Genomic DNA, 144179 nt, shown 5'->3' on the forward strand with positions numbered 1-144179 from the left:
GGATGTTGCAGCGGTCCAGTGTGATGCGAGCCCGTGGGTGGCTCCAGGTGCGATGTGGTCCCTGCACGTATTCTCTGTCTGCTGCCACGATTCCTTCCTGGTTGGTATTTCTTTCCTGATGATTAGTACCAACATATAGAGGCGCTCCCAAGAACAGCGCCCTACACACCCCTTAACCCACCCTTCCTGGCCTGCACCTTTCTTCTCTGTCCTCATCTCAATAAACCTGCCACAATCCACCACCCCTCTCCAGCAACTGCAAACACCTCAGCCCTGCTGGTAAACAGCAGTCAGTGACTGGCTTTAGCTACCTGGGTCTCGCTGTCTACCCCAGGGAGCTTCCCAAGGCATTTCTTTGATACAAACACAGAGGGATTCGGGGGAAGCCAGGCTCCTCCATCTGCCGCAAGATCCGGTGTCTCCTGGACCCTTCACCCCACACAGTCCCTCCTGGGTCCACACTCATGGCCTTTGCACTCGGCTCACTGCCCACACCATCATGCACGCATGCGTGCTTAGTCATTCAGTCCTGTCCAAGTCTGCAACCCCACGGAATGTAGCCCACCAGGCTCCTCTGTTCATGGGATTCTCCAAGCAAGAATACTGGAGTGGGTAGTCATTTCCTACTCCAGGGGATCTTCCTGACCCAAGGATCAAACCCAGGTCTCCTGCCTTGGCAAGTGGATTCTTTACCACTGAGCCACCAGGAAGCTTTCACTTTTCACTTTCATGCATTGGAGAAGGAAATGGCAACCCACTCCAGTGTTCTTGCCTGGAAAATCCCAGGGACAGCGGAGCCTGGTGGGCTGCCATCTATGGGGTCGCACAGAGTCAGACACAACTGAAGTGACTTAGCAGCAGCAGCAGCACAAGGAAGCATCAAGTCCCTGTTTATCTTAAATCAATCTTGTCTCCCTGGTGGCTCAGACAGTAAAGCGTCAGCCTGCAATGCAGGAGACCTGGGTTCGATCCCTGGGTCAGGAAGATCCCCTGGAGAAGAAAACGGCAATCCACTCCAGTACTCTTGCCTGGAAAATTCCATGGGCAGAGGAGCCTGGTGGGCTACATTCCTTGGGATCTCAAAGAGTCTGACACGACTGAACGACTTCACTTTCACTTTTATCGCCGCTAATGGATTGTAAGGTGGTGGAGAGCAGGGCCTCCTGTTCCTTTCTTATTTTGATTTATTTTTATTTTTTATTTTATTCTTAATCCCTAGGAAGTATTCACAGTGGCCACTTACTGACAACACATTGCACATTATGAGAAAGATAAGGGAAACTGCTCCTACTCAAACAAGACTTCTGCAGGGGGAAAAACATTGATCAAAAATTTGAGGCTATAAATGAGCCCATGGAGTCCCAAAGCCCCAGCTTGATCCTAACCTATGGTTCAGAAACATCCACCGAGGTCTGATGGATGAATGGGACAGGCCACTGAAGGCCGTTTTGTCCCTCATGTTTTCCACCTTCAGGAGAATGGAGACCTGTCCAGTCCACATGTGCCTGGGCTGGGGTGGGGTGGTCAGGGAAGGCAATGCGATGTTTCTGTCCAAAATCTGGCCCCAGCTTAACAGAGGGCCCAACTCCTAAGCCTTTTCTTTTTGAGGTAGAGGCTGTGGGCAGAGGCTGTGTCCATGACAGCCACCGAGTTCAGTCCGCCACATGGACCATGAAAGGGGAGGGGCGGCAGGAGGGAGACAGAGTTCCCCAGTTGTGTCTGGAAACAAGGTGGCTTTGGAGGACTCTGCCTTCAGCAAGGACACCGGGTCTGGGCCCCAGCCTCCATCAGCATGTGGGGTTGGTCCATCTTGGCCCCAGGACAGATCCTGAGCCCACAGGAGACACTGGAAGCTCAGAAACAGCCACACATATCTGAAGGGTGGTGACCTAGCAGGGTGTCTCCAAGTCACAGAAGCTGGAGACCCTGGGGGTGCAGATGGGTGCCCAACCGGGGGCACCAAAAAGCGACCATGGACCCAACCCTGACCCTGAGGGCAAGAATCAGAACCATGGGGACAGCCTTCTGCTTGCATGCGGTCCGAATGCTCGAGTTATCTGCTTATCAAAGTCAGCTCGTGTAACTCTGCGAGTCAGATCCCCATAGAAATCAATCTGAAGGGAGGGATTGTATGTTTTTTTCCACTCTCAAAAGAATGACAAAGGCAACCCATGACATTTCCTCCTCATTTAATTCAACACAGTCATTTGAACCAAGCCGCAAGGCTAACAGCGGCCATGTACACACGCCCAGGACAATTTCAGGATCACATACAATGACAGCACCTTTGATTACAGGTACAGCCAAGACGCGCTGCTTTCATGAGCTACACCTAAAACAAGGGCTTGTCCTAGACAGAGATCACGGAGAAGAACCATGCAAAAACCTCCGCCAGACAAGCGGCGCTGGAGACACTGGGCAGCTCCTCCAAGTGAACTCCGAGCGTCGAGCGTCGTTCAAGCTCTCCGTCATCAGCGTCAACGGGGCAGTTGCTTTTACTCACGATGTTGATGTGCACGCGGCCTATTTCTTACACTAACAAAAGCACAGTCTGTGAAAACGTGAGCATAGAGACAAGCACATTTAAGGAGATCGGCCAAGAGTTATGCTAAGTCTCATCGTCTAGGAGGTTTTCAAGTTACTGATTTTATTCACATTCACCATTTGAATTGAGGATAAAAGGTTAGGATGGTTGTCATTCTCTACGTGGTCTTGTGGACAGAGCTAAATGTTTTTTCCCAGTCACTATGGCGATAACACAAGCCTCTTCTTGGTGGACTCAGAAAAGGCAGTTCTTCTAGTTCCCATGGTGAAAAATGAAATTCTCTCGCTAACAAAGAAAACTTCAAAATTCCACTCATCGGCAATTTTTGTCAAGTAAAAATTTTATTCCACCTTTCAGAATCCAAAACCATGACTCGATCATCCCCACCATTAAGATTCCTTGTCAGGTCATTAAAGAGGTTTAGGTTAAAAGACACCTTTCCTTTGGGTTCATTCCCTACAAACATCATGAATGTTGTGAGGAGTCATTTTAACTACTGCCCAGACAAAACAGAAAACTGTTTTTTTGGTTCATGCTTTTGTAGTTTTTCTAATGAGATAATCATTTAATAGCTTCCTTCTAAGATTTTCTTCTTCAGCCACTGAGTACATTCTATTCAAAGTGGAAAAACTAATCACGGATGTTTAAATAACTTCATGTACTTCTTTTGTGCAAAGATAACACCACTTCCAGAAAAAGCTGGGACTACAAGCATTCAATAAGATAATACCTTGAATTCTATACCAATGCCCTCACCCTCTATAATACTGAAATAAGTATACTGGTTTCTTCCTAAACTAAGGATTAGATGCAATATTTTATCTTAGGAGTTCTAGGTTCTGTATTGCATTAATAATTCCCATTTGCTAAACATTTTTGAAAAAGCCTTATAAATAGTTTGATAATACTTATATTAAAGGCGGGAGGAGAAGGGGATGATGGATGAATTTGAGTAAACTCTGGGAATTGGTGATGGACAGGGAGGCCTGGCATGCTGCAGTCCATGGGGCCGCAAAGAGTTGGACACAACTGAGCAACTGAACTGAACTGATTTCAAGCTAACAATTCCTATTTGCTAAACATTTCTGAAAATAACCTCAGAAATAGTTTGACAAGAAGTACATATTCCTGGGAATCTAGCCATGGGAAATTTTCCCAACTGTGGAAAAAGATTCATACACATAGATGCTCACCCCACTGGCCAACAAGAAACCACCTTCCGTGACCAACATAGCGGAAATCATTAGAGACTGATTAGCATGCAAGTGCTAATGTAAAGTTTAAGGCTGTATATAAAGACTACATCTTGGATAAAATAGTAAGTGAAAAAGCTTATGTAAAATGTATATGTGGTATGCTGACTTTATATAAAATTTTTAAAAGACATAAAACATGCATAGAGAAAAAAAAAAACAGACCTGGAAAAACACCCTGACTTGTTAGCAGTGATTATCTTCACATAGTGAGACTGTTTATATTTTCTACTTTCCTCATAGTCTACGTTTTGTATAATACCCAGGAATTTCCGATCACACCCATGAATTATTTATAATGGGAAAACAATAAGCAAGAGGGACACTCAGTGAAAACAAAATCAGACGAGCCTCTGGGGAGGTCGTCTTCAGGTGCCTTTTCACACTGCTGGGAAGGGGGTACTTCCGTCAAGTGGGGTTCCTGGGGCACATGCAGGAAGACGATGCTTTATCATCTGCTTTAATGATTAAAATCATAGAGAACAATGATAAGAGTTTCTCCTGAAAAAAAGTAGATTCCTCTAGCTGTAGCACTTCTTAGAATCTGACCTGACTGCAGAAACGTTTAACACTATGACAGCTAATTAGTCACATAATACAAAAAAAAAAAAAAGGAAACAAAAGAGAATCAGTTGAAGACAAAGTGAGGATCCAGGAGAGAAAGCAGGACCAGGCTGCTATTCCTAGGAGAGATGTTCCCTAACATGCATGGGTCCAAGGAGGACAAGAGGAGGAAACGGGAGAACACCGCGCAGCCCAGACCATCCACAGAGGTTCTGGCCCCGGAGATGCCGCGGAGAACAACAGGGCGGCCTGGGGGTAAGCACGGGCAGGAAATGTTCTTCCTTTACATTCGTCTTCTTGAGTGAAATCGGGGACATATTTTATCCTCAGACTGAGCACACTGGAGCGATTAAAGCCATCACGGTGCACCCAGGGGCCTGAACAATTCTCGCTTAGTCAGGAACACAGCTGTTGTCAAGATGCAACTGTTCAGCAGGATCCCTTGAATCTTCGCCATGTAGACGTCTGATGCGACCTGTGAAAACAAAGGAAGAGGACTGCGTGAAGAGCCGTCTCCTTCTTCTGTTCTCTGGACACTGTCGGCTTCGAAACACACCGGTAACATACTGACAGAGGGCCGAATGCCTAAGCCAGGCATTGAGACGCTGCCTTTCCATACTGAAGCGATCACATGACCTTTTTGTCTTCCTTAAAGGGGTGAGTTCTGACCACTTTGCCAATGTAAACAAAATGACTATAGTTAAGACTTCACTCAAAGATAAGACCCAGAAAGCTTCCAAGTGCCCTATTTGCTGAGTGATTTCTGCACAAGGATGAGTTGATAATGACATTAAGAACTGCAATAATGTACCGAAGAGATGAGCTGGAGTTGAAGTGCAGCCAACACCAGAATGGCTGGATGATTATGGAGGGATCAAACAATTTCTGGTGCCCAAGGAAGTACTCCCTACCCACCTTCACTCCATCCCGTCCTCAGGGACGGTGTAAGGGTACGAGAAAACAAATAGCTTTCTCTCACCCTGGTTCTTACTTCCTTTCCATTTTAGCATGGGAGGAAGAAACATTTATACCCAAACATCTCATCCCGAGTTATTGGATCCAAGGCTGATTCAAAATGGAGAGCCCCGATGGGCAAATTGATAAAGACTTGTCCCCAGATGTCCTCTTCTGCCCTGCCTTCACTGGTGCCCAGCTTACACCCGCTTGAGTTGGCAGTCACTTCCTTGCCCCTACTCCTAGGAAAGATATCCTCACCTCTCTAGAGAAAGCAGCATCAGAGAGACACTACAATAATATTCCAGCCCCATGTACCAGTGGGGAGAGGGAGGGGCAGGATATGGGGAGCGGAGTAAGAGGTACAAACTATTGGTAGAAAATGACCTACATGGATATATTATACAACACGGGGAATGTAGCCAACATCTTATAATAACTATAAATAGAGTTAACCTTTAAAGAATTAGCCTTTAAAATTGCAAATCACTATACTGTACACTTATAACATATAATATTATACAGCAACAATATTTCAATTTAAAAAATCAAAAAATATATATTTTAGCAGCATGTAGGTGGTTGCCTATAAAATTACATTTCTGCTAACTTCTTAAGGACATGCCAGACAGACGACATCAAAAAAAGAAAATGGATCTTCTACCCAGAAGTAAAAAGTATACCAACAAACTGGACGTGCCAAGCACACTGTTTCTAAAGATATCTGTGGTTAAGACTATCTTGGGCTTCTGTGTTCTCACGCTTTTCTCATCCCCAGCTCACAGATGCCCACATGGACGTGAAGTAATGCCCTTCTCCCAATTCATCTTCATTCACCAATGAATTAACTCTCCCTACGTTAAAAAAAATTAAGTCTAAGCAAAGAGCAGGTTGCTAAGAAACCAGTCTGTGTGCTCATTTTCCTCATAGTCAACATTTTTGGAAAAAAAAAAAAGAGAGAGAGAGATGAGATTAGAGCTTTAAGAGGTGGATGAGTATATCTTTTCTGATTATTACACCTCTATGGATTTTTTAATCATTTTGAATTGTTTCATCATGTCCTAATTGCTTTTTCTACGGCTCAGCTCATAAACAAAATACCAAATGCTTCAAAACTCGAATTGTAATTTATTGTAAAGTATAATACTGTGTTCATGAAACACCATGATGGAAGAGTTGAAACGTATTCTTCCTAAATATACAAGGTTTGTTTTCTTGCGCAACTTGTGAGGCTATGCCTGCCTTCACACAAAATAAATATGCGCCAATCTTGCCCTTATGAAATCTTCCAGGGTAGAAGGATTAGAATATGATCTGTAACTGTCAGAACCCAAGGAAAAGTGTTGAGTGACCAGATAAACCAAATGGGTCCTAACACAGTTACCGTTATAAGACAGCCACTCTGTGAATAGAAATTCTGCTGTGAGAGGCTTTATGCAAAGATAGAAATCAGAGTCTGAGCCTCAGCACTTAGAAGGTGCTCAGTAAACACAAAGGGAAAGAGGGAAGGCGGAAGGGAGCCTTAATTGTGTTTCAATTCCGTGCAATTCACTTTCTCAAAAACATTCCAATCAAATAGAATGCTTATAGCTGTTTCCTCCGAGCTCTACAACTCCCTAACAACATTGTTAACATTTGGTTTCGGCATTTGGACAAGTAATGAGAAAACTTAATTAAAGTAAATGCTCAGATCATGGTGCAAAGCCTTGGGCTCAATTTTGCCAGTTAACTGAATTACATTTTTATTGTGCAAATAAGCTATAGCTATAAACCTTGAAAGTGAATGAAAGCTTGAGTGGCTCAATCGACTCTTTGTGATCCCATGGACTGTAACCTGCCCGGCTCCTCTATCCATGGAATTCTCCAGGGAAGAATCTGGAGTGGGTAGCCATTCCCTTCTCCAGGGCATCTTCCTGACCCAGGGGTCTCCTAACATTGCAGGGAGATTCTTCACCTGTCCGAATTATCAGGGAAGCCCCCCAAATCTTAAAAGCTTTACTAAAACGTTTTTGGTAGTAAGATGTGATCAACATGCATTTGTTGAGAGAAAATAAACCAACCAAAAGCCCCAGACATCTGTGTATCCCCCACAGCAATAATCATCAATGAAGCACCATGAGAATGAGGTACATATTTGAAGCACAGATCTGTAAAGACACTCATGATCTAGAGCTAAGTCAAAAAAAAAGGCCAACTCTTAGAATAGTCTAATCTTGATTCAATTAATGTCAAAATAGCTGTACAATTTGAAAGTTTTTAAAAAAGTTTCAAAAGGATGCTATCAGTGCTCACCTTGGACCAGGGAACAGTCTTGGAGTAGGGGCATGAGGGGGAGTTATGGGAGGTGGGTTTCCACCTGTATCCTTTCTATATCCCTTGATTGTTTGATTTTTTTACACCAGTGTTATTTTGCAAATCTGATCACATGTGAAAATAAAATAACTGAGAAAATATCATGATTTTGAATTAGTCTCAAAATATGTAAATTTTCAGAGCAAACAAAGAAGAAAGCTATTAAAATGACTTACCTTGCTAGAATTAAATTTTTCTCCATCAGAGTCCATGCGCTTTTATTTGATTTTATTAGCAATTTCTTTCAGAATACCTTTGAGGTCATTAAGCTTGGAAAGGGGAAAAACAGAACTGGTCTTAAGATAAATTTTCCAACTTAAATTTTAAATCATGACTCTAAGGCTTTTCCATGAAATAGATTAACTATGCATGAAATAAGAAGTATGTATGGCCCATGCCTGGAGCATGGCAGAATATTAGACAGGTGGTATTTCAGAGCTTGTTCACTACAGACTTTCTGAAATCAAACCACTAACAAATAAGCATTAGCACCAATCAGGATTCGTTTTTGCTACTGTTGTTTAGTCAATAAGTCACGCCCGACTCCTTTGCGACCCCATGGCCTGTAGCCCACCAGGCTTCTCTGTCTGTGGGATTTTCCAGGCAAGAATACTGGAGTGGGTTGCCATTCCTTTCTCCGGGGGATCTTCCCAACCAGGGATCAAACCTGTGTCTCCTGCATTACAGGCAGATTCTTTACTGCGGAGTCATCAGGGAAGCACAAATCTTAATCACTAGTGATTCCCACATAGAAATGATAGATTTTTTTTAACAGCACAGAAATAATATATAACCTATATATAGATATATAATTTACACATATAAATCATAATGTTATATGTAACTAATACCAATAAATGATATCAATAAAGCTTTGCTTTGATAAAAGTATAACACTAATGAAAATAATATAATACTAATCAAGTTTTTGCAAATAAAGTGTCTCCCCTCACCAAAAACACAGTATAAATAGCAAAACAAATTTAGGTAAAAGGCATGATAAAATTATTTTCAATACATGCATATTTCACAAGTTTTTACACAAGATACATGAAGAAGATTAAGATCACTTCAAATTACAAGCCATATTGTTACACTTGATAAAAGCTATAGACATAAAGCAATCTCTGTACAGTTGGTTTCCAACTTGCTAAATCACTCACTCAAGGAAAACTCTTAGTTTAACTATGGCTTCTTTCCAGTATTAACCTCATCATTTAACTGTTCTTGCTGCTGCTGCTAAGTCGCTTCGGTCGTGTCCGACTCTGTGCGACCCCATAGACGGCAGCCCACCAGGCTCCCCCGTCCCTGGGATTCTCCAGGCAAGAACACTGGAGTGGGTTGCCATTTCTTGGAAAAGGACAAAAAGAAACCAGTAGGGCTGCCTAAAATAAAGGAGGCATAGTAAGATTCCTACTTACAGATTTAAGGTCAAGGAATGACTTTGTTTTCTGGTGTAAGAATGAGATGGAGATTTTTTTTTTTTTTTTTTTACTGGAGGGCTTTGGGGAAATCTCTATATTTCTTGCGGTAAAAGGACTTCAATACACTGTTTAGTGTGGTTTAAGACATCAAGAGCTTGCTCGAGAAACAAGTGGCCAGCCCTAAAATTCTCTTTGGATACCAAGGAGAAACTTTTTGTTGTTCAGAGGAGAAGGCACAGAGGATGGGGGAGGAGATAAAAAGGAGAGAGGGCGGAGGCGGGACTAGAGAGGGGAGAGAGGCAGCGAAATCCGCGGGTGGGCCCCGAGGGCTCTGTGTTGTGTGGTTTATGGTTTCCCAGGGATCTGCCTAAATTCTACCAAAACCTGCAAAATGCAGCATGTGGGGGGCTTCTTATAGGAACCCACAAAGAGGCTGAGCTCCACAGCCAGAGTGACGCCAAGGGGCCTGGACCCAAGGCCCTCCCCTGAAGGCCCCACAGAATCCAGGCTCACACGTATGTGTGGACAGCCCCCAACTGTGACTGCAACAATCTGGGACCCCCTCAGCAGCCCCCACATCCCCCACTGCTCAGGCCCATAGCCCCCACCACCGGATCAACCCTCCCAGAACCTCACTGACTAGGAGGCCACCCTGAACCCTGGGAATCAGTTCAGCTGGTCCAGTGCCCGGATGTCCAGCTGACCTCTGACCCCAGTCCCACTCTGCTCCATCCCCGTGTTGCCATCCTTCCCAGGCTCTGCGTGCCCCCCAGCAAGGCACACAGAAAGTTGAGTTCAACCCGAAGTCCACTTTCCATCGACTCCCTCCAAAGCCACCTCAAGTGGACTCACAAGTAAAGCAATAGAATAACCCAAAATAGCCTGTTTTCTCTACACACAGACACACACCTCTAGACACATCCCTCGTACCTCTATTCCCAAGCCAAACTGCTTAAGCCCCTCTTACGTGGCCACTCTGACCGCTCAGAGGGCTGTTCAAGGGAGTGTCCCCAGATATGTCCCCAGAGGTTTGTGGGGAAATAAAACCCATCCCTAAAGAGGCCAACAAGTTCCCTCACAGGATGACACAGCTTCCCCCTTCTTCTCACTCGGGGTTCCCCCTCATTCACACTGTCCCTCTCTAGTCTAGAACATTCCATGCCTCTCTGGACTTAGGGTCTTCACAGCTGCTGACCTTGTTCCCGGATAATGTAGACTCAGGCAATCTGGAAAACACGCCTGATACTGCAAAGTGTTATTCCTGCTTAATCCTTGAAAATGCTCCCACACCCAAAACATTCAACAAAGGGTCCATTCATGAAGTTTGGGGGCCATGTCTGCTTTGATGGCACTTAGCCCAGTGGTGTCTTCCTTGTTCAGTTGCTCACTTGTCTCCGACTCTTTGCGATCCCACAGACCACAGCACAGCAGGCCTCCCTGTCCCTCACCAACTCTCAGAGTTTGCTCAAACTCATGTCCATTGAGTCAGTGATGCCATCCAGCCATCTCATCCTCTGTCGTCCCCTTCTCCTCCCACCTTCAATCTTTCCCAGCATCAGGGTCTTTTCCAATGAGTCAGCTCTCCACATCAGGTGGCCAAAGGATTGGAGTTTCCGCTTCAGCATCAGTCCTTCCAGTGAATATTCAGGATTGATTTCCCTTAGGTTGGACTGACTGGATCTCCTTGCAGTCCAAGGGACTCTCAAGAGTCTTCCCCAACACCACAGTTCAAAAGCATCAATTCTTTGGCCCTTGGCTTTCTTTACAGTCCATTTCTCACATCCATACATGACTACCGGAAAAGCCATAGCTTTGACTAGACAGACCTTTATTGGCAAAGCAGTGCTCTGCTTTTTAATATGCTGTCTAGGTTTGTCATAGCTTTTCTTCTGAGGAGCAAGCAATCTTTTAATTTCATGACTGCTTCACCATCTGGAGTAATTTTGGAGCCCAAGAAAATAAAAGCTGTCACTGTTTCCATTGTTTCCCCATCTATTTGCCATAAAGTGATGAGACTGGATGCCATAATCTTAGTTTTCTGAATGCTGAGTTTTAAGCCAGCTTTTTCACTCTCCTCTTTCACCTTCATTAAGAGGCTTTTTAGTTCCTCTTCACTTTCTGCCATAAGGGTGGTATCATCTGCATACCTGAGGTTATTGATATTTCTCCCGGCAATCTTGATTCTAGCTTGTGCTTCATCCAGTCTGGCATTTCTCATAATGCACTCTGCATAGAAGTTAAATAAGCAGGGTGACAATATACAGCCTTAGCATACTAGGGGTCTTCTTAGTCACTCAATTAAAACCCAGCAATAGTACGTGATCAGAAGGAGAGCAGTTGAAACAGGATATACTCTTGTGTGATGGTGTGGTTCCAAAGAGAGCTGTCACGCTTCTCCGTGTCTACGTGTCACTCCCACCTCGAGGGGTAGAGGGTGGACGTGTGGCATTAACTCCTCCCCCAGCTAGATCTCACCTGGGGCTTCTTTACTCAACATCATGCCAGGTCCAGGTCCCACCTTGGGGAGCGCTTCCTCAGTCTTGGAAGCCAGCCCCTATTGAACAAAGGGAACTAACCTGAGATGCCCAAGCCACATGGATCAGAGGTCATGTGGGGAGAAAAGCAATGAGGAGGAACACCAAGGTGCCGAGTCCTGGCCTTACTGCCAGTTGAATCCAGCCCTGTAAACCCAGCTGAGACGATAAGAAGCAGAATTGCCCAGCTGGTCCCTTCCCAAACTCCTGATCCAGAAAAGCAATAGGGAAATAAGATGGTTTTTTGAAGTCCCTAAAGTGTAGGGAACTAAAGCTGATTGTGACAGAACCATTCTACACAGAATGTACCATCATCCTGAGTGGCTGACACCAATGTATGGAGCAGGTGGCTCCAGGGGAGGGAAGGAGATGAACGAAGAGACAAGCTATGGGGGCAGGGGGTACAGGTAGGAAGGTTCCAGGCATCAGTTCAGCATCCTGCACAGGACCAGAGTGCAGGAAGGGAGACCCCTGGACACATGGCCTCAGATGTTTTACATGCTGCTGCTAACTAATACAGACATACACACGCAAGGACTCGTGGACTGGATAAATCATCAGTTAGAGCTCTGAAAAGAGCACTTTTGGCTCATTTATTCAATGTTCCTTGAGACCCTCCTACAGGAGGGGATTAGGGTACTGGAGACCCTGCCACCCCTGATGGGGCAGTGTCAGTGAAAAGGCACATCCTGGGGGCAGCAAGGGGGGGCAGAGGTGAGTGTGACGTGTGACTGCAGTACCCAGGGCCCATCCTCAAAATGCCACGATAAGAGAGATACCACCTCCTCCTCAGAGTCTAACAGGGAGCCAGTACTTATGAATCGATTGCCACTTCTCCTGAACCAAATCATAATTTCCAGCTGCCCAGCTCAGGATGGAGGCGGGATTCTCTCTCTAGGCTTGACTTTTATGTGTGTATTCATGCATTCATAATTTAAATTCAGCAGGTGACAAATTAGAGTGGCAACAAAGACTGGCATAGAGGCTCCCAGGCTCCCAAGCTGCTTTTCTGAGCCTGCCTGGTGTTCCTTGTCATTGCAAGAATGCTTCTCTTGAGAGAAAAAGAGAAATGGGGTCCTGGGTTAGACAGAAGCAGGAGAAATTCCAGACATTGTAGAAATGGGACTCAGGACTATTCCCACGTGGGCTAGGAACATCTGAGAAGCAATTTTTTCCAGCAGTCAGACTTTACACAGTGAACAAAGACAACTGAACACAGAACAGGGTCATATCCATTTTTCGAAACAATTAACTTCATTTATTTTTGGACACTGGCCTCTAGCTGAAAGCTCAAAGATAATAAGAGTTTAAAAAATATTTCCCAAACTATAAACAGGACCCTACCTTTGTATCCAGCTGTCTAAAACGATGCTTTATTCTTCAAAGATGTTTAAAAAGAGAGAGAACAGAGAGAGAGAGAGAAGGGTTATTAAGCTCCATTTTAAAGAACAAAATACAGATCATTTTCATCTCCAACTAAATTAACATCAGCTGCTTTTATCATTTTTACTTTCTTCCAAATACCCAACCAAAGCAGAATTGCATTCTTGTCCCATTTGGAAGGACAGCAAATAGATGTAACCTTTGTTGATGTGGGTGGGAAGTGGAAGATGACACGTAATGTCCATTCCTTCCTTCCAAAACTAAGATCTCTGAGTCCAGAGACAGAGGAGGATAGAGGCCTCTGCCTCATTGCTCGAAGAGAAAAAGCACGTCCCGTGCTCCCGATAGCTGTGCGACAGCTGTGTTAAGCCTGACAAAGGGAGTAGTCGTTCTTAGATCTACCCTTCCTTAGACAAATTCTGACGTGTGTTTGGAGCTCTCCGTTAGAATCACATTTGACTATTAACCCTGTTAACCCCATTTTAAGCTCAAAGGGCGTGCTCCTGGAGACCCTGCAGCCCACATTCTTTGTGGCCCATCTATGGAGGGAGTGATGTGTCTAGGTCTATGCGATGTTCACAGCAACTCCATGTGCCTCACAGAGGATGCTCGGGACTTCCCAGGGAAAACAACAGTCTGTGACAGATCAACCCAAGGGCTTTGCCGTCTTCTAATGTCTCTGTTTCTTCCTCGCAGAGATACATGTGTGGACCCTGTGAAGTAATGACTGCTGCCCATGATGTGCGGATATTCCCAGAATTCACCTCTGCAGCTATGCCACAGGGACCCGTGCTCTGGTCACCTGGTCCATGGCATTGCCTTGCAGGTTTCAAATATCAACACCTCTTTCTTCCCTGCAATCAGGAGGGCCATCAGACAGCAGGTGGGGAGGTTTGGCCCTTCCTGGAAGGCTGACACGGCCTTTTGTGTTTGTCACCTTTGGCTGTCTGAGCCTTACGCTGCTGCTCTCTGCTGCAATTTGTCTTTACCCAGAGTTTGTTCAAATAAACTGCCTGTGATCTGCTAGCTTCCGTACACAAGGGGAGCCTCACAAAGCAGGAATAAGTGGCTGACATACTCCTCTGACGAGTCGCTGGCTTTTGTGTTGATCTTGACGAGGTAATTTTCTTTCATGACACCCTCCCATGCCAGAGTCATGTTGTCTTCATTTCTGAAACCTTGAATGAGACAAAGAAAAACATTCAAATTGTTTCACTTACCCCTTTCCCTCCCAAATCAACACCTGCTAGGCATTTTGCCATACTCTGGAACCAAAGGAACTGGATTCGTCCTGCGCAAGCTGACCTGACTAATGTTACTCACTAGTGACTGCAGCAGAGCAATGGATAGTAATGAATTTCTTGGTAACAATGAGGAGTTGGTGCTTGCATGAAACAGGAATGTAATTTTCATTCCAAATAGAGATCCAGCCATAGCCCATCTGTGTGTTTTGTGACTTAACAAAATCATTTCACTAGTCAATTTGGTTCTCACATTTCCTATGTTCCATTTTGATGACATCAGAATGCTACACTGATTATTCAGTTAGATAATTACTGATGAATTGTCTATTCTCAACCTAACGCTGGGGTAGAAACTTTGGAGGAGGGGAGAATCATCCCCGGACTTCATTCCTACCCTCTTGAAATACGCAGTCTGGGTGTAGATCTCAAGGAAAATCTTATGTTTACTCTTTTCCTCTCACCTAAGCCAGGTGTGCTGTAAAATTGGCCTGGGGAATGTTCCAGCAAGATTTTTAGTTCTTTTTTTTTTTTTAATTTTTTTTACAGTAGGGCTTCCCCGGTGGCTCAGATAGGAAACAGTCTGCCTGCAATGCAGCAGACCCAGGGTCGATCCCTGGGTTGGGAAGATCCCCTGGAGAAGGAAATGGCAACCCACTCCAGTATTCTTGCCTGGAGAATTCCATGGACTGAGGAGTCTGGTGGGCTACAGTCCATGGGGTTGCAAAGAGTCAGACACAACTGAGCAACTAACACTTTTTACAGTGACTTAGCTTTTCAGACGGCACGCAAACGGAAGAAGAGATCAACGTGTCACCTGTGTTTCCAGGACTAGCAATGGACAGCAATCCTCTATACGAATTCGTGGGGATGGAAAAGTGCATGCGTTCATGCAGAGGTCCACTCGGAAAAAGTTTACCTAGTGTTTAATTTCGGAGACGGCAACAGCACCCACTCCATTGCTCTTGCCTGGAAAATCCAGGATATGGACGGAGGAGCCTGGTAGGCTGCAGTCCATGGGTTCGCTGAGTCGGACACGACTGAGAGACTTCACTTTCACTTTCATGCATTGGAGAAGGAAATGGCAACCCACTCCAGTGTTCTTGCCTGGAGAAGCCCAGGGACGGGGAAGCCTAGTGGGCTGCCGTCTATGAGGTCGCACAGAGTCAGACACGACTGAAGCGACTTAGCAGCAGCAGCAGTGTTTAGTTTTAAATTTGTTCTTCAAGATGTTAGAGCTTAGGAACTGTTACAAGATTTCCCTAGGTGTAAACAGAATTAATTGGGAGTCAAAGGCAGAACCAATATGCAAGGGGCAGAACTGAAGCAGATCCCAGACAGCAAATCAAGATTTATTTTCCCATGGTGGTCATTCACTTTAAAAAATAATTCCTAACTGAATTTCTCTAAACTGGATTTTTCCAAGCAAAGTCATTCTCAATTTTTTTTGCTCAAATTAAATGTATGTGGAAGCCCAATAAGAGAACTTAATAACCAACCGGAAAAGAATAGATGCTCCTGAACTAGGTGGCTAGACAGCAAAAATGGCCAATGACTAAATGGCCAACCTCTCTAAGAGTCAAGGGAATGTTGACTGAGACAATAACATAGCATTTTCACAATCAAACTGGAAACTGAGCAGGGTCTACAATAATGACTGTACCCTGTGTTGGCAAAGAGGCGAATAAACAGGTTTCCCATATACTGGGAAAAATCTGTGAACTGTTACAGCCTTAGGGAACGAGGGATGGGATGGAAACAGACATATCAAAAGACTTCAACATGTACATACACCGTATCTAGAAATTGCTCCTCTGGAAACAATTCAAAGGAAAAAGAAAGTCCCTGATGCACTCAAAAATGAATATATAAACCTGCTTATCATAGTGTGACATAGTAACCAAAGAGGAGAAACCATCACACATGCTTAACAAGGGATTGGTTTAATGAAGTATGGTATATCCACAGGCTGGAACAGTCCACAGCTAAAAACTGTCATAAAGGTATATATTTATGGTGATGGGAGATGTTCTATGGGAGCTTATTAGTTAAATGAGCAAATTAGATTTTGAATATGTATGCACAGAGCAATCAAATTATCACACACCCACCTAAGAATAACAGAATCAATACCAATGTGCTATCAATATTTATCTCTAGATGTGCTGTGCTGCCGTGCTTAGTTACTCAGTCGTGTCCACCTGCGTGTGACCCCATGGACTGCAGCCTGCCAGGCCCCTCTGTCCATGGGGGTCCTCCAGGCAAGAATACTGGAGTGGGTTGTCATGTCCTCCCCCAGGGGATCTTCCCAACCCAGGGATCGAACCCAGGTCTCCCGCATTGCAGGTGGATTATTTACCGTCTGAAGCCCAGCTGCTCTTACCCTTAGTGAGCTTTTCTGTATTTTGCAAATGTTCTATAAATAAATACTTTTTCATTCATGGAAAGTGATGGGTTTTATAAAACTGTAATCACTGGGTAGCATACATTTTACCATCACTTGAAAGTATCGCCCAAAACATACTAATTAGGGAAGCTTGGATTCTACCTTTTCTGAAAAGTTATTTGAAAAATCTTGCATTTTTCTCTAAAGAAGAGCCACGTGAAGCTTAAACCCCATGATTCTCCTATCACTGGAGGCAAATGCAAAGTAAACGTAGGAAATGAGTTACCGTGAGAGGAGTCAACGGCCACAGAATGCTGTGGTTCAGGAATTAGCCATCCCGAAAGAAAGACAAAAGGGCAGGTGGTGACCAGATGCCCCAGAATCTCCAGGGAGTAAAGAGGCTCTTGGCTCCCTGTCTTCTGTCATCATTGCACAGTGACTGGAGGATCCTGTCCTCTACCCCCACCCCCGTTATGTCTTTATTCCTTCCTGAGACTAAGAACTGTCTGGAGAGAGCATCGTTGGCTCACTGTTTCTCCGATTGTGGTGAGCCCTTCAAGGAGACAGGTGCAGATGAACACAGTTCATTTCTGCCTTCTTTGCTTTCCCTAGCTGAAGTTCCTGTCCACTTGCTGGCCAGGTTGGGGGATTTGTTTTCACTTTATTTATTTATCTATTTTAATTGGAGAAGACTCTGGAGAGTCCCTTGGACTGCAGGGAGATCAAACCAGTCTATCCTAAAGGAAATCAACCCTGAATATTCAATGGAAGGACTGATGCTGAAGCTGAAACTCCAATACTTTGGCCACCTGATGCGAAGAGCCAACTTATTGGAAAAGACCCTGATGCTGGGAAAAACAGAAGGCAGGAGGAGAAGGGGATGACAGAGGATGACATGGTTGGAGGGCATCACCGACTTGATGGACATGAGCTTGAGCAAGCTCTGGGAGATGGTGAAGGACAGGGAGGCCTGGCGTGCTGCAGGGCTCACATGGGGTCACCAACAGTCAAACACGACTGAGCGACTGCCCAACACATGTTGCTTTGTTGCTTTACAATGCTGCGCTGGTTTCTGCTGTACAACAAAGTGAATCAGCCATAGGCATACACATACCCCTTCCTCTTGAACCTCCCTCCCACCCCTCTAGGTCGTCACAGGGTAGAGTTTTCTATTTTACACATGGTAGTGTGTGTGCTCACCAAGAAACCAACACAGCATTGTAAAGCAATTATACTCCAATGAAAATAAATGAATGAATGAAAACATATCCCCAAACCTGGCCAGCAAGTGGACAGGAGCGCCAACTAGAGAAAGCAAACATGTCAGAATGAGCCGTGTTATTCTCTGTCTGTCTCCTTGAAGGGCTCACCACAATCGGAGAAACAGAGAGCCAACGATGCTCTCTCCAGACGGTTCTTAGTCTCAGGAAGGATACAAAAATGGAATGGGAATTGGAGACCACCAGACGGGTCATCTCCCAATTCCCCCCACCCTCACCTTCCTCAGCCCCCGGCGTCCACATGCCTATTTTCTACATTTACGTTCTTATTATGCTTAATCACAAATAAGTTTGGGGAGGATATCTGCATCTTATCCTGCCTTCTCAGCCCATTCTGAATCCAAAGGACTGATTTGTCCTCACCCATACATCACGTCTCCTGATTCTACTGATTCTGGGCTGGAGAGCAGACCTTTGTCCCATGGACCCCTCTACCTCCCCACCCCGAGCTGGAATCCCACTGGTGATGAGGAATTCCCTACCTCACAAGGCACTACAGTATTTCCAGACAGCACTAACTGTCAGACATGGCTTTTATAGCACAGTTGGCAAAGAATTTGCCTGCAATGCAGGAGACCCTGGTTCGATTTCTGGGTGGGGAAGATCCCCTGAGAAGGGATAGATTACACACTCCAGTATTCTTGGGCTTCCCCTGTGGCTCAACTGGCAAAGAATAAATGCAGGAGACCTGGGTTCGATCCCTGGGTTGGGAAGATCCCCTGGAGAAGGGAAAGGCTACCCAGTATTCTGGCCTGGAGAATTCCATGGACTGTTTAGTCCGGGGGGTCACAAAAACTCTAACACAACTGAGGCACTTTCACTTTCCTTTATACTTCATCAAACCTTCCTCCCCACAGCCTTTCTCCATCATTTGTTTTTTCTCTGTAACCATTCAGGAAGAAGTATGAAACTTGTTGCCAAAGACTCTCGTTGGCAACACATTTCCTAAATTTACTTTGCATTTGCCTCCAAGTATGCAGGCTTGGTTTGCTCCCCTGAGCCTTCCCACAGGTTCTACAGACATTCATCCATGACATGGCTTCAAAACAGACTCAAAGGTAGTTCTGAGATGCTTCATGACATGCCTCTGATCCTTGGGTGTAGTCTTTGAGTACAAATTCCAGGTCTCAGCTTTCAATTCCCATCCCTGATATAAAGACTTCTCATTCTTTTGGTTAGAAACGACTCACTGTCTTCCACAGCAAAACAATGAGGAGAAAGACAGTAACTTATCCGAATTGTCAAAACACCTTTCCTCATTAGGAAAGGCAATTACATACATGTGATAGCTAATGACATCCCCAAAGTGACATTTACCATCTTGAAATAATGCTGTTAAAAGAGTCGACAATGAGGATTCTTTAAACTGTGACATGAGATAGGGGTCGTTGTACGTTTACATTTTGAAAGCCAGACTTTAGGGGATCACGGCTGCAGGGGTAACACAGAAGCAAATTATGAACAATATTGAAGGTCATATTCCTGAGTACCTTTCCCCTATTTTTCTTTGCAGGAATCAAACAAACAAAAAAAAATGATGGTTCTTGACAAATTAAATTTTTCTCAATTACAGCCAATTATCATATCTAGGTTAGTAAAATTCATGTTTTTACTTTCTGAATCATCAAAATATTTGGGATATACTAGAAAGACAGGAATGATTGGCCCAAAATGGAACATGAACCCATGATGGTAGTCGTGCATTCTTAGTCACTCAGTCGTGTCTGACTCTTCGCAGCCCCACGGACTGCAGCCCGCCAGGCTCCTCTGTCCACGGGGATTCTCCAGGCAAGAATACTGGAGTGGGTTGCCATGCCCTCCTCCAGGGGATCTTCCCAACCCAGGGATCAAACCTAGGTCTCCCACATTGCAGGCAGATTCTTTACTGTCTGAGCCACTGGGGAAGCCCAGTCAGTGAGCAGATAAATAGCAGCTTTTCAAGCAACCAGGTCTCATGGAGTTGTTAGACAAGATACAAGAGATCTTCTTAGAGACTCAGTGAGACCCTTCTTGGCTTTTCCTCAAAAAAAAAAGAGAGAGAGAGAGAGAGAATGGAAATCTTGCAGGTTCTAGGGCTGAGTCCAATCTGGGTCATCAGCTGTGCATCCCTAAGCAGCACACAGAACCACTGATGACCTCTGTGAGTCCCTGAACTGATGGAGTCCCTGGGATACAGGACTTCTAATTTTACTGTAGGGCTGGTCCCTAGCAACTGAGATAAGTCAGTCACCCCAGGCCCTCAGCACTGGCACTTCTGCCATCATGGGCCCCTTCCTGGATGAAGAAAATATTAAAAAGATTATATGACTGGGTTGGTATAAAGACAAGTATATACCAATAGGGGTTTCCTGGACAGCTCAGTGGTAAAGAATCCACCTGCCAATGCAGGAGGCATGGGAGACACAGGTTGGATCCCTGGGTCAGGAAGATCCCATGGAGAAGGAAAAGGCAGCTCACTCCAGCATTCTTGCCTGGAAAATTCCATGAAGACAGAGGAGCCTGGCAGGCTACAGTCCATGGGGTCAGAAAGAGTTGGACATAACTGAACATGCACCCAGGTATATGAAAGAAAAAGTGAAATCGTGTCCAACTCTTGGCGACCCCATGGACTGTAGCCTACCAGGCTCCTCAGACCACGGGATCTTTCAGGCAAAAGTACTAGAGTGGGTTGCCATTTACTTCTCCAGGGGAATCTTCCCGATCCAGGGACTGAACCTGGGTCTCCCGCATAGTTGGCAGAACTTTACCGTCTGAGTCACCAGGGAAGTGGTGGCTTCCCACGCATGTACCAATAGATTTTCTGTCACCTAAAAATTATTTCTTTTCCTTCTGACTGTTAAAAAAAATGGAAAGATCCATGTGGACCCCAAAGGGTCTGGGCCCCGTCAATGTGCAGACGCCTGCCTTGCAGCTGCGCCCCACACCCACCCTGAGATGGAGCCCCCGGCTTCAGCCTGAGGCTAAAGGGCAAGCTACAGGAGCCAGTGGTGCTCTTTCCAACTCTTTCTTTGCATCCAAACATCCGGAGGAATGAAAATAGGCCTCTCTCTCCCTTGGGCTGAATCTGGTGGAAACACATTTGTGGGTGAGGAAGACTTGCCCAGCTTAGTGGCTCAAGGAAGGGGCATTAGGAAACCCTAGGGTCTCTGGAGAGAGCCGGATGTGGGTTCTCTGCAGCCAAAAAGATGGTGGAACCAGGTGTGACCGAGGGTCAAAGGTCAGAGAGTCCAGCTCCCATAGGCGGGGCGAGCAGATGGGCTGGTGGGGAACTCCCTGCCTAGAGTCTAACAGGGCTGAGGAGGTGGGCAAGCATGCGAGAGAGACAGAGCCAGCCGCACGGCCGAGTGGACTCTTGCCTTCTGGAAGGCAGTGCGGGAGAGTGTGCAAAAGACACCCCTGGAGACCAGAGGCTCGGGTCGAGGAGCAGCCCCCGGAGAAAGCATTGCCAGACCCCAAGAGCGGTGGGTGGTGTGAAGGGGTCGGGCAGGGTTCAGCTGACGGACCCACTATGCACTATGCGATCGCGGGTCAGCTGGAAATACGCACAGGCCAGGGGGCACGGAGCCAGCCCAGGGCAGCGCCACTGTTTCCACAGAGGGTTTCCGCTCTTTCCTCTCCCTTCTGCCACGCTCCTACCCACAGAAGGTCAGTTAGGGCAGCTGGTGAGTGAGTGGGCAGGAGGCGGGGAGAGAGGAAGGCCAGTGGCCCACCCTTCCTACGAGTCCACTAGCTGAGAAGGGTGCTAAAGGGAGTCTCCCCTCTGGAAGACGGCGAACAGGCAGGTTAATCTATTGGACAGCGGGTCCCAATTCCTAAACTGAGAGTCTTTAACCAAGTAAGGTCCTTGGAAGATTTTCTCTAAGAACCACCAGAAAAGGCATGAATGAAGAGGGAACGTTAAAATTTGGCATAACCTCCTTCTCCTTCTGCCTCTGTAACTCAGCTTGCCCCTTGCAAAGACTAGATCACGTAGGTCACGTAGTCTCAGAAAGTGGAGACTTGCAATACTGGAACTGGAGTTTATCTCACTCACCCTTGTCCTGCTCTTTGCAGTCACCCAGCCCCTGCAAACCCGCTTAATCATGCCCGTCCAGGCCAGGCATCCCCCTCCCCATCCTGACTGCTGTTCCTGCATGCATGAAACCCCTTAGTTTAAACCAGCCTATTAACAGCTAGTGTTGCCCACTACAGTTTGTCTATAAAAACTCTGTAATCCCTTTGTTCGGGACTCAGAGATTGGAGTGTTAACTCCTCTGGGCCCGCCGGTGTAATTAACCTGAGTTCTCCAACTCTCCGAGTGTGGGGCCTGGTTTCTCGAGTACTGGTTTCTGCAACCATGAGCCTTGCCAGAATCAGACCTAAGATTTCCCAGAGAATAAATATCACAGAAGCAACAGAGAGCAAGAACCAAGTCACATTTCCCACCCATCGTATTTGTTCAACATCCTACTTACACCATTATGATGTCCATCCAAAAGCGAGCCCCTGAAACAAGGCTGTCCCAGCAGATCTGGATGTCTTTCTTAATCTATTCTTCCTCCTGAATTAAGTCACTGGGGGACTCTCTGCCTGACCTACACTTGGGTTTGGTTTTGGTTTTTTTTTTTTTTTTTTTGGTTGTGTGGCACGTGGGATCTCACTCAGTTCTCTGATTAGGGATCAAACTCAGCCCCTGCCCCCTGCCTTGGGAGCTCAGTCTCAACCACTGGGCCATCAGAGAAGTCTCAGGACACACCACTGTGAGTGCTGAAATAACTGTGACTGACCCCCCCGTTGAGATGTGGACAAGACACCCTCCCAGAAACGAACCCCCGCCTCTGGGCCCCAGCGCAAGGGTTGAGCCACTCACAGCAGGCGGAGGGCTCCGTGTTCCTCTCTCTGCAGCAGCACCGGAAGCACTTCTTGACCACCTTGTAGAAGTAGGCGAAGACCACGAAGGGGAAGGGGATGTTGAGGCGGCTGCAGTATTCCTGCACCAGGAAGTACCTCTGGAACTTCCAGACCTGGTCATTGTTTTCCTGGACTGTGCCCACGGTGTAACTGGTGGGAGGGGAGAGAGGGTCAAGACTCAGCCTTCCACAGGCCTGGCCATTTCAGCGCCGAATACAGCAACATCGGTATCAAGCTCTCACTGACACAGGAGAGAAAAATTCATGCTGGTATCAGAGCCTGAACAACTCAGGCACTCTTTCGTGCATGCTGGGTCAAAATTAGATCTGGCTTTTGTCTTGTTGCTGTTGCTAATCACAAAAGATTGTCCAATGAACTTTAAAATGATTCCTATTTCAAGACCTCTCAAGGGTTCTCTTTCTCCGTTAGCCGGGTATCGTGTTTCATATTGAGAGGCCCAAGGGGATGACTCTCATAGGAATAACTTGCCTACGTCATTGTGGGAGTTTAATTATAAACGATCTGGGAGAGCCGTTTGTTAATATTTATCAAGGGCCTTAAAAATGTTTATCCCTTTGACCCATTGATTTTATTTCTGGAAATCTAACCTAAGAATAAGGAGACACTGAGAAAAGAGATTATAGAAATGGCTATACACTCATGGGCGTCTGGTGCCCCCACCATCCACCCAGCAGCATGGAACAACCAAAATGTTCAACACTAGGAAAATTTATCACAAATCATGGCTAATCCATATGATTACATTATGCAGTCATTAAAATTGATGTTTATAACTAACTTTTATACTTTGGGAAAATGCTTGCTTATATGTAAGTGAAAATGATAAGGCTTGAATTTTTACTTACAATACCATCCCACTGTGTAAATCACTGTTCATAGGGAGAAAGAGATCCCCATAAGGAAAATTAGGATGTCTATTTATTGGGAAAATGTCTGATTATACTACTGATTTATCAGTTACAAATTAAACCAAGATTGTGTATCTACCAGACCCTGTTGTCAGCGGTCTACTTACATTAGTTGATTTAATCTGCAAACAACTCTGTGGTATATAAGTGCTACCATCACCTATGTCTAACAGATCAGGAAACTGAGGCAGAAGCAGGGTAGGTAAATTGTCTGAGTCCCCCAACTGGGAAGTGATGAAGCCAAAATTTGGACCTTACGACCCACTCCAGAGTCGGTTTGCCCTGTCGCTGCCTGATGCCATTGCATGACGTGGCGCATGGATGTTCTGAGTTATGCTCGTTTCAAAAGGACCTGCTTGGTTATTGTTGTTTAGTCACCAAGTCGTGTCCAACTCTTTGCGACCCCATGGACTGCAGCACACCAGACTTCCCTGTCCCTCATCATCTCCCGGAGTTTGCCCAAGTTCATGTCCATTAAATCGCTGATCTGCTTGGACTACTTAGTAAAAGATTACTGTGAAGCATTCTACCATTCACTGAAGTCCAATCATCCAAGACAGTTTTACTGCTAACACCAAATCACCCCTTTAAGAGCCAACGAAGTAGCAGCAAATGCTTAGAAATCACCTCCAAGCAAATCCTGATTGCAGATAGATGAAATTCTCCAAACTCTGGGTAAAAACTTCAGAGGCCAAACTTCTCAGGCAGACCAAATGGGACACATTTGTTGTGAGACCTCACTCTTGCTCTCTGCCACACTACCACCTAAGACTTACATATCTTCAGGCAAGCGATGGTCATACACACAAGCAAAGCCCTCACCTACATGGAGCATGGCTGTGGCTTTGCCTGTAAGTTCAGCTCTGCCTATCTTGGCATTGACTGATGAATCAGACTCCTCCAGGTCCTGGGGTCTGTGCAGGGCAGGCTTTTGCAGGGAATGCCTCTTCAATAGGGGATGGTTTTTAAAGTGGAGGGAATTCACATTTACTGAGTATCTACTATCCATAACCGCTCAGACTAGGCGCGTAAAATGGTTTCTTGATTGACCATGTGTCATCTCTACGTGGTAGACTCTCTAAGTGAAAAGCAGACAGCACTGTGATGCGTGAGCGTGCAGCAAACTGAACCCAGCAGGGAAGCTGCCGCTTCTTCCAAATGTAGGTCAGGTTGCTCGGAGACGAACACCCAGCATCATTATCTGTCCTGGCCAGTCCTTGCTGATTCTGCGCCTGCAAAGGACACCGCTGGCTTTTGTCACTGCAATGAGAGAGGCCGGCAGGCACGCCCGGGTTAACGAAGTCCAGGCGGGCAGCCTGCCAGGAATCACGTTTTACTCTGTTCTTTGTGCCAGAACCAGTATCATCATTCAAATGGTGATGCCCTAGGAGCTGCATCTTAAATTCTTACCTATGCACCCAAAAATGGTTTCTGCCAATTGCTACTGCAATGCCCCAAATAAAAAAAAAAACTGCATCCATTGTCATGCATCAAATGTTGTCTTCTGAAGTTTTATCCAAAAGGAATTACTCATTCCTATTGAAGGGAGGAACACTCAGGATGCCTAGAACTGGAGAACGTGAACCCTCTCTCTCTTCCTGAAAAGCTTTGAGTGGAACTATGGCCCAGAAGGGTCCTTCCTAGTGGGAAGAGATTGGCATCTTAGCTTCACCAGTCACTCAGAGGCAACAGAAAACATCTTAAGCCTCCCAGGTCATCTAGAAAAGGAATTGGCAATGTGACCTAGGGGCCAAAACTGCTCTGTAAGGGGCCATGAGCAGAGAGGAGGGGATGATGCAGGGTCATGAGGCATGGCTACCTTCCGCATATCTGGTCGAAGCCAGACCCTGACTGGCACGTACAGAAAAGGCTGCCAAATCCTGGTCTGAAATGCACTTAGACCAGTGCCCACAACAGAGACTGGTGCTGGTAGCACGCTTCACCTTGAAGAACTCTGCCTCCCATCTCTGCCCCACGTGCTCCTCAGGACAACCCAGCAGGCTCCATGGAGCCCCAGCTGGAACCACTGCTTCCTCTGCACTTCAGGGTCCAGGCAGATCCAGTGAGTGGCGTTCCTCTCCTGGGCAAGCAGTAAAAGCCCTCATCCGCATCCCAGGGGTTGTGGATGAGCTGGCTGATTACTGGACATGAATACCCAAAGGCCGCTTTGCAGAAATCACACATTTCCGGGGCAAACCATGCTGAGGCCCACCTTTACTCAGGCCCACCTTCCCCCAGAAAGCAGCAGAAAAGGACAAATGTGACCGGAGCCAAATCCCAGCCCAGAACTTCCAGATTGCTCTTCTTCTCCCGAGTCAGCCCCAGACTCCGCCAAAAAGACATGAGGACTCCCCAGGGAAGGCTAATAACTGGGCACTGCTTCAAAGCGCTTTGCTCGAATGATTTTGATGTTCTTTAGACATGGTTTTCCATTCCCATAGAGGGGGGGCTAAGTTCTGCTGCCAATACATCTCAACCCCCTCAACAAACCCAAATGTCCAGAGCAGCTCAGGGCCCCTCCCTCAGGTTCAGCTCTCATCCACCCAACTCTGATGGTCCTCACTATCCCTGCCAAGCACTGGCCATCTAGTGTCTTCCTTGGGAGAAATTCTGCAAGGTCTCCACCTTTTAAAAAAAACATTTAGCTGCATCACGCAGCATGTGGGATCTTAGATCCCCAGCCAGGGATGGAACTCATGCCCCCTGCATTGGGAACACAGACTCTTAACAACTGGACCACCAGGGAAATCTAAGCATGGTCCCCTTTGACTAAACATCTCTAGTGATATCTTGTGCCCTCAGCTACCCAGCCGGTGGGATCTCTGTCCGCTAGGAGCAGCTGAGTATGAGAGGGTGAAGAGACAGGAGAGACGAACTCTCAGACATCACTTGACAGTGAAAATGTTACTGAGAGATAAATGTTTAGGATTCAGATAGCCTTGTAATACACATGGCTGAAATTCAGCATTACGTTAAAAGAGTAATGTACCTGACCAAAGAACAAAAGGATAACTAAATATTAAGGTCACTTATGTAATTCATCATTTTCGTAATGCATCATAGATCAGAAGAAAAAAATACCATTTCAATTATTGCTAGAAAGTCTTCTAGTGACATGCAACATCCATTTCTGATTAGGAGGGGAAAAAAGAAGAAGAAGAAAGAAGTAGCTTAATAAATATGAAATAGGAGGAAACTTCCATGACATGATAAAAAGAAAAGAGAGAGGAAAAAAAGAATTCAGTAAGGAGACATGGAATTATTTTTTTTCTCTCTCTTTTCTTTCCATCACATCATGGAAGTTTCCTCCTATTTCTTATTTATTAAACTCATTGGAAAAGACCTTGATGCTGGGAAAGATTGAGGGCAGGAGGAGAAGAGGGCGACAGAGGATGAGATGGTTGGATGGCATCACCAACTCAGTGGACATGAGTTTGGCAAGCTCCAGGAGATAGTGCAGGACAGGGAAGCCAGGCATGCTGCAGTCCACGGGGTCGCAAAGAGCCAGACATGACTTAGCAGCTGAACAACAATAGCAGAAGAGACTTATTCCAAAATAAGTTATATTTCATAACTCCCTACATATCAAAAAACAGTTATCGAAAAAACATAATAGAAAAACTATGTCACTCACAACCACAAATGGCTAGAAAAAATGTACAAAACATTGACCATATCCATGTGAAAAAAAGTCCATAAAACTGAGGAACTATATGTGTTTGATTAAGTGGAGAAAAACCCATTTTTTTCTGGCACTTCTTTTAGATTTCAGCTCCCCCTAAATGAATCTACAAAGTTAACATCAGCACAATAAAATTCATTAACAAAATTTTTGGAATCAAAAAGAAAAATGGATTTCAGAAGATGAGCCTTAGGCCCTCCATCTGATTAAACATACAAGAAAAGCCAGGCAAAGTCTGAGTAAGACTGATGAAGGGCCTTCATACAACATATGTTAAAATGATTTTTAAAAATCAGTAATTAAAGCCGTTTGGTAGGAAAAACAAAAACAGAAAGACCAATCCACAGAGCAGAATGGAAAGTCTGCAAAAAATTCACAAAGAAAAAGGAGACAGTAAAACGATGCCAGAATCTGGAAAAACCTGCACTACAAGAAACTTGCCAGCTAGACCGCAAGCAGATCGACCTCTCTGCCAAGCTTGTCACAGATTTCAGGCATTTTTCCATCTGCCCTCCTTGGCCTGACACACTAGCGATATCCAAGGACCCTGGATCACCCTGATGTTTTGCACCCATGCGGTGCCCCAGCGGGTGTGTTAAAATGTTTCTGCACATCCAGGCTCCCCTCTGACTCTGCAGTACCAAAAATGCATCACAGGGACAGTAAGAGACAGTCAGCGATTTCATGGCACTGGTTTTTGTGATGCTAAATGTCAAGTTTGTTTTTGTCAAAGTAACACAACTAAGATTATGCTGCTTGTCTGTGTAAAGACCCATGAAAATCTCCCTTCACCTGCAGGAAAAACTCCAAATTCTTTGCCACGGCAGAAAGACTCCATAACCTACCGCTTCAACTTCTCCCCTCTGTAGTTGCTGGTCCTCCCCAGACCGCTTTATCTCCTCTGCCTCTCCCTCTTCAGTTCAGTTCAGTTCAGTCGCTCAGTCGTGTCCGACTCTTTGTGACCCCATGAATTGCAGCACGCCAGGCCTCCCTGTCCATCACCATCTCCCAGAGTTCACTCAGACTCATGTCCATCGAGTCAGTGATGCCATCCAGCCATCTCATCCTGGGTCGTCCCCTTCTCCTCCTGCCCTCAATCCCTCCCAGCATCAGAGTCTTTTCCAATGAGTCAACTCTTCACATGAGGTGGCCAAAGTACTGGGGCTTCAGCTTTAGCATCATTCCTTCCAAAGAAATCCCAGGGTTGATCTCCTTCAGAATGGACTGGTTGGATCTCCTTGCAGTCCAAGGGACCCTCAAGAGTCTTCTCCAACACCACAGTTCAAAAGCATCAATTCTTTGGTGCTCAGCCTTCTTCACAGTCCAACTCTCACATCCATACATGACCACAGGAAAAACCATAGCCTTGACTAGACGGACCTTAGTCGGCAAAGTAATGTCTCTGCTCTTGAATATACTATCTAGGTTGGTCATAACTTTTCTTCCAAGGAGTAAGCGTCTTTTAATTTCATGGCTGCAATCACCATCTGCAGTGATTTTGGAGCCCCAAAAATAAAGTCTGACACTGTTTCCACTGTTTCCCCATCTATTTCCCATGAAGTGATGGGACCAGATGCCATGATCTTCATTTTCTGAATGTTGAGCTTTAAGCCAACTTTTTCACTCTCCTCTTTCACTTTCATCAAGGGGCTTTTTAGCTCCTCTTCACTTTCTGCCATAAAGGTAGTGTCATCTGCATATCTGACATTATTGATATTTCTCCCAGCAATCTTGATTCCAGCTTGTGTTTCTTCCAGCCCAGTGTTTCTCATGATGTACTCTGCATAGAAGTTAAATAAGCAGGGTGACAATATACAGCCTTGACGTACTCCTTTTCCTATTTGGAACCAGTCTGTTGTTCCATGTCCAGTTCTAACTGTTGCTTCCTGACCTGCATACAGATTTCTCAAGAGGCTGGTTAGGTGGTCTGGTATTCCCATCTCTTTCAGAATTTTCAACCAAACCTCAAAGGGCAAAGGTCTCATCCACTCACTGCTGCCCACCCCCAGGATCTGTCACAAGTTATGACCCCCGACTCAGCACCATGATCCTTTGTCAAGAGTCTTTTCGTGCTGTTTCTATTGTTTATATCACATCACGTCGTCTTGTATCACTATGCTTCGTGGCCATCACCCTCAAACAGCAGGGATTTTATTCTTTTTTTTTTTTTTGGAATATAATTGCTTTCCAGTGTTGTGATGGCTTCTGCTGAACAACACGACTCAGCCATAGGTAAGCATACATCCCCTCCCTCAAGCTTCCCTCCCTACTCGGTCCCCATCTTCCTGTTCCCTTAGGTCATCAGAGCACAGCAAACTGAGCTCTTTGTGCTACACAGCAGCTTCCCACCAGCTAGCTGTTATACACGTGGCAGGGCATATATGTCAGCGCCACTCTATCGATCTGTCCCACGCTCCCCTTCCACCGCACACCCCCATCTCCACATGTGCATTCTCTAGGTCTCAAATAGCAGAGATTGTAACCTCTCTCTGCCTCCAGCTCCTCATTCATAAATGGTTATAAAGCCACGCGTACACAAAAATGATGAATAATTTAAATAAGGCCACACATGTCAAGCACTTGGATGTGCCTAGCCCAATAAAATGTCAATAAATATTAGCTATTATTATCGTTACCATTATCTGCTCCCTTTTCATCCTGATTCAATAGCCTGCCGGGGACTAATTAAGTCTGTATCACATGATTTTTTCTTTCCTATTCTGCTTCATATTTGTAATGAACACACATTAGTCCTAAGACTAAAAAATCATTCTTAGAAATCACCCTAGACGGGGCATGTCTGATGGGTCCCTTTCAGCAGAAAAGCCCTGGTGGATTGATCTTCAGGAAGCGGCACCTGCAAGCGCCTTAGCTGTGTGTTAACGTGCCCCCGAGTCACCTACTGACAATTAAGTTCACTCCATGCTCTGATAAGCCTCACACAGCCTGTGATCAATAATTTTAATGTGGAATAATCACAGATGTTCACATCCATTTCCTTTCCCCGCTGAATACCATCTAGAGAACACTCCAATATCGCTTTAAAATCCCAAGTGTTCATTTACTTTGAGTTCAAAAGGCTGCTACTGTGTATAGTTAAGCTGTTACAGGAATATTTTGATGTGAAGCCAGATGGGGGGTCACAGCCCAGAGCTGTGAGCTCAAAAAGTGAAAGTCACTCAGTCGTGTTTGATTCTTTGCGACCCCATGGACTATGCAGTCCATGGAATTCTCCAGACCAGAATATTGGAGTGGGTAGCGTATCCCTTCTCCAGGGGATCTTCCCGATCCAGGAATCGAAATAGGGTCTCCTGCATTGCAGGCTGATTCTTTACCAGCTGAGCTATCAGGAAAGCAGAGAACAACCATTACAACCATCTCCCAAGACAGTGTTCTGATCAGTTAGCCTAAGGATAGCAAGGGGGCTCTTCTCAAGTGCCCAGACGGATTAACAAAGAAAAGGCCTCTGCTTGAGCCCAAGAGGAATCCAGGAAGCCCCCCTGAGAAGGGAACTCCTCCAGCTTTTACACTTAAGCACTGAATGAGGCAACAGTGGGCTGAAGCCTGGCCCAACAGCTCAGGCCTCATGGGGAAAACACTCAGGTTCAAGTCTCGAATGGACACGGCAAGCTGGATGGCAGTGTGGCCAGCACCATGGATGCTGAGCTGCCCAACTTCCACTTCCTTGACCCAAAAAAACCAGGCCAGACTCCTGTCCCTCTCAGCTCCAAATTCTATCATTTTATGATTGTCAAGGGCATAATGAATTACAAACTGATACAGTCCTGAAGAATGGCTTTGGAGAACACCTAAAGGAAGAAATGGCAACCCACTCTGGTGTTCTTGCCTGGAGAATCCCATGGCCAGAGGAGCCTGGTCACAGAGTCATCCGCCATAGGCTACAGTCCATGGGGTCATAAAGAGGTGGACACAACTGAACACACACACACACACACACACACACACACACAGTCACAGCACACAGACTCAGGCTAGCCCTAAGCACTATTCCACTTTGCCTCTTGAGATCTACTGAATTCACATCACTCAGAGTCCACAGCCCTGGAAGCTGTCAGCCTTTTCGTTGAATCGTTGAAGATGTTATATCAGTGGTCAGTTTTTTTTACAGGGGCTGCCCAGTGTTCAACATAAAGGTTGATAGGAGAGGCTATCACTGTCAAATAGAATCCCAGTCATCTCATTTCCTCCCCAGTCTTGCTTCAAGTCTGGGAGTTGGTCCTCCCTTCTCTGCCCTCACATGGATACATAATCACTCTTCTTGCCATCTCTCTCTGCAAGCTCAGACTTGAGGACTTTCAGCAGCCTGACATGGTCCAGCTTCCCTTAAGCAATACAGGTGTCTGAATCCCTAAGTCCTTTTCAGGACCCCGTTAGAGCCAGTGATGGTTGAGGGAGGAGAGTGGTTGCACATTCCCTCTTTAAGGCCAAGTGGGACCAATGGCCACAAGACCTCTGTGGCTGACACAGAACAGATGTTATCTCTGTGATAAACCCATCACTAGTTTGACATTCACCATTAACAGTTCCCTAGTGGCTTCCCTAGAGGCTCAGTCGGTAAAGCATCTGCTTGCAATGCAGGAGACCTGGGTTCGATCCCTGGGTCGGGAAGATCCCCTGGAGAAGGACATGGCAACCCACTCCAGTACCCTTGCCTGGAAAATCCCATGGATAGAGGAGCCTGGTGGGTTACAGTCCATGGGGTCGCAGAGTTGGACACAACTGAGTGACTTCACTATTTAACACTTCACCCTGACTAACAGAACAGGAAGCTAAGCTCCTCACTGGTGACCAAATAATGAACTAAAAGCAGAATGAATTCTGTTCTTTTCATCCATGGAACAAAACCCAGGAAGGGCCAGGCGCTGAGACAGACACAGTCTCTGCCCTCCAGAGGCTACAGTCTGGAAGGAGAGGAGGCTGTGGTTGTGAAGGGGGCTCATGGGGTTGCTATGCACAGTAGGGAGGGCACGTGGACCACTCAGGCCAAGGATGCTGCTGGGCTCCTTAGAGGACAAGGAGGAAGGGGGAGGGAGCCGTCAAGATGGAACAGGTGATACCGACACAGGAGTGACATCTGCAAAAGCGTCAGGCGGGACAGATCACCTTGCTCAGGGATGAACAGGTGGGATGCCTGCGGACGGAATCCTGAAGGTGCTTTCAAAGTTCAGGTCACAGACGGCCTTGGAAGACGTTGAAATTTACCCCAAACACTGTGGGGAAATACTAAAACACTTCCAGAATTTTAAGCAAAGCAGTGACATTTTGGAAGCACCTGGACTAGAGGCGGATGTCTCTGTGCACCTGAAGGCCAGGTGACCACTCGCTGCTCAGTGTCACGGATGCGTGATGTCCCCAGAGGCACGTGTCCCCCACCAAGCCTCACTCCAGGGCGGGCCACTGACCAACGGAGAAAGATGACCCTCGATTACAATTCTGGCGCCCCTCACGGCTCTGTGTGACAACTGACTGATTTCTTTTTTTTTAATTATAGAAGTAATATGTGATCATTGTGATGAGGGAAATATAGACTTGATTTTTTTTAATGTCTTTTTTTTTATTGTCAGAAAATAAGGTTATACCCTAAAATAAGTCTGCACTTTGCTTTTTATATTTAACAAAATATCCTTCCAAGTCAATAAACAGAGACCCCGCCTTTTCTTTTTAAGGGCTGCATGATATTCCGTGGTGTGGCTAGAACATGTAAGGGCTGCATGATATTCCGTGGTGTGGCTAGAACATGTAAGGGCTGCATGATATTCCGTGGTGTGGCTAGAACATGTAAGGGCTGCATGATATTCCGTGGTGTGGCTAGAACATGTAAGGGCTGCATGATATTCCGTGGTGTGGCTAGAACATGTAAGGGCTGCATGATATTCCGTGGTGTGGCTAGAACATGTAAAGGCTGCATGATATTCCGTGGTGTGGCTAGAACATGTAAGGGCTGCATGATATTCCGTGGTGTGGCTAGAACATGTAAGGGCTGCATGATATTCCGTGGTGTGGCTAGAACATGTAAGGGCTGCATGATATTCCGTGGTGTGGCTAGAACATGTAAGGGCTGCATGATATTCTGTGGTGTGGCTAGAACATGTTTTGTCCTGTCATCACCTTATTGACAGGCATCAAATGATGATCCAATAAATGTTCTTACATATGGACCTTTAGTAAAGATTCCCAGACGTGAAGGAGTTGGGCCAAAGGTTTGTATATCTTTAATAGCTATTTTCAGGTCACTCTCCCAAAAGTTGGAGACAATTCAGACTCCCAGAACCACCCCCAACCCTTCTCGTGATGTCTGTTTACCTGACGGATCCTAAACCAGCACCTCACTCTTGGTTCCATCTGACTTTTCCCACAACAAGAGTGAGCCCCTTTCCATATGATTAGGGACCATTTAAATTTCTCTGAATTGCATTCCCCTTGCCCATTTTCTACTGGCTCATCTTTCTTTTACCAGTGTGCAGGAGCCCATTCTATCTTAAGAATTACAGAAGCCTTTGCTCACATTCAGGCAAAGATTGCCCCCAGTCTATCATTTATCATGTGACTCTATCCGCGGTCCCCTGTACCTAAAACATTTGTTTAATGAAATCAAACGCATTTCTTGTCTGTCATAGTTTCCCAGTTTTGAGGTTCAAGTATAGTTTTCGTTCACTCCAAGGTTTAACAAATAATGTTTTAATTTGTATTTTGTTTCTAAACTACGTGTCTCTCTCTGTGTGCCAGGATTCATGTACTAAATATAACCAGCTACTTCACAGCAACAGCATAAAAAACCAAGGTAGCTCCACTGTAACCGACACATGGGGTACTTTGAAACCCTCTTAAGAAAGAATAAGGGGTGAGATAAACATGATTTTCTAAATGTATTAAAGAGAATGGCCAAAGGCAATAAAAATGTTCCAGAGTCTCATCGAGTTTTCATGCCAACCTCATTAGACACGAGCCCCAAAGAGAATCACTCTCCTGACCCTGTGCTCTTGACTTGTACTTAAATTCAACATTTTAAAGCAGCGACTACCTAACAGCTGAGTCCCTTAAGCCCTGGAAACCATCCGAGTCCACAGAAAGTGAGGACCTTGAGCTGAGCTGAGATGCAGTCACCGGCAGGCCAGCATCACGATGCTCAGGGGAGGTTGCTAAGAGGATATCTAACATACAGTCTGAACATGCTGGAAGGGGTCACAGTCATCTGTCTTTGGGGTCAAATAAACTCAGGTTATAGCTTACAGGGACACACTATATTTGTAATATAGTCCCTTCAAGGCCCCTCCCTACTCTAGACCGCCAGTGCCCTAGAGACCTCTATCATGAGCTCCTCAAGGGGGACCCTTTGCTGCCTCCCTCCCAGTGCCTCCCGCCTGGCCCAGCATGGGGCCCCGCATGGTGTGGGCACCCAGCCAGCGCGTCTCTGAGCACGTGCAGCACGTCACCGAGCACGTCCAGCGCATCTCTGAGCACGTACCCGAACATGGCGACCAGCAGGTTGACCAGCAGGATGTTGGTGGACAGCATGTAGATGCACACCAGGGGGATGGTGATCCACTCGGGGAAGCGGGGCAGGTTGTGCTCGTCCAGCTCCACGCACAGGGGCTTGGACTCATTCCCGGTGAAGGTGCAGTGGGAGAAGTCGTACGTGGTGCCTGAGGATGCAGCAACCAACAGGCACGGTGAGGACACCTGGCAGGGCAGCACTAAGGCACCCCAGCGGGACGTGAGGTGAGGATCGTGCATTGTGCTGGGCACTGTTTCAAGGCACTCTACCCAACCGGGCGTAAGCCTCAGAATCACGCTTCATTCATTGACTAATATTCCCCTGAAACAAGGCCATTTGTAGCAACATGGATGGACCTAGAGATTATCACACTAAGTGAAATAAGTCAGAAAAAGACAAATATCATCTATCACTTATAGTGAAAGTCGCTCAGTCGTGTCTGATTCTTTGTGACCCCGTGGACTATACAGTCCATGGAACTCTCCAGGCCAGAATACTGGAGTGGGTAGCCTTTCCCTTCTCCAGGGGGATCTTCCCAACCCAGGGACCAAACCCAGGTCTCCCACATTGTAGGCAGACTCTTTACCAACTGAGCCACAAGGGAAGCCCTATCACTTATATGTGGAATCTAAAAAATGGTAAAAAAAAAAAAAAAAAAACTTATCTACAAAACAGAAATAGTCACAGGTGTAGAAAATGAACATGGCTACCAGGAAGGAAATAGTGCAGGGGAGGGGTGTGTGGTAAGTTGGGAGGCTGATACACATCTGTGTGACAGGTGTTAACAGCCTAGAATGGGGGCCTTGGAGAAAGTCTGGGTCCGGAAGGGAAGATGAGGAGTTTTGCCTGGGAATCTTAGAGAAGGCAGTGGATGTAAGTGTCTGGCCCTCCAGGAGTCACTCTGGACTCGAGAGCCTCCTCTGAGCATGCGAATTTGGCCCTGCTGATTGGTGAGACGCCAGTCAGAGAAGCTGGTGCTGCTCCCACGTTACCAGCAGCAGAACTTAGAGGCTGAGATGCCAACTGCATCCCAGGTCACACAGCACACGAGTGACGGAACCAGGACTCGAACACTGCCGGTCACTGACTCTTTAGGTCACTGTGACCCGCCTCCCGTGGGACTAAGGCCACCAACCTGTAGGACTATCGGGAGGACGAAACACACCCGATTATGTAAAACAGCAAGTGCAAAGTGCAGACTGGGAAACCATAACAGCAAGGTGCCTTTCCATCGGCGCATGGGAAAGAGCTTTTCTTAAGGTCTCGGAAGAGACTGCAGTAGCAGACACCAGAAAGACCACGTGAGGCCATGGGGACAATTGAGAAAACACCAAGGAGCTGGGAAACACAAGCCTCGGGCCGGGTGAACATCGTGGGGCTTTTCTTGTGGCAGAACAGAACGTGATGAGCCCAAGCTACCGCCAGCATCACAAAGATGTTCTACAGTTTATCCAAAACACACGCCCCATGCTTTCCTTATGCCAACTGGCTGTGATCAAATTAATGCCATCTCTGCTGCCATTAACCTGCCTCCAGATAGTTGGCAGTGAGCTCATACCAGAAGCTTAAATTCCAGGTTCCAGGGCAAAACTTTTCACTATTGCACTTTTTGAGATAAATGGGTACCCTGTCACTCTGGACAGACCCACAACACTCTTTTCTACACCAGTGAGGATTCTGGCTGTCATTGGCCATGACACTGTCAGAAATTTGAGAGACACTCTTTTTAAAAAGGTTTAAAAATTGCAGGCTGAGATGCTGGGTACAAGATTGCCAGGGTACATAAGATCCTGCTCAGGAGAAGGAAAAGGCTTTGAGGGTTAGTGTCCACTGCCTGATGTCGGCCGGACTCCAGCAGCCTGTTCCTAGGACAGGTCTCAGGATCAAACCGGAAAGCCCTGGAGGCTCCCTGGGAGCTGGTTCTGGAAGCATCTTCCGCCTCCCAGCTGTCCCCACCCAGAGCATGTCAGGCTCACCGTCCACATCACTGGGCACTTGGCCAAACATGGCCAGGTAGGGCTCATAGATGACTGAGCGGAAGATCCACCTCCAGCGATGCTCGTTCTGTCTAAGGATCCCCTGCCTGGCCACACCGAAGGCCACCATCCACACGGCAAAGAGGAACAGGAAGAAGAACACGTCGATCAGCTGTCAAGGGAGGAGGACAGGAGGGCAGAGTCAGGACTGCACCAGGGCGGCTCAACTGCTCCGCTGACCACGGAGAAGGGCAGAGGGGCCCCAGGGACCTAAGGCAGCCAGCGTCATCCGCTCACCAATTTTTAAACGTGGCCATCATCACCCCTGGGTCTCGGGGCATCCACTGATGGATGCATCTTTGCTTGCAGGTCCCCAGGCCATCTCAGCAGCAGAGACTTTCTGAATGAGACCAGCCTGGGAGCAGAAGAGGGCCTCAACTCCGCAGTGCCCCACTCCTCTCCAGCCGACCCCTGAGCTGTTGCTTTTTTTTTTTTTTTTAAGGAAAATAAAAGCTTTCCTTTTTAGACAACAATGCACCATTTTATTGTTTTTAATGTTCTGCACACATAGCATGACTTCATGGTGACTTGATGCCCCAGATATGCTTTGAATTAAAACCACAAACTCAAAGGAGCTCAGCGCTGGAAAGGAACCTCAAGATGAGCTCATTCAAACGCCCATCTGATTTAAAGACAAAAACACGCAGGTTTGGGTCACGTGGGAAACAAGCTGGGAGAAGCAACATGGTCAGTGTGTAATTATCTTTCTGTTCTCTGGCCCCATGAAATGGGTCTGCTGGTGCTTCCCTGAGGTCTGTATTACATGGTTATAAGATTAAAGTTCCAGACCTCGCTGTGCTTCTAACTCACTGCCTGTCTCCAGACAAACATGTGAACCTCCTGAACCCAATTGTCCACATCTGTGAAGCGGGTGTAAAAGTCCCTATCCTGCCTACGCACACGTGCTCAATCATGTCCGACTTTGTGACCCCATGGACTGTAGCCCACCAGCCTCCTCTGTCCGCGGGATTCTCCAGGCAAGAATACTGGAGTGGGTTGCCATTTTCTCCTCCAGGGGATCTTTTCCACACAGGGATTGAATCTGAGTTTCTTGCATCTCTTGCATTGGCAGGTGGATTCTTTACCACTGTGCCACCCCTAGTGAATGCTTAAGACTCCAGTGAGAGCACTTGGTAACATGGACAGTCTAAATAGAGATCTTTACTAGTAATGTGCTGAGTTATGCAGTTTGCTCCCAACAGTCATCTTTCATTAAATTTTAACCTGGAAGGGGCCCCTGAGGAAAACAGATCAAAAAAAAACAAATGCTACTGATTATGAAATGCAACCATCCCTCTGTGGAGAAAAAGTTCCTCTCGGCAATGAAAGGAACTCTGGGGGTATAGTCAGAAGAAGGACAACTAACCACAAACACTCTTTAGTCTTACCATCCTCTGCAACATTATAATCTTGGGTCCTAAATTTCTGCTGACCGTGAAAATGTGAATCAACCTTAGGGTGAATATAATGTAATCCAGGCAAAAAATCACTCGTCCCGAGTACAGTGAGGTTTTGTTAGAAGGGTGGAGCCTGTGGAAAGAAGGGAAAGACTTTGTGAGATGCTGACAAAACATTTCAAAGCTGTGCTTTTGTCTCACTTTTATTTATTTCTGGATTTTATTTGCTAGGATTTTTTTTTTAAATTTTACTGAAGTGTGGTTGATTTATAATCAAAGTTTTAGTTTTAAAAATAACCAAACGTGAAGAAACCGCCAAAAGCCTGGGAACCGAAAGTGGAAATAGACCAGGGTCTGCACCTGCCCTTCAGTCACTGAACACCAAAGGCCACGTGCACTGCCCCCGTGACTCCAGGAGACACGAGGATATCACACACAGCAGAGCTCTCAAGACTCCCAACACTTCAGCCCTTCAGCCTAAATACAGTCAGTCCCCCACACATGAACCTTCAAGATGTGAACTTTCAAAGATGCGAACGTGGGTTCCCACATCCGATCACATGAGTTCAGCTGCCTGGTGTGCACTGCCGAGGGCATGCATCCTCTAGAATTGGGCTTTGTGCGCTTCACTGCGCATTCTGTGTCGCGTGGGCTTCCCAAGCAGCTCAGCAGTAAAGAATCTGCCTGCCAATGCAGGAGATGCAGGTTCGATCCCTGGGTCGGGAAGATTCCCTGGAAAAGGAAATGTCAGCCCACTCCGGTATTCTTGCCTGGGAAATCTCATGGACAGAGGAGCCTGGTGGGCTACAGTCCATGGGGCCGACAAGAGTCAGACACAACTTAGTGACCAAACCACAGTGTCGAGTACAGTAGGACTGTAACTTTATTTCAGGCCTAGGCTGTCCAGAAGCAAGCGTAAAAGCAGCAGCGATACAGCTGGTTCTACTGTACTTTTCAAGGTACCATATTGTAAGATCAAAAATGTTTCATTTTTTGTGTTTGTTTTTAATGTATTATTTGTATGAAAAGTACTATCAATCTATTACAGTACAGTACTATATAGCAGATTGTGTTACGTGGATCCCTAGGCTAACTTTGTCAGATTTAATGAACACACTCCCCTCACATAACACGTTCGAACGTAGGGGATTTATTGTACTACTGTAGGACCCAATCCCATCGTCGCTAACTTCCCGGCTCACAAGGCTTCCACAGTGATGCCAACCACTTGGCACCTGAGCCTGCAAGGTTCCCCCCAATGAAACTTACCTCATTTGCACCAGATCATTTGATTAACTAACCATCTGCTAACGTGTTCATTGAAAACCTTATGTGCTTTCTAACTGGAATGATCCGGAAATCACGTCCAACCATGATCCAAAAGCTGAGCCTTTAACCCAAGCAGAAAGGGAGGTTTTGAAGGAGAAAACTGAGCTTTACCCAGTTCACATCATAGCATGAGCACTCACTGTAAAGCTTCTCATTCTAAGTGGGTGTAAATACGAATAGTCAAGCTTCTCTGCTCCATCAGAACCACGAGCTTCACCTTGAAGCTACCTGGGAGGCAGGTCTGGAAGGAGCAGGACTGGGCAAGGGGGTTCATGGTTTGGGTGCACCCCAATATCCCTATCAGGTGGAGTCATGTTGCTTTTCCCCTCCAAACACAATTTCCAACTGGCTTTTCTGATCACGAGCTCTGAGACTGAGGAAACCTTGCACCCGGGAGGGCAGGCTCCAGAACCAACATTTGAGTTGAAGTTAAATGCATGTTAGATTCTATGGCCTCACAGCAAAATGCTGTGTGATATTTACACACTCGTCATTCTCTAGGGCCCTCAATTTCTAATTTCCTCTCCCCAAATTCTGCAAGCACAAAGAGAAAAACCACGAAGAACCTCTTTCCAATTACAGATCACCAAGAGGTGGGGGATGAGAGGAGACACAACTTATATCAACCAGGCTGTGGCTCCAAGAGGCAGAGACAACAGGCATTTGTAATAATCTCTAAATGGGTGGGGGGTGGGGGGGTGGGCAGGGAGGGTACATGGCAACTGGGCAGCCCCAGACCAGCTCACCCTCCAGCCATGCGATGGGAAGAACTGTAAGCAAACCAATTCTGGGGTACAGAGGGACTGCTGTAGTAAGAAAACATTTTTTAAAAGGAATAGCAACCGCTTTTCTGAATGGTGTTCTGGAGATAGTCTATTCCCTCCTAGCTCAGTTGGTAAATCATCTGCCTGCAATACAGGAGACCTGAGTTCGATTCCTGGATCTAAGTGGGTGGAAGATCCCCTGGAGAAGGAAATGGCAACCCACTCAGGTATTCTTTCCTGGAGAACCCCATGGACAGAGGAGCCTTGCAGGCCACAGTCCGCAGGATCACAAGAGTCGGACATGACTTAGTGACTAAACCACCACCACCACACTCATAATGTTGTTGTTGTTGTTGTTGTTGTTGTTTAGTTGCTAAGTCGTATTCGACTCTTTGTGACCCCATGGACTGTAGTCCACAGGCTCCTCTGTCCGTGGAATTTCCCAGACAAGAATATTGGAGTGGATTGCCATTTCCTCCTCCAGGGGATTTTCCCGACCCAGGGATCGAACCCCTGTCTCCTGCATTGGCAGGTGGATTCTTTAGCACTGAGCCACCAGGGAAGCCCTGTATTCATAAAATACCAGGACCATATTTCATCCTATCTCACTTATCTTGGGCTTGAAATGTCTCTCCTCCACCTTTCCACCGGAGAGAATCTGCAAACACCTGACACGTGAAGACGTGGTGAGGACTACTTACCGAAACACGATTCCCGCTATGAAGTAGAAAAGCCCAAGTGAATCCATGACATTCCACAGGTCGGTAAAGTAATTCACGCCGTTCACACACCACTGCAGAGCAGAGGGACAGAAAGGACACAGCAGCTGGAACATCAGCTGCGTCCAGGTTGATTCACGCTCACACATTTCTCTCTAGATCCATTCTGAGTCCATGATGTACCAAGTACACCCTGCAACTGACCCCTGTGATTCCCGGGGGATTGGAAAGTAAGGTCGCATGCTTGCTGTTCTGTTGTTCATATGTTGCTAACAAAGTCAAGGGAAAAAAGACACATGGATCCTTACTGTTCTTTAAAAAGGAACCTGCAGAGCCTGTGTGGGCCAAGTTGGAACCCTCCCCCAACCGCCAAGTACAGTGATGTAGGCTGTGCCCTGGACAACTCTTCAAGGGTGTTACCCACACTGCTGTCATCATAGATTTGTGTGTTTACTATAAATATTTTCTGACACATGACAATAAAATGTCTTGAAAAGGGGAACATTTATTTTTTTAGAAGTTTAAAAAAACCCTTTTTTGCACGCAGGTGCTATACATGGCACCTGAGAGAACAGATGTGGTCACAGAAATGACTGACAGGAACAATGTGTCTCAAGGATCTTTTTGTCATGATGTGTACATATCAGTCATGATTTCTCAGAAGAAAGCATGTCAGGAAAACACTGAAAGAGGGATAAGATTATCCATTAGAAGAGGCTGCCTCTGGACAGCCTCTCTGGCAATCCGTCCACTAGATTTGGGTGATTCCAGGGAGGTCATCTCACCTGGTCATTTGCTCATCCAGTCAGAACATATTTACTGAGAGCCCACAGGATTGCAAATACCTGTGCTGGACTCCTGAGACACAAAGACATCAGATCGGGTGCAACGTGGACTCTCAAGGACTCCACTGGCCCATGGGAAAGGTAGATGTTAAACATGTTTAAAATGAACCATGACAAGGGTCGGAGGGGAGGTAAGACCAAAGGTCCCAGTGAGCTCAGATAAGGAAACCATGTACCTGCCTTACTGAAGGAAAAGGAAAATAACAACAAAGACACGTCATCAAAGGAACATGGCACTTTTCAAATCTACTACATGAATTCACCACCATGGGCCACCCGCTATCCAGGTATCTCCTTTCCTGTTCTGCATCTGAAACCAAGGCCTAAGAAAAAGAAGCAAAGAAACTCGCCCAAAGACAGCAAAGCAGCAAGTGGTGGGTCCCGGGGTTCTGAAATCCGGTTTCCTCTCTCCAGCATCACCCTGCTTCTTTATACTCCACGGGATGCCCCAGTCTTAGACTTGGAAGAGATTCAAGAAACAGCATCAGTTTCTCAAGAAGCCCTTCTCTTTACTCTTTGATAAATGCAAATGGCAACTTTAGTGGGCAAGAGGGTGAGAACATTATGAAATCAAGTACCAAGAAAGTATTACAATCCCCCAGGTGTACCAGGGGAAGGCGTGGTTAGGGAGTTTGGGATGGACAGGTACACTCTGCTTTATTTAAAATGGATAACCAACAAGGACCTACCGTATAGCTCATGGAACTCTGCTCAATGTTGTGTGGCAGCCTGGATGGGAGGGAGTTTCGGTGAGAATGGATACATGTATATGCACGGCTGAGTCCCTTCGCTGTTCAGCTGAAACTATCACGACATTGTTAGTCGGCTATGTGCGTGCGTGCTCAGTCGTGTCTGACTCTGCGACCCCATGGACTGTAGCCCACCAGGCTCCTCTGTCCATGGGATTCTCCAGGCAACAAGAGTGGAGTGGGTTGCCCTCTCTTCTCCAGGGGATCTTCCCAACCCAGGGATGGAACCTGAGTCTTCTACATCTCCTGCGTTGGGCTGCTGGGTCTTCACCACTGAGACACCAGGGAAGCCCTTAATTGGCTATACCCCAACACAAAATAAAAATTTTAATTTAAAAAAAAAACACTAAAAAAAATCCCCCAAATGTAAGCAGCCTTATCTGATCCTGTTTCCCTGTGGGGTGGCGGATCTCGTGGGCTCAGATCTCTAACAGTCCATTGGGTGACCCCAGTGATGCAGGTCACCACCCACCTAGGGCAAGATGAGGGCGGCTGGGACAGGCTCTCCCTACCACCTACTTCCCTCTTCTGAGAACTTGGCCTGCGAGGCAGGTAGGCACAGGGCAACAGGACAGCGCCAGCCTGGCTCAGCCTCTGAACTCGTGATGGGAGGAACAGTAAGTAGATCAATCCTGCGGCTGGGAGACACTGTTACAGTAAGAAGACATTTTTAAAAAGGAACAGCAGTCTCTTTTCTGAATGGAATGCCAGGGTCAGGCTAGATTCATAAAATACCATATTTCACCATCTTTCTCAGGACTGGGGGATTCGAGGGCCTGAAGAATGAGTGTGCTCTCCATGAAGGGATGCTGGGTCTTGCCTCATTTTAAATAAACATTCACAGACTGCTTAATAGACCTAAGAGTTATTTAGCAACTAACTCTGTTTGCACTTATTGATTGCCTTGGTTAAAAATTCCAACTAACAGAGCAACCTCTGCCACCATCATCCCCTCAAGGGCAGGGGACCCAGGCAGACACTGGAGCATGAGTTTGACACCCAGACACGATCTGAAACAGGTAGCATCCCGCCTGGTTTTGATTTTCGCTAACAAGTGTGAATTGGGTTAATTAAGACAGTACCAGGCTGGCAGAACTGATGGTTTGAGGAAACCAACCGCATGGAGGATTCCAAAGGCCTGAGACTGCAGACCTGAGGGAAAACAGCAACCTCTAGTGTCAGAGTCCTGTAATGTCAAGAATCAGCAAGGCTGGCTGGCATCGCAGACTGGTTCACAGACCACACAATCAGAGCGGCTCTTGCCTGGCAGGGCTGGCCTAGGCCCCATGCTCCCGACCCTAAGCATGTCCTTCACCATTGCCTTAATACGCAGGGTTGCTGGATTCAAACTGCCCCTTCAAGAAGAATTTTTACAGGATGAACCTAGAGCCTGTTATACAGAATGAAGTCAGTCAGAAAGATAAAAACAAGTATTGTATATTAATGCATATATATAGGCCTTCCCCGATGGTTCAGTAGTAAGAGAATCTGCCTGCAATGAAGGAGACGCAGGGGATGTGAGTTCGATCCCAGGGTCAGGAAGATCCTCTGGAGGAGCAAATGGCAACCCACTCCAGTATTCTTGCCTGGAGAATCCTATGGACAGAGGAGCCTGGCAGGTTACAGTCCATGGGGTCGCAGAGGCAGACATGATGTGACTGAGCATGCATGCATACAATGCATATATGTGGAATCTAGAGATATGATACTGATGAATCTAATCGCAGGACAGGAGTGGAGACTCAGACATAGAGAACAGACTTGTGGGCACAGCTGGGAAAGGACAGGGCACAAACTGAGAGGGCAGTGTTGACAGGCACACACGAGCACTCGGGAAATAGACAGCTAGCGGGCAGCTGCCGTGTAACATGGGGAGGTCAGCTCTGTGCTCTGTGATGACCCAGAGGGGTGGGATGGGCGGGTAGGAGGGAGGCTCGAAAGGGAGGGAATGTATTTATACTGATAGCTGATTCACGTTGTTGTACGGCAGAGACCAACACGGACATTGAAAAGCATTTATCCTCCAGTTAAAAATAAATTTAAAAGAATAACTTTTTACAGAGAAAGAGGACAAACTTGGACAGAGCTGCTGCTGCTAAGTCGCTTCAGTCGTGTCCGACTCTGTGCGACCCCATGGACGGCAGCCCACTAGGCTCCTCTGTCCCTGGGATTCTCCAGGCGAAACACTGGAGTGGGTTGCCATTTCCTTCTCCAATACCTGAAAGTGAAAAGTGAAAGTGAAGTCGCTCAGTCATGCCCGACTCTTAGCGACCTCATGGACTGCAGCCCACCAGGCTCCTCCGTCCATGGGACAGAGCTACATACCATCAAATATCACCCATTTGGAAGGCAGGAGAGCTGGGACCCAGCTGGACGCTGCGGGCGTCACGTCAGGCCTGGGGAGTAACTGGGTAGCACACTAGCCCACTGTCTGCTCACACGCAGAGTCCCCGCTGTGTCTCTCCTGAGCAACACTCCACGCACTCCACCTGCCCAGGGCCCCGCTCCAAGCTAAACACACCTGTCCTGAGGCTCCTTCCTGCATGACCCGAATCAGTGACGAGCAGCTGATATGCATCCAAATCTGAAGGGACACGCTTGTGCTGAGAGGACTTCACTCTCTTGGGTCCTCTCCGCCAACCTCTCCATCAACTCAAAACTCGCTCATTCTACACTACCTGCCACGCTCACCTCTCCTTGAAAGCTCTCAGAAGTGACCCTGATGGTCATCTCTAACTGGTAAAAAGTCTATGAGGACAGAGATGTTTGCCGGCTTGGTTCATCCCTGGGGTCTAAACACTGCTTGGCACCTAGTAGGTGCCCAATAAATATCTGTTCAAAGAAGGAGGGCATGGATGAAGTGTGTTGACTTGAGCCAGGATGACTCTCCCTGCGTCCTCCATTCAGGCCCAGCTCTGCCCCTGAAGCAGCCCAGGAGAAGCCCTGTCTCTGGACCTGATGCTCCTTTAGGTGCCTGGAGGATACAGATGATCTTGGGAGTCACATCGCAAGATCTGTGATGAAACGCAGCCAGGAGGCAGGGTCAGGAGTGGGACCAGGGGAGAAATGTTGGGAGTGTGAGTAAGGGGCAGTCAAGGGCAGGAAAAGAACTTTTTCTCACTTGTTCCAAGAAGCAGCTGCCAACAGCACCCACTAGCCAAAAAGCTACCCCTGAGCTTTTCCTGCGAGCTTCCTCCCCAAAGCCTGGCTCTGGCCTCAGGGCTCCCCACTTATTCTCGGTCACAGCACAGCTCTGGGCTTCAGTCAGGAAGACCCTGCCTTGTCAATTCATTTTTTCAAAAGATGCACATGCTTGCCAGAAACACAAGAGCGCCAGCTCCTATGCTAGTACTCAAGGGTTAAATGTGAATAAAAACCAAATGTCTGAACGAAGTCATTCCCCTGCCACCCACTTCTGGTCAGGAGCAGAGTTTGGGCAAGGAGCTGGAACTCCCCAGTAGAGTTGATGCAGATGAGATGGGCGAGGTTGCCTCCCAAGGCATCCCATCCTGTTGCTTCTCTCTGGGATTTCCTGTGGCTATCATTTCACAGTTCTATGTAAGTTAAGTCATTAAACTACATACCTGGAATGGACAGGTATAGGAATGACATACAGGGCTATGTCAACAACATCTCAATAAAACGGAAAAAAACGACTGCTTACAGTAGGAAAGATGCTCACTTGAGGACAGGAAACCAGAAGATCAAAGAAATTCCATTACTACCAAGCTATTGAGAGTCCCTAGGACTGCAAGAAGATTCAACCAGTCCATCCTAAAGGAAATCAACCCTGAATAGTCATTGGAAGGACTGATGCCGAAGCTGAAACTCCAGTACTTTGGGCACCTGATGCAAAGAGCTGACTCATTGGAAAAGACCTTGATGCTGAGAAAGATTGAGGGCAAGAGGAGAAGGGGACGACAGAGGATGAGATGGTTGGATGGCATCACCGATCCAATGGACATGAGTTTGAGCAGACTCTGGGAGAGAGTGAAGGACAGGGAAGCCTAGCGTGCTGCAGTCCATGGGGCCACAGAGAATCAGACACAACTGAGCACCTGAACAACAACCACGCTGTTTGCAATTCCTGCTGGTTTTCTCTTTCTCTCTCCCTCTCCACTTCTTTGGGCTCATGACTTATTTCCCTGCTGGGCATCCCCCATCCACAGAGGACAAGAGGTCTGCTAGCCTCCAAGATGGTGTGAGACTCAAGGCTTTCCCCCCGCAGCCAGACAAAGCTCCTCAAACTCGCCCTTTCATCCTCTTTCTCTGCAGTAGCAAAGCTTTCTCTTTGATGTGGCTTTGAAAGGTAATCAACCACGCCCGGGAGCAGAGCAAAGGGAGGGAGGCAGGGCCCCAGCCCCTGACCCCACTGGTCTAGGAGGAAGCATGTGTGACCCTGGGCAGTGCCAACTCCCATGACAACATAACTCAAGAGGTGCTAGTTTAACTTGGTTAACTCTCACGATGGCCCATTTCTGTTTTAATTGTTGACTCTCCTTCCATCTTTCTCTGATTCTCTCATGCAGGTATTTTCCTATCTTGGCTGCTGATATGCAGTTAAGTCCAAAAAAAAAAAAAGAGAGAGAGAGAGAGAACTAGCAAGTAAAGACAGCACTGATAGACTGCATGGAAGGAGCTGTGGGTCGAACAGTGTCCCCTCCAAATTGATACTTCCAAGGAATACCCCCCAGGACCTTGTTTGGAAGTAGAGTCCTTGCAGGTGTGGATTAGTTAAAATGAGGTCATACTGGAGCAGGATGGGCCCCTAACCCAATGATTAGTGTCCTCATGACAAAGGGAGGCTGGGACAGAGACACGTACATGGGGAGAAGGTGGTGTGGGCATGAGGACAGGGATCGAACAGCACATCTCCAGCCGAGGAGCAGCAAAGCCAGCAAGTCTCCAGGAACCAGGGAGGGGCCTCGAACAGGCTCTCCCTCGCGTTCTCAGAAGGAACCAGCCTTGCCCACAACCTGGTCTCAGACTTCTGACCTTCAGAACAATGAGATGATGAACTTGCGTTGTTTCAGCCACCTGGTGGTGCTTCATCGTCGCAGCCCTAGCCCTCATGGACTCATACAGAAGGGCTCTGGGCTGAACTGTGACCTCCTGAGCCAGTGCTGGGGCTCCCGTGAGGCTGATCCAAAATCATAGAAGCCTTTTGCACATTAGCAGGACCAGGTCTCGGGGGAGACAAAGGCGAGAGGAACTCCAGGGTCTTGCCACCATTCCAAGAGTCCCCCAGATGTCTCAGTCCATTCCAGAGGAACCTGTTTTCCCTGCACTGCCTCGACTTTCACGCCAAGGATCGACTCACACCACAGCGGCACGTGGGACAGCCCTGTGGGAAAGCCTCGTAGAAAGCCTCGAGGGAAAGCCACAGATCCCTTGATCCACGCGACGGGAAGCATGACACTGCTGCTACAGCTCGGGAGGAAAGCGGACATGCATTCCCCCACTCAAGACGAGGACTGACTCCCCTGTGGAGACTCCAGAGGTACCCCAAGATCCATGTCAGCACTGGAGAGTAATCCTCAGGTTCCAGCCCCGACTCCACACAAGGTCTTAGGCCCCGGCATGGACTGGAGAGGAATCCCGAGGGGCCCCCTAGCAACTCGCATGGGGACTGGCCTTTCCTGAGGCCACCAGAGCGGGTCCCTGAGGTCCCCGTCATAACTCGAGAGCACCTGCCACAACTCAAGAAAATCCAGGAGGTTCTCCCCTCCAGGCGAGATGAGGCCCATTTCTGCTGAGGCGTCTCGAGGCTAATCACACCTAACCTCTGGAACTTCGAAAGGGTCCTTCACACCCTTGCTGCAACTCAAGAAGTTCCCCGACATACCCGTCTCCACTCGAGAGGAAGCACGAGGGTCCCACCCACATCCAGAGGAGCCCCGTTTCCGCCTCATAGCTCGAGATGAGGGATCCTTTCCCTGCTTCATCGGGAAAGAATTCCCGGGGTTCCCGTCGCATCTCAAGAGCAGGCGCTCTCAACAGGAAAGGCAAGAGGAACTCCAGGGTCGTGCCACCATTCCAAGAGTCCCCCAGATGTCTCAGTCCATTCCAGAGGAACCTGTTTTCCCTGCACTGCCTCGACTTTCACGCCAAGGATCGCCTCACACCACGGTGGCACGTGGGACAGCCCTGTGGGAAAGCCTTGTGGGAAAGCCTCGAGGGAAAGCCACAGATCCCTTGTTCCACGCAAAATCTGATCGTGCTCAACACACTTCCACCTGTACCCCATCTGCAGTCCATACCTGCAACTCCCACCTACTGGACAAGCAAAGGCAGATTCAGGGCATTGGTGCCAGGACTTCTGCCATCTCCTGTGCCCATGGCTGATGCTGCTAATTCATCAAGATGTGGTTCTGCTGAAAACAGAGCCTCAGAGTCTTTCTCAACCCAGGGATCCTAGAAGCCACCTAGAAGAATCTATTAGAATTGGCATGATAGTTGAAACCAATTTAGGGTTGTCATTCAAAGCAGGGACTCTGTGAGGTCAAGACCAGTATCCTTGACCCCTCCAAACATCTTGTATCACTTGGCACAGCACCTCATAAACTACAGGCACCTAGGCCGTACTTGTTGAATGGATCTGTTCTTGCATTGGGGCTCATATGGGACGAGAGTGACGGCAAAAGCAATTCTCATACACTTTGTAAATTACATTTTTAAAGGCTTTTCTGAATGACCTTTCATGATGGTTTAGGGATAGCACTGACCTTCGCCATCAACATTTATTTATTCAACGACTATTAACTGAGCAGTGCTATGTGCCCAGCCTGGGCCAAGTTTGGGTTCAAGGGTGGGAAGAGGATGTCAAACAATGCAGATCCCAAGAAACTACAGAAAAGCACCATGAATAATTGAAACGAACGCCCTGAAATTCACAAGGATGAATAAGAATTCCCGACGTTGTCAATCTGACACGCTGCGCACTGAGATGCTCTTAGTGGATGCTCTCCACTTCCAGCCCCCCTGCCGCTCGCGCTGCTGCCTCCCCCGGTGATGGCACCGACAGGACCACAAATAGCTCCTAAACCCTAAACACAGGAGTGGGTTCAGAGTCCACGGTCAGCCTACTGTTTGAACACATTCCTGATCCCAAGTAATTAATCACAGAGCAAAGCACGGGCCTGGGGCTAAGAGATCTCATGGAAGTGCGTCTTCATGTTCATGGGTGATCACTTAAGGAGAACGTTTGTTTGGGGGAAACAGTGACTTTGGAACTTCAGGAGCAACTTCTGTTCCTCCATGGCATTAGGGAGACACCGTCCACTGAGGAAAGGAGGGGGCGGCCACGTGAGGACTGACCTACCTGTCTCACTTCATCACAGAACAGGACGAAGACTAGCGCGTAGAGGACCAGCTCCGGGGCGTGGGGCACAGAGTGGAAATCCATGAGCAGCACGTAGGCGAAGAGCAGGAGGAAGGCGATGTAGAAGACCACGTTCCAGGAGAAGACTACGAACGGGGAGGTGAAGAAGGCCACGTAGTACCACAGGAGCTTCCTGTGCTTGTCCAGGGGCTTCTTCCTGGACCGGGAGGGGAAAGCCCTGTCACCATCCCAGCCAGCGTCGCTGTGCGGGCCTCACCTCTCCTTCTGAACACAGATGAACACAGACCCACAACCAGGCCCGGGCCAGGCAGCCAGAATTCAGCCTTGGCATTTCTTGGTTAACTGATCCAAATTCTGCCTTGGCTATAAGAACATGACCCCACTTCTACCTGTTTCAAACCCAGGGAAAACCCACGGAGATCCCAGACCTAATGCGTGCAGGCACTAGGGTGGACATCATAAATTCCAGGCCTTACAATGCTTTCTTTACACAAGAGCACACACAGAGATGTGTGCACAGACACACCTGTACAGACACAGATGCTTGTACACACTCAGAAGAATGTACACACACATATGTATGTACACACAGATGCTCGTGCACCCACAGGTGCATGTACATACATAGATGCTTACAAACACACAAGTACATCTACACACACACATTTGTACACACATGCTTGTACACACACAAGTACATCTATACACAGATGTATGTACACACAGAGAAAGGTTTGTACACACAAAGATGTTTGTACACACATAAGTACATCTATACACACAGATGTCTGTATACACACAGACACTTATCTGTACACACACAGGTGCATATACATACACACAGATGCTTGTACACACACAAGTACATCTACACAAGCAGATATATGTTTACACACAGACGCTTATACACCCACAGGCGCGTGTGCACACACACGCATGCTTGTACACAGGCAAGTACGTCTACACACATAGATGCATATACACACACAGAGATGCTTGTACAGACACAGATGCATGTACCCACACACGTGCTCACACATTCACAGATGCATGCACACACACTATTGTGTGCCTTGGTTTCATACCTAAATGATACCAAGCCACAGCCAACCAAGGGTATAATAAACAGACACAGGATAATCTTCCAGTTCTTGGTGTCTCGGGAAATCTCTCCATACCACTGCTTGGAAAGAAAATTCTAGAGGAAACAGACAAAGGAACAGGTCCTTATCAGTGCAATGACTTGCCGGATGGTGTGCGACCTTTCTTCCCAGCCCTCAAACCTCCCCTCACTCTCTGAATTGAGATCCTTATTCTTTTATATTGGTTACCTGGATTCTAAGGGGCTATGATTAAACCACTAAAACTTCTGCTTGATTTTCAGTTCTGTCCTATGTTGCGTTCTGTGGACTTTAAAACAGAGGTTGTATGAGTCCAAATTCACTAAACCTATGAACCTTAACAAACTGTAATTCTTATTGTGCAAGTCTTCATCAGTAAAACAGGATGATGTTGACCTGCACGCATGCTGTGATGATAAAGCGTGACTGCACGTACAAGGAGTGTGTAGATGAGTGTCAGTCTGTCCTCTTCCCTACCTTCCTCCCTTTCCTCCAGCTGGGATGGTGGGTGAAATATCTCCCCTCCCAAAGCTGAGACACAAGACACAAATTGCTGTGAGTGTAAGTCAAGGCAGAAAGCATCTACAGTGGCTGAACCCACTTCATACTAAATTCTCTGCTCCCATTACTACTGACTATGGCTGTAACAGTAACTGCTACCATAAAGGGCTGGCTCCACTCGCATACTGCCTCATTGAATCTTCACAGCAACCCTTTCTTTACCCCCTACTCTGCCCATTTTACAGATAAGGAAACTAAGGCTCGGGGAGCTTGTGTAACCTGGCCCATCCCTGCGCCGAGCTAGAGGCAATACTGGATCCAGAGACCCAGCTGATGGGAAAGGCTCGTGTCTAGGTGTGTTGTTTGGTGGCGGCGTGCTGCTTACCTGGACCCCGGGCTGGGCAATGAAATGCTGGTCGGTTGCCTCCACCGCCAGCTCCAAACAGCTGCTTCCACCCCAGGCTTCACAGGAATAGACCAGGAGTTGTTCCGCCAAGTCCTCGTCGCTGCTGTAACACTCTGTGAACAGCTCTAAGCGACAGCATCCCCAGAGAGAGGGAAGAGGGAGGCAGGGCTGGCCAATACATAGAACTTTCTCACCCTGCCCCCTCTCCCCCAGCCAAGCCCCGACTTCCACAAAATCCTGGCTGTGACTATCCTGGTTTATAAAAGACAGAGAGAAGGCCAACACAAGAGAATTCTCTACAGGGCAAGGGGTCTTCTTTGGGCACCGCATGCCCATTACAGCACCTCCTGGCGGCAGGTGGCAGAAATGCCCATTGAGCTGCAGTGAACACAGGGAGCTCCCGCTTTGATGGGGCTCAGCCACTGCGGGGAGGATGCAGACCCTCGGCTATCTCATTTACCTCTTGTGTTTTCTTGGTGAGGGTCTTTGCAGTTAGGGCACAGTGCCAAAAAAAAAAAAAAAGCCAAAATGATGTAATAAAAAAACACTGACCAATTGCATTGAGGATGTGCTCATATTTTGACATGTAAAAGTTCATATTTTGTGCTCTTATGACAAAGAGATTGGTGTGTTGATCCTCAGAAGAACTATTTTAAAAGTCAAAACGTTAGGAGTCATTGACTAGCTAAGTCAATCCAAAATCAACATGATATCTTCAAATTTTAAATATATTAGAAGAAAAAAATCAGACACCTTTTTTTTCCAACGCAGGGAAGCTCAACTCATTACATAAGACAACAGATAAACACGCCTGCAGCTGGCAATGTGCCACACTGCAAACTTAAAACTCCCAAGTGGGGGAAAAAAAAAAAAATTGAACTGGCCTAACATTCTGTGCTGCTGGGAGGCAACTTGGCCCTGGATTTCTCACACCTCGCACGGTCCGGGTCTTCTGAGCAGGGGCACTGATAAGCTTTGTTCAAGGGCAAGTGAAGCAAACAGAGGACAGATGTTCCGGGAACATCAAACTCGGCAAGGCCTCTGCCCTCTTCTGTTCCAGATGATGAGAAACCTCCCCCTGGAGGGGAGCTGGGCAGCTCACCTGTCATCTTGTATTATAGAGGCCCTGAGTCTCCTGATTTTGGGGAGCTGTGGGGCTGTCAACACCAGCTCTTGTTCACATCACCCCGTGGGGAATCGAGGCACGAGGAACAACCCTGGATGCTGTTCTGAATGCTGCCTTTCCCATAGAAATAAACTACCTGTGTTCCCTAACTAGGGCTCTGGGGTCCTCCCTAAGTATGGGTATGGGAGACTGGCAGGCTAACCCGTTAGCTCACACGTCAGGTGAAACCTCAAACCTGTCACGGTTTCTCAATAGCAACTCTCCAAGGCTCCCCTACGGTGCTGAGTTGCTTAGACTTGACCTGGACATGGCTCTGGGAGGCTGTGGGGTGAGGAAGCCCGCATTTTTCCACCCTCAGTCTTAGGAAAGTCAGCAAATGCCCCCTAGCGTGCCTGCGCCAGCCCCGGGTCCCGTTCCGGGAGGCTCACCCACTGCTCGGCTCTCGTACTCGTTTGCCAGCTCCTCCGACTCCCCTGCAGCGTTGATGTCATTCTTCACCTTAGCCAGAGTCTTCAGAAGTTTGCTGGCCCCCAGGGCGGCCAGAGTGCAGCCCCTGGTCTTTCAGAGAAGTGAGCATGCTGCCGTTAATTCTAAATCCCTTGTGGTCAAGCCAACGTCAAAGTCAGTCAAGGAAAAAAACTGTGGCAAAAGCAGGAAATGGATTCCCAGCAAGATGTGCAGCGTGCACGGAGAGTCCTGAACCTGAGTATACTCACAGTCGTGAACACAGAATTAGACAAAAAGACAGTATCAAGATCAATGCAGGACAAGCTGACAGTTAGATGGGGCAGTGGGAGGTCTGAAGACCCACCCCCATGCTGTAAGAGCTCAGGTGGGAAAGTGGCCAAGGGCACGAAGATCTGACAGCATAGTTAGTGAGACTGGGTGTGAATTAATATTTAGTACCTAATTGTAGGCTCTAAAAGTGGAGAAGGTAACTGCTTTTCAACTGCTCATAAATCACTTAGAAAAATCATTATGTAAGGGATCACAGAGAGAAATATCAATCATTTCCCAAAGCAGATTTTGTACAGGCCCTACCTTCCTGTCTATAATGTGATAAAGCCAGAAATTAATTTTTAAACTAAACTCAAAAACCTCATCCACTTGGAAAACAGTCGCACATCCACACACACCTAAGAAGTAAGCGCTTCCTGAATTGCCCACAAAGCCCAGGACTTTCCAGAGACCTCCCCTCCCAAACACACCTCTGTTCACATTAAACACAAGCCACAGCCATTTCGTTACATCAAATATTTCATTTCATTAGTGATGCTTTAAGGTTAGGCTCCCCAGGGCGTGCAGGGGTAAAGAATCCATCTGCCAATCCAGGAGATGCAAGAGACAGAGCTTCAAACCCTGGATCAGGAAGGCCCCCTGGAGAAGGAGACGGCAAAAATTTCAAGGGCAGAGGAGCCTGGTGGGCTACACTCTCTGGAGCAGCAAATAGACACGACTGAGCGTGGACACACATGCACACACACGTGTGAGTTCTGAGAGGGTCAGAACAACCACAGCAAAGCGCACATTTGCCAAGGACTTGGGCATTTACCTGCTCCCAAATGACTTTGGAGAGCTCCTTCTTGTTCTGAAGAATGGCCCAGATGAAGAGCGCTTGCAGGGGATGCCGAGTGATAGGAGATACATCCTGGGAGGGTTAGAGCAGGGAGTCAGCACTTAACGGCTGGAACATCACTTTAGCAGACACACTAGGATGAGAATGAAAATGGGGTCGGGATGCCCTAGGGAGCACCCCGTGTTTGGAGGGCCCTGTAACTTGGTGCCTGAATCCATTTTCACAGAATAGGGATGAGCGTTTCATCTCCCCAATGCACCAGGTGGTATAATCTGACACGGAACCTTTGATCTGTCATAAAAGGCAATGCACAAGTAGATGGAAAAGTATAAAGGGTGAAAAAAATGTGCTGACAGCAATTTAAAAGCTGAATGACTCTGGCAGCCGGAAGAGAAAGCAATTCCTTTAATTCACCATATAAATCTCCTTCTCATCTAGAAAAATGCTCAATCTAAATTCTGACTTTCCGATAGTTAAAGTTCAATTATCACAATGTAAAACTATATTTATTTCTCTGGAGTGTTATTCAAAGTTTCAATTCCTAATGTTTCAGCTAGAATCCCAGCTTCATTTAGCCTCCCATATCTTCCAAGGGACTCTTTTTCGGATAGAAAAACAACTCTATGTATAGATTCCTCTTAATCTTTCCTACAAGTTTTACCAAGATACAAAGTGTTTCTGGCACAGTTATGGACACTGGAGAGTTTCACTATAAATAGAATCAAACAGCTTTTTAAACACTTTCAACTTCTTCAAACACCTAGCTCATTCAGACTTTTGCAACATACCCATACATTAAAATTCTAGAACTATAAAAGATAATGACCTAGCTTGAGTTTTCCCAGAAGTAAAAGGATTTGAGACAAGCATTTTGAGAAGCGATTCCAGGAAAACCACTCGGCGATTGAGGAAATGAGATTAGAAAAGAAAGGACCGACAGGTTGTCAGGGTAAATAACCAGAAGCTAATCCCACTAGGTGGGGCTTCCCTGGCGGCTCAGTGGGAATCTGCCCGCCAGTGCAGGAGATGTGGGTCCAGTCCCTGGGTCAGGAAGATCCCCTGGAGAAGGAAATGGCAACCCACTCCAGTATTCTTGTCTGGAGAATCCCATGGACAGAGGACACTGGTGGGCTATAGTCCATGGGGCTGCAAAGAGTCGGACACGACTTAGCAACTAAACGACAACAGTCCCACTAGGCAACTAACTCTAGGGGCCAGCGAAGGACACAGGCCTCAGAAGTATCCCCTCTGAGCAGGAAGGTTGCTGGGGTATTTATACACCAACTTGACCCTCAGTGGGCTCTGACCAGAGCAAGCCTTCAGCAAAGAGTCGCAGGTGCAGGAAACTGGCCCTGCCTGTCCTTTAAGTAGAAAATCTTGAAAGAATATAAGTTATATACATTCATAACATCCTCTCAAATGGAAACCAGGGTTGTCCTTTTGGAAAGATTCACTTCCCTTCTCATTCACAAAGGAAAACTTGGCAGTTCTCCAGTCCTTTGCATGGATAGCACAGAACTATTTTAGGCAGATCGCGTCCAAAAGGCTAAGGCATGAACAGGTTGCCATTTGTTTGCCCCTCTTCTCTGTTAGATGCCTTCAGAAAGTGTATCGCACCAACCTTTGCAATTAATAAACACCGCAATAACTAGTTGTTAATATAGCACAAGAATAAGGCAAGAAAATACACCACTTGTTATCTCAATAGGATTTGCTAGCTTAAATAAATGAAGTAGGACAAAAAATTTAACAAACCCAATATATTGACTACACGATGGTGATGAGGTAGGAAGTAGGAATCTAGAGAGGTAGAGAGATTTTTCTGAAGGAAGACTCAAGAGATCAGAGGATTCAGGCAGACAACCATCCCAATACATACATGGAGCTCTAGGTCTATTTCATCTCTGCTATTCCTGTCTTCCTTCCGGAAGCCTCTTCGGAAGTTAGCAACCAGTTTCCAGACAAAGGTAAGGAGGGCATCATTATAGGAATTTTTGGCGATCTGCAGGTTTTGATACACCAGGGAGCTGAAGTGATTGGAGAAGAGCTCGGTGAGGACGTCATTGGTGAGGAACTTCCGCAGGTTCAAGCCATTCTCCAGAAAGAGGCGGACAAACTTGGGTCTGTCCTTTATAAGAGCTGTAAACATGACTTCCTGAAGGTCAGCAGACTGAGGAGAAAGAGCAGAGAGAGAATGCACACCCTAAATCCAACTAAAGAAGCAAGGCATTTTCTTTCTCAGCTTACATCACACTTTCACCCACAAAGTAACAGGATCATCAGTTTCTCTTTCAGTTCTGCTTTGGAAATAAAATTTATCTTTTCAGTTGTAACACAATGTTGGATTTTAGCTCAAGTATTGAGGCAGGAGAAGGAAGCAGTATGGTGGGATCTGAAATCAGCCAGACGTGGGCTTGGATGGGACTTGGCCTTGTGCTATGGTAAAGTGGAGACGATGACACCATGTAGGGATGACATTGATCAAGAATTGATCCCAATGTCTTGCACAGAAGCACTGGCTCTGTTAGGGGACAGGGAACTTGCCATCCAGCTCACACCATTTCTCTGAGATCTACAGTAGACACCATTATGAGCCAACCACCAACCAACTCTTCCGTCTGTGCCGTGGGGTCACCCTGCCACCCTTCACACACCATGAGGCCAACACCTGGCCATGTTAAAAAGCCATGAGTTACTGGAACACCTGACAATGATACCCAGTTATTATTTCCCTTTATCTCTACTGTCTGGGCTCTGATAAGTCTTATCCCATAGAAGCTTATTGAAAATCTTAATAAAGATAATTAATACATTCTTCAGGCACAAAACAGTGGTCCACAGATCACACCACTGTTTCCCAATGTCCTCCTTAGTACTGGGTTGGCCAAAAGTTTCTTTGTGTGTTTCAAAACCTGAATGAATATTTTGGCCAACCCAATATTTTTTACAGTTTGATTCAGTTGGCAACATTAACAACTAGACTATGTATAAAATAGAAAACTGCTAGGAATATACTGTATAACACAGGGAACTCAATGCACCGTGGTGTCCTAAATGGGAAGGAAATCCAGAAGGGAGGGGCCATATGCATACGTACGGCTGATTGATTTTGCCGTGCAGCAGAAGCTAGTACACCACAACACTGTAACACAACTATGTGTGTGTGTCAGTTGCTCAGTCATGTCCCACTCTTTTCAACCCCATGGACTGTAGCCCACCAGGCTCCTCTGCCCATGGGATTCTCCAGGCAAGAATGCTGGAGTGGACTGCCATTCCCTTCTCCAGAGGATCTTCCCAACCCAGGGACTGAACCCTGGTCTCTTGCATTACAGGCAGATTCTTTACCATTTGAGCTACAGGGAAGTCCTACAAAACCACTATAAAGTCCTATAAAGCAACTATACTGCAATAAAAGTTAATTAATAAAAAATTAGATGGTTCATAAAAATCCACAAATTCCAGCATTAAAATCCAGATGCCTCAGACAGTAAAGAATCCACCTGCAATGCAAGAGACCTGGGTTCAATCCCTGGGTCAGGAAGATCCCCTGGAACAAGGAAGGGCAACCCGCTCCAGTATTCTTGCCTGGAGAATCCCATGGACAGAGGAGCCTGGCGGGCTACATACAGTCCATGGGGTCGCAAAGAGTCAGACATGATGGAGCGACTAACACTCATGAGTAAACACCAGAAGATCCGACACCATGGAGAACCATCAGCTGGAGCCAGTGGGGGCAGTTCCAGGAGCCTGGGCGCTGCAGCGCCTAACCCACTCACGCCTCCTCACTGCCCATCTAATCCACTCTCTTCACTGGATGTGTCTGAGCCCTGGTTCAGGGGAATATCCCCCACCAAGGGCAGCATTAGCAGTTTCTGTCTGATGTTGGTCTCAGAGGACCACATGTTGCCTGTAGAGGGAACTGCCAAGGGGCCCTTGAATCCTCACGCTGTGGCTCCCAGTGGGACAGAGGCAGAAAGCAGTGGCTGCCCTGATGATCTGCACTGCTAACCAGCTTCCAAGTTAAGCCTGTGCTACCCCTGGTCCAGGGATCACTCTTTGAGAACCCCTGGCACACAGGGAAAGAGAACAGCTTCAAAGTCAGACACACCTTTGTTTCCACATCTTGGTTTTACCATTATCTTACCTTATGTGCCAACAAATTTGGAAAACTCAGCAGTGGCCACAGGACTGGAAAAGGTCAGTTTTCATTCCAATCCCAAAGACAGGCAATGACAAAGAATGCTCAAACTACCGCACAATTGCACTCATCTCACATGCTAGTAAAGTAATGCTCAAAATTCTCCAAGCCAGGCTTCAGCAATACGTGAACTGTGAACATCCTGATGTTCAAGCTGGTTTTAGAAAAGGCAGAGGAACCAGAGATCAAATTGCCAACATCTTCTGGGTCATCAAAAAAGCAAGAGAGTTCCAGAAAACCATCTATTTCTGCTTTATTGACTATGCCAAAGCCTTCAACTGTGTGGATCACAAGAAACTGTGGAAAATTCTGAGAGAGATGGGAATACCAGACCACCTGACCTGCCTCTTGAGAAATCTGTATGCAGGTCAGGAAGCAAAATTTAGAACTGGACATGGAACAACAGACTGGTTCCAAATAGGAAAAGGGGTACATCAAGGCTGTATATTGTCACCCTGCTTATTTAACTTATATGCGAGTACATCATGAGAAACGCTGGACTGGAAGAAGCACAAGCTGGAACCAAGATTGCTGGGAGAAATATCAAGAACCTCAGAAAAGCAGATGACACCACCCTAATGGCAGAAAGTGAAGAGGAGCTAAAAAGCCTCTTGATGAAAGGGAAAGAGGAGAGTGGAAAAAGTTGGTTTAAAGCTCAACATTCGGAAAATGAAGATTATGGCATCAGGTCCTATCACTTCATGGGAAATAGATGGGGAAACAGTGGGAAAATTGTCAGACTTTATTTCTGGGGGCTCCAAAATCACTTCAGATGGTGACTGCAGCCATGAAATTAAAAGACGTTTACTCCTTAGAAGAAAAGTTATGACCAATCTAGATAGCATATTCAAAAGCAGAGACATTACTTTGCCAACTAAGGTCCGTCTAGTCAAGTCTATGGTTTTTCCTGTGGTCATGTATGGATGTGAGAGTTGGACTGTGAAGAAGGCTGAGTGCAGAAGAATTGATGCTTTTGAACTGTGGTGTTGGAGAAGACTCTTGAGAGTCCCTTGGACTGCAAGGAGATCCAATCAGTCCATTCTGAAGGAGATCAGCCCTGGGATTTCTTTGAAAGGAATGATGCTAACGCTGAAACTCCAGTACTTTGGCCACCTCATGCAAAGAGTTGATTCATTGGAAAAGACTCTATGCTGGGAGGGATTGAGGGCAGGAGGAGAAGGGGATGACCAAGGATGAGATGGCTGGATGGCATCATGGACTCGATGGACGTGAATCTGAGTGACCTCCAGGAGTTGGTGATGGACAGGGAGGCCTGGCGTGCTGCGATTCATGGGGCTGCAAAGAGTCGGACACGACTGAGCAACTGAACTGAACTGAACTACCTTATGTGCAACCTTGAATGAGACTGTGTCTCTGAACCTCATTTTTCTCATCTATAAAATAAGTGTTTGTGGGGATGAAATGAGGTAACACAGGTCAAGATGCCTTTAGAGATTCAAGTTCAGAACAGGCTCCCAAAATGCCATCAGAATGCCACCCCCACCATGGTACACATGGAGCCCTGGCTTATTAACCATCAAAATGAGGTAATCCCTGGGATGCTGGCATGAGGGCCAAGTGAACAAGCACAGTGAAACTGCTTTGTGCTGTATAAGAGATTACACAAATATTATCATTATTGCAAAGATTTGTATTTATTTTTAAACAAAGACTTACACTGGACTTAACAGGTGCCTATGTCTCAAGCTCTTTAGAAACATCTGATTGTATCAGTTCAGTGAGGTAGATACTGCTATTACCATCTCCATTTTTAAATGAGCAGTGATATGCTGGTAAACATGTCACAACCAACTCTCCAGAAGAAAATAAGCCCAGATTTGTGGCATTTGCCATTACTATGGTGTAAATGTTCCCACCACGGCCAGCCTTCAGCTATCATGTGGTATCACTGAATGCTCAATTGGGCCTTGACAGAGAGTACCAGGTACAGTGTTTCCAGCACACAGATACAACAGACATAACTTCCAGAGGCTAGGTCATAGCAAATGTAGTGAAATAGTTAGAAAGGGATGAGTCTGATTCAGTATTGCTTTTGTTTTCAATAAAATTTATTTAGTTCTAAGTTTATATTATTTTATTTTTAATGACTATATTTAATAACTGACTCAAAAAGCCCTACAAATTTTAGCAGTCAACTTTGATTTTTGCTAAAAAACAGTATGAGCTGACCCCAACTCACCACTGTGCAAGGAATGGAGGTATGGGAAGGTTAGGTAACTTGCAGAGGTTAAGTCATGCAGAGGGGCTGGCTCCAGAGTCCATTCTCTCAACCATTAGACCCTTCATGCTTAACTATCTTTATCTAAGTTAGTAAAATTAAATGATCAATTCAATATGTGCCCAACTTTACGTTTATTTGTACCAACTAACCTCACTTAAATAGGGCAGTTCACACACATGGGTTCATTTATGAATCAATTAACTAAATCTACTTGTAATTCTACTTTCCCTCAACTAACTCAAGGCTTGCCATATGAGATAGGACTCATTATACTGCAAAAACCAAACAAAGACAGTGTTTGCTAAAGAAATGAATAATTTAAATGTCCATAAGCCATGATTTTATTTGTATTCTATTATTAAAATTGATCACGTTCATATAAATGAATTCTTTATCTTTGATTATATGACAATGGGCCTAAAAGTGTTTTCTGAGTCTGACTGGGAAGGATACAAAGTTATGAAATATACATGCCTTATACTGTTACACACATATAAAATGAAATTCTCACTGCCCACCAATGACTGAAGAGCTGAAAACAAAGAAGCCCCTGCTATGTGGATCCAAGTGTGACATTTTATAATTGTTCCTATGAAACAGAATTCCTGAAGTGGATCTCGGTTGAGTTGTATACAAGAGGATGCTGCTGGAAAGTGTAGCCTTAGAGCTGTCATCAAATTCAAAGTGAGAGGGACTTCCCTAGCAGTCCAGTGGCTAAGATTCTGTGCTCCCAATGCAGGGGGCCTGAGTTCGATCCCTGGTCAGGGAACTAGATCCTGCAACTAAGAGTTCCCATGCTGAAACGAAAGATCCCGCATACTGCAACTAAGACTCAGTGCAGCTGAATAAATGTGAAAAAAATTAATTCTAAATGAGAAAAGTCAGCTTACTGGGGAAAAAATACAGATTTCCTGGACATACAACTTCCATATTGGAGGCACAGGTTTGCCTGGGGGAGGCCCGATTTCCTATGATATTCATTGTATGTCTTCAATCAACTTGTTTTATTTGTCTCTTATGCATCTCACATCTGACAGTTTTCTCATTAGAATTTGGCTAGGAAGGTGGAGTAGGGCACAAAATGAGAACCGCTGTCAAGCATACATTTCCCCCAAGAGGAAATCTTCACCTCTACACCCAGATGGAGAATTGCCTCTCACGTCATAGCTGAAAAGCTGTAAACTTTAGATAATATTGATGGCTTGATGTTACCTAACATTAGTGTATTTAGTTTTATTATCTCTTTACAACCAACCTACGAAGTCAATGTTATTATCCCCTACTGCAGATGAAGAAGCACTGGAGAAGACTCTTGAGAGTTCCTTGAACAGCAAGGAGATCAAACTAGTCCATCCTAAAGGAAATCAATCCTGAACTTTCATTGGAAGGACTGATACTGAAGATGAAGCTCCAACACTTTGGCCACCTGATGTGAAGAGCCAACTCATTGGAAAAGACCCTGATGCCAGGAAAGATTGAGGGCAGAAGAAGGGGGTGACAGAGGATGAGATGGTTGGATAGCATCACTGACTCAATAGACATGAGTTTGGGCAAACTCCGGGAGATGGTGATGGACAGGGAAGCTTGGCGTGCTACAGTCCGTGGGGTTGAAAAGAGTCGGACACAACTCAGCGACTGAACAACAGCAAAAACAGATGAAGCAAGTGAGGCCTAGCAACACAGATGCACCAGACAGAACGTCCATTTAAGATTCAGTATCAAAGGGCTTCTTAGAAATGGACTAGACCTGCACTGAAATCACCAAGGAGGGCTTCTTATTTACCTCCCATCGGCGGTCATTGGTGAAAATCTCATCATTGGCTATGTCCAGCTGGTTCCACTCCAGCAGAAGCTTAAGCTGCCCATTCCAGTTATCCTTATCTTGTTCATTGGTGCTAAAGGCTGTAAGAGAACAGGGAAAAAGTCAAGTTACCAAACACCCAGAAACAAGAGCATCAGAACCACTCCATATGGCCAATTATCAGAGCCATTTGTCAAAGGAGATTCTGGACATGTTCTTTTAGGATCAAACACTTAGAGGGACTTCACTGGTGGCCCAGTGGTTCAGACTTTAACTTCCAGTGCAGGGGGTGTGGGTTCAATCCCTGGACAAGAAGCTAAGATTCCCACATGCTTTGCAGCCGAAAAACCAAAACATAAAAAGCAGAAGCAATATTATGACATATTCATTAAAGGTTTTTAAAAAATGGTCCAGATGATAATATCTTTCCATTCCATATCCTAACAGCGTAACTATGGTATATTGATCTTTTCCTATAGATTCAGATTCCATAAATATTACATTTCCAGGGCCACATCTGACTTATATTATATCTAAATCTATGAAATAAAGAGCTATATTATAACAATGTTCTACTTGTCATTTCCAGAGCTATTATTTTCTGTATCTATGTATCTCTACAGATGTAGCCCCATTTCAACAAATATCCTTATAACCAAATTTCTGACAAGTATGACAAGAATGTTTCTAATAAATAGTTAATGCTTAAAATGCATTTCCGAGGTGCCTTGCCCTGCTCTGCATACCTTACAGATATTAATCAGGCGGCTCAACTCCAAACGGTCTTTGTCAAGGATCTATTTACTTAAGGTAATTCCACCTGGATGGGATTCTCAGGAAGCAAAGTTCACACATGAGGATTTAAAACTGAGGCTCATTCACAAGCTTCAGGAGATGTGTTAGCCCCTGAAACTGAATGCAGAAGCATCTGTGTATGAAGTGTGTGTGCACATGTGTACACAGATATGGAACACTGGGACAAAGGTCCATAGCTTTTATCACATTCTCCCAAAAGTCTGAGGCTCAGAAAAAGATTTTCAACCACTACTAGCGACAATTCTTTGGAAAGCACTGTGATCATATTTAACCAGTATTTTAATGACATAAAAATTCTTGTTCTATTAAATACATACATCCAAGGAGGTCAATAATAGTTATTCTGACTTTCAACCTATGATAATCAAAATTAAATGCAAGATTATATTTCCAGTAAAGCTGTTTAAAAAATAAATGCCAGCCATTAAAAGCCACAGAAAGTCAAATTTCTAGAAGAGCTATTTTTACTCACCTTTATACAATGCATAGGAGATCGCATTGCTCACAATTTCATCCCCTGCTTCTTCCATTTTAATAACTGTTAATAGGTGAGAACTTTCGACAATTTCTTTGAGCTGGCAAGATTTAAAGAGCAGAATTGTCAGCCAACTGATTTCAGGCCCGAGGAGTATAAACTTCTCTCTTTTGGTGAGGAATGTCTTGTTGCATTTTTTTTAAAGACCACCTATAGGAATGTTTCAGATTTCCTTCCCTCTTCTACAGTGCCCATACTCATAACTTCTAACTTCTAAATCGAAATAGTGAGTCCTTGACCACGATGAGCATAAAGCACTGCTTCTATAAGGACACGTATATAAAAAAGAACCTATTAGAAAGCTCCCAGATAAAATGACTAGGGGTGAGTGTGAGTGTGTGTATGTGACACATGGTAGGTACCCAATCATTGAACGAGTAAATAAATCAGGAAAAGACAACAGAAAAACCAGACATTGTCCTAGTGTGGTCCTAAGGGCTTAGACAATAGAAAGAAAAATTCAATGCGAATAAAAGCCAAGACAACGTGGTGATTAAATAAAGAGACGAGGGATTCTCTATATTTTCCTTTGTGATTTTATGTAATGTTTAATTTTAAGATATTTTGTAAGATTCACGAGCTGGGGAAGGGACTTCCCTGGCAGTCCAGTAGTGGGATGCAGGTTCGATCCCTGGTCAGGGGGGTAAGATCCCACATACCTTGCAGCCAAAACCAAAAGGAAACCTAAAAAACATAAAGCAGAAGCTATATTATAACAAATTCAATAAAAGACTTAAAAAAAAAAAAAGAGCCTGGAGAGAGGCAGAGCCCCTCCTGATTCTATGGTTTCAGGCCAGCTTGGAGGGAGCTTGAAAGTGAAGAGCTCCCTCTAGAGGAGGAAGCGAGTCTGGCTGTGGTTCCACGGAGTTCAAAGTGGTGGCGGGTTTTCCCGGCAACATTTGGCCCTGAAGATCTGGAACTACAGAGTCTTGGCTGGGCAGAGAGGGAAGCCTCAGGTCAGGCTGGCTATACATGCATTCTTGCATATATTCAGAAAAGATGAAAACCCTGATTTGAAAAGATACACGCACGCCAATGTTGAGAGTGGCACTACTTACAATAGCCAGGTCATAAGCAACCATCAACAGACAAATGGACAAATAAGATGCGGTGAATACTCGCGCGCGCGCACGCGCGCGCGCGCACACACACACACGCACACACACACACACACACACACACACTGGAATATTAGTCATAAAAAAAGAATGAAATAATGCCATTTGCAGCAGCATGGATGGACCTAAGCGAAATAAGACAGAGGAAGACAAAGTACATATCACTTACATGTGGGATCTAAAAAGAATACAAATAAGCTTATTTAGAAAACAGAGACAGACTCACAGACATAGAAAACAAACTCATGATTACCAAAGGGAGAAGGGGAGGGGACGGATAAATTAATAGTATGGGATTAACAGATACATGCTGCTAAATATAAAACAACAAGGATTGTCCAAAGGATAAGGGTTTACTGTATAGCACAGGGAACTATATGCAATGTCTTTTTTTTTAATATATTTTTATTTATTTGGCTGTTCTTGGTCTTAGTGGTGGCATGTGGCATGTGGGATCTAGTTCCCTGACCAGGGATTGAACTCAGGCCCCCTGCATTGGGAGTACAGAGTCTTAGCCACTGGACCACCATTAATGTCTTATAATGGAAAAGAATCTGAAAATAATATATACATATTCTTTACGTAAAAATATGTGTGTATATGTATTCTTATTCTTATATATAGACACACTTATATATACGTACAGAAAAATATCTGTCTCTGTTCATCAACTATGCTAAAGCTTTTAACCATGTAAATCATGACAAGTATGGAAAGCTGAGAGACGGGAATACAGATCATCTTACCTGTCTCCTGAGAAACCCATATGTGGGTCAAGAAGCAACCGTTAGAACCCCGTATGGAACAACTGACTGGTTCAAGATTGAGAAAGGAGTAGGGCAGGGCTGTCTGCTGTACCCCCGTTTGTTTAACCTATACGCTGAGCACATCACGAGAAATGCCGGGCTGGGTGAGTTACAAGCCGGAATCAAGACAGGTGGGAAAACATCAACAACTTCAGATATAGCACTCCAACCGCAGCAATCAAAGAGGAAGTAAAGAGCCTCCTGCTGAGGGTGAAGGAGGAGAGTGAAAGAGCCGGCTTAAGACTAAATATTAAAAAATCTAAGATCATGGCATCCGGCCCCATCACCGCATGGCAAATAGAAGGGGAGAAGGTGGAAGTAGTGACAGATTTCCTCTTCCTGGGCTCCAAAATCACTGAGGACAGTGACTGCACCCGTGAAATCAGAAGACGACGGCTTCTTGGCAGGAAAGTGATGACAAACCTAGACAAGCAGAGACACTGCTCTGCCGACAAAGGTCCACAGAGTCAAGGCTATGGTCTTCCCAGTGGTAATGCACGGTTGTGAGAGCTGGACCACAAAGAAGGCAGAACACCAGAGAATTGATACCTTCAAATCATGTTGCTGGAGCAGACCCTTGAGAGTCCCTTGGACAACAAGGGGATCAAACCAGTCGATCTTAAGGGAGATCAACCCTGAATATTCTCTGGAAGGACTGATGCTGGAGCTGAAGCTCCAGTATTTTGGTCATCTGATGCAAACAGACCACTCACTGGAAAAGTACCCGATGCTAGGAAAGATGGAGGGCAGAACGAAAAGGGGGGGTCAGAAGATGAGATGACTCGACAGCATCACTGATGAAATGAACATGAACTTGGGCAAACTCCAGAAGATGGTGAGGGATAGAGAGGCCTGGTGTGCCGCAGTCCATGGGGTTACAAAGAGTCAGACACAACTGGGCGACTGAACAACAATAAGTACATTAATTTATATATGCATATATATATATTTGAATCACTTGGCTGTACACCTGATAGAACACAGTATTATAACTTGAGTTCAATTTTTTAAAAAGAAAAAAGGAGAGCCCTTGAATTTTGACTTTAGGAGGTGACCTTAAGGTTGCAGTTTCCTGGGAAAGGTGGTGTCCAAGGGCTTCATTCAAAAGGCATCTGAGGGTGACGAGGAAATAGATGAAAACTGCAGGAAAGCACAGACCACAGTGAGTTTGACAGAGAGGGAGAGGGGCTGACGGCAGGAAGGGAAGGGTCCTCTCACCACGCTGGCAGCCTTTGTTCATGCAAAGGAAAGGGGTCTGGCCAGAAATGACAGGTGAGGAGGGGTCCAGGTCCCAAGATTCTGGGGCCAGCTGGGGGTGGGCAGCACAGAAGGGCCAAGACAACTTTTCCTTTGGAATGAAAAGGAAGAAGGAGAAGATGAACATGGATACAGAGCAAATGGATGGAACCCAGAGACTCTGCAGGGGCGCCCACTCATACTCCGTCCCCCTAGGATCCTGACCCCCAACTGCAGCCCATGTGAGCTCAACTGAAACAGTCTCAGATCACACCTCACCCTGCCTCAAACTCCTCGGCGACTTCCTGACACACCTGAACAAGACCTAAAGTTCCAGACAGTGTTCAAGGAGCTCCCTGGCCTGGCCCCTCCTAAGTCCCACAGTCTCCACCCCAAAGTGTCCACCCTCACCGCCATCTTTCAGTCCCTTGGGGAGCTGGACTTATCTCGAGTCTCAGGAGCTGTGCCCCAAACAAGCCCAGCCCTCACCCTTTACCCTCACCCATCACTCAGATCTCAGCTCCCATGTCACCTCCTCTGAGAAGCCCTCCGCTGAAAGGCCCTTCCACGCCAGGCCGGGCTCCCTTGGCTCAAACCCAGTGTATCCACGCTACTAATTTTCTTCAAAACTCCCTTTTGTGCTAGTGAGAGAGTCATTTCCTAGGCAGGTTGATAAGAAGTCTAGGGGTCCCCAAGGAGAGAGGGGTCTGGAATTCTCAAGGAGGAAGAAAGGACGAACTTTTTTTTTTCCTTCTCTACATTCATTAGGATTATATAACAATAATGTATTCTGCCTGAGGACAGTCTCTGGATTAAAGCTTCTGGCTAATACTGTTATCTTAAAATGTAAATTATGGGAGTAGGTCTGGTGAAGTCTTTACAACCTCCAGACATTCTTTGGATTCATTGGAGAGTATATAACTTCCTTGCTAACACTAACAAGCGGGTACTCTTTCTGCCCCCTTCTGATGCCTATGTCAGAAGCTTTCTCTATCTCCTTTATACTTTAATAAAACTTTATTACACAAAAGCTCTGAGCGATCAAGCCTCGTCTCTGGCCCCGGATTCAATTCTTCTCCTCCGGGGGCCAAGAATCCCGACATCGTGATTCAACAACAAACTTTCAGTAGAAAATTAAACACTGCACTGTACTGTGATCACTCAACAGAATTTTTTTAATTTCCATTTTCTTTCTGAAGACAAGCACTCTCTGTTCTGTACTCTCTGAAATGTCTGTTGCAGGTTCAGGCATCAGTACGTGCTCAATGAATTACTACTGAATAAATGAAAGTGTTGGAAATGAATGATACCGGGTTGGCTGGCAGGCTGGGAGACGCTGAAGGGTCAAGTTCTTGAGAAGGTGGGAGTAGGCAGAGTGGGGAACTATGAGAGCCCTGGTGGGGAGGAGGGCCTGGGCCCAGTGGGCAAGCAGATGGGGTCTCTGGAGGAGGCTGAGAGACTGACGCCAGGCTTAGGGGCTGCCTGTCCACATGGCCAGTGAGGCCACCCACAATTACCCCAAGAGCTTGCTTGATGAATGTCTGACTGAATATACACATTCATCCATTAATAATTCCACTCTTGAGGTTCGTCTTTTGGGAAAGCTCTACCAACTGCCAAACCCCATATAAGTGCATAATTAAAATGCCAGGCTAGTTTTTATTATTGATGTATGTCTTCTGATTGACATAATTATAATTATAGTAAATCATTAGCATATGCATATGAATTAGATATGCACCCCAGAAAGGGCAATATAATCATAGAAAGTGAAATGTGTCTGACATTTAGCCTGCTTCACGTGACTTTCCCGTAGCAGTTTTCTTGAAGCAGAAAATCAAAACCCTTCATAAAGGGACTTCCCTGGTGGTCCAGCAGTTAAGACTTCACCTTCCAATGTAGTGAAAGCGAAGTCACTCAATGGTGTCTGACTCTTTGCGACCCCATGGATTGTAGCCGACCAGGCTCCTCTGTCCATGGGATTTTCCAGGCAATAGTCCTGGAGTGGATTGCCATTTCCTTCTCCAGGGGATCTTCCCAACCCAGGGATCGAACCCAGGTCTCCCACATTGTAGACAGACGCTTTACTGTCTGAACCACCAGGGAAGTCTCCAATGTAAGGGGAGCCAATTCAATCCCTGGTTGGGTAGCTAAGATCCCACATGCCTCACAGCCAAAAAAAAACAAAACAGAAAACAGAAACAGTATTATAACAAATTCAATAAAGACTTTTTAAAAAATGGCCCACATCAAAAAAAAAAAATTTTTTTAATGTCCTTTATAAAGGGTATGGGGATCCATACGGGGGCATGGCCCTTTGGACATGACCTTGTCTGGACTCTACAAGCAACGTACATATAGAATAAGAGGAAAGTCACTGAAATGGACCCAGGGCCATCTTTGACGGGTGAGTTAAGAGTTGTCTATTCCTTTTCTGAGAGCATCCTTGAACTGACCGCTGGATTCCTTCCATCCATCCCAGGAAACTACCTTGACGACACTGCTCAACACACAAAGCCTTAGGTTTCTATCTGTGCTTTGGGGTTGCTCCCTTGATATGTTTGGAATGACTCCAGCAGTTTAGGTCTGAATATATGGGGAACCGGAAATAACCACTGCGGGTTATACATATTTCTCTCACCTACATATTTTCACCCGGAGGACACTCTATTCAAATCGGGCCCCTGGGTATTCAGGGTGTTTGTGTGTATGCATGTTCAGCCACGTCCAACTCTTTGCGACCCCATGGACTGTAGCCTGCCAGGCTCCTCTGTCCAAGGGATTCTCCGGGCAAGAATACTGGAGTGGGCTGCCGTTTCCTTCTCCACAGTATCTTCCCAACGCAGGGATCGAATCCATGTTTCCTGTCTCCTCCACTGGCAGGCGGATTCTTCACCGCTACCTCGATTGGCTCAGGGCTGGGGATTGACACAGCCAATGGACCACTTTGGCCATGCCCAGCCAGCCCCTTCCTGCTCCTTTGTTGGGATCTGCTCCTTGCAGGGGGCTAGTGCTCTGGTGTCAGCTGTCACCACGTGTCGCCTGACAGCGGCCGGCAATCCCCCAGGGCTGCCTCTGTCTGGGTGGGTTCCTCTGTCTCATTCTGGGGCTCAGCATGAGGAGGTCCGTGATGGCTGCACCCCTAAGCCACATCTTTCAACTTGGCCTTCGTCATCAATGATGCTGATATCACGCTATTACTGGACTTGAACAAGATACAAGCAAATCCCAGCAAGAGCTTTCACAGAAAACCACTAGCGTTGCCCTTTTTAGCAAAATCCGCAAAACGTGGCATCTCAAGTAGGAACATCACATAAGCGTTTGTTGGACAGGGCATCATTCAGCACCAACAGAGACTCGGGCATAGGAAGAAGATGCAGCTGCGTCTTCTGAGTCTTAGTAGTGAAGCTTAATCCGGAAAGGACTTGTGTCCTGATCACTTTGATCCTGCCATACCTTCCCTGGATCATCACCTAACTGCCCAGTCATGTGAAATTAAGTAAAGCCAAGAGGGTCTCATTGTTCTTTAATTTAATACAGAGTACCCGGTAGCCTAGACGATTGGCTTGATTTTTCTCATTATTTACAAGAATTTGATTTGTTCATGCTTGCTTTAAATAATGACAAAGACCAATACACACTGTTCCATATAAAATAAAGAAAGATTTACTGTTTAGGACAGGGAACTACACTCAGTATCTTGTAATAATCTATAATGAAAAATAATCTGCAAAAGAATGTTACATATATATATATATATATATGCCTGCCAGTGCAAGAGACATTAGAGACACAAGTTTGATCCCTGGGTCAGGTAGATCCCCTGGGGGAGGGCATGGCAGCCCACTCCAGTATTCTTGCCTGGAGAATCCCATGGATAGAAGAGCCTGGCAGGCTATGCTCCATAGGGTCACCAAGAGGACATGACTAAAGTGACTTAGCATGCATGCACACACATATACTTGTGTGTGTGTGTGTATATATATATATATATATATATACATATACATGGGCTTCCCCTGTGGCTCAGTGGTAAAGAATCTGCCTGCCAATGTAGGAGATGAGGGTTTGATCCCTGGGTTGAGAAGATCCCCTGGAAAAGAGAATGGCAACCCACTCCAGTATTCTTGCTTGGAAAATCCCATGGACAGAGGAGCCTGGTGGGCTACAGTCCATGAGATCACAAAAGAGTCAGACATGACTGAGCAAATGGGCACAGCATATATATATATATATATATATATATATGTGTGTGTGTATATATATATATATATATATGAATCACTTTGCTGTATACCTGAAATGAACACAACATTGCAAATCAACTGTGCTTCGATAAAAGAAAAAACATGATGACAAACGCTACCATGAGCAGGATTGTCTTCACTACTCCAAGATTTCAGTTTGCCAAATTTGACACTTTGAGGTTCTTCCACAATGAAATGCTGCTGAAATACCAAGTTAATTAAAGAACTTATAAAAATTATTTAGACTAAATTCAACCTTTCACTCTAATGATGAAATGGGTTGCATGATTAAAATAACTCTTGCTGTCTACATCCTGTTATTTCCTTTATGGAAAACTTCCCAAGCGGCAGCACACACTCCTAAGAATACCCAAACATCGAAGGCCATTTTCAAATGAGCTGATGGGAACGTCCCCACTCCTATCAATGTAAAGGCTATCACAAACTGAACAGTCAACAAGATGAAAGTCATTTCAAGTCAACACCAATCATGACTCAAGAGAGAAAAGTGAGAAAGCACAGCACTATGTTAAAATACTTTACAGGCTTAGCAATAAGAAGCCGGAGATATTTCAATCAGTATACATTTCTCACATGATCCGATAGGAAAGATGAGAGATTGTGAATGAATCACAGGCCAGTTAACTTAGAAAGGCAATCTTTCTGTAGTAACAGCTTCTCCACTAGATACAGATTCAATTTAGAATCTGCATTTCTAAAACATCACCACAGGGATTTCACCCCCCACCCCCCACCCCCTCACCCCCCACTGCTGATAGGAGACACAGAAGCTCAACGCTTATTGGCAGGGTATGAAAGAAGGAGTATCAGCTTTGAAAACAGGCGGACTGGAATTTAAGCCCCATCTGCTAACCTAGATAGCATACTGAAAAGCAGAGACATTACTTTGCCAAAAAAGGTTCATCTAGTCAAGGCTATGGTTTTTCCTGTGGTCATGTATGGATGTGAGAGTTGGACTGTGAAGAAAACTGAGCGCCGAAGAATTGATGCTTTTGAACTGTGGTGTTGGAGAAGACTCTTGAGAGTCCTTTGAACTGCAAGGAGATCCAACCAGTCCATTCTAAAGGAGATCAGTTCTGGGTGTTCTTTGGAAAGACTGATGCTAAAGCTGAAATTCCAGTACTTTGGACACCTCATGCGAAGAGCTGACTCATTGGAAAAGACTCTGATGCTGGGAGGGATTGGGGGCAGAAGAAGAGGATGAGATGGGTGGATGGCATCACCCACTCGATGGACGTGAGTCTGAGTGAACTTCGGGAGTTGGTGATGGACAGGGAGGCCTGGCGTGCTGCGATTCATGGGGTCGCAAAGAGTCGGACACGACTGAGTGACTGAACTGAACTGAACTGAACTGAACTGCTACACCTTATGAGGTATGGAGACTAGGCAAGTCATTTAATGTATATGAGCTTCAGTTTCCAAGAAAAAACACCTGTTTGGGCTGGAGTGCAGTTTCCAAGTCGCTGAGAAAGTATAAATAGGCTGGCAGTGGAGGCGCCCGCCCCCTCCCTTCCCGTGAACTTGCCCCCCTGCAACTCACCCATCTGATCCAACTCTCGGTCTCCTCCTCAGGCAGCCGGGACACGGTGCGCGGCAGGAAGCGCACCAGCTTCTCCTTGACGATGGATGACGTCAGGACGTCCTCCACCTCCACCAGGCTCGCGATCACATCAGCGATCTGCCCCGAGCCTTCCACCACCACGCAGGGGATTTTACTTTTGACGGAGGTATTGATGGCCTGCGAGAAGGGAGGTAAGAGTCGACCAGAGGATCAACAGAACCCGGCCCGGACCGAGGCTCTAATCAAGCTGGTGAACAAATCACATGGACACATCTCTGCACTCTATCCTTCTGCGGGGATAGAAGCATTCAATCCGAAGCAAACCAAGTACTTGCACCCACTTTGAGAATCAGAAATGTAAGCCAGTTGTCTTACATCCTGTGGTAGTATCAAATTCCATAGTAAGGACATGTGCAGCTGGCAAGTTTTCCATAAATAAGTGCTTCAAAATGTCCCTCTATATAAAACTGATCACTCCAAATATTGACATCATAGATTTAAATGACAACTCTTAAGATGGTCCTCAACATTGTCATTGATGACTTATCTGACAGAGGTGAATAATATGCATAGTTTTAAGGCATGAAAATACCTTCCCAGAAGCTGGCACACTTTTTTGACACACATATTTCCCTCCTCAAATAATTGTCTTTTCTCCTTTTATGAAAAGAAAAGAAAAATATATTTGTTTTCTGGATAAACATGTACCACAGTTTTATTTCCTTGATAAAAACCACAGAGACCAGCATAGGGGAATCAGGTCTTAAGAATTTTAACCACTTGACAACAAGACAAAGTGATGTACATGGGAGCACAGCCCCTTCCTTTAGCCAGGAGTGCTGTCTCCCTTACAGAAGACGTTGCCCATAGAGTGTGGAGCCTTCATCAGATCAGGCTGGGATCCATCTTCACCTCCCTACCTGTGCCAAAGGTGGGTGTCAGGGCCGTGCTGGGGCGGGAGTGAGGGTGATAGGAGAGTGAGCTGAAGGATGAAGAGCTCAGTGGGCAGTTTCTCCTCCCTCTCTCCTCTCTCCTGCAGCATCTGTGGGTTGTGAATTGCCTAAACAGACTTTGAGGGAAATGCTGCAGAAATGCGATACTCTAGACTGGCAGCACCTCGCTGGAAACCTTAATTCCAAATCTAAAATCTGAGTGATAATAGAGGCAACCATCTTCAATTACTTTTTCTCCATCTCTCTTCCTCTTTAATGTGACTGCCTCTTCAAGCATTTCCATACTGACTATTTCACACTGAAAAAAAAATCTCTAATTTTTCTCTGAAAAGTCTTTCTCTGAAAAATCTTTATTTAATAATGTTTTCAACAGTAGGTCTCCTAGAAGGTACATAATAAATGCCTGCTGATGGAAGAATAAACGAACGGATCATTGTTACAGAAAATAATAAACAAAGAGAAGCGTTAGATTATGATTCTAACTAACTCTGCCAGGAATTTCATGTAATTCCAAGTGTGTGTGGTCACAGGGTGGCCATGGTTTTCCAACATAACTGTTGGTTACCATCCCTGAGTCTTGTGAGTTCAGGTCAAGCCCTTCTATTTGGCTGGTTGATGGCCAAAGCCAACAGTAAGTACACAGACTATTCGTGTTGCTACAAAGTCTCTTCCTAAATCTTCTCAGCTGAGGAGACAACATAAGTCTGTGAGGGCAACACTGTGTGATTGGAAAAATGCTACTTACTTGCTGTAGAAAAGAAAGCAATCAGATTAGGTTAGGTGAGCCCCCAAAGCCATGAAAATACAAACCAGTTGAGCAAACTTGTTGGCCAATCTTTAAGAAAACCAAACCAAGACTCACCTTCAAAGTCTCTTTCCCACCTCCTTGGGCAAAACACACAATGGGGATCTTGCCACCGTAGTTGGAATCTGTAAAATATAAAACATAAAATATATTTTGGGCTCATCAGAAATACTCACCCACCTCAAGGGAACTTCTGCCCCTTGAGCCCAGGGTGGGGCTGCTGGCTGCAGACCTAACGAACCTGACCATCAGTTGATCACAATGGATCATCTCTGGGCTCCAAACCAGCAGTAGCGTGACCGGAGTCACACTGCATGATGTTTATTTAAAATGCTAACGTCTGTGAATGCTTGACTTTTGCTAATAAATATCGTGGACTGCAAGGAGATCCAACCAGTCCATCCTAAAGGAAATCAGTCCTGAATATTCATTGGAAGGACTGATGCTGAAGCTGTAGCTCCAGTACTTTGGCCACCTGATGCGAAGAGCTGACTCAACAGAAAAGACCCTGATGCTGGGAAAGATTGAAGGCGGGAGGAGAAGGGGACGACAGAGGGTGAGATGGCTGGATGGCATTACCGACTCAATAGACATGAATCTGAGTAAACTCTGGGAGTTGGTGATAGACAGGGAGGCCTGGTGTGCTACGGTTGCAAAGAGTCTGACACAACTGAGTAACTGAACTGAACTGACCTGAATATATATAGTCAGGTTCAAATTTATCCTGACAATAATTACACTTTCACTCATTTGCATAATCTATGCTTTCTCATGTGCATGAAAAATCTGCATAACTATGTGTTTTCTCCAGAGAGATGACTGCATATATAAATGTCTTTCTCCACAGACTTCCCATTGAGAAAAGAAAAGATTGAGATTATATCCAGCAAGTCTCTGTGATGGAGACTGTCACTAGATCATGTGGTAATCTGGTTCCACAACAGGACACATCTCAACACCAACATCTCAGCAGTAGGAAGACATTATTTATCACTTTCCATAGCAAATAAAGGTTTTCGCTCAATGGTTGCATTCTCCCCGTGAAACCAATGTTTTAGGCAATTTTGGTTGGTTCAGTGGTAAAGAGTAGGAGACACAAGTTCAATCCCTCGGTCAGGAAAATCACTTAGAGATGGAAATGGCAACTCACTCCAGTATTCTTGCCTGGAAAATTCCATGAGCAAGAGGAGACTGGCATTCTACAGTCTATGGGGTCACGAAAGAGTTAGATGGGCCTTATCAACTAAACAACAATGGTATAGAGAAGCAGCCAATATCCAAAGAAGTAAATCATCTAACTGTTCAGCTAGTGGGTTGGTTTTTTATCACTTCTACTCTAGCAAATCCCATTGCTTCATCAGTGCAGTTTGCTACTGTGAATTTTACCAGGTCTTAAATGCTGTCAAGCAGAATGGAGAGCAGGTCTCTTTATTGCCAAGCCAGAGTGGGACAAGGCAGCATCCATCAATGTTCTAACACATTAGAGGGTACCTATCATAGGAGCAGAAGCATTTCTAGCATATTAAAGAAGAGATACAACGACTCTTCTTTGGCAGTAGAGCATCTGATAGGATGGGTTTACCATGCTTCACTCAATAATTGGGAGCGATTGTTGATGCTGCTGCTGCTTTTGTTCATCTGTTTTTCTAACGTCCCATCTCGTAAACACTGACCTTGAATCGTGCGCTCAGAGATGTACTTCTCCAGCTGATTCCGGAGCTTTGCCTCCACTGTGGGGTGCCCATGGCAGCCGTTGTCCACAAGCAGCAGGTGGGTGTGGTTGTTGTCCAGGATGTACAGAGGGTCTCTCTTGAAGTCATCCATAATGTACTGAGCTGAAAAATATCCCTGAAAAGCACACGGCAACTTGTCTTTGAGACTTACTTGTTGGCCAAAGTGCCTGATGACATCTTTATGGGTTCACGAAAGGCTGACTCTCTGGGTTCAACTATATTGAGGCCTCTTTCCAGATTTCCTAAGGGCAGAAGGGTCTTAAAAATCTTATAGTTCAGGCCATCATTTTAAATATGAGGAAATGAAGGTTCAGAATAGTTGGATCACTTCCCTAATGTCACATAAATGACCGGTGGCTGTGTAAGAATCAGATTCCCAATCCAGTTCTTATTTCATCGCCCTGTGCTCTTTTGTATAAATTAACTGAAATGGATAGCATTCGGGAAAGTGTGTGTGTGCGTGTCCAGACATACATATTTGTGTGCATGTGGATATGATAGAGGTGGATATTGATATACACATATTTGTCTAGAATCCATCATATGCTAAGACCTATGCCAGGGTCTAGGGATTAGAAAATGAATAAAATGGAGTCTTAGCTCTTGAGGAGCACATAGTTACAGGATTATGAAAAGAGGTAATTAAACGTATACTTCGTCATAAGACTTAGTACCAGAGAATAAAAAACTAAAGAACTGACTCTAACAGGATTTGCTGGGGACAAATTTTCATGAACAAAACACATCTATTGGTAACTCCTTCACAGAACCCCTTTGATTATGTCATCCTTATTTTTAATTCCTGAGGTTCCAAAGGAACCTTGTAAGGCCAACTTCCTACGAGCTGATGGCATCCCAGACCCCCGTGCCAGGGTCACTCTCTGCTGTGACCCCGCAGACCTCCTCATATCCTGCCCATACCTCCACATCACAATTCCTGATGAGGGTGTCCCTGTTGGAGACCATGCCCCAAGCGGCGATGCCAATGGCCACAATGTTCTCCTCCGAATTCCTGCTGATGGTGTTATCTCTCACCACCTCCCCGATGAACTTCATCAGCCCATAGTGGGTGCCTCCAGTGAGAATCCACGCACCTGCCAACAGGAGAGGAGAACAGAGGCTCGGAGTAAGTTTTTCATCCTGTACTCAATCCCTAAAGAAGCCCCACCTGTGAGCACCAGGACCCAGCATCGCCGGCCACACTTTGGACTACATTCAACCTACGACATGGACTTAGGAAAGAGAAGAGGATATCCGAGTGTCTAAGAGATGGTGCTTAAAAAGACAGAGATTCTAGACCCCACCCTAGACTCACATCATCAGACTCTCTGGGAGGCAGGGCCAAGGAATCTGTCCCTTTAATCACCTCTCAGGTAAATCTTTTCATGCCTAATAAGCGCCTGCCCTTAGCTGTTGAGCAAGTTAAGCAATGTCATCATGGAAAGTGGAACGCTCTGCTCCCACACCTCCCGCCCCCATGGATCTGGAGTGATCTTCCTAGCAGGACCTGGTGCCTACCATTTAACTTTGAGCTTCCCTAGTGGCACAGATGGTAAAGAATCTGCCTGCAATGTGGGAGACCTGGGTTTGATCCATGGGTCAGGAAAATCCCCAAGAGAAGAGAATGGCAACCGACTCCAGTATTCTTGCCTGGAGAATCCCATGGACAGAGGAGCCTGGTGGGCTACAGTCCATGGGATCTTCTAGCATGACCCTGGTGCCTACAATTTAACTTTAAAATTGCACAAGCTTGCACACTGGTGTTTGAAGTTTTCTATTTGATGATCTTTGCAAGGCCAAGAGTTTTTCACAGCTTTGTTTTCAAAACTGTAGTAAACAAAATACCTAAAAATATGATTTCACACAATAATGGAATCTAAAGTTGAAAATGTGCCTAGGCCAGTGTGCCACCCAGGCAGGAATCTAGCCTGAGGCTTGGCCACCAGTCTCCCGGAATTCTGAGGAGTCGAGAGGCAGCCCCCTCCCCCAACTGTTAGAAAATCCCTTTGTTCATTGTTGTCTCCATTCTCCAATTTTGTTACTGACTTCCCGACAGGGAGCTACTTTAGTCATCTCCCACATAAAAGTCCTTCCAATATTTTACGGTAAACATGATGTAGTCCCTAGAACATTCAGATCCCATTCCTTTGGCCAGTTCTCACAAGGTGTGAATTCCAGACCCCCTGGCACCCAGTCTCCTTCCTGCAGACAGATTTCAGTTGTCAATACCCCCCTTTCAAATGAGGCAATGGGAGACGAAGCAGCTCTCCAAATGGCTGACCCAGAGTACAAGAAGACAATGAACCCCCAGCTCCGGCCATTCACTTCATCTAAGAAGAATCCTGGCCTGGGGACTTTTGTCTGCTTTGTTCCACTCTATTTATTCCCAGTACCTAAAACAACTTCTGACACATGGCAGGCATATAAGAAGTATATGCTGAAGGAATGCATTATGCATGTTCAGATTTAGTGGTGAGGAAGTCAGCTGCTGGGTTTCATAACAAAGCATCTACTGCGGTCCCATGTGGTTGACCAGGAAATTAAGAATAAATATAGGGAGAAACCACCCTTTCTTCTTGATTTTAAGAAAAAGTATATGCTACCTTAGTTCTGTCAACTAATATTCTTAATAAAAATGTTTTCAAGGGACTTCCCTGGTGGTCCAGGGGTTAAGTCTCCAAGTCCCCACTGCAGGGGGCAAGGGTTCAATCCCTGATCAGGAGGGGAACTAAGATCTGCATGCTATGCAGCATGGCCAATAAATAAATAAATGTAAAAATTGATGCCCCAAAAATCCATGATGAACAAAAAAGATTAAGTTTTTAAAATCTTAGCATTAGATAAACTAATAAAATAAACATTAGACTTTGATAAACAGAATCAAATCTCAAGGAAATATTAGTCAAGGTCAAATGAAAGGAATTCTGTAAAAAAAAAAAAAAAAAGTTGCCTATAGTCTTCAAAAATGTCCTGAAAGGCCAAAAAGATTAAAGAACATTTCCAGAGGAGAGAAAGCTTTTCAGTTTTCTATGATATGAAAAGCTAAATGGATTGGAATCCAGGTGGAGAAAAAAAACAAAAAACTTTTTTTGCTCTGAAGAACATTGTTGGGATAATTAGCAAAATTAAAACAAGAATATTTTGTTAGACAACTGTATTGGTCAATGTGAACTTCCTCAGGTTTGAAAATTATACCAGTTACATGAGAAAACAGGCTTGTTCTTCAGAGACATGTGCTAATGTGTGTGCTTGAGGGCTAAAGCTCAGGATACTTAAAATTTACCCTCAAAGGATTTTTCTTTGTGTGGGGGGCTGGGGGGGGGGGGAGGCTATCGCGCCCCACGGTTTGGGGATCTTAATGCCCTGACTAGAGGTTGGACCTGTGCCCTCCACAGTGGAAATTCAGAGTCCTAACCACGCTTCCTCCTTGGAAGAAAAGTGATGACCAACATAGACAGCATATTCAAAAGCAGAGACATCACTTTGCCAACTAAGGTCCATCTACTCAAGGCTATGGTTTTTCCAGTGGTCATGTATGGATGTGAGAGTTGGACTGTGAAGAAGGCTTAGCGCTGAAGAATTGATGCTTTTGAACTGTGGTGTTGGAGAAGACTCTTGAGAGTCCCTTGGACTGCAAGGAGATCCAACCAGTCCATTCTAAAGGAGATCAGCCCTGGGATTACTTTGGAAGGAATGATGCTAAAGCTGAAGCTCCAGTACTTTGGCCACCTCATGCGAAGAGTTGACTCATTGGAAAAGACTCTGATGCTGGGAGGGATTGGGGGCAGGAGGAGAAGGGGACGACCGAGGATGAGATGGCTGGATGGCATCACTGACTCGATGGACGCGAGTCTGAGTGAACTCCCGGAGTTGGTGATGGACAGGGAGGCCTGGCGTGCTGCGATTCATGGGGTCGCAAAGAATTGGACACGACTGAGCAACTGAACTGAACTGAACTGAACCACTGTATGAGATGGTTAGATAGCATCACCAAAGAGTCAGACACAACTGAGCAACTGAACAACAACAAAACTCGATTAACAAGAACGTGGGCAAACTCCGGGAGCTAACAGAGGACAGGGAAGCCTGGCATGCTGCAGTCCATGGGATTGCAAAGAGTCGGCTACGACTTAGTAACCGAACAATAACAACAATAACCACTGGACTACCAGGGAATCCCTCAAACAATTTTTAAAATCATAATACATGAATATCTAGAGAGAGGGATAAGACAAACATGAGACATTTTTAGCAATTGGTAAATTTAAGTGAAGGCTGTACAGATATTCACTGGATTATTCTTACAACTCTTCTGTAGGTTTAAAATTTATCATAACAAAAAATCAAAAAGAAAAAATAAGCAAAATATTTCAAATAACAAAGCCAGGGTTCTGTGTTTTGATCCCCATCAGACACTCACCTGGTGCTCACAACCTGCGAGGCAAGGTCACTTTTTTCAAAGCATATTATTGGTCCCCAAATGAAACAGCAAATATTAAACTTTCTTTTTTGATTGGCCAGAATACTCCGAGTATTTTATGTAAAAACGACTAAATGAAAACGTTAGGTTAAGAGAAACATGCAATTACCCACATGCAATTTCCTGAGCTCTGATTCAGGAAATCCCCCCTCCCTCCCCCACCCCCACCCCCCCACCGCACCCCGCGGAGTTCCGGATCTCTTTCCTCATTTAAGGATCTTGTTTCTAATAGGATTAATCATACAGCTCTAGAGTATCTGCAGTCTTGCGCATGAATGGCAGAGGACAATTTCGTTCAGTCTCTGAAGACGCGGCGCAGCCTGGACGGACAAACCCGCGGGCGCCACGTCCCCGCCCGGGACGGTCCCCTCGGCCACCGCGGGCCCCGCGCACCTTTCGACTGCGCGATGTAGATCAGGCGGCTGAAGATCTTGCGCATGCGCGGCTTCAGGGCGAAGTTTTTGGCGCCGCCAGTCACGGAAATGACCAGGTTGGGTGTTTTCAGGTGCCAGTGCTGGGTCAGCAGCTCGTACAGCGTTTCCGCGTCCGTGTCGCAGGACAGTCGGATATACTGTGGGGAAGGACAGAAGCATCAGGGTCCGCAGGTGCTCTCCTGATGGCGGGGACGTGGCCCGGTCTACCTGTTCCTTTGGGACGGGAGCGCACGGCCGGGACGAAGGTCCCCTTGGGGCAGTGGAAGGGGACGTGGGTGCCCCTGCAGGGACACCCAAGCCAGCTGGAGAGCTGGAGACTTCATCCTAAAGGCGGTGTTCTAAGCAGAGGGATTTACATTTCGGGGAGCCCTCCGGCAGGAGTGCTAACTACAGACTGTGAGCCAAGACAGGTGGGGAGGCAAGACAGTGGTGGCCCATCCCGAGACAGAGGCCTTGGGAAGAGACAGATGGACAGAGGAGAATTTAAGGAAACTGTTAATAATGGCCAACCGAAAACGGGCACCTGCCATCTGCCTCTGAAAGGGAAAATATTAGTCGTGTCGTGTCCGACTCTGTGACCCCATGGACTATAGCCCGCCAGGCTCCTCTGTTCTTGGAATTCTCCAGGCCAGCATATTGGAGTGGGTTGCCATTCCCTTCTGCAGAGGATCTTCCCAACCCAGGGACTGAACCCAGGTCTCCTGCGTTGCAGGCAGACTCTTTACTCTCTGAGCCACCAGGGAAGCCCTAAAGGGTGGTATGGTCACACTGGGGAGGCCAGTAGGTGCCGGGGGAGAGGAAGAAGAACGGCTTCCCTGATCGGGAATCAAACCCCAGCCGCAGCGGTGAGTACAGGGTGGAGATCAAGAGTGAAACTCTCTGCGCTCTGGGGAAAACCCACAGAACAGGGCTTCAGACAGGTATTTTCAGCATATTATATGAGCCCAAATTCTTGCATCTTCTCATATCTACAAAAGCACTAAAATCGTTCATGGAGACACCTGCTTCTCATGACTAGCAGCAAGCGTCTACCAAAGTGGGAGCATGACTGCACGTACCCCCTTCACTAAAATCATATGTAACACTGACCTTGCCCCCCTACCTCTTTGGAGCAGCTCCTCAGAGCTATCTGAGATGCTGTCTCCTTGGCTATAGTCCTCATTTGCCCCCAATGAAACTTAACTCACAACTCTGAAGTTATCCTTTTTGTTTCCATTCGACACAATCCATTAAACAGCTTTGTAAAATGCTGTGTGAGAGCCTGCAGTGTCGGTGTGCAAAGGAAGATGTCACCTTATTCAAGGCACGTGTACTCTCGAGAATGCCATATGCCACACTAAACCACAAATGCATTTGTCGGGCATTCTGTAGCAGGGAGGGTCAACGAGGATATTGCATGAGCCTGCGCTGTGCCTGGAGAGAGGACACTGGGTGGCAAGCCAGCCATCCTGGGGTCATGGGCCAATATTTCCAGAATGAGCCAAGCTCCATGACAACCATTGTCAAAGGCCACCTTGTTTGTCAAGAGCCAGCCTGTCCCTAACCAGCCAACTCCCATCTCTATGTTAAGTAACATGCGTACCATATAGGACCAAAGACTTAATGCCAACCCTTCCGTTAGGAATTTTCTTTGTCCTGAGGCTATAAAAATTGGCTGCAAGCCCTCCAAAGCATCAGCTCTCCCTTGAAAGCACCTCAGGATCGGCCTGCTGTTCCAATAGCATCTCCCGCTCTATTCTCCCTTTGGTGGTCATCTCTCCCTGGTCTGGCAAAAAGTCAGCCTGCTGTCTTTGCAGCACCTCTCACTACCTCAGTCCTTTGTTCTCAGTGAATCCTCTCTTCTAAAATACTCTGTCTGGAAATTCTTTTCCAGCCCATGCCCACAGTCATAACATTTGGTGGCCCATATGGGAACTGAACCCGCCACCTTGGCGTTACCAACACCTTTCAGATGGAACTCATTCTGCTCTTTCCTCGCTACTCACTACTGCCTTAACAACCACCTGAGAAGTGTTGCCAAGGCACGTAATCTAATCACAGCGCTTGATTTTTCACAAGATTTATCTTTTTCTGCAATCATGTTTGAGTTGACAACCCATCTCTTCTGCTTTCATACATACTATCAGGCAATCTGAAGTAACTCGAGATACTTCAGTAGCCTACCATGTTAGCATATGGATTAGCTAGTTCAAGTAGAAAACCATTGCTTACCTTCCCTTTCTTCCCCTGAGTCTCAAACTGAATATCTCCGAAAGCATCGGTGGGAAGTTCCTTTGTGTGTTTCTTGTAATTCCATTTCTCGTTTTGGTTGACCTGGGTGCCTTCTATGTGTTGGTTCTGGGCGTAGCCACACTTGCACACATTCTCCCTAAGCAGGAGGACATTGACAGGAAGGAACAGATTTCATTAAACCTGCCTAAATGTTTCATCACGTCTCTTAGACCGCACATGATTAGCTTAAATCAACACAAAAAGAGATTTTAGCATCACATCTAATTTCCAGACTGTTCTCATCACCTCGGTTGTTTAAAAACTATCTTGATGTTTTATCCCTGTGCCATGGAAGATTCAGGCAGTACACTGCACCTGTATCTCCAGTGAGAAAGAAGAAAGCAGGAATGCAGAGAGGCATGGGAATAAAAGACAGAGAAGACTTCTTGAGCCTTCACACGCGCTGGCCATAGCCCTAACTATTCTAGACTCCCAGCCACTTATCTCTCAGGTTCTGCAGGGCTCTTCCTTTTCTTTGGAGTAAATTTCTTCATTTAGGTTAAAATAACTCGGGTTCTTTGTAACTGAAAGTCTTAACTACTAACACTGCGTATGTGTGTGTGTGTAGTTATGTTCAGTCGCTCACTAACATCCAACTCTTGCAATCCTGTGGACTGGAGCCTGCCAGGGTCCTCGGTCCATGGGATTTCCCAGGCAACAATACTGGAGTGGGTTGCCATTGCCTGCTCCCCAAGAGCTTCCCGACCCAGTAATCAAACCCATGTCTCCTGCATTGCAGATGAATTCTTTACCACTGAGCCACCAGGGAAACCCAAATCTTAATTATTTAGGGTACAGAAATTATCTGAATTGATATCAAAACATTCGATATTTTCTACAGTTATAAAAATTGAGCTAGAACCTAAAATCCAAAATCATTCCTCCACCAGTAACCTTGCCTCTTTTTTTGGAACAGGTGTCTCAGGCATCACTCGGTTTGGCCGAGAAAAATTTTAAAAAGTCAACTGGACTTGACTGCAGCTGCTTTAGTCTTTTCTCTGACTAGCCCTGGGGCACTTCCTGAGCTGAGGCTGCTCCTGGTGGTTTCAGGATCCTCCCCACTATTGTGGTCCAAGTTGGCTTCCTCCCCTCTCTCTTTAGCTGTTTCTGTCCCACTATCCTTTGGGGTCCTTCCACACCCACCCGAGTTCATTGCAGGATTGGGGAGGGAAGTCCCTGTCCCATCTTTCTTTGCTACAACTGAAGAGTGACTCTCAAACCCTTTTCCGTTCCAAGAATAGGGGTGTGTTTTGGGTGATCTCCAATGAGAAGCTTGTCTGGCTCCATCTTGATGATTGGGTTCAGTTCAGTTCAGTCCAGATGCTGGGAAAGATTGAAGGCAGGAGGAGAAGGGGACAACAGAGGATGAGATGGTTGGACGGCATCACCAACTCAATGGATATGAGCTTGAGTAAACTCTTGAAGTTGGTGGTGGACAGGGAAGCCTGGTATGCTGCAGTCCATGGGGTCACAGAGTCGGACAGGCCTGAACGACTGAACGGACTGACTGGGCGTTGTGTCCATATGGACCTGGTGTGGGAAGGATGGGTGTTTCTACTAGCTGCAGCAGAAGTGGATGGAGGATAGCGAAATCTACAACTGCCCACCTGATGGTGTCTGACTGCAGCTCAGGTCTGACCCCAAACGAAGGGCCTTGCTGTGAGCAGCCCTCACCCTCCACACCACCAGCTGAGGACAGGAACACCTCGGGGTCTCCCAGTGCCTATCTCAGAGGAGACTCAAGGTTATAGACCAGAGTCAAGACTCCATAAGCTTTTCAACTTCTTATATTTATTATTTTCATCTGATGAGTAATCTAAATTACTCATCAGACAAAGGAATCAAGGGAAGTGACTGGTAACAGTGATACTGTAATTTGGCTGCTGCTTGGCACACCAGCTGACGTAAGCTACTGCAAATCTCCCCAGAGTTGTCCTGTATATGCTAAGCCCAGACCACTCATGTTTCTCTTCTTTAACCCCTTTCAGATGTTTGTTTCTTGTGTGGTCACAGGAGAGTGATGCCTGACTATGGCCCCTGTTGCTGAGGGTACCCTCTGAGACACTGCTGCCCAGTTAGGGGTCGCCTCCTGGCACTCCCGAGGCTGTACGTCCCTGAATCCGGGTTTGTTTTCTTCAGTTCTCACTGCCTCAGCTATCATGGGTTCTAGGTAGAGACAGGAAGAACTTTGCTTTTGTTGTAATGGGCTCTGTGCAATGGTCCTTTCTACGATAATGGGAATAGTCTTTACCTGCATCAGCCCATATGAGCATTTGAAATTGGCTAGTGCAACCAAAGAGCTGAATTTTCAAATTAAATTAAACAGCCACACATGGCTAGCAGCTACTATATTCAGTTCAGTTCAGTCGCTCAGTCGTGTCCGACTCTTTGCGACCCCGTGAATCGCAGCATGCCAGGCCTCCCTGTCCATCACCATCTCCTGGAGTTCACTCAGACTCACGTCCATCGAGTCAGTGACTCCATCCAGCCATCTCATCCTCGGTCGTCCCCTTCTCCTCCTGCCCCCAATCCCTCCCAGCATCAGGGTCTTTTCCAATGAGTCAGGTACGCATCAGGTAGCCAGAGTATTGGAGTTTCAGCTTCAGCATCAGTCCTTCCAATGACCCAAGACTGGCCAACTACATATTCCATCACCTTCCCAAGGATTAGAATGGGTCCATGGCCCATGCCAGGCCAGTAAAAGCCATGAACTCCAAGATCAAGGTTCCAGGACTTTGGGTAGAATTTCTAGGAACCAGGCCCTCTTACCCTTCACTGGTAAGCTGAAATGGTATCAGCCAGAGTTGTGGTATCCATTTTGCATTACAAAGGAGGAGCCTTCACACCCAGAGAAGGACAGCCTCACAGATGAAAAAAAGAGGCAGGGTCTTGGTAATACTAAGCCCTGGATCTGGCTGTGCTTTCCAGCACGAGGTCCCATTACAACCACCACTCATTTAAGCCAATTAGATTGGATATCTGCAAATGACAAGGTACTGATGAATACAGTCAGCCCAAGGCACGGTCGTTCTTAGAAGGGGCAGGAGCTGGGCCCGAAAAGAACACACACATGGTTGCTTCCATGTCCTAACTATTGTAAATAGTGCTGATCTAGAGGGGTGGTCTGGAGGCAGGGGAGGGAGGCTCAAGAAGGAGGTGATATAAGTATAATTACGGCTGATTTGCATTGCTGTATGACAGAAACCATCACATAGTAAATGTGCACAAAGAAGAATCAGAAAGCCAGGTTCAGTCCTTTATTTCTCTCCTACCAGCAATATGAAAGTGAAAGTGTTAGTCCCTCAGTCGTGTCCGACTCTTTGCCACCCATGGCACCCCATAGCCTGCCAGGCTTCTCCGTCCATGGGATTCTCGAAGCAAGAATACTGGAGTGAATTGCCATTTCCTTCTCCAGGGGATCTCCCTGACCCAGGGATCAAACCCGCATCTCCTGTATTGCAGGCAGATTCTTAACCATCAGAGTCACAAGGGAAGCCCAGCAATGTGACCCTGGGTAAAATACTGAGCTTCTCCAGGCCTCACTTGACTTGTCAGTCAAATGATAACAGCTGCCTTGCAGGGCAGTTGTAGAATTCGTGATCAAGAATGTAAAGTCCCCTTGATACAGTTGACGCTCAATAAATATTGATTGAATGAATGAATGAATCCAAATGCTGTTTTCTACCAGTCAAACAAATTAACACAAAATCTTTCAGGGAAATATGGGGGATAGATAGCTGACTCACAGAATTTATACTCTGTCAAAATGCTTCATAATGACTAAGTTTATACCAATGACAAAATAGAAAGCTCTTATTTTTTCTGCTGTTCATGTTCCAATTTATACAAAGAAAGAAAGCACATTGACTGAGAACTTTCTATAGTAGGAATTTTATGAAACATCCCACTGAATCCTTACCACAACCCAGAATGTATACTTCGCTGGATTTCTAGGATAAGAAAATTCAGTTCAGAAGATAATAATTAGTTCAAGTTCATGCAGTGAACAGGTAGCCAAGCCAAGGTTGGCTGATTGTAACACCCCTGATCTTGCTGTAATTGCCTCTGGTCAACAGAGAGTCAGTCTTTAAACATAAACTATGGCAGCGACTAAACAATTAATTAACAGCTAGACTACTGTATATAGAAAGGATAAACAACAAAGTCCTACTGTATAGCCACAGTCAACAGCCAGACAGAGGAGCGGTCAGGTTACCACGTGTGCGCATGCCTGCTGCCGCCTGCCAAGGGCTATGAAATAACAAGGTTTATTGCCACGGCTACTCGGGCGGGCTCCCAGGCTCATGGGAACACCAAGAGAGTGACAGCCTGTCTTGGAACCTTCACCCACTCCAGCCAAAGCTTAAAATATGAAATGATACCTCTCTAGGGACAAGCTGCTTGCCAAATTCTTCCTGCTCGCACACCATTTCTGAGAACTGCAAGATGCAAATAACTTGAATAATGAACTAGCCTGTTGTCATGGTTGTTAATAATTTATCTTTGAACACACTAGCAAAATCAGAGGCGAAAGAGGTGCTTACGTGGCCTTGGAATCTTTGGTAAAGAAGACGCACTCCCGTTTCTTAAAATTTGCTTCGATGAAATTCACCAAGTCCTTTGGAGAGAGAACATGGGAACAACACATCACTAATTTGCTCTTAACCCCTGCTGCTCTTCATGAATGAACTGAACCTACTTCAAAGGGTTTAAGGATTCACTGCAGATCGGTGGCACCCAGTATCCCGTCACACATTTAGAGCATACAGAGCTTGTAAAAAAGGGGCATACGTTTAAATTTTTATACCTAAATGTAAATTTTTCTAACAGTTACTTGGCATTATCTTGTAACAAATGTCACACATGCAAAGTATGTTTTTGCAACTCTAAAACAACCAGGAGAAACTAAGGATCTGTTGGTAGCTTAACATAAATAATGTATTACTGCAGATTCCCATTCTTCTAATGCTTGCTTTTCCAAAGACGATAAAGTGCAAACACTCTTTCCAGACTTACATTTGTCCCTCCACGGGCAGGTATTCAGATACAGTTCAGTTCAGTTCAGTTCAGTTCAGTTGCTCAGTCATGTACGACTCCTTGCGAAGCCATGAATTGCAGCACACCAGGCCTCCCTGTCCATCACCAACTCCTGGAGTTCACTCAAACTCATGTCCATCGAGTCAGTGATGTCATCCAGCCATCTCATCTTCTGTCGTCCCCTTCTCCTCCTAGCCTCAATCCCTCCCAGCATCAGAGTCTTTTCCAATGAGTCAACTCTTCACATGAGGTGGCCAAAGTATTGGAGTTTCAACTTTAGCATCATTCCTTCCAAAGAAATCCCAGGGCTGATCTCCTTTAGAATGGACTGGTTGGATCTCCTTGCAGTCCAAGGGACTCTCAAGAGTCTTCTCCAACAACACAGTTAAAAAGCAGCAATTCTTCGGCGCTCAGCTTTCTTCACAGTCCAACTCTCACATCCCTACATGACTACTGGAAAAACCATAGCCTTGACTAGATGGACCTTTGTTGGCAAAGTAATGTCTCTGCTTTTCAATATGCTATCTAGGTTGGTCTTAACTTTCCTTCCAAGGAGTAAGCATCTTTTAATTTCATGGCTGCAGTCACCATCCACAGTAATTTTGGAGCCCCCAAAAATAAAGTCTGACACTGTTTCCACTGTTTCCCCATCAATTTCCCATGAAGTGATGAGACCAGATGCCATGATCTTCGTTTTCTGAATGTTGAGCGTTGAGCGAACTTTTTCGCTCTCCTCTTTCACTTTCATCAAGAGGCTTTTTAGCTCTTCACTTTCTTCCATAAGGGTGGTATCATCTGCATATCTGACGTTATTGATATTTCTCCTGGCAATCTTGATTCCAGCCTGTGCTTCTTCCAGCCCAGCGTTTCTCATGATGTACTCCGCATATAAGTTATATAAGCAGGGTGACAGTATACAGCCTTGACGTACTCCTTTTCCTATTTGGAACCAGTCTGTTTTTCCATGCCCAGTTCTAACTGTTGCTTCCTGACCTGCATACAGATTTCTCAAGAGGCAGGTCAGGTGGTCTGGTATTCCCATTTCTCTCAGAATTTTCCACAGTTTATTGGGATCCACACAGTCAAAGGCTTTGGCATAGTCAATAAGGCAGAAATAGATGTTTTCCTGGAACTCTCTTGCTTTTTCCATGATCCAGCGGATGTTGGCAATTTGATCTCTGGTTCCTCTGCCTTTTCTAAAACCAGCTTGAACATCAGGAAGTTCACGGTTCACGTATTGCTGAAGCCTGGCTTGGAGAATTTTGAGCATTACTTTACTAGAAGGTGAGATGAGTGCAATTGTGTGGTAGTTTGAGCATTCTTTGGCATTGCCTGTCTTTGGGATTGGAATGAAAACTGACCTTTTCCAGTCCTGTGGCCACTGCTGAGTTTTCCAAATTTGCTGGCATATTGAATGCAGGACTTTCACAGCATCATCTTTCAGGATTTGAAACAGCTCAACTAGAACTCCATCATCTCCACTAACTTTGTTCATAGGGATGCTTTCTAAGGCCCACTTGACTTCACATTCCAGGATGTCTGGCTCTAGATGAGTGATCAACCATTGTGATTATCCAGGTCATGAAGATCTTTTTTGTACAGTTCTTCCTTGTATTCTTGCCACCTCTTCTTAATATCTTCTGCTTCTGTTAGGTCCAGACCATTTCTGTTCGTTATCGAGCCCATCTTTGCATGAAATGTTCCCTTGGTATCTCTAATTTTCTTGAAGAGATCTCTAGTCTTTCCCATTCTGTTGTTTTCCTTTATTTCTTTGCATTGATCACTGAGGAAGGCTTTCTTATCTCTCCTTGCTTTTCTTTGGAACTCTGCATTCAGATGCTTATATCTTTCCTTTTCTCCTTTGCTTTTCACCTCTCTTCTTTTCACAGCTATTGGTAAGCCCTCCCCAGAGAGCCATTTTGCTTTTTTGCATTTCTTTTCCATGGGCATGGTCTTGATCCCTGTCTCCTGTACAATGTCACGAACCTCAGTCCATAGTTCATCAGGCACTCTATCTATTAGATCTAGGCCCTTAAATCTATATCTCACTTTCACTGTATAATCATAAGGGATTTGATTTAGGTCATATCTGAATGGTCTAGTGGTTTTCCCTACTTTCTTCAATTGAAGTCTAAATTTGGCAATAAGGAGTTCATGATCTGAGCCACAGTCAGCTCCTGATCTTGTTTTTGCTAACTATATAGAGCTTCTCCATCTTTGACTGCAAAGAATATAATCAATCTGATTTTGACATTGACCATCTGGTGATGTCCATGTGTAGAGTCTTCTCTTGTGTTGTTGGAAGAGGGTGTTTGCTATGACCAGTGCATTCTCTTGGCAAAACTCCATTAGCCTTTGCCCTGCTTCATTCTGTACTCCAAGGCCAAATTTGCCTGTTACTCCAGGTGTTTCTTGACTTCCTACTTTTGCATTCCAGTCCCCTATAATGAAACGGTGGTCTGGTATTCCCCTCTCTTTCAGAATTTTCCACAGTTTACTGTGATCCACACAGTCAAAGCCTTTGGCATAGTCAATAAAGCAGAAATAGATGGTTTTCTGGAACTCTCTTGCTTTTTCCATGATCCAGCGGATGTTGGCAATTTGATCTCTGGTTCCTCTGCCTTTTCTAAAACCAGCTTGAACATCAGGAAGTTCACGGTTCATGTATTGCTGAAGCCTGGCTTGGAGAATTTTGAGCATTACTTTACTAGCATGTGAGATGAGTGCAATTGTGCGGTAGTTTGAGCATTCTTTGGCATTGCCTGTCTTTGGGATTGGAATGAAAACTGACCTTTTCCAGTCCTGTGGCCACTGCTGAGTTTTCCAAATTTGCTGGCATATTGAATGCAGGACTTTCACAGCATCATCCTTCAGGATTTGAAATAGCTCCACTAGAATTCCATCACCTCCACTAGCTTTGTTCGTAGTGATGCTTCCTAAGGCCCACTTGACTTCACATTCCAAGATGTTTCCTGTGGTCATGTGTGGATGTGAGAGTTGGACTGTCAAGAAAGCTGAGCGCTGAAGAATTGATGCTTTTGAACTGTGGTGTTGGAGAAGACTCTTGAGAGTCCCTTGGACTGCAAGGAGATCCAACCAGTCCATTCTGAAGATCAACCCTGGGATTTCTTTGGAAGGAATGATGCTAAAGCTGAAACTCCAGTACTTTGGCCACCTCATGTGAAGAGTTGACTCATTGGAAAAGACTCTGATGCTGGGAGGGATTGGGGGCAGGAGGAGAAGGGGACGACCAAAGATGAGATGGCTGGATGGTATCACGGACTTGATGGACGTGAGTCTGAGTGAACACCGGCAGATGGTGATGGACAGGGAGGCCTGGCGTGCTGCGATTCATGGGGTCGCAAAGGGTCGGACATGACTGAGCAACTGAACTGAACCGAACTGAACTGATAATGAAAAGGACATCTTTTTTGGGTGTTAGTTCTAAAAGATCTTGTAGGTCTTCATAGAACTGTTCAACATCAGCTTCTTCAGCATTACTGGTTGGGGCATAGACCTGGATTACTGTGATACTGAATGGTTTGCCTTGGAAATGAACAGAGATCCAGGACCCAAGTCTGACATATGACGGAAAACTTCCCTTTAGGTGACAGAAGCAAACCTATTGGCAAAGGTTGAAAACTACTTTGAAAATATGTATACTCCTAGAGTGGGAGAAGATATTTGCAACATGTATTGATCACCACAGGCTTGGTAAATAGAATGTATAAAGGACGATGGGACACCACGAATAAGAGAGACGATGTCATAAGAGAATGGAAGGAGACGTGAACAGGCATTAAATAACAGAGGATACACAACCCATAAATGTGGGAGAAGGTGCTCAGCCTCCTCGGGAATGAGGCAAACATGAAGGGAAACCATGATGACGTCCCACGACACTCACGCCAGGCTGGAAAATTTAAGAAAGCATTGGCACCAAAGGCCTGGGAAGGGCTAGGCAGGGGGCCTCAGACCCACTGTGGGTGGTGAGCAAATTGGCACAACTCTGGGAAACTGGCCACCACTGTCCCCTAGAAATAGTCCCTGTGTCCTGGGAATGCCCTGCATGCTCAGATGCCTGGCACAAGGCTGTCAGCTTTAGGGGACTGTCTTGCCCCGTGGAGGTAGGGTTGGCAGCCCAAACCCACTTCCGTTAGGTCACTGGGCACCCACAGTTCTCAGACAACGTCCTGTGGTTTTTCCTCCTGTCTTTGCACCAAAGCCAAGCCTGACTCCTCATCCCCTACAACAAGACCACCACAAAAATGCAGGGGACAGTTCCTGTCCTGGGAAAAGGTCCACCATGCCTTCAGCAGTCTCCTCAGCCATCTGGCGCCCACCACTGTACGTTCTGAGACATCAGAGAATGGGAACCACATGCCCCCTTTACCTGGCCTTTGAAATGATGTTTCACCATAAATCCTGTGTCTTAACCCCAGTTCCCATTAGGGAGAGGTGTTCACCTTCACCCACCAGCCTCAACCCAGAGAACCTTCTCCAGGGACCAACTCACACATCCAAGAAGGTTCAGAATGGCCCTGATCCTAATAGCGAAATCAGAAACTCAAATGTTCATCCCCCTTAAGCTGGACGAAGGAGCATGAGAGAAAGCCCAGCCCAGCAGGATTGAATCAACAGTCACTACACATGGTCACTCGGAGAACCATGTACATAGGATGCTAGCCAGAAACCGAACCCACAGAGGAGTACTGATGGCAGGGTTCCACATATGTCAAAACAGACAAAACGGAACCATCCATTGTTTACACACATATATTCAAACCATAAGCTTATGAATAAAAGCAAGGAATGAGGAACACAAAATTCAGGAGAGCGTGGAGGGCTTTGACATTGAGGGGGGGCCACATGGGAGTCTCCTGAAAAGTGCTGATGACGGGTGCAAGAGTGTTAATTGTATTGTTTCTCCTTAGGCTGGGAATCTAGGTTTGTAGGTTCTTTTCTACCAAGATTAATAATAAAAATGTAGAAAGCAAAAATAAATCTTATATCCTTTGAATGAATAAGTTTTGAAGCCCTGTGATGTCCTTTCCTCCTCATAACTTTCTCTAGCTCTTCACTAGTTTTAAGCCTACTTCACACAGATAAAGAAAACTCCACAGGATATATAAGCTTATACGCATAAGCTTTTGAAATCGATGATGGTGATGGAGAAGGGGTGGGGATAAAAAGTGTCTTGTTGCTAATAGTTCCCTCTGCAAAATGCACTTTGCAGAAGTATGTTCTCAGGGATAAAGAGGACCCTCAGAACTGGGATGTACTTGTGTGGTCTCAGAAATCCTACCCACATGACTGCTGGCATCTGTGAGCAGAGTGGGAAATCCATCCAGAAACTCCAGGGGAGCCCATGAGCAGAACAAGAAAGAGTCAGTCTCTGCCTGCCAGCAGCTCCCACGCTTCTCTCCATGTGGGATCCGGAAAGACCTTTTCTGCCCTCCCAGAGGAGGGGGCACTGGAGAAGCCACCAGCATCCTCTGCCCATGGTGCAGTTCTCACAGGGCCAGGGTGACTGCGGCAGTTACAAAATCTAAGTAGGCATTGGGTGGTGAGAATAGCAAGAGCCTGGGTACCCAGAGAACCTCATCCCACAGATCAAAATACTGGCATGGGGACTTTCCTGGTGGCCCTGTGGTTGAGACTCTGAGCATCCACTTCAAGGAGCACAGATTCGATCCCTGGGGGAGGGAAATAAGATCGTGCATGGCCAGGGGCTAGGCCAAAATAAATAAATAAATAGCTTAAAAAAAAATAATGACATGCCCAGCACCTCAGAAGCCCCAGCCCAGTCCCTCCTCCTCCTTCCCTTTTCCAGAGTCAGCCACCACCCCGGGACTTTCATCACTGTGGCTGAGGGGGACCTTGGTATCAGACTGGAATGTTGTCTTTATTTCCTGACACGTGAGAGTGTTCGCTAGGACCTGAGATTGAGCGGAAACCCTGCGGGCATCACTGGAGGTGCAGGTGGGACTGGATGGGAGGGGCGTGCTCCCACCCCATCAGGCAGATGGGAGAGCCTGAAGGCAGGGAGGAGCCTTCTGCCCACTCACTCCTCCCCGCCCCGAGTCCTAAGCAACTCAGTGTGCAGGGACACAGAATGGCGAGAAGTGAGACAAGTTCCAAAGAGAAGGGCTAGAAGCTAGAGCCAGAACAAATGCGGACGAGAATGAGCCACCAGCCATGGAATTTAATAAAAGGACCTCAGAACTCACGTCTAAGGTGAACCCACAGGGCTGGAAGCAAGAACACCAAGCGTTACGGAGTAAAAAACAGATGTTCATAGTATGGTATTTCACTATCATGTGTAAAATACATACCGTATATAAAATAGCCAGTGGGAATTTGCTGTATGACTCAGGGAGCTCAAACCAGTGCTCTGTGACAACCTAGAGGGGTGGGATGGGGTGGGAGGTGGGAGGGAGGTTCCAGAGCCAGGAGACATATGTAGACCTATGGTTGAATCATGTTGATGTACGGCAGAAACCAACACAATATTGTAAAGCAATTATCCTCCAATTAAAAATATATATTTTTTAAAGTGCAGTATTTAAAATGTTATATAGGTCAGTTAATAGGTGCACTCTTGAATGGATAAATAAGGTCCTACTGTATAGTACAGAGAACTATTTGTAATATCCTGTAATAAACCATAATGAAAAATATGAAAAGGTGCATGTGTGTGTGTGTGTGTGTGTGTGTGTACGTGTTAACTGAATCACTCTGCTGTACAGCAAAAATTAACACATTGTCAATCAATTACACTTCAATAAAATCTGTTTTTTAAAGGCACGAAACAAACGCATTCTTTAACAACCTAAGGTTACAGTTACAATCTTTAAAACAGGAATGCTTGACTAACAACACAGAAGAAAACGTCTCTGGGTTCGACAACAATAACCCACAGACAAGAGTGAGATGAGACATGAACTTTTAAAGGAGTACGGGTCCCCAAAGAACCTTAACTGCGTGTTGAAGGGGGCGCGGTTAACTCACGCTCTCGGTGTAGGACACGTCGGTGCTCCGGGACGTGCTGGAGTACAGCGTCCGGGTGCTGTCGGGCGTGCCGTTCCTCCTTTTCCTCACGCTGAACCGTGCGCCCTTGAAGGACATCTCTTCTCCTGTGGACAAAGCGGAGCGGGGGAAATGGGGTCAGCAACGTGGACAGGCTTCACTGAAGGCTTTACCGCAGTGCCCTCCCCGAGCCCCTCCCGTCTCGCCGTCTGCTGCCCCCAGAGCCCCATCCCTACCTGATCCCCGCCACCGGCCCCCCTAACGGGGTAACTGTCCCCGCGCCTCTGCTCTCCTCGCTTCATCTCTCCTCCGGGACCCAGGCTGAGTTCAGCCCCTCCGTATGCTTTCCCTGGCCCTTCCCTCGTGGGCAGGGCCACTCCAGGTTCTTGTCTGGGGGGTGGGATCCATTATTCCTGACCACCATATAAGGGGGGAAAGGATGGCTCCTTTCAAGCTGATGGCTTTGGAGAGAGCTGTAACCAGCAGCTTGCAGCAAGAAGATCAGCTGACAGGCAGGAGAGACGACTCCTGCCCTGATCCAGACACAGGAAAGGGGAGGAAGACTTTGATCGCCGGGGCAGTAGGGTCCGAGGACCAGTGAGCTCCGGGTCACCAGGACACTTGGAGCCAGCACACGGGTCCCAGGGGCCCCTGACAACTTCCTGCCAGGCTCCAGGAGCAGGCCATGAGCCGAAGGTATCACAGAAGACTCGGTTGCCGTGGAGATGCCCCCGGATGCTCCCTGCTCTTCTGGGGATCCGAGTCTCCCATCCCAGCTTCAGGAGCAAACCTGTCCCTCTTGTCTCCCAAACATTATCTCAGACCTGTATCCACCAACAGCTACATCACATCCCTGGGTGATTGAGCAGACACAGCAAACATGGGGTTCCTAGAACAAAGGCATCATCCTTCTCCTACGCTCCCCTCTGCCCTCCCCTCTGACCCTCTGTCTGCTCCTGGGACCAAGCTCCCCCCGCTGCCTGTGACCTCTCTACCTACCACCCTCGCCTCTGTCATCACCACATCCAAGGGGTAGTCCCACCCCTTTGCCCCTCTCCAGCTCTTCCAGTGGCCCACAGCTGCCCCCCAGACCCAGGTACCTCAGCCTGACCTCACTCACCTCCCTCTCCTTCTGGGCCAGGCTCCTCACTGGGCCCCAACTTAGCCATGTGAATCCCACGGTCTGTCTGCAGCCCTCTTCCCCAAATCCCCCCACACCCAGCTGGTTATCTCCTGCTCACCCTCCTGATCTTATGCACCATCTCTTCAGGGAGGTACCAGTGATGCCCAGGCTGGCACAGGTGCCCAGTGGCCTATTCTAGAAGCACCGTCTACTCTCCACCAAGACATGAGTACCCTGATATGTTTCATGATCTGTTTGGCCCCCCATCTGTCTACTTAAGACTAAAACCAGATCTATCTGTTCAGCAAGGAGATCAAACCAGTCAATCCTAAAGGAGATCAACTCTGAACATTCATTGGAAGGACTGATGCTGAAGCTGAAACTCCAATACTTTGGCCCCTGGATGCAAAGATCCCACTCATTGGAAAAAATCTTGATGCTGGGAAAGATTGAAGGCAGGAGGAGAAGGGGTGACAGAGGATGAGATGGTTAAACAGTGTCACCGACTCAGTGGACATGAATTTGGGCAAACTCCAGGAGATACTGAAGGACAGAGGAGTCTGGCATGCTGCAGTCCATGGGGTCTCAAAGAGATGGACACAACTGAGCAACTGAACAACAACTGTATTCCCAGAGCCTGGCACAGAGCCCAAAGCAGAATGTATTAATACCAAGACTGATGGAATACATAAGCGATTATATAACACTCCCCCTCACCCCCAAAATCCTCCTTTAGTTTCCAAATTAATTCCACCTCGCCTTCCACACCCCCTGCAAGTGGAAAGACTGAGACCCACGGCTCAGCCACTCGGCTGCTGACTTCTCAGCTTGGCTCCTCCTCCCAAACCACCAGTCCCAGCCTCAAAACCCTCCCAGGCCACAGAGATTGGAGGCCTCTTTAAACCCCACTGAGAACCCTCAGGCCAGGCTGTTTAAAACAACAAGTGCTTCTTTTACTTCTCTCTCTAGGCGTTTCACAGAGAGACTCAGAGCATTAATTGGTACTTTACATACATTATTGTAAAACCACAAATCAATCCTGCCAGGGATTTACTGTGATTCCCATACAGCAGCAAATGGCTTCTAAGTAGGGCACCAACGGTCAGCAAGTGATTTCATTTGCTCACAATGAGAAAACTGCTTATTTCATTGCAGCAGAAAATGTCTATTTTTGCTTTTTAATCACAGTTCAAATAAGAAATGGGAAGGCTGTGTAAAGAGGGCAGGAAGCAGTCCTGTTCTGACATTTCAGGGGCCTTTATTCCATGTTAGTTTCTAATGGGTTTTCTGAGGTCAGCTGATATTCTAGCTGACTAATTATGGGTCTGGACCACCTTCACACTGCCTCACATGCCAAGTATGCCAGGTACACCGTTTATCCATCTCCTAAACACAGTTGGGAGTTAAGGCTTGGGTCTGAAAGGGGTATTAGGAGAGGGGACATAGGGTCGAGGACCAAGGGCTTCTAGGGAGGTCTGGAGAGGAGAGGAGAGGGTCTACAGGGGCCCCCAGGATCCTTGGAGAGTCATCCACCCCTGAAAGGGGGTGAACTGGAAAAGCAAAATGACAACCAAGAGGAGGAGAAAGTGAAAGTCACACCAGGGAGAAACCAGTTAATGCATCAAATACTAAGGAAAAGTCATAAAGTGATGCCGCTAGGTCGAACAATACAAAACCCTGTAGAAAAGAGGGTGAAAGAATCCAAAGCCATCAAACAAGGAAGCACAAGTCACTAATAAACACAGGCATAAGCTATGCCTTCCTAGTAATACAAACAGTGAACCTCCAGGGACAGTGAAGCATCCAGGGGAGACAGTCTCAGATGACAGAATTTGATGTTGAAAAGAGCTTAGTGCAAACTCTCTCATATGGCTGGGGGGGGGCAGGGGAGGTAAAAATCATTTTCCAGCTTGCCAACCAGTGCGGCAACAATATAGCAAAAGTTCAAATGTTATCTTTGGAGCTTTGGAGAATTCTAGATAAAAGAAGTCATCAGAAAGACATTGAAGGGTATACTGAGAAGATCTTCATTTCATAGAAAAAATTAGAAATGACCTAAAGTCCCAACAATAGGAGAACATTACATGCAGAGGGAGTAAGAAGATGGTACCATGAATGAGGTGTATGTTAATGACACAGAAAAATTGATAAGATTTATTGTGAGCAGAGGAAAAGCAGGAGGCAGGAAATGCCAGTGGTCAGGAGCTCAGACCTTAGAAAGACAGTCAGCTTGGGTTCAACCACCCACCCTGTGACCTTTAGTGGGTCTTTCCCTCTCTCGGCTTTGCTATAAACGTGAAGGAGGGAGGAGAAGGGGATGACAGAGGATGAGAAGGTTGATGGCATCACCGATTCAAAGGACATGAGTCTGTGCAAACTCTGGGAGATAGTGAAGGACAGGGAAGCCTGGCGTGCTGCAGTCCATGGGGTCGCAGAGTCCGACACCACTGAGTGACTAACAGCAACAAAGAAGGAGCCAACACACAATGCGATCGAAGAAGAGCGTGTACAATCATTACATATAATGTGTACAAGGCACATGGAAGTAAATGCGCCAAGATGGTAACCACTGCTATATGTGTGGGTGGGACTGAGTGACTTTAATTGTATCCTTTCACTTGTTATATTTGGCAAAATTAAATGTATTCCTTATGTACTGAAAACACATTTAATAAACAGGAAATGTTTCTAGAGACTGAGTAAGGCAAAGAAAACCAATGACCTTAGTGATAACGTTTCAGTAAGTAAAGGTGAGAGACTGAGGACCATAGGACAGACCGCTCCATCCACAAGAGCACATGGGTGGGGATAGCTATAGGGGAGGGGAGGGTCACAGGCTGACTTGTTAACTTGTGGAATTGTGTTTAAATCTTGGGGGATGAAAACTAGCAGAGAGAGAGAAACAGTTATGACGATATAGAGCACAGTGTAGGACTTTGTGGGGCAGTTGGGAGCAGTAAGACTATCAACATGAAACTGATCAACTGAGGATAAATGATAAATCAAAGATAAAAGGAAAACAGAGTCGAGAATAACATAATAAATGCTGATGACAATTTGGGGGATCTTTTTCTTTCCCCTCTCGCATCGTGATCTTTGAAATTAGTCCTGGACATGACACTGACCTCCTATGGCCCCAGGGCCTCGGTCTCAACTGGACTGTCTGACACGTACTGCAGAGAAGAAATGCCACGTCTGCCCCAGACGGGAGGCTGGCTGGGGACACTGCACGCACGTGAAACTGCACACTATGAAACTCTAGAGCAGTCGTTTAAAAAGCCAGGTTTAGAGTAGTGCTCTCAAAGGTGGAGCTTAGGGCTTCCCGGTTGTGAGGGGCTCAAGGACCCCTCCCCACACCCGTGGGAAGAGTGCTGCTCCTTCAGATTTGTATCTTCAGGGTCCTAACAGGCTCCCTCTGGGGAAGGGTTTGTGCTGCCCAAAAGCATCCGCACACATCTGCTCTGGAGCTTGGCTGTGCACTCACTCTTGGTCACCCAACCGCATGGGCCACCAAGAGACGTCTGCAGCTTCCGTCTCTTGGAATGGAGAAGAAAGAACTACTTTGCTTGAGGAGAAGTGAGTTTGTAAATGGTTTGCCAAGCTCCAGAAGTTAAAGGTGATGGGCTGATTCCCCAAAACCCCAACACTTAGGGGTCGGAGTTTCACATACGTCTTGGAATACATGATCAGGTAACTCCCAAACTGCAACATGACACAACGGCACAAGGCTTAAGCCTAATACGTAACTCTTATGGTCTTAAAGCCTAGCCAAATTCTCTCTTGGACATGGCTTTCTCTGGGTCAGAAGTGAGACGTTTGGGACTTCAGAAATGAGGTATGGTCGTCCAGTGGTTAAGAATTCGCCTGCTAATGGAGAGGACACGGGTTCCATCCCTGGTTCCAAGGAGCAGCTAAGCCCGTGAGCCACAACTGCTGAGCCTGTGTGCCGCAAGTACTGAAGCCTGTGTGCTCAGCAACAAGGGAAGCCACTGCAATAAGCCCACCTGCCGCAAGGAAGGCTAGCTCCGGCCCACAGTAATAAGGCCTGCATGCAGCAGGGAAGACCCAGAGCAACCGAAAACAAAAGTAAATAAATAATTTTTTTAATGAGATATTTGGTATCCACATGAAAGAGACATTCCACCCACTTGGAGGGCAGTGGAGTATGATGTCGTCAAGCATGAGTTTCAAGACTAGGACCATCTTCTTGCTTTATCTGAGTGTAGTTCTCTCAACTAATGAAATTCTCACTTAGGAGTAGGAAAACGGAGTCAGGAAAATGACAGCGCCAGATGTAGACTAACCCCACCGGGAGGCCTCTCCAAGCAAGAGTCCACCAGTGAAACAACATTAAACACACTCCGCAATGTGGATATGATGTCTGATAAGGTGGATTTCATATAATTAATTCACACACGCAGCTTACTCTATTATTCTGCTTCTTAAAAAATTGTAGAGTTGGCCAATGCATCAGGAAAGCACTAGCTTCCTAACACAGGCCAGAATTTCAAAAGTGAAAGTGTGAAAGTAGAAGTGCAAATCAAATGCAACTCTTTGTCCATGGAATTCTCTAGGCCAGAATACTGGAGTGGGTAGCCTTTCCCTTCTCCAGGGCATCTTCCCAAGCCAGGGATCGAACCCAGGTCTCCCGCATTGCGGGCGGATTCCTTACCAGCTGAGCCACAAGGGAAGCCCAAGAATACTGGAGTGGTTAGCCTTTCCCTTCTCCAGTGGATCTTCCCAACCCAGGAATTCAACTGGGGTCTCCTGAGTTGCAGGCGGATTCTTTACCAAAACTTCAGGCAAAAAATGAAAAATGTACTTTTCTTCAGTAATGAAACGTACAATGTCAAGAGGAATTCAAATAAACACACCAAGCGTGCATGCTCAGCTGTGTCCGATTCTTAGTGACTCCATGGACTCCATGAGCCCACTAGGCTCCTCTGTCCGTGGGATTTCTCTGGCAAGAATACTGGAAAGGGTTGCCATTCCCTTCTCCAGGGGATCTTCCCAAACCAGGGACCCAACTCACATCTCCTGCATTGTGGGTGGTTTCTTTACCACTGAGCCACCAGGAAGCCCAGATGTTGATTCCTGTAGGACCACCTTCACCAGCTTCAATGTGAAGTCTCTGAGAAGGTAGTGCTGACCTGATCAGAAGCATGAAGGAAAAGAATCTCAAAGTGAAAGAACCTGTTTGGATGCCTCCCAAGACTCTGAGAATAACTACAAGGAAAACTCCTTGTGGTGATGGTTCTAAGACTTGAGATTGATTCCAGATGAGGATCCACAAGCTACTCATGGACCACACAGTCCTTCTGAGATTGTCGAGCAGATCCCTTCCATCAAGACTGAGCCAGAAGTCAAGGTGGAAGCCGCCATTGCCAATGTCTAAATCAACCTTTTTAATAAATTGATAATCAGTTATTTAACAAAAGGAAAGAAGAATAAGTTCCACACAGCAGACGTAGCAAAAGCCAATAGGATAAATCTTCTTCCCTGGAGTAGGGAAAGAACTGAAAGTGAAGTCACTCAGTCGTGTCCGACTCTTTGTGAACCCATGGACTGTAGCCCACCAGGCTCCTCCGTCCATGGAGTTTTCCAGGCAAGAGTACTGGAGTGGGTTGCCAACTGAGTCTTCAATATTAAAAAAAAAAAAGTCTCATGCCAGGTGAAATTAATAGGCTTAAAGGTACCCAGTGAAATTATTTAAGGATAAAAATAAAGATAAAGCTATACAAGCAGGCAAAACAGAAAATTTCTTTGGTATGTATGGATGTTAGGAATAGCTTGTGTTCTTTGTACTTTCATATACATTTTCATGTCTAAATTTGAAACTTTATTAAGGATGTCTTGATTTTTGAGTTTTAAAAATGTTTAAGACAATGAATTTTCTTGAATTAAAGGTTGCAGTAGCTTTAAAAATAACCCAGATACATGTACAAACGAAATCTCAGATGTTCTTGGAAACTTTACAGGCATAAGACTCTGGCTGAACTTCACAATGTAAGGACTGTTAAGTGAAAATTGCCCAGGGAGAGGAAAGCCCTACATCTAGAAAAAGACATTGTGGACAACTCTTAAAGGTTTTAGATCTGCCCAGAAATCCACCTCATATCTGAAATTTCCCTCTGTCTCTTCCTCTAATGAAGTGTGTTACTGGTTATAGCATTCAAGATAACAGAAAGCACTGCATATAAGGGGAAAGATTGCGATGTAGGAATTGTGTCCTCAGCCAACACAAATGTGAATACAGCAGAAAGCACCCTCAGGAACTGGAGGAGGAGGTCAGAGGGAAACCACACAACTTGCAGCCATTCAAAAAGAGGGTTTTGAAGGGAGTGATGAGTTTAAAGAATAAATGGAAAAGATATTGGAACTTAATTTTTTTTGCACTTTAATTTTTTTTGTATTCTATCTCAGTGCACAAATATTTGAAGAGACTTACTAAGATATTATTGAAAACAAAGGAACCAGAGAGAAAGAGGTGAGCAGAGATTAAAATGAAAGAGAAACTAGTAAGGCGAAGGGCTCCTGCAGAGCATGGAAAGCCTGCTTGTGGGGCATGGCTAGAAACTGCAACCTAATTGCAAGAGACATTGTCACCCTGCTTATTTAACTTACATGCAGAGTACATCATGAGAAACACTGGGCTGGAGGAAGCACTAGCTGGAATCAAGATTGCCGGGAGAAATGTCAATACCCTCAGATAAGCAGATGATACCACCCTTATGGCAGAAAGTGAAGAGGAGCTAAAAAGCCTCTTGATGAAAGTAAAAGTGGAGAGTGAAAGTGTTGGCTCAAAGCTCAACATTCAGAAAACTAAGATCATGGCATCCGGTCCTATTGCTTCATGGCAAACAGGTGGGGAAACAGTGGGAAAAGTGTCAGACTTTATTTTTCTGGGCTCCAAAATCACTGCAGATGGTGACTGCAGCCATGAAATTAAAAGATGCTTACTCCTTGGAAGGAAAGTTATGACCAACCTAGGCAGCATATTAAAAAGCAGAGACATTATTTTGCCAACAAAGGTCCGTCTAGTCAAGGCTATGGTTTTTCCAGTGGTCATGTATGGATGTGCGAGTTGGACTGTGAAGAAAGCTGAGCGCCGAAGAATTGATGCGTTTGAACTATGGTGTTGGAGAAGACTCTTGAGAGTCCCTTGGACTGCAAGGATATCCAGCCAGCCTATCCTAAAGGAGATCAGTCCTGAGTGTTCATTGGAAGGACTGATATTGAAGCTGAAACTGCAGTACTTTGGCCACCTCATGTAGAGAGCCGACTCATTTGCAAAGACCCTGATGCTGGGAAAGACTGAGGGCAGGAGGAGAAGGGGACGACAGAGGATGAGATGGTTGGATGGCATCACCGACTCAGTGGACATGGGTTTGGGTGAACTCTGGGAGTTGGTGATGGACAGGGAGGCCTGGCGTGCTGTGATTCATGGGGTCGCAAAGAGTTAGACACGACTGAGCGACTGAACTGAACTGAACTGAAAGCAAGGGAACACGGTCAATTTCACGTTTCACAGAGTCCATAAAGCAAGGTCAAACCCATATTCCCTGATCCAGAGTCCAGTATACAAACGGATCCTGCTGCTTGGGTGGCATGGGGCAGACGGCGAGACTGTGAAGGAGCAGCATGGGGGGTATTTTTCCAGCAGTAGCAGTAGAACAGCTCCACAACGTGATTGCGGTGGTGGCTACACAGATCTACTCATGCTAAATTGCATAAAACTCTACACCTGCTTCCTAGGTGGTGCAGTGGCAAAGAATCCACCTGCCAATGCAGGTGAGGGTTCGATCCCCGGGATGGGAAGATCCTCTGGAGTAGGAAGTGGCAACCCAGTCTAGTATTCTTGCCTGGCTTTTCCCATGGACAGAGGAGCCTGGCAGGCTACAGTCCATGGGGCCACAAAGAGTCAGACGTGACTGAGCACGCAGGCACACACTGCACGTGCAAATGAGAAAAATCTGAATAAATAAAGGCTGTGGAGTATACCAGGGTCAGTTCCCTGGTTTTGATATTATACTCTGTACATGTGATGTTACCTTTGTGGGGAACCAGGTGAAGGTGACCTGGGATCTCTGTACTATTTTTTCAATTTCAAATGGATAATCCTATGTGACTGTTTCACACATATTTGAGTATGTATGAAAGGCAGCAATTTGAACCTTAGCATGTGCAAAAGCAGTGACAATTTCCAAGCTACAATTTAAGAGGGCCTCAGAGGCAGCAATTTGACTCTGACTGGTGGGCTACTCTGAGTCTGTTATTATCTCAAAATAATAAGTTAAAAGAAATAAACCTGTATAAAAAGAACACTGGGCCACACGATAGGAGACATCTTGACATAACCCTGTAATACCTACAGCACCAAGCTCTGTGGCCGCCTAGTATAAAGTGCTGAATGCCAGTGGAAGATGCCTGACTAAGGTAAAATTCAGTGCAGGCAATTCTGCAGTAGGGACAAACGATGGCTCCAGTATAGAAGTGTCTGAGAGTTTGGCCAGATTTAGGACTTACTTCTTCTTGTTCAGTCACTCAGCCATGTGTGACTCTTTGTGACCCCATGGACTACAGCATGGCAGGCTTCCCTGTCCTTCACCATCTCCCTGAGCTTGCTCAAACTCATGTCCACTGAGTTGGTGATGCCATCCAACCGTCTCATCCTCTGTTGTCCCCTTCTCCTCCAGCCTTCACTCTTTCCCAGCATCAGGGTCTTTTCCAATGAGTTGGCCCTTTGCATTAGGCGGCAAAAGTGCTGGAGCTTCAGATCCAGCATCAGTCCTTCCAATGAGTATTCAGGTTTGATTTCTTTTAGGATTGACTGGTTTGATTTCCTCCTTATTTGTTGAATGATGTAAAATCTTTCTTGTTTTCATTAATATCTCAATTATTTTTACTTATGGTCCTTATTCTCGGATTGCAGGTGACTCTTATTAAATTAATGGAGTCCTAATACCCACCAAGAAGATTATCTCAGTGACAATTAAAGTCACAGTGGATTCTGAACAAGCCTTCATGATTTCCAACTTTACCATAGATTGTGAAGATACTGCTTACCATCCACATCAGGACGGCAGCTCTGTGCTAACCACTTCCCACTTTCTCCAATTTCCCACGTGGAAACACATGCAGCGAAATCACTGGGGGCCTCACTCAAACTCAGACTTGTGGGCCCCACCCACAGCGGCCCCACAGATCTGGGGTGGGACGCAGATTCAGCAACTCTAACATGTTTCCTGATGCTGCTGAGACTGCTGCAGCTGCAGAACCTCTCAGCTCAGGCAGGAGGCAACCAGTAACACCAATCAGATTTTTTTCAAAGCTTGTACTGGAATCTTTTTCAAGCACAAGCATGGCATTGACTGGACACTTCAGAGGAGGCCGCGTGTCATGTATTCAGTCTGTATTTTGTTGTTGAGTCGCTCAGTCATGTCTGAATCTTTTGTGACCCTATGAACTGTAGCCAACCAGAGTCCTCTGTCCATGGGATTCCCCAGGCGAGAATATTGCAGTGGGTTGCCATTTCCTCCTCCAGAGGGTCTTCCCAATCCAGAGACCAAACCACATCTCCTGCATTGGGAGGTGGATTCTTTACCATTGAACCATCAGGAAAGCCCTCAGTCTGTATTTAGAGAAACCCTAGATTCATAAGCCTTGGGTACAAAAGTGAACACTGTTATCAATATTAGTATTCATCCACTTTCTGCCACCTCTTTTCATTCACAAAAAAACAAACAAACAAACAAGGAGACCTGGGAAGGGGGAGAGGGACTATTTGAAGCAAAACGTGGAGAAGCCTAAGAAAGAGATTTTTACCTCTCTGGAAATAGTCTGGAATTAAGAAATCCAATAACCCTGCTCTCTTCATCCTGTTTCAACCCTTAATGTTGTCTCTATCCATTAAAGTTCTATGGTCAGTTATAACATTTTTACAAACAATAATCCTAGCATTTTTGTCTGGAAGCCTCTACTAAACACTGCATTGCTAAGAAGCACAGGCTCCAGACCTGAGTTGTTCAGTCCAGCAGGCCTGAGCCACTTGTGCCTGGGGAGCATGTGACATGTGGCTGGTGTAGCAGATACTCTGTAAGTGTATAATACACAGTGGATTTTGAAGATTTAAAATGAAAAAAAAAAAAAGTAAACCATGGCATTTATAATATTTATATTGGTTACATGTTAAAATGAAAATATTCCAGGGATATTACTAAATGAAATAGAGTACAGAAATTTTATAAAATAAAAGAATCTTTGACTAGAAAAAAATCAAATTTTTCTCAAGAAAACTTTGGCTGAGTGTTCTTTTGTGGTTGCAAGTTGAGTTTATAAACAGCACGATTTGTCCTGATAGCACATGACACATATATCTTCATGAAGCTAGGAATGAATAACAGCTTTGTCTTATGTAAAGCTGGTTATGTGCCAGGCACTGTGCTACACTGTTCACTTTGTGAAGTGAAGAGTGTGTCAACTTTCCTAATCCTCCCATGAATTAGACGGATTATTATTTTCCCTCTTAAATGAATGAGGAAACCAAGGCGCAGAGAGGTGAAGTGACTTCCCCAAAGTCAGACAGCTGATAAGTCGGGTATGCAACATTCACACCAAAGCAGCCTGGCCTGGGAGTCTAATCCTTAAAATTTAAGCTCCTTTTACCACTTTACTAAGCCCTTGTGAAAGAAAAGATTGTCATATTTACTGTATCGATACACTATCAAAATTTAAAGAATTAAAAACTTTGTTTTGCTGATGGAGGGGAGTAGGCTGACATTACTTTTATCACTGACAATCACAATGATTTCAAATAGTCTAGAAATTTCGAATGGTCACCCATCAACAAGAGAATACTCTTTCATCCCGTGAGCCGAAAACAAAAACAAAAATCAACTTGCTATGTTATTGTTCTAACACTGGAGTGTCTTTTGGCGTGTTTTTAGAATTGTGTTTCAGCCTGCCTATCACCATGTTCAAACCAGTGCTAAGATGCCAGTTTCAAGTTCTAAGTCTCTCTCTGATTTCTAAAAGAACAGAAAAAAAAAAAAAAAAAAGAATAAATAATAAGTTCATGTTACTAATCTTGAATGAGAGAGGAAGTAAATTGTTCATGTTCTGTTGAAAATGTTCCAAAAGGCCCAAACCAAACCCCAGCCATCTCCACTCTTCACTCCCATCAATTATTCATTGTAATGATTAGTGTGACACTTGCAGAGGCTTCAAATATAAATGACACCATCCAGAGAAATCTTCTTAACTCTCATTTTGGCAACAGTGCTACAGCGAGGCCTGCAAAAGCTACGGTGACCTGCAAGGTCTGTCTACACCTTTGTCTGCACGCCTCACGCACCCTTAGAGAAGAACTGAGATTTGTTTGGTTACAGGAATCGTCCTGCTTTTCTAATTGCCTCTGTCGACCATATTTTTTTTTGTGTGTGTGTGTGTGTGTGATTTGAATAGATAGTTAAAAACTGGGGAAATGCCAGAAGCCAATGGAGGCTCCTAAAGTCATCAATCTCATGTGAAGTGAAATAACAGTGTTAGTCGCTCAGGTGTGCCCGACTCTTATGCGACCCCGTGGACTGTAGCCCACCAGGCTCCTCTGTCCATGGGATTCTCCAGGCCAGAATAGTGGAGTGGGTAGCCATTCCCTTCTCCAGGGGACCTTCCCCACCCAGGGACCGAACCCACATCTCCTGCATTGCAGGCAGATTCTTCACCATCTGAGCCATCAGGGAAGCCCCCACGTGTCCTGAACCAAAGATAATAGGAAAGAGACAGGAGGCAGGACAGGGCAGCAGATGATGCTTGAAGGAGAAAGGCAGAGGGTCCCTGTGGTGCCTGGAACTCTGTTGTCTGATGCGATGCCAAGAATCACATCAGTTCTTAGGCAAAACCAAAAAAAAATTAATAATGGATGATAACAACTTTGTTCCAAATTTTAAAGAATTGTACATCCAAAGCCCTAACCTTAGAAGAAATTTCTTTATCCTCTACGATACTGACAAGCGAAAACTCCTGCCATAATAAGCATATTTGTAGGCATACATATAGAACAGACCTGAGGAATAACCATTCTCTTACTTTCTGCTGAAGAATCTTTACACTGAAAAAGTCAGCACTAGCAATAATGGCTTCAAAATTAAACAGAAATAAAACCTTTAATTATTCATCCAACTCCTCAGAGTTTCTTGCTTGCTTCTAAATGATAGAAGCAATGAGCATATTTCAGAAGCTAAAAAAAACAGAACTAAAGGAACCACAGTGTGTAAAAGTAAGTCAAATATACCTTTCTCCTTTTATTATCAAGACCATTGACCATCTGAATGCATACTTTCTGAATGTTCATTTATATGTCACCAAGTCTAGATTTAAGAACAACCTGTTTTAAGGACCTACCGTATATCACAGAGAATTCTGCTCAATGTTATAAGCCAGGATGGATGGGAAGGGAGTCTGGGGGAGAATGGATACAGGTATATGTATAGCTGAGTCCCTCCCCTGTTCACCTGAAACTATCACAACATTGTTAATAAGCTATACTCCGATACAAAATAAAAAGTTTTTAAAAAATTAAAGTCATAAAAATTAAAAAACAAAAAAAAAGAACAAGCTGTTTAGCTCCCAATAGGTTTGGAAACATAGGATTGTTTAACGTAGTCAGTTGCAGACATAAGAAGCTGGCAACTTTTTAGTAAAACTCATCTGACGACATTTCTGACTCTGCCAATCAGAGGGGAAAAAACTGCAGATTTATTTTAAATCACTCAAAATCCAGCACAGATTTATACATTTCTAAATAAATCCGAATGAGACTAAAGACACCTGTTCACTAGCATTTTGCTTATCCATACAGATCTTTGAGAAATTTCCAATTTCATCTTCCTTTAATTTCTTACCTTCATAGAAAAAACAAAGGGTATTCTGCTCAGAGACACTAAACTCACATCAATTCTACAAGTTACACAATTGCAACACTTACCGAAAGATGCAAGGCAAAAGTTGGTAACTTACCCGTGGAAGTTTATCAGACAGGATCTGCTTTACTCCAAGGATCCTGCTCCTCTGATGCACTTGCAAAAGGAAGAGGCTTTTTATAACTTGAGCCTTCTCAGCCCCGCCCTCTTCTCCGAAGTTCTTTTAAGAGGAGGAACCAAAAAAACACACACACACACACACACAAAACTCCAGGCACCAAATACAATGGAAGTGTAGTCATTGACTTTGAGTAAAGAACGGATATTCACGGAACAGAGTATTTTAAATGCTCATAAAGCAGAATACCAAATCCCCACTCTTGGCTTGCCAATTGTCAATTGTATCATAGTATTAAACACACTAAAGCTGAATTTCTACAATTATGGCACATTTTAAAAACCGCAGATGAAACAGGAAATGCTCATTATGGAAAGTCATGACAAGATTAATTAATAGATTAAAAGCTAATGATTAAGATTAAGAAAATTTCTTAAGTAGAGGAAATTTAACACATGTATTTTCATCGGTTTTGTTAACTTTCTCCACACCGACATATATTCAGTATTGGGATGGCTGGCAGGGCTGAGGTGCAAGTCACAAGAGATCTCAGCAAGGCCGGGGGCTTCCCAGCCAGCCCCGTGGTTAAGACTCCCTGCTCTCAATGCAGGGGGCCTGGGTTCAGTCTCTGGTCACAAAACTAGATCCCGTATGCCACACTTGCATGCTGCAACAGTCAAATAAATAAATAAATATTTTTTAAAAACTCAGCAAGGCTGGCTTTATTAATCCATAGTTGTTTCCATGTCCCCTTTAAACTACACTTTGTCTTTGTGACAACTCCACTGGGAGAAATGAAATAATAATCAATGGGGACAATTTTCAGCCATTTTATTGAAGTGATGTACCACAAGCATAATTTAAACAGGTTTGTTATAGTTCATGTTCCTTGAAAAGTGAAGTGAAAGCCGCTCAGTCATGTCCAACTCTTTGCAACCCCATAGGGTACAGTCCGTGGAATTCTCTAGGCCAGAATACTGGAGTGGGTTCTTTTTCCATTCTCTAGGGGACATTCCCAACCAAGGGTTCGAACCCAGGTCTTCTGCATACAGGCGGATTCTTTACCAGCTGAGCCACAAGGGAAGCCCAAGGATACTGGAGTGGGTAGCCTATCCCTTCTCCAGCAGATCTTCCCGACCCAGGAATCTCCTGCATTGTGGGGTCTCCTGCATTGCAGGTGGATTCTTTATCAACTGAGAGATTCTGTTATGTAGTCATATATGAAGTATACATTTCAGGTAAGTAGAAATAGGATGGTATAATTTAAAATTTGATTAAAGGGTCAAAAGAATGCCAAGAGGCTAGAGATTAAATATAATGGAAGTCATGGGGCAATTTTGTAAAGACAGAGGGGTTTGATCAAGGTGTGAAAGGAGGGCTATGACATAATTAATTATAGTGGTAACTCCTAGAAAAAGCTTATTCAGTTCAGGGAGGAAATCCTGTTGACAAAGGAAATCTTTAAGAAAAAGCTTAAGATAAGGCCACAGATACTCCAAGGGTCAGACAGGTAATGAATAATGTGACCTAGTGTGAAGCAATAGGGAGAAGTGAGGACTGTGGAAAACTGGAAACATTGGGATCGCATCTGAATGAGGACCTATGTAAGAAGAGATCTAGCCAGAAGCAGAGAGAGAATCAGAGAAATCTCAGAATCGCCACAAATGTGGGTCCTAGGACTAAGAACTCTTACACCCTTAACCCCTACAATTTCCTTCCCAACACACGCATGTACACACACATGTACACACACATACACACACATGCACACACACATACAGAGGCCGTGGATCTGTTCCTCTCTGTCCTCAGACTGCAATCTGCACAGCATCCTTCCGGGTGTTTTTGGAGATGCAAAGGAATTGGAAAGCAGAGCCTAACGTTTAGTTTGAAAACCAAGCTATGAACTGAAAAAGGCCACAAAGCTAGGAAATTACAGAGACTGAAGTACCAACTGCATACTGCTCTGCTGTGGAGGAATAATCCTTGTCAAAGGTGGAGGAGCAGAGACCCCAGGCTGGCAGAAGGAGGGCTGAGAGCAGAGGGGGATGAGCTCAGCGTGGGGGGAGGTGAGAGCAATCGGGGGAAGGAGGAAGCGCAACTCAGGTGAACCATCTAGAGCCGCTGCACGTGGGGGTGTAGAGCTCTGTTTGCAGGGAAAGGTTCAAACTATGCGTTGCCAGCACTTCCCTGATGGTCCAGTTAAGACTTCACCTCCAACACAGGGAGTGCTGGTTGGATCCCTTGTTGGAGAGCTAAGATCCCACATGCCTTGAGATTAAAAAACCAAAACATATAACAAAGCAATATTGTAGCAAATTCAATAAAGACTTTTAAAATGGTCCACATGAAAAAACTCTAAATATATATATATATATATATATATATATATATATATATATATATACATGCTGCCAAGTAATTGGTGTGAGTTACAAAACAGGGTGTACAATTACATCTGGGGTTAAAATATATCTAGGGAGAAAGATTGAAGGCAGGAGGAGAAGGGGATGACAGAGGATAAGATGGTTGAATGGCATCACTGACTTGATGGACATGAGTTTGAGTAAGCTCAGGGAGTTGGTGATGGACAGGGAGGCCTGGCGTGCTGCAGTCTGGTCGCAAAGATTTGGACATGACTGAGCAACTGAACTGAACTGAGGGAGAAAGAACCAAAGGAGAAGGAGGCTGCCTTGATGCTGGAAGGAGGGGGACTGTGTTGTGGAGAACCAACCGGGCTGACTCTGCAGGCATGTCATGGTCCTGAGGAATCAAAGAGTGACCCGGCTTTGAGTGCCAGGCTGCAGGGCTTAGACTTGGGTTTTCCGGGTTTGCAGGGCAATCTCCTGTGGTCCTCGACAGTGACAGCGAGAGTCACAGAAGCAGGAGCGGGAGGGGTCGAGACCAGAGGAGACGAGAGTCCCCAGGCAAATAAATGCAGGCCCTCCGAGGTCTCTGGCAAGCTGGGCTCTCTGAGCATGAAGAGGGCAAGACAGGCCTGGACGCTGCCTACCCCTGTTATGGGCTGAATCGTGTCTCCCTCCAAATCTATGTTAAACTCCTACCTCCTAGGACCTTGGGGCTTCCCTGATAGCTCAGCAGGTCAAGAATCCACCTGCAATGCAGGAGACCCCAGTTCAGTTCCTGGGTCAGGAAGATTCCCCTGGAGAAGGGAAAGGCTACCCACTCCAGTATGCTGGCCTGGAGAATTCCATGGACTGTATAGTCCATGGGGTCACAAAGAGTCGGACACGACTGAGCATCTTTCACTTTCACTTTCCCAGGACCTCAGAATGTGACTGATTTGGATATAGGATCTCTGCAGAATTAATCAGTTTAAAATGAAGTTGTTAAGATGGACCCTAATCAACTGGTGTCCTTATAAGAAGGTGAGATGAAGACACAGACACAGAGGGAAAGCCATGTGAAAACTCAGGAAAAAAAAAAAAACATGCTAAGAGAGACCTCAGAGGAAATCAAACCTGCAGACTTAACCCTGGGCTTCCAGCCTTCACAGTTCAAGAAATAAATGTTATTTAAGCCCCCCAGCCTGTAGCATTTCGTTCAGGCAGCCCCAGCAAACTCATACAGACCAGATGTAGGAGGACTTGTCAGTCTTTCCCTGGGGAAAGCCAAGACCACCACAGATACCCATAGAAAGACCAGAGAATTCCCAGGGGAGACTTTGGGGCACCCCCACCTCCAGCCTCCATCTTCAGCATTGTACAGCAAGCATGTCCTTCTGAGGAGAGGTAAAATGGGCTTTTATTGTAACTGATAGAAATACCGGGGGCCAAGTAACCCTGTCTTGGTCTCAGAGTGAGATTAATGCAGCAACAAAGGGCTTTTCTCCTTTATTTTCTGATTATTAAACCATCAAGTTCTTGGCTCTATCCCAATTTTCATCACAATTCCAAACTTATATCCACAGCAAATAAAGTATCACTTGGCCTAAACAAGTTCTTTTCAAATGTTTTCAGCACATCCTGAAATTCTTAAGTGAATGGATCCTTGACATAAGTAAACACTGTCATTCAGTGGGAGGGATGGAGATGAAAATGAAGATGGAGGTGAAGACGGAGATGAGGTGGAGATGGGGATGAGGTGGAAATGGAGATAGAGCTGTGTGTGTGCGCGTGCATGTGTGTGTGTGTGTGTGTGTGTGTGTTAGTTGCTCAGTCGTGTCCAACTCTTAGTGATCCCGTGGTCTGTCCATGGGGTTCTCCAAGCAAGAATACTAGAGTGGGTAGCCATTCCCTTCTCTAGGGGATCTTCCTGACCCAGGGATAAAACCCAGATCTCTTGCACTGTGGGCAGATTCTTTACCATCTGAGCTACCAGGGAAGCCCAGAAGTGTATAGGTATGTATGTGTGTATATATCTGTGTATATAGGTGTAGATATGGAAGTATGGGCACAGATTTGTATGCATAGCTATAGAGGTATAGGTATATAGCCTACAACTTTGTCATTTTATCCAAGCCTTAATGAAATGCCCAAATTCCTCTACGGAGACAACCGTGATTTTTTAGAGAATTTTAAAATACTGCACAAGGTTGCGCTCTCTTCCGGTACCAGCAGGTGGCTTCTCTGAGCAAATTCAGTGGCTAGCAGGAGAGACATTTTCAATCACCTTTATCCCCAAAACAGGTGAAAAATGGCATCGGCCTGATGAATCCCTCAGAGCCCTCTTCGTCCCACAATAGTGAGCAGAGTCCGTCAGCTCAGTGAGTGGACCAGATTCTCGCTCTCGCTTCCCTGTTTTCTATACTGTGAGAAAACAAGTCAAAATTGAATAAACTCGAAGCTGATGGTGGTGTGTGCCAAGTCGCTTCAGTCGTGTCCCATGCTTTGTGACTCTACGGACTGTAGCCTGCCAGACTCCTCCAGACAACAATACTGGAGTGGGTTGCCATGAAGATCCTTCAGGGGATCTTCTCAAGCCAAGGGCTGAACCTGTGTCTTATGTCTCCAGCATTGGCAGACAGGTTCTTTACCACGAGCTGGTGATGTTGAGCGGTATAGTGTGGACACATGTGATGAATCCCACTGAACTAGACACTTAAAAATGGGGAAAATGGCAGATTTCATGTCAGTCAATGAAATGATTTCATACGTCAATGAAAAATAATGTTTAAAATGTTGAATGAAAAAGTATCTCATTGTAGGCAGTCTTGCTTCATATATTACTTACTGGGTCATGTTTGTTTCCTGCCGCTCATAAATGTATGTATTTTATTTCCAGACCTTTTCCCCTAAGTTGCTGTTACAAAAGAGTACTCTGCCAAGTGTGGATACAATTACACATGTTAAAACACACCTGGAGTCTCAAGTAGCTAAGTGGCTATGAAACTGAGAAATATATTCATAGCTGCAGGAACCATAATAGGCAGAGGACTTTCCTTTTGTTTTTGCTTTTTGGTTTTGAAAAGAAGAGATTTTTATTATAAAGAAAAACAGTTCCAGCAAAATGTACAGAAATACTAGTTTTTACACAATCCTAAAAGAAAACTTAGGGGTTTTTTTATGTAGAAAACTTATTAAGCTGGGATCTTAAATTGTGCAGGGAGGGAAAAAAAAAAACACCATTGAGTGTCAAAGTTCTAAAAGCAGAACTCATTTTGTGCAATGGACACATGGAAAGACTAGTGTATAATTTTTGTTTTGTTTTTTCTTTGTTTTATTTTTCTTTTAAATGAGGGAAAGCTTTGCTTAAGGGTTGCCTACTTTAATTGGAGTAAATCTGAATGATCCTCCTCCTTTGGAGTAAAACTTGGTGCTTACCCATTTCCAATTGTATTTAGCTTCTGGTTGGAATTTCAATAAATGAAATTGGCTCTGAGCTTTTGCTAACTGTGGGAGCTCGAGAAAACAGCTTAACCCCTGACTCCCAGCTCCTTCTCCGCCATGGGGGATTCTAGCACTTGCATCTCAGGCTGTGCCAGGATTTGGGGGGAATTCTGGGAGGACGGCTGCGATGGAGGCACCGACCGTGTTAGCATCCTTCCTCCTCTGACTTCTTTTGTCCGCTCAGCTCGGCAGCCCTGTGTCTGGGGCTCCTCTTTGCAGAACGGGCAGGCGCCTTTTTCTGTCTCCCAGCGCCCACGGAGGCAGGAAGGCGAGCCCCAGCGTGTTTCCGTCCATGTTCCCCTTTGTGACCCATGACCTCCTGCATCAGCCTTTCAGAGGCTCAGCTTGGAAATGACATCCATGCCCCACCCCTCTCCCTAAGACCTGCTGAGCCAGGAATCTGATGTTTCTCAGGTGTGACGGAGTTCGACCACCGCAGCTCTGAAGAAACAAGCGCCAGCAGTTGAAATGCAGTCAGCTGAACAAGGCCGAGCACGACCAGTGGGTGTCGGTGAATGTGCTGTCTGGGAACAGGGAGCTGGGCCACCACACAGAGGAGTGGTCACACTCCCTGGGGGACCCCCGACATCACCCCCAAGGCTCCTTGTCTGCAAGGGTAGAAAAAAGTCAACATACCCACTTCTCACCCAGAGCTAGGATTCTTTCTGCTATACCGGCTGTCTCCTTATTATACGCTACACTATACTATATATACGTAAATATTATATACACAGTATGAGTGAGTGAATGAGTGAGTGAAAGTCACTCTGTTGTGTCCAACTCTTTGTGACCCCATGAACTAGTCCATGGAATTCTCTAGGCCAGAATACTGGAGTGGGTAGCCTTTCCCTTCTCCAGGGGATCTTCCCAACCCAAGGATCAAACCCAGGTCTCCCACATTGTGGGTGGATTCTTTGCCAGCTGAGCCACAAGGAAAGCCCAAGAATGCTGGAGTGGGTAGCCTATCCCTTTTCCAGGGGATCTTCCTGACCCAGGAATCAAACTGGGGTGTTCTGCATTGCAGGCAGATTCTTTACCAACTGAGCTCTCAGGGAAACCCATATATACAGTGAAGTGAAGTGAAATGAAGTGAAGTCGCTCAGTCGTGTCCGACTCTTTGCGACCCCATGGACTGTAGCCTACCAAGGTCCTCTGTCCATGGGATTCTCCAGGCAAGAGTACTGGAGTGGATGCCATATATACAGTATAGTATAGTAAATAGCCCGAATGTACTATGTGCAGTATATATATAATATCTACTATATACTGACTCTGAGCTACTGCAGACCCCATGGGTCATGGGAGAGATGTCTTGGCCAGTTGTGTCCCCAGAAGAACCCATCTTCAAAGCAGGGCTGTCCTGTCCTCCTCCCCAGGCCCACCCCTGGTACAGAGGCTTCCTATAGGAGATGTACAGAGGCCACAAAACAGAGCCCAGATGTCAGCAGGTGTGCAAGGGCCCTGCCCTGGCTCCCTTCCATCTCCCCAAGTTGCTCCCTCTCTAAACTCCCAACGTCCAGATCCACTGGGGCTGCCTCCTCTCCAGGCACTTGGGCCAGCTCTCCCGCATCCTTCCCCACAAAGTCTAGGCACAGCTATGCGTGGCAGCCTCACCCTCTGACTGAGTCTGCTCCACTGGAGCTGGTTGCAAGGACACAGCCTCTGCCCCAGGGTGGGACGGCCCATGCGAGCATTACACGAAGAGCCCACCCTTCAGGGAAAGGCTGCACTTGCAACTTCCCATGAGTTCATGAGACCATCCTTCCCTGACCATCTGCCTAAACTCGGGCCTGGCCCTGCCTCAAATTTTCATGTGCACGTGAACCACCTGAGGATCTTGTTAACGGCAGGTCCTGGTTCAGCAGATAGAAGTCAGAATCAAGGATGCTACGTCTTTAACAGGATGAACCAGATTTCTGCCAGGACCACAGTCGGCTCCAAGACCAGCAGCCATGAGAAAGATAGGAACCAGAAAAGTGGTCAGGATAAAGTGCCGCCCGCCTGAAAATGGTCCTTCAGGTGAACCCAGGAACCATCTCTGCCTAGGGGAGAAGGGGTCCCCTCTGGATTTTGTGCTCCTCAGTCATCCCCAGCCCCCTAGATTCTGCTCCCCTGGCAGAATCAGAAGTAGCCGGCTCACTAAGGCACCAGTCTCTCCTCTGGTCTCCAGTGAGAGGCTCCTGTTCTAGCCATGAGTTCAAGTGTCTGAGCACTGGGCGGCCTCAGCCCGACTTGCCCTGCGCCACTAAAATTTCACTGCATCCCACTTCCATTGTAGGTGACCTGACAAGGGAACGGTGTGGCTTGACACCTCTTTAGAGATCAGAGTTTTCCTGAGTGATTTGATCGGAAGCAGGGGCTTGAAACTCTCTCACACTCATGGCTAGCCCTCCTCCGTTACGCCAGACCTAAGAGACTCGATGAAGCTCTTCAATGGTTTTGCTATGTCAGCCAAGTCACTTTTCATATGAGAAGCAACCCTGGGACCAGAGGCAAGAATAAACAGGAGTTTTTACAGAAATGGAAATGGAGGTAAAAATAGAGACAGGGACAGGTAAAGAGATGGAGAAGATGAGGATGGAGGTGTGAATGACGACGAAGAGAGACAGAGATGATAGAGACGGAGATGAAGATGAGAGAGGTACCAAGGTGAAGCAGACCAAGAATAATTCAGACTCAGAGAGCAAGCATTTGATATTCACTAACATGAATGTAAACTGTGATAATGTTCCTGAGGCTTTTATAAGAACGCTCGGAATAAGACAGAATACTGTAGCAACAAGCACTCCACCTCTGGAAGACAGGTCTGGATTCAAGCCCAGGCTCCAGGGCAACCTTGGACAAGGCCCCTGACTTCCCCGACTCAGTGTCTTCCCCTCCAGCACCCCCTGTAAAGCTCTCAGCTCAGGGGTCATGATACAGGGTGAAGAATCAGGGAACACCCAGCACTGCTGAGAATTAAGCTCCTTACACACCGCAGTGAGCTGACAACAACACACAAACACTCTGTGACGGGCAGACACGCTTGTCCGTGACGCTGATGGACGGAACTCAGAAAGTGGGTTATGAGACTTCAAGTAGATCCTTTCAAAGAGCCACGGAGGAAAGTGCACTTTGAAATCTGCAATTCCAATAGACGAAGCAAATGGGATGGTGAGATGGAAGAGTGTCTTTTGAGGAAATGCTTTTGGCCAGCCTCCAGCCTGAGTGTGCTCCAGCTCCCAAGTATGAGAAGAAATGAGACTCTTTGGATATTGAAAATACGCACAGTGGTCCATTTGGCCTATATGACCTTTCTCCATCCCACTTTAGAGCTTCGGGCAATAAGAACCCATTTCTTCCCTTTTACCCAAATTACTGAAACTTTGCTCGAGAAGACAAAAGATGCTCTGAGTGATTTCTGACCACTTTTATGTGGTAATGGTGTGAGAAGAAAAACGCGTTCCAGGCCCACTTGGATTAGCGGAACTGCTTCGTCTTCTTTCTCCTTTGGGGGAGGGGAAACCCATCCAAAGTCAGAAAGGATGCTTGAATCCTATTTAAAAGCGTGATGGCTATGGGTGATGAGGTATAATGGAAAAAAGAGCATGCAAGCAGTGGACAATTAGGATTATTAGAAGTATTATCATCCCACAGAGTGGTCCCTAAGTGGAAAAGGGTTCAAGTGTCAGAATCAGAAATAGCCGAGCGACCCCAAATGATAACTAAATATTTATCCCCAAAGTAACCTGATGGGAAAGACATTTTCCAAGGTGAGAGCAACCACTGCAGCTTGCTGACCCCTGGAAGTCCCATCCATCCAACCAACATTGGCTGGCTGCCAGGATCCGGGCTGAAAAGTGAAAGTAAAAATCACTCAGTCGTGTCCAACTCTTTGCGACACAATGGACTATACAGTCCATGGAATTCTCCAGGCCAGAATACTGGAGTGGAGTTTTCCTTTCTCCAGAGGATCTTCCCATCCCAGTGATGGAACTCAGGTCTCCCACATTGCAGGCGGATTCTTTACCAGCTGAGCCACAGGGAAGCCCAGGGTCCCTGAATTCGCTAGGAGCTGCAAATTCAAACACATTGAAGGAAAAGACTGGACACAATGAATTCAGCCCAGTAAGAAGAATCCTGCAGGAGAAACTGGCGTCTGAATCAGGATTCTGGTCAGTTTCGGTGAGGCAGTCCATCCAACAGCCGAGGATGGTCTTTCTGTTAGGCTTTCCTCCTTATACCCATTCTGTAACAACGACATCTCAGGTAGGAAAGCATTGGACCACTCACTCAGTAATGAATTTCTGATTTTACCAGAAATCTAAATTCTGAAATTTACCGTCACAAACTCGCTCTACAACTTTGTGCATGTGCACGCCTGTGACAACAGCTAAGATTCATGGAGGGCCTGTTCCGCGTCAGGCACGCTTCTTGGTTCTTGACGTGTGCCGAGTCATGGAACCTCCCAGAAAACCTGAAGGCAGGTGCCACCACTGCCAGCAACCCCACTTTACAGAGAACGCAACTGAGGCACAGACGGCTTAGACGACCTGCCAACAGTGACATCATGAACAAGTGCCGGAACCAGCTTTGCAATCCAGACTGCGTGGTTCCGGAGCCCTTCTGTCTGACCTCTCTGATACAGGCGCATGTGCAGATGCGCACACACAAACACATGCCTACACACACATAGATACATGCGCACATACACAAATACATGCTTAGACACAGATACATACAAACACGTGCCCACACACACAGATACATGCACAAACACGTGCCTACACACACATGGATACACATACACACACACACATGCTTAGACACAGATACATACAAACACGTGCCCACACACAGAGATACATGCACAAACACATGCCTACACACACATAGATACATGCACGCAGACAAATACATGCTTAGACACAGATACATACAAACACATGCCCACGCACAGAGATACCTGCACAAACACATACATGCTTAGACACAGATACATACAAACACGTGCCCACACACAGATACATGCACAAACACATACATGCTTAGACACAGATACATACAAACACGTGCCCACACACAGATACATGCACAAACACATGCCTACACACACCGATACACACACACACATGCCTACACACACATAGCTACATGCACGCACACAAATACATGCTTAGACACAGATACATACAAACACGTGCCCACACACAGAGATACATGCACAAACACGTGCCTACACACACATAGATACATGCACGCAGACAAATACATGCTTAGACACAGATACATACAAACACATGCCCACACACAGAGATACATGCACAAACACGTGCCTACACACACGGATACACACACACACATGCCTACACACACATAGATACATGCACGCACACACATACATGCTTAGACACAGATACATACAAACACGTGCCCACACACAGATACATGCACAAACACGTGCCTACACACACATGGATACACATACACACACATACATGCTTAGACACAGATACATACAAACACGTGCCCACACACAGAGATACATGCACAAACACGTGCCTACACACACATAGATACATGCATGCAGACAAATACATGCTTAGACACAGATACATACAAACACATGCCCACGCACAGAGATACATGCACAAACACGTGCCTACACACACATGGATACATGCACGCACACAAATACGTACCAACACACACTCAGAGTTACTCTACTCATGCACACACACAAACGCATGCCTACACACTCATAGATACATGCATGCACACAAATATGTACCTACACACTCACACACACAAACACATACCCACACACACCCACCCACTCAGAGTTACTCAGCTCAGAGGCACGGGGAGGCAAGGTGGCCCAAATCAAAAGCAAAGAAAGGTCAGGGCTGTTTCAGCTGTCCTTTCCAGCCTTCCTATTGTGAGACAAGTTATGTTTTCAGGGATTTCCAAGGACTGCCCTTGACGTCTTCATTGATGTGTCCAATATGCACATCCCAGACTTAGTAGGTCCCATCCACGGTGTCTGAGTCCCAGCCATCTCCTCCCTCCCTTAACCTGCACCCTCTCCAGGGCAGCTCACAGGCCCCTGGAATCATCCTCCACCCTGGAGTCATTCCTGGTTCTTCTCTTTCCCCTGTGACCCAACCCACCCGTAATCCCTGTTGTCTCTGCCTCCAGTTCCAATCCTGCAAACCCCAAGCCCGCCACCTCTCTGATACCTGCCGTTCCCTCCTCCAGCTCAGGCTCCGCCACCTCTCTCCTGGAAGCTGATCTGCCAGTTTTGCTCCCACGATCCACTCTCCCACTTCTCCATGATCCACTCTCCCGCTTCTCCAAAACCATCTAGTCAAAGCCCTCATCAGACTGTATCAGCCTGCTCTTTACACTCTTCGGGTGGCCTCCCGCTGAAGTCAGGATACAACCTGCCCCTCTTGTTCTCATCCAGCTCCTGGTGTTTCCCATCTTCCCCAGATCTTCCAGCACGTGGCTGCTTTGAGGATGTGGAGGGTAGAGGTTAAGAACTCAGGCTCCAGGAGGGCACTGCCTCCACTGCCCCTGGCTGATCTTGGGCACGTTTCTTAACCTCTTTTGTGCCTAGAAAACAGTGAGGATAATCATAGTGTCTGCCCAGGGCTCCTGTGAGAACTAGTGAGTTAAGCCGCGTGAAGCACTTGGAGCACTGCCTCTCCTGCGCAGTGTGCACTGGGGCCACTTCAGTCAGCTCAGCGCTCAGTCGTGTCCGACTCTGCGGCCCCAGGAATCGCAGCACGCCAGGCCTCCCTGTCCATCACCAGCTCCCGGAGTTCACTCAGACTCGCGTCCATCAAGCCCGTGATGCCATCCAGCCATCTCATCCTCGGTCGTCCCCTTCTCCTCCTGCCCCCAATCCCTCCCAGCATCAGAGTCTTTTCCAACGAGTCAACTCTTCGCATGAGGTGGTCAAAGTACTGGGGCTTCAGCTTTAGCATCATTCCTTCCAAAGAAATCCCAGGGCTGATCTCCTTCAGAATGGACTGGTTGGATCTCCTTGCAGTCCAAGGGACCCTCAAGAGTCTTCTCCAACACCACAGTTCAAAAGCATCAATTCTTAGGTGCTCAGCCTTCTTCACAGTCCAACTCTCACATCCATACATGACCACAGGAAAAACCACAGCCTTGACTAGACGGACCTTAGTCAGCAAAGTAATGTCTCTGCTTTTGAATATGCTATCTAGGTTGGTCATAACTTTTCTTCCAAGGAGTAAGCGTCTTTTAGTTTCATGGCTGCAGTCACCATCTGCAGTAATTTTTGAGTCCAAAAAAATAAAGTCTGACACTGTTTCTACTGTTTCCCCATCTATTTCCCATGAAGTGATGGGACCGGATGCCATGATCTTAGTTTTCTGAATGTTGAGCTTTAAGCCAACTTTTTCACTCTCCTCTTTCACTTTCATCAAGAGGCTTTTTAGCTCCTCTTCACTTTCTGCCATAAGGGTGGTGTCATCTGCATATCTGAGGTTACTGATATTTCTCCCGGCAACCTTGATCCCAGCTTGTGCTTCTTCCAGTCCAGCGTTTCTCATGATGTACTCGCATATAAGTTAAATACGCAGGGTGACAATATACAGCCTTGACGTACTCCTTTTCCTATTTGGAACCAGTCTGTTGTTCCATGTCCAGTTCTAACTGTTGCTTCCTGACCTGCATACAGATTTCTCAAGAGGCAGGTCAGGTGGTCTGGTATTCCCATCTCTTTCAGAATTGTCCACAGCTTATTGTGATCCACACAGTTAAAGGCTTTGGCATAGTCAATAAAGCAGAAATAGATGTTTTCCTGGAACTTTCTTGCTTTTTCCATGATCCAGCGGATGTTGGCAATTTGATCTCTGGTTCCTCTGCCTTTTCTAAAACCAGCTTGAACATCAGGGAGTTCACGGTTCATGTATTGCTGAAGCCTAGCTTGGAGAATTTTGAGCATTACTTTACTAGCATGTGAGATGAGTGCAATTGTGTGGTAGTTTGAGCATTCTTTGGCATTGCCTTTCTTTGGGATTGGAATGAAAACTGACCTTTTCCAGTCCTGTGGCCACTGCTGAGTTTTCCAAATTTGCTGGCATATTGAGTGCAGCACTTTCACAGCATCATCTTTCAGGATTTGAAACAGCTCCACTGGAATTCCATCACCTCCACTAGCTTTGTTCGTAGTGATGCTTTCTAAGGCCCACTTGACTTCACATTCCGGATATCTGGCTCTAGATTAGTGATCATATCATCATGATTATCTGGGTCATGAAGGTCTGTTTTGTACAATTCTTCCGTGTATTCTTGCCACCTCTTCTTAATATCTTCTGCTTCTGTTAGGTCCTTACCATTTCTGTCCTTTACTGAGCCCATCTTTGCATGAAATGTTCCCTTGGTATCTCTAATTTTCTTGAAGGGATCTCTAGTCTTTCCCATTCTGTTGTTTTTCTCTATTTCTTTGCATTGATTGCTGAAGAAGGCTTTCTTATTTCTTCTTGCTATTCTTTGGAACTCTGCATTCAGATGCTTCTATCTTTCCTTTTCTCCTTTGCTTTTCGCTTCTCTTCTTTTCACAGCTATTTGTAAGGCCTCCCCAGACACTGTGGTTAGTTATTACTATCATCATCAAATCAATTGTGAGTCAGACCACCACTCACTGCAGGCTGTGTGACCTTGGACAAGCTCCTTGACTTCTCTGGGCTCAGTTTTCTCGTTTGCACATGCAGATAATAATTACACCATCCTCACAGATATTTTGTGAGGATTTTATTAGTTAATCTGTGCCACACACTAAAGATAGTACTTGGCAGCTAGGAAGCATTCAGGAATGCTCACTGTCATCATTGTTGTATTCTTAATAGCCTTCTCCTCCAGGTCTCTGTTCAACCATCCCCTCATTCAGGAAGTCCTCCCCAACCCCCCAAGTCAATCGCTCTGTGTTCTGGCTCCTTGTCCTGTTTTCCATCCCTGCATCGATCACCACCAGCTGTTCAATTCTGCTGTTCCATGTTACTGACCACCTCTCTCTCCCTCCAACCTTTACTCAGCTTCACCAGGGAGACAGCAGCCTTGTCTTCTTGACAAGTGTTTCCCCAGGGCCTGAAACAGTGCTTGGCACATGGTGCTGTATTAGTTCCTCAGCCATTTCAGACTTTGTGTGGAGCCTGTAGCCCGCAGGCTCCTCTGTCCATGGAATTCTCCAGGCAAGAATACTGGAGCAGGTAGCTATTTCCTTTTCCAGGGGATCTTCCCAACCCAGGGATTAAACCCAGGTCTCCCCCATTGTAGGCAGATTCTTTACTATTTTGAGCTGTCAGGGATTAGTAAAAGCCAAATGAACAAAATAAGTCACAGAACTCAATTTTCCACATATGGAAATGCCCTTTGTTCCCTGGGGTTGTTACTCTGCTGCCCGAGTTCCTGTCCAGTCATTGCTGCTCCTCAAACCTTAACGGGAGGTCTTGACATCATGTTGTACGTCCTGCGGTTCTCATGTGCTGCCATCCAATCTGTGCTCTCTGTGGTTCAACAGCAAGTCTACCCTGGCGCCCAAGTGCAGACACACCTTCTGGTATTTCCCTCTCTCCCCTCTCTCTTTACTCACTGATTTATTTCTTTACCCATCCTTTGTTTCATACATCAACCCACCACTAACTGAGCACCAACCACAAACTGATCTGACGCAGGGCACCCAAGTCTCCAAGGCTGGTAAGACCTGGTACCTGCTTTAAGCATCGCAGCGTAGCAGAGGATGAAGATGCCGCATCATAGAATAGGAGGATGAGAAAAACTACCCGTCCATCATGTTCCTACAGGACCAAGAACCAAACACGGGATTTGTGTGCGCGTGTTAGTTGCTCAGTCATGTCTGACTCTTTGCAACCTTATGAACTGCAGCCCTCCAGGCTTCTCTGTCCATCGGATTCTCCAAGCAAGAACACTGGAGTAGGTGCCGTTCCCTTTCACCAGGGATCTTCCCAACCCAGGGATCCAACCCTGGTCTCCCCAACATCAAGCAGATTCTTTAGTGTCTGAGCCACCTGTGAAGCCCAAACAGGGAATGCCTGTCAGCAAATAGATGAGTGTGGCTAGAGTTTAAGGGTGGAAGCTGGAGTGAGGGACAAGAGATTGAGCAGGTGGGAGGGGGCCTTGTGTGAACCTGGGAGAGGATTTTGGAATGTATTTTGGGAGCACATAGGCACTGAAGAGCTTTATCACAGGGTCATCTCCAGAGCTGTGTTTTAGGAAGATCATCCTTGAGTCCTCCCAGTGGTCAAGTTAAGAAGGAAAATGAAGAAACAATTTTGTCTCAATAAGAGAAGAGGAGAGTGATAGTGATGATGAAGAGGAGGGATGGTTTTTATTATCATAAAAGTTCTAGAATATAGGATATGAGAAAGAAGGGGGATCAACCAAGCTGTCCAGATCATGCTTGGAGGCTTATACACAATTGTTTCTAATTCACTTGCACTGTGCTCCTTGCAACTGCAGTAGAAACCCTCTTGCAAGCAGCATCAGAGCTGGTGGTAGGATGTAGTTTCTTTAAAGAGCAGCAAAAATTTAAAGACTCCTGAGATGCATTCAATTGAAAATGCTATGGTAAATTGAATCATAGCCCCCAAAGATGGCCATGGCCCAAAGCCAAGAACCTCAGTTCAGTTCAGTCACTCAGTCATATCTGACTCTGCGACCCCATGGACTGCAGCACTCCAGGCTTCCCTGTCCATCACCAACTCCAGGAGCTTTCTCAAACTCTTGTCCATCAAGTCGGTGATGCCATCTAACCATCTCATCCTCTGTTGTCCCCTTCTCCTCCTGCCTTCAACCTTTCCCAGCATCAGGGTATTTTCTAAACACTCAGTTCTTCGCATCAGGTGGCCAAAGTATTGGAGTTTCAGCTTCACCATCAGTCCCTCCAATGAATATTCAGGACTGGTTTCCTTTATGATTGACTATTGGATCTCCTTGCAGTCCAAGGGACTCTCAAGAGTCTTTTCCAACACCACAGTTCAAAAGCCTCAATTCTTCAGTACTCTACCTTCTTAATGGTCCAGTCTCCCATCCATAGATGACTACTGGAAAAACCCATAGCTTTGACTAGACAGAACTTTGTTGGCAAAGTAATGTCTGTGCTTTTTAATATGCTGTCTAGGTTGGTCACTGCTTTTTTCCAAGGAGCAAGAGTCTTAATTTTATGGCTGCAGTCACTATTTGCAGTGATTTTGGAGCCTAAGAAAATAAAGTCTCTCACTATTTCCATTTTTTCTCCTTCTATTTGCCATAAAGTGATGGGACTGGATGCCATGATCTTAGTTTTCTGAATATTGAGTTTTAAGCCAGCTTTTTCACTCTCTTCTTTCACTTTCATCAAAAGGCTCTTTCATTCCTCTTTGCTTTCTGCCATAAGGGTGGTGTCATCTGCATGTCTGAGGTTATTGACATTTCTCCCGGCAATCTTGATTCTAGCTTGTGCTTCATCCAGCCTGGCATTTCACATGATGTACTGTGCATATAAGTTAAATAAGCAGGGTGACAATATACAGCCTTGACATGCTTCTTTCCCAATTTGGAACCAGTCCATGTCCGGTTCTAACTGTTGCTTCCTGACCTGCATACAGATTTCTCAGGAGGCAGGTAAGGTGGTCTGGTATTCCCATCTCTTTAAGAATTTTCCACAGAACCTACTAACATGTTAGATCACGTGGCCAAGAGGAATTAAGGAAGAAGAATTTCCTGGATTCTCCAATGGGGCCAAGGTAATTATAAGCTTCCCCTTCTCCTCCTGCCTTCAGTCTTTCCCAGCATCAGGGTCTCAACATATTAAAAAGCAGAGACATTAGTTTTCTGACAAAGGTCTGCCTAGCCAAAGGTATGGTTTTCCGAGTAGTCATATATGGATGTGAAAGTTGGACCATAAAGAAGGCTGAGCACAGAAGAATTGATGCTTTCGAACTGCCGTATTAGAGAAGACTCTTGAGAGTTCCTTGGACTACAAGGAGATCAAACCAGTCAATCCTAAAGGAAATCAGTCCTGAATAGTCATTGGAAGGACTGATGCTGAAGCTGAAACTCCAATACTTTGGCCACCTGATGCGGAGAGCCCAGGCATTGGAAAAGACCCTTATGCTGGGGAAGACTGAAGGCAGGAGGAGAAGGGACGACAGAGGGTGAGATGGTTGGATGGCCTCATCGACTCAATGGGCAGGAGTTTGAGCCAACTTTGGGAGATGGTGAAGGACAAGGCGCCTGGCTTGCTGGGGTCCATGGGGTCGCAAGGAGTTGGGCACAATTGAGCAGCTAAGCAACAACACCAACATACACATATATGTGCTTTTTTAGATTTCCTTCCCATTCAGGTCACCACAGATCATCGAGTAGAGTTCCCTGCGCTATACAACAGGTTCTCATTAGTTATTTTATACTTTTTTGATGGGATTTCTTTGCACATGACCAACCCTCTTGGGTGAATTATGAAGAGTGCCCAGGTTAACTTCCATCTGAGGTGTTCACATTGCCCATGGGACACTTGTCATCTTTGTCCTGCTAAACCTTGGGAATGCTAACTGCCCTGTAGTAGACTTATCTTTATCCCACCACCTGAAATGCAGAGCATGTCAACCAGTCTGTTGCCTAAGCAGATGTCCAGCTAGGGAGTCAGGGTCAGAATCCCTTTCTTGGAAGTCCTCTGGCTGCTTCCTGGCTCCAGCACTTCTTTACAAGAACACATAATTCATGTGCTCTTAGGATTTTCTTCTTTCAACTCCCTGAGCCTGTTGCTAGGTAGACTGGAGGAGAATAACACAAACCTAAGTGATACGACAGAGGATGAGATGGTTGGATGGCATCACCGACTCAGTGGACGTGAGTTTGAGTAAACTCCAGGAGTTGGCGATGGGCAGACAGGGAGGCCTAGCATGCTGCAGTCCATGGGGTCGCAAAGAGTCGGATACGACTGAGCGACTGAACAGAACTGAAGTGATATGATCCTAGTTACGAGCTATAAGGACCAAGGCTGGTTTTACCAGCTTCCTTTATTGGTGGAAACTGTGTGTTAGTCGCTTAGCCATGTCCAGCTCTTTGCAACTCATTGTCTGCAGCCCATCAGGCTCCTCTGTCCACGGAATTCTCCAGACAAGAATACTGGAGTGGGTTGCTATTCCTTCTCCATCAGTGGCAGAAGGAGAGGTTCAAAGTCCTTCTAAAAAGTGACTGAGTAGCAGCAAGGATTTGATGTGACCTGGACCAAATCCAGAAGATTCTACAGAGCAGATTAACAGCACCATTAACATCTGGTGACTCAGCTAAGTGGAAAAAGGGTGAGAGTGTTAGTCCCTCAGTCATGTCCGACTTTTTGCTACCCCATGGAATATCCATGGACGTCTCCAGACAAGAATACTGGAGTGGGTTGCAATTTCAACTCAGGACTCAGCTAAGCAGAGACCAATTAAGAACACTTCCTTGGTACTATTTATTGATTGCTATAATTACTTTTCTTGGCCTTTATTACATTAATTGCAATAACAGAGTGGGCTTCCCAGGTGGCACAGCAGTAAAGAATCTGCCTGCCAATGCAGAAGAGGCAACAGACACAGGTTCGATCCCTGGGTGGGGAAGATCCCCTGGAGGAGGAAATGGCAACCCACTCTAGTACACCTGCCTGGAAAACTCCATGGCCAGAGGATCCTGGCAGGCTCCAGGCTGTAGGGTCTCAAAGAATCAGACACAGCTGAGCACCACACACACAGCACACACGATAACACAGGAAAGATGGGAAAGGTAGAAGTCCAGGCAGACAGGACCATGTTTTGCCGGCAATGGTCAGGCTGTGCCAGAAACGCCAGTGAACAAGAGTCACAAGCCTGTGCCTGAGCGCTAGCTTCGGCACTCGCCCTGGAAGTCACGGCACTGCTCTGCTCATCAGAGCAACACCTCCCTGCCTGGATGTGGCTGCCTCAGAAGGCAAGTTTTCATATGCAGAAAAGCTCAATTTGCACCTGGTTTCTCTCTGTTCCCTGAGGTTGTCATGCTGTTGCCTGGGTTCACGGAACAAAGCGCCCGGCTCCTAGTGATGCTCAATTAGGCTCAGCTAAAGCCATGGCAGCCAGCTATCCCAGCAAGCATCAAAGGATCCGAGGAAGGGCCTGGTATTATCTGCACTGTACGTAGGCCCCTCAGGACGGAGAAGCCTAGAGCCACAAAACACAGCAGAAGAAGGCTTTGTACTGTCTTTGGAGTATACCATCTTTGATTAATTGGAGAAGGTGGGTTGAGGATCTAATGTGTACCTCTTCAGCCTTTACCTAAAAACTTCCAGCTCTGACTACAAGCAAGACTCACCGCACATAGACGTGGCGTCCTAGGAACTATCGGTGCACTGGTGTGTGAGTTTTTGAACTTTTCTCACCCCTGACTAACTTTTTCCTAATGCTGGAATGGGATAAATAATCCAGACATAAATGCATTCACTGTCTGCTTGTTTATTTTCCCATAAACCACAAACACATGGAAAATTAGTTCCTGGGTGACGCGATATCTCAGGCGTCAGCCCCCTTGGGCCTTGGAGAGGTGGCAGCACAGTAACTGTGCCCCCTGTGGCTCCTGGCACTGCCGGCGCCCGAGAAACGCTCACTGACTGGCGGATGGACCGAGTCGCCTGCATGCGACCACAGTCCCTTCAGGTGGCCATGATGCATGCTGTGACGTGACACTGAGAACACAGCACCTCCTGTTGAATTTGAGTCCCTTTTCTACCTTCCCTTGAAGGTAAGACGTCTCCTTTATCAGGAGACTCCTGTCTGCAAACAACTCTTTTTCCAGGGTCAAGTGACAAAAAGGCATCAAAGGTAGATGGCAGCAGGCACCATCCTATTTATGCTGCAGGGTGGAATGGAAATGCACACGAGTACTTATCTTCACAGCTCAGTTCAGTCTCTTAGTCGTGTCCAACTCTTAGCATGGACTGCAGCACGCCAGGCTTCCCTGTTCATCACCAACTCCCAGAGCTTACTCAGACTCATGTCCATTGCATTGGTGATTCCATCCAACCATCTCATCCTCTGTCGTCCGCTTCTCCTCCCACTTTCAATCTTCCCCAGCATCAGGGTCTTTTCCAGTGAGTCAGTTCTTCGCATCAGGTGGCCAAAGTATTGGAGTTTCAGCATGATTCTTTTTCCTTGAAGAATATTTCCTTCTTTCCCTGTCTGTATCTCTGTCTGCCTCTGTCTTTCCTTCTCTGTCTTTCCTCATCTTTCTTTTATACTTTCTCTTTCACCAATGCTGCTGCTGCTGCTAAGTCGCTTCAGTTGTGTCCTACTCTGTACAACCCCAGAGACGGCAGCCCACCAGGCTCCCCCGTCCCTGGGATTCTCCAGGCAAGAACACTGGAGTGGGTTGCCATTTCCTTCTCCAATGCATGAAAGGAAAAGTGAAAGTGAAGTCACTCAGTCATGTCCGACTCGTAGCAACCCCATGGACTGCAGCCTACCAGACTCTTCTGTCCATGGGATTTTCCAGGCAAGAGTACTGGAGTGGGGTGCCATCACCTTCTCCCTTTCACCAATGACTCACTAACAAAAGTCAGTTACCAAATCAGAATGGTTTTTATTGTTGTTGTTTTGTCTGAATGATTGCTTTGGCAAAGATAATTGAGAACCCTAGCTGGAATCTCAATCACTGCCTAAAAGGTTCACTTCATTGTGGAATCTTATGTCTACACCAGACTCTATGGAACCCTCAATTGTCTGGGCTGTAAACTCGCTCTCAGGCCAACTGCAGACCTGGCTTCTGCTCCCACCAACTTCTGAAGCAATGGCTTTCCCCCTGAGGCTCTGGAAGAGCCACCCTCAGAGCAACCAGCGCTTAAGGGTGTCCACAGGTGTTCCCAACCCTCCCAATCTCCCTCTTTGGTGTCACCACTCCTGGTCAGAGAGTCAGACAGAATCAGAAGGTAAGAAAGGAACACCCAAGTCACAGGCTTCTCTGATGCCCGTACTGACAGAGAAACCCCGCCACTGGAAACAGTTGAAAGCAATTATTGAAAGCAATTTAAATTCTAAATACATGGGATTTCAGAGAAAAAAACTGCAATGAAATGACACTTTCATGAAAAATATATGAGGTTGCTTCCAGTAATTATAGATCGGTGCGGATATGTTTCTTTCATTGGCCATTAATTTAAATCAATTATTTATCAAGTCCTGTGATGCTGTGTGCCGAAAACCACTTAGGACTGGCTACTTTAATGTGTTCTTTAAAGGGACAGATTATAGATTTCGCTTCAAGGTTTCTTTTTTTTCCCTATGACTGACATGGAAAGGAAAAGTACATTGTTAAGATCAAAATTAAGGGAGTCCTTGCAATGACGCACCCACTGCCCCTAAAACTAAGGTGAGAATTTTACAACTTTTTTTTTTTTTTTTTTTGCCATTAGCTTCTCTGATTACAGAGACAGTGCTATTGTTAAGAATATCCTTGGTGGTCCAACACGACAGGCATCTTAGGAATTGTTCTTGCATAGATATGTTCCTGATTAGGTGGCTTGTTTGGTGCTGTGGCCACGCACGTAATTACAAGATCAGAACTATTCCAGGTTTCTATACGACATCTGGTCAACCCTCTGAAAGTGTGAAAGGGATAGTCACTCAGTTGTGTCTGACTCTTTGCTATGCTATGGACTGTAGCCCACCAGGTTCCCCTGTCCATTGAATTTTCCAGACAAGAATACTGGAGTGGGTAGCCATTCCTTTCTCCAGAGGATCTTCCCAACTCAGGGATCAAACCCGGGTCTTCTGTATTGCAGGTAGACTTTATCACATCTGAGCTGATATGCCCTAGGCAGCATGAAAACTCAAAACTTAGATCCAGCTGATAATATTTCACACACAGCTGTTTTATTCCCTTTTCTTTTTGCTTTTCTGCTGTTTTTGGTTTCTGGGTCTCTAATGATAACAAAGGTGCCTCCTCTATATAGAACAGACACTTTCTGAGTATCAGGGAAGAAGAATTAGGGAAAAAAATGGTGAAGACGGCTCCAAGATAGAAGCAGTACCATTGGCGACATTAGGGAAGATTGCGTTAACTGTAAGATGAGCTCGATTGCAAGGAGTCACTCCATTGACTCAGACTATTCCATTTCAGTTCAGTTCAGTCGCTCAGTCGTGTCCAGCTCTTTGCGACCCCATGAATCACAGCACGCCAGGCCTCCCTGTCCATCACCAACTCCCGGAGTTCACTCAGACACATCCATCGAGTCAGTGACGCCATCACGTCAACATAAATGAATTCCAACCCAGCTCACAAACTCCCGCCAGCCTCCTGGCAGTTGTCACCGTGACGGCAAGCTGGGGATGCCTCTCTTCTCACTCACAACTGCCTGTGGTTTCATGCTCCGCTCCTGGCAGCCATCAGCGCCCCATTGCCTCACATGCTTTCTCTCCTCCATGCTTTGCCTGTTGTTTTGTTCTAGCACCCAGACGTTTTCTCTTCCACCTTCCTTGCCTGGCTAACTCCTATGCTCAGCATCAAAGGTCCAATTCAAGCACTTCCTGTTTTCAACTCAAGCACTTCCTGTTTCACTCCTATGCTCAGCATCAAAGGTCCAACTCAAGCACTTCCTGTCTCAAGAACTTTCTCAGGTGGCACCAGCCACTTCCTGTCTTTTGCTTCCCCAAGTCCTACATCTGCTGCTGCTAAGTCGCTTCAGTCGTGTCCGACTCTGTGCGACCCCATAGATGGCAGCCCACCAGGCTCCCCTGTCCCTGGGATTCTCCAGGCAAGAACACTGGAGTGGGTTGCCATTTCCTTCTCCAATGCATGAAAGTGAAAAGTGAAAGTGAAGTCAGAGGGTTGTATATAAACAAACCACAAACAAAAACACATGGCAACCCACTCCAGTTTTCTTGCCTGGAGAATCCCATGGACAGAGGACCCTGGCGGATTACAGTCCATGGGGTCACAAAGAGTCAGACATGCCTGAAGCAACTTAGTATGAACGCCTCTGTGTGGTGACTTCTAAGAGGGTGGAGATGGTGCCTTTTGCATCCTGGTAATCTCAGGACATTCTTGTATTCTCAGAGCAGTCAGGAAGAGAGTGCTTGGTATGTGCTGTGTAGTTCATGAACTTCATAAAAAACTGGCAAACTGACCAACCCTAGAGCCTCCCTAGGAGGATGTGTTCCTTGTTGACAAGCTCAGAAATGCTTCATCAGTTTCAAACCCCAAGGTTTGAATTCTTTTCTTCTGAATGATTCACACACTAGATGCCTTCTACAAACATTCTAAATTGCAATTTCATTTCAGATTTAGATAGTCTGTTTAAAAAAAAAAAACCCCACTGAAGGAAGAGTGGCTTTGTAGACCTTATTCATAGCAAAAGATGAAGAGGCTGGTATTGATTAGATCATAGAATTGATTTAGTAAAAGAATAAGACTGTAAATGGGAACTAATAAAACCAGAAATAACTTCTCATATTTAAATAGTTCCTTATCAGTTATAAAGTAGAATTATACCATGTCTTTTTAGTTACCCATATTTCAGTTAAATGCTAGACTATATCACATTAAGCTTAGGTATCCAGCATGTCCGTATAATATATAGGTCATATAGATTTTGTTGAAGAGGGTCTGCTTTAAACCCAGACTGCCTTGTTCCAATCGCGTTAATCACAGACTAGCTGTGTGACCCCAGTTTCATAGACTCTCTGTTCAATGAAAGTGATGATTGAATTTTCTAGAGTCATCGTGAGATATAAAATGAGTTATGCTGTGATTCTCAACCAGGGCTGCATATTGGAGCTCTCAGGGAGGCTTTTCAAAAACATTAACGCCCAGGCCACTCCAGACCAATGATCGTGAGTATCTGGGTGGCAACTGGCCATCCAGACATCACTATTTTAAAAGCTCCCCAAGTGATTCTAATGGGCAGGCAGCATGGAGACTTGCCAAGCTAAGTGATGGAAATCACAGGGCCAGGCACACACATAACATATTGTTCAGAAGATAGGGCCATTCTTGTTTTTTTGTGTGCAATTTCCAGCTGGTTTACCTGCAGCTTTATGGAAGGGGGCTTCTGGATGATGCTTGATTTCCATTTTACTGATTTTCCTTTTATCTTAGTTATTCATGTGGGAAATCTCTTTAAAATATGCTACAGACTGGGACTTCCCTGGTGGTCCAGAGTTATATGGTTTCCAGTCCATCAAAAAAAAAAAAAAAAAAGAAAGTTGTATATTAAAAATGTGAGACAGAAGTTGACTTGCTAACAGCAAGAAGCAAAAATTAAAATATCTTGGAAGAGACCCCAAAAAATTAAATATTTAAATTTTTTTTAAAAAATTTAAATATTACTTAGATTGTGTTCTGCAGAACCCAAGGGTCTTACAATTTTGAGAAGTGATAAGTAAGTCCCTCTTGAAGATGCAATTAGCATACAAATGTTCTGAGAATTTTGTACCCCCCCCCCCAAAAATGGTTTAACTTAGTTTAACCTGGGGTTCCAACCAGGAAGCTTTTCTTTATAAGATCTTGCAAAATAAGTTTCCCATGAAACAGTTTGGGAAATGCTAATGTAAACGTGTAAGTTTAAAGAACTAAGCAGAGGACATTTGCTATTTATTAAAAGTGTTTCAAATATCACAGAAGCTTTACCAGAAGGTTTTACCAATTTGCTAAATAAATAGTTCTCATGTTATTAACAGTTTCAAAATATGCACACATACACGCAAAGCACACGTGACGGAAAATGTCCCAATTTACTCTACCAAGCAAGAAATGCTAAGACAACCAAAAATCTGAACGACACAGGAAAAGAAACAATGCCATGGATCAGGCTCACTTACAAAATCAATGGAGGTGAAATCCAGGAGCAGAAGGGACAAAACTCTTTGACCAAATAGGGCATAATCTGGGACTATTTAACACTGAGAAATTAATGAAGATAATCCATAACAACAGCTGACTCAGTGGAAAAGACCTTGATGCTGGGGAAGGTTGAAAGCGGAAGAAGAGGGCGACAGAGGATGAGATGATTGGGTGGCCTCACCAATCCAATAGACACAAACTTGGGCAAACTCTGCGAGATGGTGAGGGACAGGGAAGCCAGCATGCTGCAGTCCACAGGATCGCTAAGAGTTGGACATGACTGAGCAGGTGAACTGAACTGAATCTCAGAGCCCTCTTCCTGGAAAACCAACCTGAGATGACAGCACTTTACAAAGGAAACCAAATAGCACATATCCATGTACGTTGTTGTTGCTGTTTACCTGGCTCAGTCACGGCTGACTCTTTGTGACCCTGTGGACTGTAGCCTCCCAAATTCCTCTGTACATGGAATTTCCTAGGCAAGAATACTGGAGTGGGTTGCCATTTATATGCAACTCAAAAAATGGGCCAAAACAAATTTATCATTTAGTGATACACTTGCTGAAGAATTGATGCTTTTGAACTGTGGTGTTGCAAAGACTCTTGAGAGTCCCTTGGACTGCAAGGAGACCCAACCAGTCCATCCTAAAGGAGATCAGTCCTGGGTGTTCATTGGAAGGACTGATGCTGAAACTGAAACTCCAATACTTTGGCCACCTGATACGAAAAGCTGACTCATTTGAAAAGACCCTGATGTTGGGAAAGATTGAGGGTAGGCTGAGAAGGGGACGACAGAATGAGATGGTTGGATGGCATCACCGACTCAATGGACATGGGTTTGGGTGAACTCCGGGAATTGATAATGGGCAGGGAGGCCTGGTGTGCTGCAGTTCGTGGGGTTGCAAAGAGTTGGACACGACTGAGGGACTGAACTGATGCATTCACGTGTGGCAAAACTAGAGAGTTAGGATGTTATTATCTTAAAACCAGAACAGAGGTCACTTAAGTGGGCAGGGGCACACAGTGGGGTGAAGGCAACGTCCCTCTTCTTGGTCTCTGTGGAGTTGCAGGGGTGTTTGCTCGTGAACATTCTTTCAACTGTACGTGGATGTTGTATGCAGCCCTCTATGATAATAAACCTCACATTCAAATAGGAAAGATTTTGCTGAGAGAGAAGTCCTTAGTGTCGCTGCTACTGTCGCTATCATTATCTCAGCGGCCATGCTGTGCACTGTTCTGTCCTCTCCAATAACCAGGACGAAGGAATGGTTTTCCTTGCAGCTGTGTCCCCAGCTATTCTCACCCACCTTTCCTGATGGACGGAATTGCAGGCAAGGCCAGTGTAGGTAGGTAGCAATGAGGGCTTCTCGGGTGCTCTGGCGGAGTGACCTTTCTCTTAACCTGCGGCAGGTCTAAGTGCTTCTGTGAATGATGAAGTCGGTCCCCTGTGACCTGCTCTTCCCAGCAATGGGATGCTTGCCCTGACTTCCTGGAAGTCAGTTTCACATCAAATGACCCTCACCATGACATTAAAGGACACTCTCCCCTTCCTGAGACTTTATTCAATCAGAGAACAAGTGGACATCAAGACGGATATAACAATCTCCAGCCAATGGGCGGGAGCTGAAACTCACCTCTCCAACAGAAAAGCTGCTGGATGGAACGCAACCTGAGGCCACATAGTGGCATTTCTAGAGATGTCTTCACCATAAACCCCAAAGCCATCAGAAAGGTTAGTAAAAAGCCTTCCACTCAGGTAAGGAGGAAAGCCACAGGCTGAGAGGCAACATTCCCTGCTCAAAGTCTTTTCAAAATTGTGGCAAAGAAGTGTGATCGTTTCAGACCACTCTGGGGCAAAATGGTCCATTAGGCTTCATCTGCAATACAGTACGCATCCAGTAAAAGCCAAGAAAGAAAGCACAAAGCAGACACCTGGAAAACACAAAAGTGTTGCCCTTCAAAAAAAGAAGGAGAGTCATTTAGCTAAAGTCTCTGTACTGGAGCCATTTAGAAACTTCTGCCCTCTTACCTGCACTAATACTTCTTTGGTTTCCATCAGGCTTTTTAAAACTGTGACGCTAGATCCAAGAGTAATTCTCTAAGTTGGTAGTTCTTTCTGGGGTTCAGTAAAACAGCAAGGTTTAGGGTGTTAACTGGAGAACCGCACCTCCACCAGCTTTGGTTTTTAACTCTGTGTCTTGGATTCCCACTCCTCTCACTGCGGATCCCAGCATCGTGACGTGACTTAGAAGCAGCCTGCCTCTCTCTCCTGCCTGTTCTCCAGCCCCACACCAGCACGGTTAGGAGACGACATTATAAGTAACCATGATACTTTATAACAGGCCTTCATGCTCAGTCACTTCAGTTGTGTTCAACTCTTTTTGACCCTGTGGACTGTAGCCAGTCAGGCTCCTCTGTCCATGGGATTCTCCAGGCAAGAATACTGGAGTGGGTTGCCATGCCCTTCTCCAGGGGATCTTCCCAACCCAGGTATTGACCCTGAGTCTCCTGCATTGCAGGCAGATTCTTTACACCTTGAGCCACCTGGGAAGTCTGCACTTACCTAGCTTGTTTTATTTAACCTCCATTAACTGTGGTGTTGGAGAAGACTCTTGAGAGTCCCTTGGACTGCAAGGAGATCCAACCAGTCCATTCTAAAGGGGATAAGCCCTGGGATTTCTTTGGAAGGAATGATGCTAAAGCTGAAACTTCAGTACTTTGGCCACCTCATGTGAAGAGTTGACTCATTGGAAAAGACTCTGATGCTGGGAGGGATTGGGGGCAGGAGGAGAAGGGGATGACAGAGGATTGAGATGGTTGGGTGGCATCACTGACTCGATGGATGGGAGTCTGAGTGAACTCCAGGAGTTGGTGATGGACAGGGAGGCCTGGCGTGCTGCGATTCACGGGGTTGCAAAGAGTCAGACACGACTGAGCGACTGAACTGAACTCCATGATTAGATACTGTTCCCATTTCACAGATGACATGACTGAGGCTCAGGTCAATTACCCAAGGTACTCTTGGTTACAAATTGAAAGACTGGGGCATCAAGACAGGTGACCTCTCTCCTTTGTTGGGATGATATATGTAAACCACTGAGCACAGTCTCTACTCAATGAATAGTGTGATTACTATTTCGAATGTTATCGCTGCAGGAAGGGGATTGCCCTAGGATCTATCTCTTCGTCCCCTTACTTTTTCTAACAGAGTCATCCTACCGGGGGCATCCCCAAGGACCAGGGGAGGCACCGTGCTCTGATGTGGAGGGGCCAGTACTGCAGAGAGTGCTGCGAGAGAGCAGGATGTTGTTGGGCTGGGGCGCGGGGGGGAGGATAGGGCCTTCAGCCACTGCCACGTGGCACACAGGCCCCCAGGGAGCACACACATGCACACACACACACACACACACACACACAAGGTGTAACAAATGCTTGCCTATGTGCTTTCCTTTTGATATGCTTAAAAAGACGTTTGAAACTTGCTTACACTCTTTGCAGTTGGCACGCTACCTAGACTCTCGCCCATACCGCATTGTGAAACAGAGTTGTCGTTTATGACGTTTAACAATGCTCAACGCTTTGTTAACAATGCTCAGCATCGGGCTTCCCTGATGGCTCAGTGGTTAAGGAATCTGCCTGTGATGTAGGAGACACAGGAGATGTGGGTTCGATCCCTGGGTGGGGAAGATCCCCTGGAGAAGGAAATTGGCAAAGTATTCTTGCCTGGAAGATCTGATTGTCAGGTTATAGCCCCTGGGGTCACAAAGAATCAGACACGCCTGAGCACAAGGCACGTGACACTTTGAAATGCTGCTTTTGAGAAATGAAGATGGTATAACATACTTGAGTATGTGTGATACCAACCTTTTAAATAATAAAATATAAATTATCAATATATAGGAAATAGATATATACATATAAAATTAGGCATCACAGGATTATGGAGGCCGAGAAGCCCTATGATCTGCCTTCTGTAAGCTGGAGACCCAGGAGAGCTGGCGGTGAGGCTCCAGTCTGAGTCTGGAGACCTGAGAACCATGGGACCAATGCCCCAGTCTGAACAAAAAGGACCCATTTCCTGGCGTACGCAGTCAGACAGCAAACTTCCCCTCTGTTCTTTGTTCTTTTCAGGCCCTCTAAAGACTGGACGAGGCCCACCCATGCCTGTATGTGTGCTAAGTCGCTTCAGTCGTGTCTGACTCTGCGACCCTATGGATCATAGCCCACCTGGCTCCACTGTCCATGGGGTTTCCCAGGCAAGAACACTGGAGTGGGTTGCCATGCCCTCCTCCAGGGGATCTTCCCAACCCAGGGATCGAAAATGCATCTCCTGCATTGGCAGGTGGATTCTTTACCACTGAGCCATGGGGGAGGTCCCAGGCCTACCCATATTTGGGTCCTTTATTCTATCAGTTCAGATACTGATCTCTTCCGCAAACACCTTCACAGACACAGAAACAATGCTTAACCAGGTATCTGGCTATCCAGTGGCCTTGTCAAGCTGACACGTAGAATTAACCATTACAAGGTCCTAGTCTGGTGAGTCAAAAACACACCGTAGGGAATTCCTGGCCGTCCAGTGGTTAGGACTCCAAGCATCCATTGCGAGGGCCATGGGTTTGAACCCTGGTCACAGAACTAAGATCCCACAGACCACACCATGTGGCCAAAAATTTAAAAAATAAAATAGCTTTTAAAAAAATGCGCAGTAAACATAAGCAGGGACCACATGGGAGGAGAAAGCTTTTGCCATCACTGCCTTGATAATGATATCATCTCAGTTGTATCTGGATGTCCATATTCTTTTTTTAATGTTTATTATTTATTCATCTGCACCAGGTCTCAGCTGTGGCACACATGATCTCTGATCTTCAAATAGGGTGGGAACTCCCAGTTGCAGCATGTGGGATCTAGTTCCCTGACCAGGGATTGAACTTGATGTCCCTGCATTTGGAACACGGAATCTTAACCTCTGAACCTCCAGATAAATCCCTGGATGCCCATATTGTTTAGCATACTAACTTAAACTGAGGACCCTTCAGGGTTCAAGGAATTCAAGTAGCTCCTTTGTGAACAATTAGGTTCAATAGCACTTGTTGCAAATGATTACAGGATATTCCAGATAAAGGAGACATTGGTTTCTGTAGTTTCTTCTCCTCTGGCACTAACAAATTATATTACTAATTTCAGAAAAACACTTCAAATAAAAACACATAACATTTTCATAATAAATTTAATAAAAAAATACTACTCAGAGACTATAGAAAGGAATAGGTATTGAAATGGAAGTTGTTATATTTCCTTGTCGAATACTTTCAAAATTATAGACTTAAGGAAATTCATTCAGTGATAGAAAAAAAATGGGATATAAGAAAGATGTAAAACACAGAAGATGAGAAAACAAGGGAGAATTTCTTTTCTTTCCATATTTTTTAACATTTTATTTTTAAGTAGAGCAATGCTTCTCAACCCTTCTTTTTAAAAATTAATTTATTTATTTTAATTGGAGGTTAATTACTTTAGAATATTGTGGTTTTTGCCATATATCAACATGAATCAGCCATGGGTGTACATGTGTCCCCCATCCTGAACATAGAAAACCCTAAAGACACCACCAGGAAATTACTAGGGCTAATCAATGAATATAGAAAATTTGCAGGATATAAAATGAGATATAACTTCTTTTTAAAAATCTAAATTCTGTGCATTTTACAATGACGTTAAATAACTGTGATAATAAGTTATTGCAAGAAATAACTTTAGAAGCAATGGTGCCGGTGGTTGAATAGAAAAAGATAAAGAAGGTTGAGAGAAGAGATAACACTATTATCGAAAAGGGCATTTCGAGTAAGGACTGGATGCTATAAAACTTTTCGGAAAACAGAACAGAGCATCTCCTGTGCCTTTCAGACACCCTCCAATAAACCATGGGCGGGAAGAAGCATCTGCGATGGACTGACAGTGTGATACAATAAGCAAAAGGAGAGGCGATCCTGGGACATTTCTATGGTAAGTTTTTGTGGGTTTTTGTTGTTGTTGTTCTGGGTGGTTTTTTTTCTTTTGGTGGGGAACCGCTGCTTTTTCTAACATTAATTTTTGCTGGAACATAGTTGCTTTACAATGTTGTGTTAGTTTCCACTGTTCAGTTCAGTTCAGGCGCTCAGTCATGTCCGACTCTTTGCGACCCCAGGAATCGCAGCACGCCAGGCCTCCCTGTCCATCACCAACTCCTGGAGTCCACTCAGACTCACGTCCATCGAGTCAGTGATGCCATCCAGCCATCTCATCCTTGGTCGTCCCCTTCTCCTCCTGCCCCCAATCCCTCCCAGCATCCAATGAGTCAACTCTTCGCATGAGGTGGCCAAAGTACTGGAGTTGCAGCTTCAGCATCATTCCTTCCAAAGAAATCCCAGGGCTGATCTTCAGAATGGACTGGTTGGATCTCCTTGCAGTCCAAGGGACTCTCAAGAGTCTTCTCCAACACCACAGTTCAAAAGCAGCAATTCTTCGGTGCTCAGCTTTCTTCACAGTCCAACTCTCACATCCATACATGACCACTGGAAAAACCGTAGCCTTGACTAGACGGACCTTAGTCAGCAAAGTAATGTCTCTACTTTTGAATATGCTATCTAGGTTGGTCATAACTTTCTTTCCAAGGAGTAAGCAAGCGTCTTTTAATTTCATGGCTGCAGTCACCATCTGCAGTGACTTTGGAGCCCCAAAAAATAAAGTCTGACACTGTTTCTACTGTTTCTCCATCTATTTCCCATGAAGTGATGGGACCAGATGCCATGATCTTCGTTTTCTGAATGTTGAGCTTTAAGCCAACTTTTTCACTCTCCTCTTTCACTTTCATCAAGAAGTTTTTTAGCTCCTCTTCATTTTCTGCCATAAGGGTGGTGTCATCTGCATATCTGAGGTTATTGATATTTCTCCCGGCAATATTGATTCCAGCTTGCACTTCTTCCAGCCCAGCATTTCTCATGATGTACTCTGCATATAAGTTGAATAAGCAGGGTGACAATATACAGCCTTGATGTACTCCTTTTCCTATTTGGAACCAGTCTGTTGTTCCATGTCCAGTCCTAACTGTTGCTTCCTGACCTGCATATAGGTTTCTCAAGAGGCAGGTCAGGTGGTCTGGTATTCCCATCTCTTTCAGAATTTTCCACAGTTGATTGTGATCCACACAGTCAGAGGCTTTGGCATAGTGTACAGCAAAATGAATCACCTGCACATATACATATGTCCCCTCCTTTTTGGATTTCCTTCCCATTTAAGAGTCACCACAGAGCACTGGCTAGAGTTCCCTGTGCCATTCAGCAAGTTCTCATCAGTTATCTATTTTATACATAGTATCAATAGTGTATGTATGTCAATCCCAATTCCAGTACATCCCACCCTTCCTTCCCCCTCTTAGGGTCTATATATTTGATCTCTACCACTGTGTCTCTATTTTTGTTTTGCAAATAAGATTGTCTATACCATTTGCCAGACATGACTCAGGGACTAAGCAACGAAACAACATACCATTTTTCTAGATAGCACACAAATGCTTTAATAGACAATATTTGTTTTTCTCTTTCTGACTTACTTGACACTGGGTGACAGCCTCTAGGTTCCTCCACATTTCTAAAATGTAACCTTTCTACAGTATTTAGCAAATTGTCAACCATCCTGGTGCCTCCCATTTTAAAGTTATTCACACAGAGGATCAGAGAGGGAGCTGATCCTTGAATGTTCCAGAGAAAGATGTCCTGAGAGTCTTCATAAATAATGAGGTTGATTAAAAATAGGTCATCCAAATCAATCTAATTGCCTTCTATTTTTAATGCAAGTTCTTTTCATTGATTTTTAAAATGGATAGCCCATTAAAACACATTAATCATGACCTTAAGAATGTATTTGTACTTCAAAAAGTCTAAGGTGAAGAATAAAAAGCAATTTCCCACCACATGAAACTGAGGCAGGACCAGCACAAAACAGGACTTGGAGCCCTACTTTTCCCAGGAAAATCATTTCTGGGGACATGAGGTATGATCATGACAAAACACTGTCCAGCTGTACAAGAGCAGGTTTAGAAGATCTGGAGCTAAGTGTGTCTTCTTTGGATAAATGGTCTCTCATTTTGTAGAGCCAAGGTGA

The 144179-nt window shown here is 45.8% G+C and overlaps 1 protein-coding gene across 1 annotated transcript; it reads right to left on the reverse strand.

The window, feature by feature from the left end:
• TRPM8 (transient receptor potential cation channel subfamily M member 8) lies at nt 3525-110351 on the reverse strand. The gene is made up of 26 exons (XM_005678748.3): nt 110308-110351; nt 96150-96274; nt 88646-88719; nt 84042-84198; nt 81790-81967; nt 77838-78010; nt 76857-77031; nt 75241-75308; nt 73405-73602; nt 64374-64476; nt 63068-63186; nt 56724-57014; nt 54821-54916; nt 53697-53826; nt 52122-52267; nt 51200-51312; nt 50094-50310; nt 41161-41252; nt 38358-38499; nt 36910-37081; nt 34904-35081; nt 22766-22956; nt 14088-14187; nt 12971-13004; nt 7845-7937; nt 3525-4837 (listed from the first exon to the last, which is right to left on the reverse strand). Exons 2-25 carry the CDS (start codon nt 96264-96266, stop codon nt 7887-7889), a joined length of 3315 nt encoding a protein of 1104 aa, XP_005678805.1. The 5' UTR covers nt 96267-96274; nt 110308-110351; the 3' UTR covers nt 3525-4837; nt 7845-7886.

Source organism: Capra hircus, chromosome 3 (assembly GCF_001704415.2).
Source record: "Capra hircus breed San Clemente chromosome 3, ASM170441v1, whole genome shotgun sequence".
In the NCBI taxonomy this organism is placed as follows: domain Eukaryota; kingdom Metazoa; phylum Chordata; class Mammalia; order Artiodactyla; family Bovidae; genus Capra; species Capra hircus.

Bases quoted from the DNA above. Each gene is read 5' to 3' on its own strand.
- TRPM8 (XM_005678748.3), bottom strand. From the start codon at position 96,266: ATGTCCTTCAAGGGCGCACGGTTCAGCGTGAGGAAAAGGAGGAACGGC. The intron at 38,500-41,160 runs GTAAGTAGTCCT...TTCTTTCCACAG, and splicing joins ATAGCGGGAATCGTGTTTCG to GCTCCACCCTTCTAACAAAA. The intron at 35,082-36,909 runs GTGAGCCTGACA...CTGCATCCTCAG, and splicing joins AGTGCCCAGTGATGTGGACG to GCACCACGTACGACTTCTCC.